General features: G+C 40.5%; 2 protein-coding genes across 2 annotated transcripts; one reads left to right on the top strand and one right to left on the bottom strand.

The window, feature by feature from the left end:
* Nucleotides 1-12,115: 12,115 nt before the first annotated feature.
* JMY (junction mediating and regulatory protein, p53 cofactor) lies at nucleotides 12,116-106,143 on the bottom strand. Its single transcript, XM_032404125.1, is given in 12 exon segments — nucleotides 12,116-14,549; nucleotides 18,542-18,852; nucleotides 20,286-20,514; nucleotides 20,516-20,887; nucleotides 22,870-22,965; nucleotides 31,196-31,282; nucleotides 34,051-34,238; nucleotides 34,820-34,985; nucleotides 48,232-48,401; nucleotides 56,049-56,199; nucleotides 70,855-71,028; nucleotides 104,514-106,143. Coding segments are annotated over 11 exon segments (2,982 nt in total). The 5' UTR covers nucleotides 105,555-106,143; the 3' UTR covers nucleotides 12,116-14,549; nucleotides 18,542-18,544.
* On the top strand, nucleotides 56,206-58,182 carry LOC116632293 (phosphatidylinositol N-acetylglucosaminyltransferase subunit P-like). The gene has a single exon (XM_032404126.1). It carries the CDS (start codon nucleotides 57,301-57,303, stop codon nucleotides 57,685-57,687), a length of 387 nt encoding a protein of 128 aa, XP_032260017.1. The 5' UTR covers nucleotides 56,206-57,300; the 3' UTR covers nucleotides 57,688-58,182.
* Nucleotides 106,144-144,179: the final 38,036 nt, after the last annotated feature.

Raw genomic sequence — 144,179 nt, forward strand, 5'->3', positions numbered from 1 at the left:
GGCTGGCACACTCCTCACAGGACCATCTGAGAATCCTTCTCTTGTACATGAAAGAAAACCCAGCTCAAACTGTAGTAAACAAAGGAGTAAGTTTCTTGTATTGTTTTTATAAATAATTTGCTCCTCTCCACTTCTTTTTTTTTTGCTCCTCTCCACTTCTTTCTACTCCCAGCATCAATCAGATATTGGATTAGCCGAATTAATCCTCTAATTATATTTTCTATTGTTCATCTCCTTAGCCGTTTATTTGACTCAAAGAGTTCCTGGCCTCTATCTTTTAAACCATGTATTGAATTTGTAGTGTCAGCTGTCATGGTTTTTGTTTCTAAGTGTCATTCACTGTTCTCAGAATATTCCTTTTTATTGTGATACATTCTTGTTTTATAGATGTAGTATTTCACCTTCTTTTTTCTGATAGAAGTAATTTTTCCCTCCTAGTCTCTTGTCTGTTTTCCAAGAATTACCTTCTTTAGTTTGTTTTTTGGTCTTTCTTCATTGTGTGGAGACTTCATTGTGATTCTAAGCAGTCTGTTCACATCCTATAGTGAAACCCTGGAGGCTCTGGGGTGAGGGAGGGAGGAAGGCTGGCTGGCAGGTGGCTTTGCGGGTACGTTGATTGGGTGGGAGGCCTGCTTTGTCATTTGGTAACTCTCCATCCCTCCCCACATACAAATATCAACGTGGGATGGTCTTTTCTCTGTGGCCATTTAGTTTCTCCAGAGAGGGATCTTTCAGACTCCTCTGGGAGGTGTAGATGCCCAGCCAAGGCCCATCTCAGAACCAGGCAGGAGAAAGCAGCCAGGGGCCTCCGGGTTTCGAAGGTAGATTGTAACTTAACCCTACAGTGTTCACCATTCCCCCTGCCTTCCTCTTGTACCTGCTCTTAGAGTCCAGATCTTCTCTGGCTTGTTTATTCCAGAGAATAAACCTCTAGTGTCTTGAAATGGGAAAGGAAGGTCCAGGGAGGTGGGGGATCTGTTGTTTCTGTTGGGAGACTTTTCACCTCTCTCCTTTGCACCCTTATACCTCATCCCCACCTTGCAGGGAACACAGTACCTCCAAGTGCCAGGCCCCTCAGCCCTTGGCACACTTGTCAGTACTTACTGCAGACTCTCAGGTCAGCTCCCTCCACTGTTAAATCATTACTTCCTGTGCATCTTGCAGTCACTGACATTTTTTGTCCATAATTTTCTCTTTTGTTTTTTATTCCTTTACTGCCATGTTAGGGATTTAGGAGGATTTGGCAATAAAAGCATGTTTCAATCCACCATATTTAACTGAAAGTTCTTTGTATTCTTTATATTTTTGGATATTTTGATTCTTTAGGATTGCATTTCTGCAGAACGTCAGAAAATAGAAATTCTGCATTTTTTCAGTTGCACCCAATTCTCTCTACAAAAAGTAAACATGAAGGTAAGGTTTTTTTTCATTGTTAATATAAAATGTTGCCTATTGCATATTCATTTTGACATGTGAATGAAATTATGTTCTATTAATGAAGGAAATACATATGATCATCGCTGCTTTTTAGATTGTCCAGGAGCAATCTATTCTAATCTCAGATGTTCTTGCTTCTAAATCACTCAAATCTTTGTGGTTCTTTCTGAGAAATTTTGGCAACATACTTCGGGAGAATAGTAATAGCTAACGTGTACATATGTGCGAGGCACTCTTCTATTTAATCCATGTAACAACCATATGAAGTAGACATTGTCTCCATTTTACAGACGAACAAACTGAAGCACAGAGAAGTAATTTGTCCAAATTCACACAGCTCTACCAGATGTCTCGAGTCCTTGCAGTTAACCACTATGCCGTGCTATGTTGCAACATCTTTTTATTTAATGAACATTTTAAAGCTCTTCCCATCTACTTCCTCAAAGGAAACTCACAATATTAAAACACCAAGAAGGAGAGTTTCACACATACACAGACACACACAGCAAATTAAAAGGAGCAAAGAACGGTGTAGACCAGAAATTTGAGATGAGTTGTTTTTTCTGTTGGAGCACTAAATTTGTTCTGATTTCCTGGCAACTAACGAAAAAAAGTGAAATGTTAGATTATATTGTTCATTGTTTTGTAGAGCAAGCATGCAAATTACTTTGCAGAGAAAAGTTTTTGGCAACTGAATTCTAGAAGCAATTTCTAGAATTCTAATAAAAGAACTATATTAGTGTTTTTAAAAAATCTTTTTTTATGGTGAAATGTAATACTTAGAAAAATACATAAACATAAATGTATAGCTCACTGAATTATTGTAAAGAGAGCCCCACCTAACCACACCCTTGTCAAGAAATAGAAGCCTCACAGCCCGGAACACAAACATTACCATTATCATCATTTTTATGGCAATCATCACTTTTTTTTTTTTTTTTTTTAGTTTTATTACCTAAATATCCTAAACACTATGGTTTAGTTTTGCCTGTTTTTTAACTTAATATGACTGGAATCACATATTCTTTTTGGCCTCTGTTGCTCAACTTTGTCAGTGAGATTCATGCAAACTGGTCTGTAGAGCTGTATTCATTTTTATTGTTCTCCTGCACTTTACTGTCCTGCATTTTAGGAATATACCACAGTTTGTCCATTTATCCATAGATGGACATTTGAGTTATTCTGGTTGTTGGCTATGATGGAGAATGCTGCTCTAAGCATTCGTGTGTAGGTCTCCAGACTGAAGTGTGCATATTTTAGCCAAGTGTCACAGGGTGAGCACAGACCCAACTTTTGTAGATGATGCTTAGCAATCTTCCAAAATAGTTGTACCTATTACAAAATAGCAGTATACCACTACTAGTAGTGTCTGAAAGTTCTTTTCTATATTTTTGTGAACACTGGAAACTGTCAGTCTTTCAAATTGTAACCACTCTTGAGGGTGCACTGGTATCTTACTTTGGTATAGTGTTCTCCTTATTGCTATTGAGGTAGACCACATCAACCATTTGAATCTCTTCGGTGAATTAACTGCCTACTCAGGTCTCATGCCCAGTTTTCTACTGCATTGTCTGTCTTCTTTTCCTTGACTTCTCAAGTTTTTAAACAATGATAGTTTTTATAAACTTAATTTTTAGCTGTTTGATACTAGTATATAGAAATTCTGTTGATAATAAAATACTGAATGTTATCAAGCAATTCTTACGAAAGCGGTCTTAATTCAATGGATATTTTTGGGTTTTCTACATACATAACCATAATACCTGCCAAACAATGTCTTTTCTTTCTTTCCATCCTTCACCTTTTCTTTTTCCTGCCTAACTGCAGTGTTAGTACCTCTGATACAGTAGCAAAAGAAGTTGTGACAGAGGGAATCCTTGTCTTCTTCAGTCTCAAAGGAGGTTCCGTTTTCTTGTAGTGTATGAGACTTCTCTGTTTGCCACTAGAAAAGAGAAATATTGGAGCAATTTTTATGGACTTTTCACTGCATCAGGCTGAAAGTGATGCTTATTACTGCTTCTTCCATTTCATTGGTCAGAACTAGTTATGTAACTCTTCTAACTGCATGGGTGCTAGCAGATGTAGGGGGAATCAGTGAATTATCTGATTAGCATGACTCTGATGGAGCATAAGGTGGGATCTACTCAAGGAAGGGTGGGAAGTCCTCCTGAGGAGATGATACCTCAAGTGGGAACCTGAAAGATGATGTATCGTTTCCTAGGACTGCTGTAACAAAGTACTACAGACAGGGGGCTTAACCAAAAGAAATTTATTGTCTCACAATCTTCGGATGCTAGAAGTCCAAAATCAAGGTGTCAGCAGGGTTGGTTCCTTCTGAGGACCTTGAGGGATCTGTCCAGGCCTCTCTCCTCGGCTTGTAGATGGCCATCTTTACTGTATGTCTCTCCACATTACCTTCCCTCTATGCATGTTCGTATCTAAATTATTCCATTTATAAAGATACTAGTCATAGTGGATTAGGCCCACTCTAATGACCTTACTTTAACTTGATTACTGCTGTAAAGAACGTATCTCCACATTCTGAGGGTTAGGACTTCAATATAAGAACTTAGAGGAGACAGATAAGTTGGTCATAGTAAAAAAGAGAGGGAGAACAATTCTAGAAAGAGGACAGTTCGCATAGGTCCTAAGATAAGAGATTATACATATGGCTAGAGCTCAGTAAGCCATGGGCCTGGTAGGAAGGGTCAAATCACATCCAGCCTTGGAGGCAGACCATAAGCAGACTTGAGATTTCATTCTAAGTGTAATGGAAAGCAACTGGAGGGTTTTGTGCAGGAGAGAGATGTGATCTCACCACTTTGTGGGTGGAGAGTAAGTTGGAAAGAGACAAGAGTGGCAATGGAAGGATCATTTAGGAGGCCAGTGCAGTAGTCTAGTTGAGAGGTGGTTGTCTGATAAGGGTAGTAAGGGACAGAGAAAGCAATGGAAGGATGCCAGATATAAAGTGGACCTAGGCTTCATAGAACTTGGAGAATTGGATGTGGAGGGTGAGGGTGAGAAAGGCAGCAAGGAGAACTTGCAGGTTCCTAATTGCAGAACAGGATGAACTGTGGAAGATGGGCAAACCTGGGAAAGGTTGGGCTTGGGTTTCGATGGGTGGGTCCAGGGCACCATTTTGGACATGTTATGTTAGAGATATGCTTGGGGCATCCAAATGAAGAGACCATCAGGCAGTTGAATACATAAAGATCTAGTGTCCTGAGAAGAGGTATAGGCCAGAAAAAAACCTAATTGGGCATCATCATAACAGATGTCATTTAAAGCCATGGAAAAGAGTGAGACTAACTAGGAAAAGAGTCATGAAGAAAGATTAGAAATAGGTATTTATTTCTACACCTCACCCATCCCTGAAAGCTGAAGTATAAAGTCGTCGTGCTTGTATCTAATGCAGTGAATGCATTGCCGGAGTTGGTGAGGTAATACGTCGAGGTGTTGCCTTCTGATGATTCAACATAATGTAATACCAAAGCTTAGGTAACATCAGAGAAATTTATAGTTGACATTAGAAAACCTTTTAGAGCAAGTGCTGGGTCACAGTAAACTTATGGTTGCACTTTATGATGGTCCTTGGAAGTGCTGACAGAAGAGGCAATAGAGTTAACATTGTTTCAAAAATTGTGGAATTGACTGTATACTTGCCCAGGAAGGCCACCCTACTTCTGAAAAGAGGTAGGTCACAAAGTGGCCTACAGGGAAGACCAAATAATTTTTTTTTAAAGATTTTATTTATTTGAGAGAGAGAACAAGCAGGGGGAGGAAGAGGGAGAAGCAGACTCCCCGCTGAGCAGGGATCCCAACGTGGGTCTCAATCCCAGGACCCTGGGATCTTGACCTGAGCCGAAGGCAGACGCTTAACCGACTGAGCCACCCAGGCGCCCCAAGACCAAATAATTTTAAGTAGATCTGAACTCCTAGAACACTTGTACGTTTACTCAAAAATCCCAAAGGTTTTGGTCTTTCTTTAAGCATGAAAAAGATTATTTTGGCCTACAACATGTCTAGGATATTGATGCCAACTGGACTACTTCCACCATAGAACCACAGTATGGCTTTTTCATAATGTAATTTTGAATAAGATTATGTCACGATATGCCCATGATGGCTACAGGCATTAAGTTTCTGCCTGTCTTCTTACTCTTCTCCCAAGTCCCTTAATGATGTTAATTTATTCTTCTAGCTTAAGTGTATATTCACACACTGTACCACACACACAAAATTAAAAAAAATTCAGAGTAGGGTTTATATTGTTCTAAATCATTCATAAGAAGTTTTAGGAGTAACTATATGATTGATTCCTGCCAGACTTCATTCTTTCCATTAAAAAAGGATTACAAACAACATAAGGTTTCTTGTAGTTTGCCAGTCTTTCATCATCACTGATGACATACACAAAGCGTCTGTTGATGGGAGGTGTTCAGCACCCTTGGGGATAACTAATTGTTCGTGGTAGTGAACTATTCCAACAGAAATTGGCCAGTGGGTTTAATTGCTGTTAAGGCTTTTCTTCAAAATCCATATTCATAGACTTGCAATGACTTGATTAAAGCATTATTAATTAATTTGATTAAAGCAATTTTTAATATTATTTCAATATAAAGGGCCTCCAGATCAGGTCGATATAGCAAGACATTTACTGAGGGTTGAAAGAACTTGAACTGGCCAGTCACTGGGAATGTTGTAGCTCCAGAAGCATCTGAATAGAAAGAAGTTGCTGAGGGGGTACCTGGGTGGCTCAGTCAGTTGAGCGTCCGCCTCGATTTCAGCTCAGGTCGTGATCTAGGGGTCCTGGGACAGAGCCCTGTGCTCAGGGGGGACATCGGCTTACGGATTCTTTCTCCCTCTGCTCCTCCCCCAACTTGTGCGTGCTCTAATAAATCTTAAAAAAAAAAAAAAAGGTTGCTGAGGCTGAGTCCCAGCTTCTGCAGCTTGGAGACTTCACTGGAAGTGAGACAGGTAACTGTGTAGGCATATATTGTGTGGGGATAAAGATGTTCCTGACTCCCCTTGCAAAAACTGCGGTGTGGGGACCAAGTTTCCTCCATCTACACCGCCTGTTAGCCCTGTGACTAACCATAATTACTTACCGTCTGTAACGGACTTTATTTGAATTTACATCTTGATGTCTTTGATACTTTGTTTTTATACTTCTTGAAAATTTTTATTGAATTTCTCTAGCACATCTCAACACAGGAGACTCGGGTCTAGTTATAGCCTAGAATGAGCTCTTTTCAAGACCGTCTAAAATTAAAGCTGAGCACTTGGATCTTACAGGGTTAAGAGTGAAGTTGAAGTTGCTGTGGGCAATGATGGAGGGGTTAAACCAAAGCTGCTGGACAATTTAATACCTAAACCCTTTTATTTCTCGCTCTGCCTCAAATGATGAGTAACATTTATAGAATCATGACGATTAAATCAGATTATGTAATTCCTCTTACATCTTAAAACTTTCTTATTCCCCTAATTCCAGTGTTCTAAGGATGTTGACACACGGGGGTGGGGGGGTCATGATTGCCCATGTGCTTTCCAAATTAACATTCAATGGATGGAATTTAGATGGTGTTGACAGAAAAGCATTTTAGGCAGACACGTGTGCAGGTGGAAAGGCATGAGATGAGCATGTGAAATGGAGATACTACAGCTAAAGGCTTAGAAAGGAGACCAGAGTCTGCTCACAGAAAGCCTTGTCCATCGGTGCATGTTTACCCTCGCCAGTGTGGAGGCAGGAAGTCCAGGACCATACTGGCTGCACTGCAAGCCTGGCCACTGGAATTAATGACAGGGATGAACATGAGATCAGAGATGCTTAATGGCCTGGCTCTATGGAGTCATTCACAGCAACAGCCGAGAGTGGATAGAGGGAGGCACGAAGGAGGAAGGAGGGCAAGAAGTAGGCGGCAGCTGTGATTAGAGGACAGACCCAGTATGAACTCGGGGAAAATGAATGGGTCATCACCCTGTTAGACGTTAAGCAGCTGACTGCCAACTTCAGAGAAATAGGAGAGCGCGCAACTGGTAAGCAAGAGGATCTTGTGAATGGGCAAGATTATTGGTGGAGAGAGCTGGAGAAAATGCTAACAGCAAGGAACAAAGTTTTTGATGAGCAACAAAGTTGTAGGGTCTCTATGGAAAGGGTATGAATGTAGTAACTTGGCAGAGGGACAGAGTGCTTGGGAAGTAAGATCAAACTTCACTGTCAGAATGTGATGGAATGTTGGTATTTTTGCACCAAAGAATTCTAAACCTCTCCCAAACAGCTTCCTGTAGCAAAGAACTCATGAGGTTTTCATCCAGCTTATGGAATTCAGCAAGGTCAGGATGAATGACAGTTGTAAAGGAGTGAGGAATTCTATCAGGCCTAGATTTCCAAGAGATTTTTTTTTTACCTTAGTAAAGATGGCTAGTCCAACAGAGAGGTTACCCAGGGAGGCTATCCTAAGCCAACCACACCCTGACTTCGTAAGGGTGAACTAGGTACTAGGATTCTTCTGAAGTACTGTGTTGAGAGTTGTATTAATATATCTAAGTTTAATTCAGAGATGATATTCTGCCAGTTTGGCTAGATCTCCTCTTATTAAATCCAGTCTCTAAATTCTCGTAAAACCATCTAGTAATCAAAGCCTTCTGGCTAGTTTCAGATTTATTTGCAGAGGGAATACATAGAATTAATTTCTCCCTTGGGAGAAATTTCTCACTTCTTAATACAGAATCCTGAAATTGGCAAAGTACCAAATCCCACTGTGTTCAGCCCATCATTTTATAAATGATGGCTTGGGGGAAGGAAGAAATAAATTATTTAATACCAGGCTGTGAACTTTCTCACACAGGAACTAGATAGCCCCAGTAATAAAAAAATCAGAAACAAAAATTCTGTTATCTAAGGGAGCAAAAGTGATTTGAACTGCCCAGGGAGAGATGGAACTGGAGCCCTTACTTGGGGACTGAGCAGCACCTGGGACCCGCCCTTAAACGTGTGCCTCCTGTATGTTGGGGGCTGTATCAAGTCAGCATCGGATAAGGGGAGCTGCTGGGTTCCGGTGAAGCTAGTCCTCCTATGTTTAAGTGTAGAGCCAATAATCTCAAATTTAAATAGTCACAGATGGCTTGCTAAAATGAAAGGCATTTAAAGACCTTCCAAATTCTGGAAGTCAACATCGCCAAACTATGTGGGGATAGCTACACAGACAACATGAATAAGGCTTTTATTAGCATAAATTCGGCAACTGTTAAAATACTTCATTATAAATAGTCAGGAAGAGGCAGAAGTACAAGGGTAGACAGTCTCCGAAGCCTGTTCATAATGTTATAGCAAATTCACAACTTGCTGTGCTCCTTCTATTTGAAACAAAGTGACAATATCTACCATCACTGCTATTTTAAACAAAATGAAGTTAACTCAATAAATATCTTTTTATTAAAGAAAAAAAGGAATATTGTTAAGCACCAAAACTTTATGTTGTTACATTGCATGTACAAGAAGAGAAAGTGATTGCAATACTTGCTGTACAAGTACTTAACTCTGAAGTCATGGTGTAAAAAACATGAAAATACAAAGCAATACAATAATTACAACGCAGAAAAGTTGCACTAAAGAGCAAAAGGCAACAGTCAAAACAATTATTGGAGATTTCAGAGTATTGCTATAAATGCCTGCTTAGTTTTTTCTTTGTACTTTTAATACTTTAGAATATGAATGGAGCATATTTAAGTATTGTAAATTTGCAAGGAGTTGGCATTTACAATACACTGTGCACACTTCCGTTTAATGTACGGTGTTAAAGCCTCTTTAAAAGCCAAGCACAATGTGCTAGTGTTTTGCTTCTACCATTATAATATTGCACAAAGCTAGTAAATGGTGAATTGGTTTGCCATTGTAATTTTCACTTAACCAGAAAGGCTAAAAAACATGTCAGTTTCAGTAGCCCTAATGGGCTTTTAATCATGCAAAATGATCTGTAGCCTTCGATTTTTCACAAACTATATATTATGGTTTCACACTTGGCAAGACATACAGTACGAGAAACTCAACGAGACAGTGGGGATTCTGTCCAAGTTAAAGAAGTCAGAAGTCACTGTCTGGGTGGTATTTTCTATCCCTCTTGGTTCACAACTGAAGGGAAAATGCCATCTTGTGACCATGAAGACTTCTTAAAACCAATATAATTAGTACTGGGAAAAGCTAGAATAACTTGTTACACTCTTGGATAGTTAACCATAGAACATGCAAGTTAAAAAAAAAACAAAAAACAAAAAAAAAAACCCCAAACTTCCCTTGTTAAAATTCACCTCTATAACCAACACCCATACCTTTGTGTATACATATAAAAATGACTTTCCACGGTCTTTCCCCTCCACCCTTAACTCCCCCAAATTGAGCCACCCTTAGTTATACCTGACTTTTTAAAAAACCAACAAAAAACTTTCCCTTAACTCTCAAAACAAATGACTGCTTTGAGATTCAATGTGAAATAGCATTGATGAAATATTTATTATATGTCAACCTCCGAGGTATTTTCTGTACATGCACCTTAACAGTGGCATAATAAAAATGGGGAAAGGGAAAAACATTTATAAATTTGAATTCAATCAATCAAACCCCTCAAATACCAAGCTGCACATTTATATTTGTGGGTAAAACAGAATATTTTAGAGTGAACGTATCTTCCAAATAACCCAATGGGCAAACATGTCATACACGCGCACACACATACAGAACCCCGATTCCCTCTCACCCTTAAAAAAAAAACTGTTTACATACATGATAGTTTAGGCAGCAATATAAACTCATTTTGTAGGAAAAACTTTTAAATTAGACTATAGGATGAAAAATACCATTGCTTCGACTTACAAAGCAATTAGGCAGAGATCCCTCTTTATGTGCTTTAACTAAAGAGCACTTTGCAGCAAAGTTCAGAAGTAACTACTGAATTGTTCAGTAGCACTAAATAAATGCAATATGCTCCAACAGTAAGGTGCTTCTACTCTCTTACCTCTTCCATCTGGAATATATCTTGCTGGTCAATCCTCTAACACTAAGCATAGCTCTTCTTGTATGCTAAGCTATAAATGTGAAATAAAATCTGTTTAAAATGCACATTTAACTTTATATTATCATTTAAATTCAGTGCAAGAATTAGGTAAAACTTGTTAAGGTTTCTGCTCTCATTATCAAATGGCTGCATGTTAATGCGTCTGCCACGGTTTTTAAATGTTTTACAGCTGTTCAAAACGATTTCTTACAAATAACCTGGTAATAATGTATATGAAATCTGAACTCCCTGATAAGGCCTTTAAGGGACCCCTTACTATAGTACTTTACAGGTTGGTATCTGATACGATGTGCATACTAAATAAATTATAAAGGTTAAAAAAAAAAAAACAAAAAACCCAAAACTTTGTATTTAGTGGAAGAAAAAACTTTCCTTAGGCTAAGACTAAACTGACTTAGGCACTGACTTAAATTTATACACAAACTCAATGAATGCAATTAAAAAATGGAATCTTAAGGAATGTATAAAATTAAATTGTGTTAATTGTACACTGGTCCCATTCCAAACAGAGGATGCTGCCTGTTCATTTTTGTTCCACTGATACGAGGTTTAATTCTTAGTGCCTGCTATGGCCTAAGTATGCCTCAGAATTTAACACATTTTATGGCAAAGTGGCCATGCCATATGTTACCAAAAATTGCTACACAGTTCAGCCTTGTAGAAACAAGGATTTTTGCCCCCTCATTTTACTCAGTAAATCAAAGTGCAGAAAATTCCCTATGGTTTCATGCAATGAGGAAAACCCCACTTTCCCACTGGAAAATACTATACCTGGTCAACATTTACGGCTGCATCTAAATTTGCTTAAAAATACACGTTAAGAGATCTTTCAGTTCCACAACGAACAACTAGGGAATGATTGTTTTTATGCAGCTCACAAACTCAAAACCTATAAAACATATATCAAGTAAGCAAGACAATTGCTCATCTTTTAAAAATCCTCTTTAGCCAGGAATTTCATCACACTGCCTCACCACAGTACCACCCAGATTTGAGATTAGGAATACCTTTTCTATATGTACCACATTGGTTATATACACAGCATTTTGACTGTAAGTGGGAGAACTATTTAAAAATGGCATTCGAGTGAGCAGTAATCTTAACCTTAAAATATCCTCAAGTTATCTCTTTCCCTATTTAAAATCTATTAGTCGAGACCAGATTGGTAAATGAACTTCTAAAGTGATTCAGCACAAACAAGCAGCTGTTTGTGTATTCTTATGACAGAAATGACACATTGAGATATAACTCTCAAATATTTTAAACCATATAAATAGTATGGGCAAGTTTGGAACTTGAAATGTGTGATCATCTGTAACTACCATCCTAATTAAATATATTAGAATTTAATATTAAGAGCAAAGACACTCATTTTTTTTTTAAGGGCGGGGGGGGAATTTAACCATGCTTACAGAATTGTTGGGTTCCAAACTGCATTAAAATTAACATGAGGAGGGCACCTGGGTGGCTCAGTTGGTTAAGCGACTGCCTTCACAGCTCAGGTCATGATCCTGGAGTCCCGGGATCGAGTCCCACATTGGGCTCCCTGCTCAGCTGGGAGCCTGCTTCTTCTGATCCTTACCCGCTCTCATGCTCTTTCTTTCTCACTCTCTCTCTCAAATAAATAAAATAAAATCTTAAAAAAAAAAAAAACAATTAACATAAGGAAAAAAATTAACTTGAGGATTCAACTGGTAATCTCATCTTGGACAAGTGGACTGTACTTATTTGAAATTTTAACACTGTGAGAACTCCAAAGGTGGATGATCTGCAGTAACTTGTAATTCTGTGCAAGTAGGAATCTGAATCTTCAGGATGGAAAATAGGTGTGGTGGAAGAAGTTTATTTAGCAGAGAGTAAGTATAGCTGGTTTTAAACGAGGGTTTGCTTTAACCTACTCATCATCTTCAAGTGAGATAATCTTCATGAAGTGCCACAGTGGGATGTACTCCAGAGTTTTGGATGCACCCCCAAAAGGGTTCACATGAGTCTGGACCCCCTCCAGAGTACTACAGACTTAGAGAACATGCTTCTGGAAGACAAATCACAGTACCCATTTATAAGTGAGCCTGTTTTTTAATGGAATCCCAGCTGTAACACTAAATGGGGAGCAAATTCCTGACATATAAAAGTTCTAGTGCTTTTGCTGTTAATTTAATGTTAAGTTCTCCTGTATTTTTCTAAATATCAATGAATGAAAAAACAAACTTATTCATAAGCATCCAAAGGCTTAAAACTGATACATGATTTTTTTAAGGTTTGCAAATTTGCTTAAACTTTTTTTTTTTGCCAAATTATATTAATCAAACCAATCATTATTTTGGTTGAAAAGCACGCTTCAATGCTTTACTGAAGGAAACGTATACTTTTCTCCTGAAGGAAAATTCCACACCCACCTCCCCCATTGTGGGATAAAGATTAAGTCTCTATACTAGATATATATTTTAACCTTCCAAGATAAGATATAGGAATAATACAACAAGAAAACTAATGTATTGTGAAAAAACTGTGCAAAAGCTCCTACTCTCATCAATAAACAGAAAATTTTCTCCATAATTATTTTAAAGGAAATACATCTTAAAGTGACAAAGGTGTAAGCATGTTTTATCTCTTCTGAAAAACTAATTCATATACATTGGAGGGCTTTTACTCTGGGACTGCTTTCTGGGTCTAGGCCAGAGAAATGCCTCGGAAGAAATAAAGTTCTTTTTGGTACATCAGTCCTTACTTAACTCCCTTCATATAAAGGCCAACATCTGTCTGATGCAGAATTACACTCTACAGAATACTACAGACTGAGTCTGCCATATCTACCTTCATTCAAGCCCACGACACTCCTGCTGAGAATTCATAATGGCTCCATTCATATAAATGTGCCCTTCAGGATGCCATTATGGCAAACTCAGCACCTGGAACTACATACGTATGTTTTAAAAGGTCTACTAACAGTAATAAAGGCGCTCTCCCCAAATTCCACTCAAAACATGTGAAGATAGTGAAATGCTAGCGAAGGAGGCTTTTCTGCCTGTCTACTTTCTGCATATTTGTAGAGCACACTTCACTGTGGAGCATAAAAAGAAAAACTTAAATGGTGCATGTTAAACAGACTTAAGATCTGCATCCCTATTACTGAATTCTCATTTTTGATTCTCAATAGGAAAGTCATGTTGAATTACACTAATCAAGCAATCGTTCAAACAAAAGGACTAAAAATAATCTGAAATATTATCAAGTTACAAAGTATTGCTTTTCATAAACAAAGCTGCACATGAAATTCAAACTATTATAAATTCACAATTATGAAGAGCTATTTAAAAGCATGGAAATTTTTACTTCAAAACCTTACAAAGTGTGAGAGTATGTGGTCTTTTAAAAATATGCCATGGTAAATGTGTCATGTTGTGGTAAACACATTAGATGTATCTCCATGGTTATAGATCTTTTCAGATGTTGAACATCTTTATGAAAATTCCTTTGGAGATGAGTAATGTGGAAATTTTCAGTGCATTTCCATCTGATTCTTTCCAATTCCTGTCCTATAGCTATCATGATAAACTTCTTTTTCAGAGTGTCCGACTATTTATACAAGCTGATATAGAAGAAGCTCTGTGTTTTCAAGCAAAGGACTATTCAGTGCACTTAAAGATGGATTTCAAAGCAGTCCCAATACAGCTCACAGTAGGTCTCTGTCAACCCGGTGTTCTTCCAACTCAGAGCAACCCCTAGCTTGACTGGCCACTACAAGGATGTACATGGGTGGACAGGAAGGAAGGGAAGGTGCTTAAAAAACCAGGCATCTCTGGAAGGCCTTTTCTTCATTGCATCAGAAGCATTGCACATCTAAAACTCATGTTAACCACCAATATTGGAATGACTGGAAAAGCGATAACTTGCCAATTGTGCTTCCATTTTTTCATACCACAGAGCCAACACACTTTGCATCTAACGGAATCCAGTTGGGAAATCACACATTTAAAGTTTTGTTTTCCAAAAAAATCTTTGATCTTCAACTGTAGGTGTTTTTTCTTTCTGTTGAGTCACCTGTTTACAAACAAAAATATACAGTGTATTAAAAAATATTGACTTATTAAAGACAGTGTGGTCTTTTAAAAATATGCCATGTTAAATGTATCCTGTTGTTGTAAACACATGTATGTTCCCACACAACTTTTGCAGTATCTGGCACTGGTATTTCTTACAAATGGCCATTTGTAAAGATAGTATATAAGAGACATGTTTTAAAAAATGCGTTTGTATTCTTAAAGCAATAAAAATGGAAACAAAATAATTAGAATACAACTTTCAACACTCAGAAGGTTGTATGTTAGATTCACTTTTATTCCTTTTACTCTAACATGTCAGAACTATACAATAAAAAGGACCAAATACAATCTAAAATATCAGCCTCATAAACGGCCAGTCTATTAAGAATTAAATGATATTTTAAAAATTCATGAGGAAGTGAGTTTTTGTTATACTGACATGTAGAGGACAGGATTAGTACCGGTCTTCACAGAGATGTTTTAGCTAAGTTCCAGAATAGTTGTGTTCGAGATCTATGGCTTACACACTGCACCGGAGCACTTATATGAAAAACCTACTTGGCAGATAAAAAGGAACATGCACATAAATCAAGTCCTAACTTATGTTATTATAGTTCTGCATTATCTGATACTGCAGCTACGTGTGGCTTTGGAGCACTTGCAATGTGGCTAATGTGACTGAGAAAGTGAATTTTTAATTTGATTTAAATTAAAATCTGAAGCAGTATAAAATATTTCTCCATTAAATGCAATTTTATTGTTTTGCTAGGACATTTCAACTTTAACCACTGAATACTTAGCATCCAAATTGAGATGTGCTACTAAATATAAAATACAAACTGGATTTTGAAGACTCAGTAAAAAAAAATAAACTACATCGTGGATTTTTTATACTGATGGGATGTTGAAATATACTATTTTGGATGCATCATATAAAATAAAGTATTACTGAAATCAATTTCGTATGTTTCTTTCTAGCTTTTCAATGTGACTATAAAAACTGTTTTAATCACATCTGTGGATCATATTGTATTTCTATCAGTGTCATCATAGTTACTTCTTAACTTAGAGGAACCCACAGAAAAGAAATTAGAAACTAAATATAAAGTCTATATAATTATATGTATTTACTTATGTTTAGAAATTTCCTTCCAGGACACTATTACCTATGGCTGTTTCTGAGAAGAGTCTTATTATTATTTTGAAAGATTTTATTTGTTTGAGACAGAGAGAGAACCCAAGTGGTTGGGGGTGCAGTAGAGGGAGAGGGCGAAGCAGACTCCCCGCGGAGCAGGGAGCCCGATGCGGGGCTTGATCCCAGGACCCAAGATCATGACCTGAGCTGAAGGCAGAGGCTTCACTGGCTGAGCCACCTGGGCACCCCACTGAGAAGAGTTTTAAAGGAAGACAAGGCAGAAGAGGAGATACTCACTTTTTATTTCATGAAGTTTTGAGAAATTACTTTTTTTTTCTGAAGAGCTAATTAATGATTTAAAATCCTCAAGAAACGGATTTGTAATAGAAAATAAAATCATAGACCTGTTAGCCATGTGTAGCGAAGCATCTAAAAGTTCAGTCTTAAAAACAATTCCCCAAGACCACATACAAGGCAGTGAGAATAGCCCCTTTATCAATGCCTGCTCAGATTGGTGGGGTTACAACTAGTCCATGGTTTGCTTCTGGCATAGGGTACAGTCTGTTTTTTATACGTAACTTTGCAGATATCTCAGCTCGTGTGTTTTCTGGGAGTATTTCACTTTTCTCTCAACATTATTAATACATATGCCAGCCATAAGTAATTATCAGCCAAAAAATTATTTTTAGGCAATTTTCAAAATGGTATTCATTGTGGACATATTCTTAACACAGCTCTAAGGGTAAATTAGCAGCCAAAAGCTAAAAATAACCACCCAAGCACTTGAACATATGAACTGCTGCTGCCATGTCTACATGTTGGGCAGGATCTGGTGGGATGGGTGAAAACAAACGGAGATGATGGGCTGGTCTGAGCAAGTGCTGGTGGGCCATGTACTCCAACTGGGCTACTGCAGGCAGCTGTAACCAAAAGACGAAAACATTTATTGAAGGCCCAACTGTGGAGTTAACTAATCAGTGCCTAAGATGGTAGTTTTAGACATAGGCTTAGAAGCTCACTGAGAAGCTCCAAGCAAGAGACAAGCGGATAGGTAACAAGCACCGTGAAGTGGCAGACAGTGTGGAAGATTCCCAGTCAGACACCCTGAATCCCTAGACATAGTCGCATACTGAGTACACACACTAATATATTTATATCTTCTACAAAGCATAGTGTACAAAGGTATAAGCACAAATGGTTTGAAATTAATCTGGGATCCAAAAACACTGGGTCCTACAAAGTGATAATTAGGGCCTCTCTAAGTAGAGGAAAAAGGGATACCAACAGCCCAGTGCCAGGCAGCACAGTGCTGCTACTGAATGCTAGCTGGAGCGCACTAAAAAAGGTAATACATGACCACTTATCGAGGGGAACGCGATTTTTCACCCCCCCTTTTTGTTAAAGCTACTGATTAGTGCAGATGCTGATGGGGAGAGGTAGGGATGAGAGCACTGTAGAAGAACATCTACATTTTCCTGATGGATCCATGCCCAAAAGGAGCATGTAAAATTGCTTTTAGTAGTATTTTATTTGATATATCCCAAACAGTATCTTTCAACATGTTAGTAATATAAAAAAATTAATGACACAGTTTTCCTTTTTTTGGTTTATGTCTTCAAAATCTAGATGTATGCCTGCATATACATCAGATCTGAATATTCCGTCAGAATCCATGGGAGTGAAAGCCAAGAATCTGCATTTTTAATAAGCTCCCCAGGTACTTCTATGATCAGGCATGTTTAAGAATCACTTTGCTAACAAGTAAGTTTATTATTCTTTTACCTACTTCCTTCCCAGGGCTATCAGTCTCCCTTCCGCCCCCCCCCAACTTTTGGTGAATGTTGTAAAGCCCATAGAAACAGTCCATCAAGAGAGCATAAGATACTTAATAGAATATATGGGCATATTTGCATTACAGTTTGCACAAGTTGTAACATTTCAGTTAGGACTACTATCAATTCTATATTGATATGCTATCTTTACTGACTGTATTTAGCATAATTTGTGCCATAGAACTATAATTAGCTTACTAAAATGTGGTCAAGTAAAAAACTCTATTACTTTAGAAGAACCCCAAATGTGTTACCAGTACCCACAGGTGTACTCAGTAAGATATGCATACACTTACTACGTATTTATTATATTAGCTGCAATTTTATTTGTATCATGCAGTAACTATGATAAGCCTTAAAATGATAAACCTTCATTTTATAAGCTTAGAAAGCTAAATAATCAGACGATGCAATAATTTTTCTAAACTGATCTCAGAAAATTCCTTTGTAGGCAGCTAAGACGACACCAAAATTCAATATACGTAAGTTTGTACCTGAAATACTTTAGTCAGAAAAGACCTTTTCTGTATTTATTTTTAAAGATGTTATTTGTCAGAGAGAGAGCACAAGCAGGGGGGGAGCGGGAGAGGGAGAAGCAGGCTCCCCGCTGAGCAGGGAGCCCGAGCAGGACTCGATCCCAGGACCCTGGGATCATGACCAGAGCTGAAGGCAGACGCGTAACCCAGCCACCCAGACGTCCCGCCTTTTCTGTTTTTAAAACAAGAAATAAGACTGTCACTTTACTGAGATAAGACTACCCTCTTTATTTGGGCTATAGCTATACTGTAGAAATTTTTAATGAGCAGGATATAAACACAGCATTTACATAACACTATTTTTGAAAAGTGCTTTACTGTTAAGTTTCTAGAAACTACACAAAACCTGAAGTTCATAAATCTATGGTCTATGCTATAACTGAGCTGTATAATAAATAATAAACCTCATCAATAAAATCTAACAGACCTCCTCATCCAATAGAAAAGCTGTATTACTGATGCTACGAAAGAAAATAGGACCATTTACTTGTTAGTTTTCCCAGTCTGTGCAAGGCAAAGCTTCCTCTTCATCCTCTGACTCAGGGGACGCTTCTTTGATTCTTCTAAGAGCTTCATGGATGCTTCGTGTTAGAGGGTCTGTGTCAGGCAGAAGTGTGAAGGATTCTCTCAGAACTTCCTTCTGTACCTTCTTCAATTTTACCCCTTTCCTGATTTGTGCCAAGATATTATTACTATCATCTTCATCAGGAAAAGGAGGTAGAGTTCGCTGTTCAACCTTTTTCAGATGAAAACTACCACGCTTCAAGGAAGCTAGCACCTCATCCATGGGTGAGCTCACTTTACAAATGAAAGAGAACAATGACAGTTAGGATCATGATTAGAGTCCAGCTGGCAACCTCTAGACTTTAGGACTGTGTTAGCCAAGAACACTGAAAACAATATGGACCATGAAGTTTGGACTGAAGGTTTCCCAGAAACACATGGGATCCCAATTAATGCTTGCACAAACAAAGCCACAACACCCAGACTCCAATTCCAAGTTATTATTTCTATCATTTCCCATGTGAGAGAAGCAAGCAGATTGGGAGCTGAAGGTGCTCTTTGGGAATATAATGGGTGAGACTCCCAAAGGATTTCCACAATGTACCAGCTCAATCTAAATTCAGACAGCAATTGAGTTACAAATGTAATTTTAAAGAACTAAGTTTTGATTCACTATGGTGATTTATTTTTTTTTTTAAAGAGGTTTTTTTTTTTATTATTAAGTAAACTCTATCCCCAACGGGGGGCTCAAACTCATGCCCCTGAGGATCAAGAGTTGCATGCTCTAATGACTGAGCCAGCCAGGTGCCCTGACTACAGTGACTGTTCTGGTTTTTTTCCATTTAGTTGTTTTACATATAAAATTCTACTCCAGTTATGGTAAGAAATATTTTACAGTATGGTCTCTCAGATTAAAATTTAATATGCACATTGTTTTATATAATATTCTCCCAATGAAAGCTATGGACCAGGATTATTCTGTTCTTTTCAAAAACAGCTTTATTAAGGCTTACCGGACATGCAATAAATTGTATATGTTACTCCCCATCCTTCCTTTTTTTTTTTTTAAGATTTTATTTATTTACCCGACAGAGAGAGACACAGCGAGAGAGGGAACACAAGCAGGGGGAGTGGGAGAGGGAGAAGTGGGCTTCCCACTGAGCAGGGAGCCCGATGCGGGCCTCGATCCCAGGACCCCGGGACCATGACCTGAGCCGAAGGCAGACACCCAACGACTGAGCCACCCAGGTGTCCCCTTCCTTGCTTTTTTGTACAAAGAGTATACCAAGGCCCTCCATAAATATGTGACCAAATGTTACATGGTCCTGCCAACGTCATCCTAGTGTGACAGTCCTGCCCAGCTGGCTTACTTTCTCTGGTGTGAATACCTTCCTTGTATTTCCTAGGTTTAAAATCAGATTTTATTTTAAACACAGAAGGAACCACTTACTATGTATTACCAGAGAGACCAAGTATCACTTCAAAATATATAGTTTTTAAAACATCTGTAAGAGCTCAAGAAGGTACACATTCCTGTGTCTATACCCATTTGCTGATGGGGGTGGGTAGGATTTCCGCCAAGCTGGGACCGTGAAAACCTGTCTGCTGTCGAATAATGTCCAAAAATTAAGTGTTTTAAGCTCTGTAGGGTGCTATGAAACAGAAAGGCCTTTGCTTACGTCTCCCTTCACTCGGCAGAGGAACGGGAAGGCGTCCGTGGAACTTACCTCTCCTCCTCTGCAGAGCTTCAGCAGTCTTCCGGAGCCGCTTCCGGGCACTGACCAGCTGGCTACTGTCAAACAGCTGCGCCGGCGGCGCGCTCACGGGCTCCGCGGTCCTCGGCTCGCTCCCCTCTCTTCCAGGCTGACCTTTCTCCAGGGTCTCCAGGGAGTGGTCCTTGGCGACAGGCAGAGGGGGCGGCGGTGGGGGAGGGGGAGGAGGGGGGGGGGGGGGGGGGGGGTGTTGGAGGAAGAGGTGGGGGGAGTGGCGCTATGGTAACAGAACCCGGTTCGAGGTCAGTATTATTCAAAAGTGGAAGAGAAACCGCGGGCAGCAGTTCAGAGGTAACACCACTGAGAGGTAATGAAGTGGCTTCAAGTTGTGCTAATGAACTATCTTCAAGTTGTGCGAGGCTCTGGGCTTCTGTTTTCTGCAATGACCCGAGCTTCCCTCTTCCTTCCTCCACCATTTCACTTTTCTCTTCTACCTGGAGCGCTCCTGGCAGAGAGTCACACTGGTCCTCACAGGGCACGGGACTGGCTGTGCTTCTTCTTCTTGCGTGAGCCAGGCGCAATCTGGTTGATTTAAGTATGACTTGGCCAGGGTACCTCTAAAAAATCAGAAGGTATTGTAACTGGTCAAATTACATTAAAACAATGTATCAACAAATGGCTATTTTCTCCTTCAGATGCAAGATGTTATCTTGGAGCTTTTGTGATTTTTCAGGGAAAGTTCTTTAATAAAGTCAAACAGAAGACTACAATACCACAGCATAATACCACAGCATAATACCTTTTGACAATTATCACTGAACTCTATTTGCTTATCAAATCCTTTATCAAGGCCCTGGTCCTCTCTTGTCCACTTAAGAAGCCAACTGTTCAGAATTACCATAGGATTTAAAGATTTTTAATGACTGAAATTACTAATTTTAATGACAAAATAGCAAGACAAAATACGAAACATAAATGATATTGGTACATAGAAAGCTATGAAACTATTAGCTTCTTACATGTATTTTCAAATGCTTACAAATAAAAAATTAAAAATTAATGTTCTTTTTAAAAACATTTCTTGGGGGGCACCTGGGTGGCTCAGTTGGTTAGGTGGCTGCCTTTTGGCTCAGGTTATGATCCCGGGGGTCCTGGGATCAAGCCCCACGTTGGGCTCCCCCCTCAGCTGGGGGTCTGCTTCTCCCTCTATCTCCCTCTCAAATAAATAAATAAAATCTTTTTTAAAAATTTTAAAAAAATAAAAACGTTTCTTGGTATTTAAAAAAACTCTCAAAACAATATATACATTTTTATGATGGAAGGAGAGGGAATAAAATTTTTAGTACTAATATACACAACTCTTGTTCTATCTTTTACTACAGTAAAACCTAGCATTAATGGATTTGGTGAACAACATTTACTTAACACAAGGTTTATCCTTGTCAGCACAGACCGTGGAAGTTAAGACTCCTGAGCACTTCCACAACTAGAACCATTCAGCTTAAACACAGTTCCAAGGAAATGTCTGGCTGCTGTGATACTGGCGTCCAGGGTCATGGGTGGTTAGCCTGGCAAGAGAACTGCCAAACCATTTCTCATGTAGCTTGATCCACTCTAATTCTGGCAGGATCACTTCCATAGATTGTTCCCATAGGTTACTGTATGTGCTATTAATAACAAGTTGATGCCTGAAATGGACTGGATAGTCAGTTGTGAATTAATTTTATAAAACTAAAATAAATACATACATACATACATACATACATAAAAATTAAAAAAAAAAAGAATCCCGGTTTGCCAGAGGCCCTGACCGTTCCTCTTACACTACTGAAGTGGTAGGCCAACGGCACGAGGGTATTAATGTGGTACACAAATGGAAGAAAGGTATGGGGTGCCTGGGTGGTGCAGTCAGTTAAGTGACCGACTCTTGGTTTCAGCTCAGGTCATGATCTCATGATCTCAGGGTCGTGAAATCAAGCCCCGTGTCAGGCTCCACGCTCAATGCACAGAGTCTGCTTAAGACTCTCCTCCTCATCCTGCCCCTGCCCCCACTCTCTCTCTCTCTAATGATATATCTTTAAAACACACACACACACACACACACAGAGAGAAGAAAGGTAGCCCGGTAATCAAACATTAATTTAAAAAATTATTTTAATATTTTATTTATTTATTTGAGAAGAGAGAGGAGAGAATCTAGAGTATACTCTGCCAAGTGCAGAGCCGGACATGGGGCTTGATCTCTCAATCCTGAGATCATGACCTGAGAGAAAATTAAGAGTCAGATGCTTAACCAAATTAGCCACCCAGGTACCCCTAAAATAATTCTTTTTTTGGCTTTATTTAAATTCAAGGTTGTTAACAAATAGTATATTATTATTTTTAGGGTAGAACTGTGATTCATCAGTTGCGTAGAACACGCAATGCTCATTACCTTATTGTCCATCAACCCATCAGCCCATCCCCCCAATAATTTTATTTTCTAAATTATAAAGGAAAACCTAAGTTTTTCTCATAATCTTCCAATAGGACTGTATATGTAGCTATATGTAGCTGTTTAAAAAAGCAATGAAAAATAAATTGATCATACTTTTATTACCTGTTTAAAAGTTCGAAGTCTATCCAGTGTTCTTTGTCTCTCCTGGCTAACCCAAGCACTTTTTCTTTCTTCTTCGTCATGTAATTTTTCTCTCTTCTGGTAAAAAATTAATAGTAATTCCATTATGATGTGTCGCATTCATTTTTATTATTAACTGGGGGGGGGGGGGGGGAAGAGTTCTCCCAATAAGTAAAATGGGTAACTCCAAAGAATGATTCATTAAACGAAGTGTTTCATGGCATGAAACTACTAGTTTATAATAGAAATCATAGTTTTAAAATTCACAATGATATGCTGACAAAAACAATACTGTTTCTTTTTTTGCATTTACCCGCAATTAAAGATGTTTACTCTGAAAAGTAAAATCAAATCTTCTCTAGATTAAAAAATGTTCCATCTTTGAGGTTCTGGCTTAAACAGTTTAAATATAAAATACTTGTAGCTGCTCTATTCTGCAAAATCAAACAGTTCACCTTAAAAATAAAATCAGCAGCCACCTGGCCAATAGTTTAGATACTGCACAATCATTCAAACAATATAACCAGCAGTTAGGAAAAAAAAATATTTCTCACAGTATACATGAATCATTTGGTTTAATATCACACCTTGAAACTGAGAGTTATCTGTACAGAAATTTAAAAATTTCCCTATGTTAATGCTAACTGGTAGTAACTGTGGAAAACAGTTTATATGTCTGGAGTATGGAGGCTCCTCAAAAAATTAAAAATAGAATTACCTTATGATCCAGTAATTCCACTACTAGGTATTTACCTAAAGAATATGGAAACACTAATTGGAAAAGATATATGCACTCCTATGTTTACTGCAGCATTATTTACCATAGCCAAATTATGGAAGCAGCCCAAGTGTCCATCTATAGATAAATGAATAAAGAAGCTTTGGCATATGTAAAACAGAATATTGCTCAGCCATAAAAATAATGAAAACTTGCCATCTGCAATAACATGGATGGACCTAGAGAGTATAATGCTAAGTGAAATAAGTCAGAGAAAGACAAATACCATACGATTTCACTCACATGTGGAATTTAAGAAACAAATCAGTAAAGGAAAAAAGAGACAAACCAAGAAATAGATTCTTAACTATAGAGAACAGAACAGATCATTGCCAGAGGGTAGGTGGGTGGGAGGAAAGGGTGAAAGACGTGATGGGGATTAAGAGTACACGTTTCATGATATGCACTGAGTAATGTAAAGAACTGTTAAACGATTATTATTATACACATGAAACAAATAGAACACTGTATGTTAACTATACTGGAATTAAAAAAAATTCCTTATGCTGCTGAATCACCTAAAAGGTATCTAATTAAATCTGATTTCACAGAACAAGAATTAAATGAAAAGGCTATGGCTTTATTTCCTGCTTTGTTTTAAAAACTAGGAGATCCTCCTACAAGATCAATTAATTTCGTGTGAAGAGGACCGTGGTCTCCAGTGTGTCATTAACTTGTCTCTCTTCCATTTGTCCTTTTCAAATTCAATCTTCCATTATTCTCTTACTCTATTACCTCTCTTCTTTCCCACCAGCTTTTCCCTGGACAATTTCTAGTGAGAGTTACTGCTTCATTTGTCTTGGATGATTATATTGAAATCTAAAGGATGATTTGAATCTTCAGGCTGAAAGTGAACATCGAGTTTCAGGAAACCCTGATGCACAATGATCACCCGGTAAAGTTACTAGACTTCCACAACAAACAAAGACTCTTTATGAGTATCCATGCAGAAAACTCAAGTCTCATGGAGGATGGGTGGAGGGAGGGGAAACCTCAGGCCTCTCATTGCAACATTCAAAGCTACAAGAAAGTGTAACAATGACTCCAAATTTTGATGGAGAGAAAATATGACAGTATGACCTAGACAAATTGTCTCTTAGGAAATGCCAGAACATAGAATATATGGTAACCATGAAACTTTCCTGAAATGGTATCTCAATGAAATCTAGCTCTAAGATGAATCAAAATAAACTCAGGAAGAGGAGTTGTGATAATCTATTTTGGTGGTTTTTTCTTCATAGTTTTTTTTCTGTATTGCTTTATTCTTTTATAACGATCATTTATGTCTTTTTATAAACACAGTAAGGTTTTTAAAAATGAGTAAGAATGGTTGAGAAGCATTTTTGCAAGCCACTAATTAAAACTGCTTTTAATAGAAGAATTTTTAAAGTAGCAGTAAAGAAAAGTTTAGAATATGCTTTTTTAAATCTGATAAGTGATCAAAATTTATACACATCAGGATACTCAATTATTCAGGAAAAAAACCACCTTGCTTATAGATAGTAAAACAAAATTAGAAAATATTAAGAGCAAGGAAACGTTTTAAGATCATGTAATAAAAAAGGATGGCACGTTAAAATACCATCTAAGAGAGTAATATGTTAGGTAAAAGCAGCTGAAAATAAAGAAATTCCATTCTTCCATCAAACACCCCAATTCCCTGTCAGCCAGGCCCTACAGTAAGCCCTAGGAAAGCAGAAGGGATGTGTATGTGTGCTGAGGAAGCAGAGGCATGTTAAGTAGACCTGGAGGTTTAGCTGTCCAGCACCAGGTAAGAAACGGACCCTGCTCGAGGTGCAGGTGGTGAGAAGGAGGAAAACTCCCAGAAGGGAGCACAGGCAGTAATCTCTTGGACAACAGCCTTAGCAACATTTTTCTAGATAGGTCTCTTCAGGCAAAGGAAACAAGAGCAAAAATCAAGTACTGGGACTACACCAATATAAAAAACTTTGGCACAGTGAAGGAAACCATCAGAATGAAAAGACAACCTGCTGAATGGAAGATATTTGCAAATGATATGTCCAGAAAGGCATTAAATCTGAAATATATAAAGAACTTCTACAACTCAATACCAAAGAAAATAATAATAATCTACTTTAAAATGGGCAGAGGATTTTCCCAAAGATATGCAAATGGCCAACAGACACATGAAAAAATGCTCAACATCACTAATCATTGGGGAAATGAAAATCAAAACCACAATGACATATCACCTTACACCTGTCAGAATGGCTAGAATGAAAAAGACAAGAAATAACAAGTGTTGGCAAGGACGTGGACAAAAGGAAGCCTCGTGCACTGTTGGCAGGAGGGTAAACTGGGGCAGCCACTGTGGACGACAGTATGGAGGTTCCTCAAAAAAACTAAAAATAGAAATATCCCATGATATAGTAATTCCACTTTTGGGTATTTACCCAAAGAATATGAAAACATTAATTCAAAAAGATATATGCACCCCTATGTTTGTTGCAGCATTATTCACAATAGCCAAAATATGTAAGCAACCAAAGTGTCCATCAAAAGATGAGTGGAGATGGATATGTACAATGGAATATTACTCAGCCATAAAAAGAATGAGATCTTGCCATCTGTAACAACATGGATGGACCTAGGGGGTATTATGCTAAGTGAAGTAAATCAGACAAATGTTTTACGATCTCACTTACATGTGGCATTTAAAAAACAAAATAAACAAACAAAAAAAAAAGCAGAAACAGGCCCATCAGCACAAAGAACAAACTTGTGGTTTCCAGAGGGAAGAGAGATGGGCAGATGGGAAAAAGTGCTTGGAGGGCAATGGAAGGTACCAGCTTCCAGCTATGCAATGAGTAACTCACGGGGATAAAAGGTGCATCTCAGGGAATGCAGTCAGTGGTACTGTCACAGTGCTGTGCGGTGACAGGCAGGAGCTGCACTGGCGGTGAGGACAGCACGATGTAGAGAACTGTCACATCAGTAACTGTACACCCGAAACTGAAACTAACACACCTTTGTGTGTCAACTACACTTCAATTTTAAAATATCTTCTGTTAGAAAAGAAACTATTATGAACAACAAACTAGCTAAGAGACTACATCTTAACTGTTCAACACTACGAGAGATTGTAATTATGTGATACCATAGAGATGTTAGCAATGGCAATCATACTGCAAATGGAATGTATCAAATCAATATGCTCCATCTTAAATTTGCACAATGTTGTATGGAAAATACATCTCAATTAAAAAAAAAACCGTCAAAAAATGATTTTTAAAAAACCACTGTAACCAAAATAATCTTAAAACTTCTGATCAGTTTTCATAAACTACACCTTAAAATTATTGTTTGTATTTTTTTTTTTTTTTTTGACAGAGAGAGACACCGCGAGAGGGAACACAAGCAGGGGAGTGGGAGAGGGAGAAGCAGGCTTCCTGCCAAGCAGGGAGCCCGATGCAGGACTCCCTCCCAGGACTCTGGGATCATGACCTGAGCCGAAGGCAGACGCTTAACGACTGAGTCACCCAAGCACCCGTTTGTACTTTCTTGAAGTGAAACCCATCAGTTATGAATGTGGTTAATAAAACAAGAATGCACTTTTTAATGGGAAAACTGACTTGTGTCCCCACCACCATTTCCTTCTCTTACTCAATTTGTCTCTGAGCTTAAAAAAAAAAAGTAGCTTTACATTTTTTCTGTTTCAGAGGTTTACTATCAAATATTAAAATAAACTTCCTTAGTCTTAAATATTTAATTTGCAAGGATTTCCAGAAGAAATTTTTGAGACAATAATGTTAATATCTAGGAATGTGCATTTTAAACCACCCAAGAGATTTTAATAAAGGTGGTTTAAAACTAGCTTTGAAAAACAATGATTTGGGGAACCTGGGTGGCTTAGTCAGTTAAGCATCTGCCTTCGGCTTAGGTCATGATCCCGGGTCCTGGGAGCGAGTCCTGCATTGGGCTCCCTGCTCGGCGGGGAGCCTGCTTCTCCCTCTCCCTCTGCCTGCCGCTCCCCACTGCTTGTACTCTCTCTCTGCCAAATAAATAAATAAAATCTTAAAAAAAAAAAAAGGAAAAAAGAAAAACAATGATTTATTTTAATGTAAGCCAACTTGCCTTTTCCTACAGTTATGCATGTTAAAGAAAAGGAGATGGTTAGTGGGCTCATTCTCCCCCACTTAGCATTCCACCCAAAGCTGGTATTTGGCAGAATTAAAAGGCAGATGACATTTATCTTTGAGATCTCCTCAAGTATCAGTTTCCTCATTTTTACTCTTCTTTGCCCTAAGAAACTCTTGGAGAAAGGATTTGATAGTCATTCTAAAAAACTAATTGGGGGCTCCCCGATTGTGCTGTCAAATAAATAAAAATCTAAAAAAAAAAAAAAATAGTTGCTACATCTACCAAAGTAGTGGCAAAATCTTCATAAAGTAAGTAACAACGTCTAGGCATGGATCTCAACAGCAATTTGATAGCACAGGTATGGAGGTTGATAGGAGGCATTCTTATTTGCCTGTTTGGCTGGTCCATTATCTACCCTTTACAAGTCAGTTTCTGATCTATGAAAAGCACAATGAAAAATAAAAGTGCAAGAATTAATTTTGCTATTTCTAGTTTCTTGGAGAATGATGAATCTTACAATTTATGGGTAGTTTGGCTACTTTTATGTGTTTAAAATCAAGAGTAAGGGGCAACTTTAACTAATATGTGCCAAAATGAGCTTAAGGGATTAATACAGAAAAACTTAAGCCATTTGGCCTTTAGGGTGACAAACACTATATATGCACAAACAGTGATATGGTCATGTCAGCATTTCTACTATTTAATGAAATTTAAAATTATTGGTTGAGTAATCTAAGACACGGGTGTCTGAAAAGACTACTATCAGGATAATACACTGCAGACATAATGAGGTGTAGCGATGCTGGGTGTAGAAGATTTCTAATGCAATTTTTTAAAAAAGTGAACTAATGATCTCAGTAAATCAGAGAGAGTAAGTTCCTCACCTTGATAAGGAATATCTACCAAAAACCCTATAGCTAAGCATGGTAGTTAATGGTCAGAAACTAGAAGCCTTCTTGTTAAGAGCAGGAGAAGACAAAGCTGTCCCCTCTCGCCATTCCTTCTTACTTATTAGCATCATACTGAAAGCCCTAGCTACTGGAAAAAGTGGAGTAAGTAAAAGGTGTACAGATTGGGATAGAAGAAATACACCTGTCTTCATTTGCAGATGACAAGACTGTTCAGGGAGAAAACCTAAAAGAACCAACAGAAAAAGAAAGCTCCTGGACTAATGAGTGGATTATAGCTCGGCTGCAGGATACAAGGTTGACATAGAAAAGCCAAATGCTTTCTAATGGACCAGCAACGAACATCTCAAAGTTTAACTCTTTACATTACCACCAAAAAAACAGAAAGATTTAGGCACAAATCTAATAAAATATGAATAAGATCTATATGAGGCCAACTATAAAACTTACAGAAGAAATCAAAAAAGATCTTAAAAAATGAAGAGCTAATTCCTTGTTTATAGACAGGAAGACACAATATTAAGGTGTCCATTATTCCGAAACTTAACCTATAAATATGATGTAATCCTAGCCAAAATTTCAGTTGCTTATTTTGTGCTTACTGACTAGCTTTGGAGCAGCAAAAGACCTAGATCAATATGACAACACAGAGTACAAAATTGACCCAAATATATTTAATCAACTGATCTTTAAAAGAAGAGCAAAGGCAATCCAATGGAGAAATGACAGTTTTTTTTTTTTTTTTTAAAGAAATGGTGTTGGAACAACTACACATTCACATTTAAAAAGAAGTTTAGCTACAGACCCTATACCCTTCACATACATTAACTCAAAACAGATCACAGACTTAAATGTAAAATAAATTATAAAGCTCCCCAAATATAACATAGGAGAAAATATAGATGACCCTGGGTTTGGAGAGGACTTTTTAGATACAGCACCAAAAGTACAACTCATGAAAGAAAGAAGTGATAAGCTGGCCTTCATTAACATTAAAATTAAAATTAAAAATACCCCATTCTGCAAGATATGCTGTCAAGAAAATGAAAAGACAAGCCACAATATGCTTTTTAAAAACCCTGTCTGATAAAGGACTTTATCCAGAATAAAGAATTCTTAAAACTCAATAAAAAGAAAACAAACAACCCAATTAAAAAACCAGAAAAAGATCTGTACATAACCTCAGCAAAGAAGATATACAGATGACAAGAAAGCATTATGAAAAGATGCTCATTATCATATACCACTAGGGAACTGCAAACTAAACATTCATCAGATACCACCACATTCCTAATTAGAATGGCTAAAATACAAAACACTGGGGGCGCCTGGGTGGCTCAGCTGGTTAAGCGACTGCCTTCGGCTCAGGTCATGATCCTGGAGTCCCGGGATCGAGTCCCGCATCGGGCTCCCTGCTCAGCAGGGAGTCTGCTTCTCCCTCTGACCCTCCCCCATCTCAAGCTCTCTCTCTCATTCTCTCTCTCAAATAAATAAATAAATAAAATCTTTAAAAAAAACAAAAACAAAACAAAACACTGACAATACCAAATGCTGGCAAGGATATGGAGCAATAGGAACTCTCATTCATTGTTGGTAGCAATGCAAAGTGCTATAGCCACTCTGGTAGACAGTTTCGCAGTTTGCTACAAAATTAAATCAACTCTTACCTTATAATCCAGCAATCGTGCTCCTTGGTATTTACCCAAGAGATGAAAACTTATGTGCACACAAAAACCTGTATGAATGTTTATAGCAACTTTATTTATAAGTGCCAAAACATAGGAGCAACCAACATGTCTCAGTAGGTGAATCGATAAATAAACTGTGGTGTACCCAGACAATGGAATATTATCTGGCACTAGAAAGAAATAAACTATCAAGCCATGAAAATGCATGGCGGAAAAAAAAGGAAAGAAAATGGAGGAATCTTAAATGCATATTACTGAGTTATGTCAATCAGAAAAGGCTACATACTGTATGATTCCAATTAAACATTCTAGAAAAGGCAAGACTGTGGAGACAGTAAAAAGATCAATGGTTGCCAGGGGTGTGAAGAGAGAGGGGGATGAATACATAGAACACAGGACATTCTCAGGGTGGTGAAAATGTTCTGTATGATATTATAATGGTGGATTCATATCCTATCACTATACATTTGTCAAAACCAACAGAACACACAGCACCAAGAATGAACTCTAAACTATGGACCTTGGGTGATACCAATGTATCAACGTTGATTCACTGACTGTAACAAAGGTACAACACTCTGGTTGGAAGGAGAAGCTGTGCATGTGTGGAAGTATATAGGAATTATCTATGTTATCTAGTCAATTTGTCTAAAACTGTTCTAAATAATAATGTATGCATATATATGCATACATATTGAACTACATACATTCCTACATACATATATATGGAATTAATGCTAACATCTAGTTATTCACATTTTCTTATTCCCTATTCATTTTGAGACATGTAAAAATCAAAGTTTTCTTCTAAGTCTCCACAAGTCCAAACTTACTAGTTGTACTGTGTGATGGGTTCTATATTCATCTTCACTCCGAAGGCGCTGTTGGAACTTTTCATTGTGTTTTGCAATACAAATTTCCTATAAATACATAAAATGTGTTTTAATATAAGTGAAACCTGAAAGACTCGGAACACCACACCAGAGTTTATTTAATTGGGTTTTAGTTTTAACCTTAACATGTACCTACATAGGGCACCTGGGTGGCTCAGTTGTTAAGCATTTGCCTTCAGCTCAGGTCATGATCCCAGGACCCTGGGATCAAGCCCTGCATTGGGCTCCCTGCTCAGTGGGAAGCCTGCTTCTCCCTCTCCCACTCCCCCTGCTTGTGTTCCCTCTTTCACTCTCTCTCTCTGTTAAATAAATAAAAATCTTTAAAAAAAACTGAAAACAAAAACATGTACCTACAATAGCAAAACACCAAGTAGGCCACGCTTGGTTTCTCATCTGAAGTACTGAAGCAGCAGAAACCAAATCATTAGGATCTAAAAAAATATTAACTTCTCTAGAACGCCTCTTTTCTAAACTTTTTTTTTTTTTTTTGGACGGGGAGGGATACAGCAAGATAAGAGTGGACGAGGGTATCCTTAGATAATCTCAAAGCTCTCTTTAAGCTCTGAAGTCTGTGGCCAAAAGATTCTAAGTCTTATTGTACTCTTTAAACTAGTCTGAGTAAAAAAGGATATACAACTCTTGGCTGAAAGTCTGTATTCTAAACTCTGATGGGTTAAAGAACATGATTTTGCTTGGAGTGGCTTAAATAGTATTATGAAATCTGTACCTTATGATCAGAGATTGAGTGAAAAGGGACCTTAAAGATAAAAAAGTCAGAGGGCGCCTGGGTGGCTCAGTTGGTTAAGCGACTGCCTTCGGCTCAGGTCATGATCCTGGAATCCCGGGATCGAGTCCCGCATCGGGCTCCCTGCTCGGCAGGGAGTCTGCTTCTCCCTCTGACCCTCCCCCCTCTCATGTGCTTGCTCTCTCTCATTCTCTCTCTCTCAAATAAATAAATAAAAAATCTTTAAAAAAAAAAAAAAAAAAAAAAAAAAAACAAAAAAAAAAAAAAAAAAAAAAATATATATATATATATATATATATATGAATGCTTATTCTAATCACATGAAAATAAAAACAATAATAAACTAGGAAATACGTGCCTCTTTACAAAATAATGCACTATCATCTGGCAACATTTAATGGCACCACGCTACATCTTTTTCCCTCGGTCTTCCTAGAGAAGTCCTCCAGATAAAAAGATGGCCATTAGTTTCCAACACTCTCAAAACTATACCAAAAGATCACTCTTCTAACCAGAGAAAGTGATATAATGAATGACCTTTTAAGCCAGTGAACTACACTGTAAAGCAACTGTGTTGTCTTTTTCACCAACACTGGGTTGACTCTATTGCCTAACAAGTACAGATCCTGAAATTAAACTGTTCAGGGCAGTCTCCACGGGGATAACAAAGGTAGTATTATATATAAGTAACATGATATGGTGGTACAATGACTCAGGCTTCTAAATCACACAGACCTAAGACAGAATCCTACCACTGCACAGTAACTAGCTGCTTTTCTCTGGGTGATTTATTTAACTACGAGGAGCCTTAGTTCCCTTGATTACAAAATGAGAATATAGGTCCCAAGTCCCTTATTTTCAGATTTTAGAAAGGTGGTATGTTGCATACACACTACCCAGTAACTCCAGCAGGATCTGAAAGAGCGCCCTAAAAGTAATACTAACATTTTTGCAGTGAAATATATGAATAGTCAAATTAAATGGGGGACTATGAGATGGACGACTTTCTCTCAGCTCAGGTCTGGGCTTGTCACCAAACCAAGTATGAGAACGCTTTTGACTTTTGGAGCTTTCTCGGCTTTAGGCAAAAGATTATTATCTCATTTGACTAGTGGTATCATTAAAGAAGATAAAAAATGCATAAAGAATAATGTTTCTATTATTCTTCTTAAAAAGTCCAATCACAAAGCACAGATTTCAAGTCCTCATGGCATAGCCAGAGACCATCTTTGTTTTTTCAAGAGGAGAAGCAGGACATGATTTTCTTAGTCAGAACTACCCTTGGGTATGCAATTCTACTGTGGATATTGGATAAACCAAGCACCCTGTGACTGTGGGCATGATGACATGGAGACAAGGATTATAGGACGATGTTACATGGAGAGGTGTGTTTTTATCTTTTGTATCATACAGTTGATCTTCTCGTTGTCTTTCTTTTTAGGACTTAGTGTTTCTAGTTTTCTCTCTTTCCACCCATCTTTTGTCATTACTTCCTCCCCCTGCAGACCTGCCACCCCAGATGGTAGGCTTGGAGGGACAGGGGTAAGGATGGGAGAGGACAAGACCATTGAGGGCCCCTGACTCTGTGTGATGTGATGGGTTGCAGCAGATCTGAGGCTGCTGGTATAAACAGGCAGATTCTCTGGGGGTGGCTTTCCCTACCTCAGATTTAGATTAATATATATATAATTCCTTCAAGACTGAGGTCAGAACCAAGACTTCATTTAGAACAGCACTGGCCTCCTTAAATAATAAGGAGCCAGGAATTGCATTACATGGGATCCTGCAGTCATGCCCTTTAGCAGAGTCACCTTCAGGGTAAACAGGACATCATCACTGGCTGTTCTAATGTGTTTAACAGGGCAGCTCTCGGAAAACTATAAAATGTTAATATAATGGCTCGAGTATTGAGAAGAGGTAACTCTCACTTAGTTTTAAAACAAATATTAGTGACAAACCAGGTTAGAATTAGATATGGGTCAAGGACTAAGTAACGACTAAAAGCAGGATTTAAAATTAAGGCTGTCTATTCAATAAATACCTATTATACCTTTTTATTTCTGAGGTAGGCTTTCTTGGCTGAAACCCGTCCACGTCTTGCTTCTAGCTGGCGTGCTTTCTGCTGAAGTTTCTGTAGCTCTTCTCTCTGTAAGTACACAGATGCTGCCATCTCTTCCTTCTCCAGCATGGCCTCCATGCTTTCATAAGTGTCATAGTATACCACTTCATCTCTCTTTTCTAGAACAAAACAGCAACAAGGGGTAGTGGTTAAGAGCATGGGCTATGGAGCCAGACAGAACATGGTTCTAATCCACTTATTGGTTCTGTAACCTCAGGCAACACCCCACCCCGCCCCTTATTTTTTCATTAAGACTCAGTTTGATCCTATATGTCTTTAATTTTCTTTTTTTTTCTTTCAGTAAGCTCTATACCCAAGCATGGGGCTTGTATTCATGACCTCTTGAGCTTCTTTGTAAAATAGTGATTATTGGGAAATACACCTTCTAGGGTGAGTGTGTATAGGAAGTGCTTAGCAGTGTCTGGCATGCAGTTAAGTGCTCAATAAATGTTAAGTATCATCCCCAAAACTCAAAAATTTTCTGGCTGAAACAACCTAACAAAAGTAAGCATTTTACATAAGTAATACATAGTTGCATTGCTGAGTCTACCTAATGACTTGAGTTTAGGAGCTCCTCTAAAAGGTTTTATGTTAAGACTCTTTTAGTCTCAAAAGTTTCAAGAAACATAGCTGACAAATACATATATTTTCTCTATGTTTTCAATTTTTTCTGGATTTCGTGGTTGAATGTACACCGTACCCGATATAAGTCTTTTGATGCTTTCCAGTTGGGCTGTCAATAATAACTCTTCACACTTCAGGATTTCAAACTGTACCTCATACAGCTGAAGTTGCAGATCATAATAATCAGCTTCTAATTGATCCAATCGGGCTATGGCTTCTGTACCACCCTGCAAACTCTGCATCTGTGTGAAAATAAAATAAAAATATTTCTAGCTGGTGGGGATAAGAAAAAAAAAATCAAGTTAGGATTAGAAATGAATACTAATCATACAGCATAAATCCATGAATCAACTGTTCCAAGAAAAAAACTTAGAGGCAAGAAGTAAAGATGTTTTAAAAGAAAAATAGTAATAATTGAGACATAATACAATTTTGGAAATAACTAGGCAAACATGGTAAATTAACTTATATTACAGATCATCTTTAGAATCCATTATTCTAATTATTATGATATAAATATTAAAAGTATCCTTTCTTCTCAAAAGTAGATGTGCTAAGTTATTCAGTTTTCTTTTCCATATACGAAAGAGATTATATATGGATGAGTAAGATTAAGCCATACTGGGATAGTTACAACCAAGGGATAAAAGTCTGGTTTCCCTACACATCCAGAGATGTGTTGTGCTCCATGGTCACAGCCTGGCTAGGTTCTGGAATCTGGTGAGTGGGGAGCAAGGAGAGTGGGTGTGAGGAGAACATGACAAAACAGATTTTCTAGAAATCCCTGCAGTCTACTGATAATGATAACTATTAGTATCTTTAAGTAATGCACTCAGGATCCTATATCCACCCTAAGGTGGGACTCAAGATTTCCAAGCATGTCTCATGAAGTGGTAGTTGGTCAGGCATGAGGTTTGCTTGGTTGCTCAATCAGGTTTTGGTCCTGAAAAGACAGGGAGAAGAGATTTTGCCAGGCATTAGAAGGAAATTACTATCAGCAAAGTATGCTTCAGGTATTAGTCCCCAACCCCATTATTTCCATGAATTCCTACTTGGCTCTATGGAGAAAGGTGGCAGTAAGAAGGAGCTGACAGAATGGCCAGCAGTCTGTGAAGTACAAGCATGTGAGAGAGTAAAGCATTCTCCCAGAACATTTCTTCTTAGAATATAGTGCTACCACTTTGGCAGTTTAAAGATTCATGCTTAGAAACTCCAGGGGCCCCCTGGTACAGGTACCAGTGTGCCCTGGGGGAACTAGCAACATTGGTGAGGAGGCCCTGGCCTCAACTGGCACCCCAGTAAGTGACTACCAAAAGGGTGGAGGAGGAACAGAGGAAAAAGGGAAATGTTTTGGGAGCTCATGTGAGGGGTCATCTGGGGATCCCAGAATACTAAGGAGATAGTTGGCTGGTACTCTTGGAACAGCTGTGACAGCAAAGACAGTTCTTATTGCTGCAAAATAATCCTTTCTGTCTAGTGAGGTTGGCGAAACATGCTAGCACATAGAGAGAGTATGTTTTAAACAAGAGTCCAGTCTTTCCTTTACATTCTACTCAACACAGTCTTACCTAAAGACTAGAATATATATATATATATATTTTTTAGCACATAATTTCAAGTTCCTTTTAAACTGCAAAGCAACATGGGGCGCCTGGGTGGCTCAGTAGGTTAAACATCTGCCTTCAGCTCAAGTCATGATCTTGGGGTCCTGAGACTGAGCCCTGAACGAGGCTCCCCGCTCAGCAGGGAGTCTGCTTCTCCCTCTCCCTCTGCTCCTCCCCCCAGTCATGCGTGCACATGGCACTCTAATAAATAAATAAAATCTTAAAAAAAAAAAACCTGCAAAGCAATAGTTGGGCTGTGATCTAAATGTCCAATGGTATACATTTAAAAATAATCAGGTTAATTAAATACAATGTTATTTAATAAATGTTATAAAAATATTATATTTAATGAATTAGAAGCCAGAGATTCTGCTGCATTAGGAAGTATTTTATGACTGACCGACAATAAGTATAGAACCACAAAAGGGTTTCATTATAGTGGCTTGTAGAGTATGTTGACAAAATGAAATCCTGCTGTTTTTGAAAATAGGAATCTAAGGTGTGATTTCTTTCCTCAGACTCCCAGTCTCACTTTAAATTATTAACAACCCTTTGCATACTGTCTTGGGTCTCTTACCCAGCTTTGGAGACTATAGCTCCAGAATCCATAATCCTGTTATCCACACCACACTTTCTGTGCGCACGGCATACAAACACGTGAAATATGTAATTTTAGAAGCTTTATTTTCTAGGGAATTATAATCAGTTAAGATAAAACCTTAATATGCATTGGTCTAAAAACCTTCTCGTAAGATCAGTTCCAGTGACAATGTCCGGGTAGAGATCCAGGCTGTTAGTTCCACCTTCACTATCTTTAGTTCTCTCCAGCTGGAAAGAACCATTTATGTGCCATGTTCGTAACACTGTGCTAAAGCTTCCCCAGCACTCTCTAAGTTGGACTCCCTTGTCTAATCCTTAGGCTAAGGAAAAAAGTTGAGAGCCCCCTGCTGACGTCCCTTTACACAGTCAGTCAGTATCAAATATCCAACTGAGAAAGGACGGGGTGTTTCCTTAAAAGAAGTGACCTCACCCCCACCTTTCTGGTTTACTGAGTTCTATTCAAAGCAAGGACTCCAGAGGTGGATCTGCCATGGCGAGGTTCAAAAAGGACAAAACCTCATCAGAGGCAGAAATGCAGACTAAGGATCTGTTGAATCCCAACCTCTGAGAAAACAAACAATAGGGAGCGGTGGGCATCAGGGTAAGTAAAAGGGTTGTAAGGACTCAGGAGAGAGGACTTTTATGGGCTAAGCTAAGGAGAAAGGGATTAAGAGACAAATCAGGGAAATCTGGAAGGACAAAACTGTCCTCTGAGGTTATTTAAACTTTAACAGTGAGGCAAAATCCTCAGTGAAAGACATGCAGAGACATGGGAAGGCTATGCTGTACCAAGTCTCTTCCCTATATTAGCTGTAATTTCCAGACGGATTTCTTCCTGGCACCTACTTCAGCTGACAGCCACAGAACTAAGGGAATGGGAATCCAGAGTGAAAGGACTACTATTTCTGGACAATGGAGCAGTGCAGAGAAAGTAGGTGCCACAGCTGGGGCACCTTTTTTATGCCTGAGGTCACTGCTTCCCTGGGCAAGAAGGAAGCCTAGAAAGTAGGTTAAGCGCTCAAAGGAGACAACAGAATGCCAATAAAAACTCTGCTACCCTGAAATTTTACTTAGCTCAACTTTTACCTTCTGAAAAAACAAACTTAAAAAAAAAAAATCTATTTATTATTTGAGAGAGAGCATGCATGCACGCAAGAGAGGGTGAGAGCACATGAGCCAGGGGAGGGGCAGAGGGGGAGAGCAAGAGAGAGAATCCCAGGCAGACTCCCCACTGAGTGTGAGCCTGATAAGAGGCTTGGTCCCACAAACCCAAGATCACGACCCAAGCCAAAACCAAAAGTTGGACACTCAACTGACTGAGTCACCCAGGCGCCCCCTGAATAAACAAACTTTTGCTATCAGGATATCAAGACCCCAAAACAAACTGCCTTCCCACTGTGACCCAGCGATAATACCAGCAACGCTGGAGCCTGACCCAATTCTCCCAATTCCTACAAGAATGGCCTTTCCACTAGACAGAAGTAGGGAGGAGCATTCTATTAAGTATAAAAAAGGAAATAAAGCAAAATGTTTTTTACAGTAAATCTAGCAGGAAAATTAAGTATGAATCAATATCCATACATCCACATAAGTACATCATACACTACTGACCCCACTGATCATTCCCACCAGGCACATTAACAATAATGGTTTTCTTGTGTACCTATTTTGACTATAGAAAATCATGAAACCAGAGATAAAGCAATTTATACAAACTAATGTCCCTGTCCTGCCTTTCACCCTACTGTGCTAGGTAAAAACCTCATGACATGTGAGGGGCTATGAAAAATAAAGCTTTCAGTGTATCTGTGGGTGGAGTCATTCATTCAAAAAATACTCACTGGGCACCTGGTGCTGTTTGAGTTACACAGAGTATGGCAGTTAGCAATAAATGAAGTGAGGGGTCAAAGAGTCGTCATGAAAACGACGCATAGAACAAGAGAAGTAACATTAAAGGAAAGCTCAGCAAGCTCTCAATCAAGACTAGCCCTTTTATTACATGGAAAATATAGTACATGAGAAATGGTACCAGATAAACCTGAGTATAGAGTTTCCACCAATACCAGCTACACAAATATGGAGAATACATATAAACAGAAGGAATTATCTGAAATTCCACATTTTAGAAATCTTAAAAAACTGAAAATAGCCTTAATTTCTTTGATGTCAAAACCTAATCTTACAATCCATTTGTAGGAAGATATGATCTGAACTGATGTGAAGCCCTATTTATTCCATTTAATATAAGTATGTTTCATTATTGGAAAAGTAACACTTGTCTAGAAATTACATACCCTAAATTATCTAAATTATGAAAAACTTAGAATTCTAAAACAGATCTCGGGGCGCCTGGGTGGTTCAGTTGGTTAAGCATCTGCCTTTGGCTAGGGTCATGATCCCAGGGTCCTGCCAGCATGATCAGATCATGATCCTATGGTCCTGCTGAGTGGGGAGCCTACTTCTCCCTGCCCCCACCCCCACTCATGCTCTCTCAAATAAATAAAATCTTAAAAATAAATAAATAAAATAGATCTGGCCTCAGGGGTTTCAGATAATGGCTTATAGGCTTGGAATATAAAGGGTTATGTTCGAAAATTAAATGAGACAATATATAAAGCACTAAGTATAGGGTCTAAAACATTTAAAGCTTTCCTATTTATTTTTTTGTAACCAATATCAAAGTATATTTAGATGGCTAAAACAGAATTTGATAAGTAATATAAATTAAAACTTTTGGGGCGCCTAGGTGGCTCAGTTGTTAAGCGTCTGCCTTTGGCTCAGGTCATGATCCCAGGGTCCTGGGGTCGAGCCCCGCATCGGGCTCCTTGCTCAGCAGGAGGCCTGCTTCTCCCTCTCCCACCCCCCCTGCTTGTGTTCCCTCTCTCGCTGTGTGTCTCTCTGTCAAATGAATAAATAAAATCTTTAAAAAAAAAACAAAAAACTAAGAATGGAACCTAGCTTTTTGTACTTAGGAGACTTTGAAATTTCTGGCATGCAGATATGGAACAGACTCTATTTATTAATAAATTTAAAATAAAAAAGCAGCCTCTCTGCCTGTACAAGCACCCCAGCTGCCCTGCCTCTGTTCAGACCGTGTCCACCACATCAAAGCTCCTCACTGTTGAAACTTTTTGGCAAGGCCCATTTGAAATGCAACTGTCTTACGCATGGGAATTACATTTTTCCTATCTTTGTATTCCCTTCCTTGATACTTGCATAATAATGTCTAGTATTTATTGCGTTCTTACTTGACATGCAAGGCATTATGCTAAATGCTTTATAGGCATTAACCAATGGAAACGTAACTTTCCAAAAAGATCTATACTAATCATATTTTATAGAGAGGTTAACTAATTTACCCAAGGTTATGTAAGTTAGAGTTTGCAGAATCAGGATCTACATTATTCTGTCTAATATAGTAGCCACAAGCTGCATATGGCTATTTAAATATAGATTAAATTAAAATTCTGTTCCTCTGTCACATAAATCACATTTCAAGAGCTCAATAGATATCTGGCTAATAGGTATACTACAAGAAAGTGCAAATATAAAACATTTCCATTGTTGTAGGAAGTTCTATTGAATAGCACCATCTAGATACTATAAATGTTCAATATATACTTGATGACTTATGTAAAACTGACATGGGGTAATATAACCTTAATCATATTTTAGCTATATGCTTTTAGGAGAAAGACAAAAGGGACACCTGGGTGGCTCAGTCGGTTAAGCGTCTGCCTTCGGCTCAGATCATAATCCCAGGGTCCTGGGATCGAGGGCCACATCGGGCTCCTTGCTCAGCTGGAAGCCTGCTTCTCCTCCTGCCTCTGCCTGCCACCCCCACTGCTTGTGCTCGCTCTCTCTGACAAATAAATAAAAAAATCTTAGAAAAAAAAGGAGAAAGATAAAAGTATGGATTATAAGGAAGTAGCCTTAGGATTGTTACATATTCAGCTCATATATGTATGTCCATAAAGATGACCTCAAGGAATCATTTTTTAAAGCGGGGGGTGGAGTGCCTGGGTGGATCAATCAGTTAAATGTCTGACTCCTGATCTCAGTTCAGGTCTTAATCTCAGGGTCATGAGTTTAAGCCCCAAGTTGGGCTCCATATTAGGTGTGGAGACTACTTAAAAAAAAAAAAAAGGATGGGTAATGGTTAAAATTCTCTGCCAAGACAAGAAAGCACATTGATATATTTTTAGAACCTTCAGAAGGACTGTCATCCAAAAGAGTTTCCTGGTTAATTCCCAGTTAGCCAGAGAACATGGTTAATCAGAAGATAACAGCAAACATTAAATGAGATGTGATTGTATTTTCTGATTTGTTTCATGCTAGCACCTTAACAAAATCCCTAATTCAATTAATAATCCTTACTTTAATAACACTTCTAACATATATGCTACTTCTAACCATGTGTGATTTTATATATTCTTATCTTGTTCAATGTTTTAAAATATATCTGATATAACCTGTAAATAATACAGATTTGAAAGTCAAACTGTACTCACATAGCCAGATTGTGCTATTACTTTTGTGTATGGACTGGAGGGGAGGGAGTATACTATTCAAAGAGTGGAGTGAAGTAGCTGCAACTAATTAAACTTACCCTGGGTTCTTTCAAAGGTATTGAGCCAAAAAGACACTGATATTTTCAGGAGTTTTTGATGGGAAAATTTCAACACCAGTGGCAGTCTGGGATCAGAGGTTCAGGTATAGATGATTTGGGAACCTACAAAATTTGTGTGCAGAGCTGTGTGTACATGCATATTTCTCTTAGTATAGGGCTCCTACTTTTCAAATTCTTTTTTTTTTTTTTTTAAAGATGTTATTTATTTGACAGAGAGAGACACAGCGAGAGAGGGAACACAAGCAGGGGGAGTTGGGAGAGGGAGAAACGGGCTTCCCACTGAGCAGGGAGCCCAATGCAGGGCTCAATCCCAGGACCTCGGGATCACGACCTGAGCCGAAGGCAGATGCTTAATGACTGAGCCACCCAGGCACCCCTACTTTTCAAATTCTTAATGGGGCAGGAGTCTGTGACCTAAAAAGGGTAAAAGAAGGACTACAATCAAGACCCAGGAACATTTAAAAAGAAGACAGATTAAAAGGAATGGTACATACTCTTAAAGAATATTTAAAGAAGAATTTATTTTTTAAGATTTATTTATTTGAGAAAGTGCACGCGCGTGTGTGTGTGTGTGTGTGTGTGTGTGTAGTGGGGAGTGGGGAGTGGCAGAGGGAAAGGGAGAAAGAATCTTAAGCAGACCCTGCACTGAGTGTGGAGCCCCATGCAGGGCTCAATCTCACGACCCTGAAATCACGATCTGAGTTGAAACTAGGAGTCAGACACTTAACCAACTGTGCCACCCAGGTGGCCCATAGAAGTTAAAGAATTTAAAAGGCAAAGAGAATTTTGCTTATGTAGGTAAAATTTGTCAGAGTTACCTTGAAAGTTGTGTTTCAAGTTCAGCACTATACTCACGGCAAATATTACTGAATATTTTTAATTTTTAAAGTATTTTATATTGTCACACCAGAAAAAAGTTTTGTTTTTAAAAAACCCAAGACATAACATACTGACATTTTTTAAAGAACAAAAGTTTCCCCATAATTTAAATCACAGAGTAGTACTGTATTATAAAGCCTTCACTGGGAAATCGTTTGTTTGGGATGGGCTTAATAATGCATTTTTGCTCTGTTTCTCATGAGTAATGTGGTCACCTTAAATTAATGCTAATAAAACTGGTGCAGTACATCACAATACGTACATTATATACACTCAAGCATAAACCTGGTAAGAATGACTGACAGGTTTACCAAACCCTTTGAAGAATTCAAGCACAATCCAGAACATTAAGAAGCAGACTATTAAGGTAATGGGGTGGCCCCAGTAAAATGACCCCACAGATAAAAATCCCAGACTCTTGGGGCCCATTTTAGCCCAGCCCTTCTTCTACCACCCTAGACCAATTCCAGTAAGAACAATGTTCTTACAATAGCTAATAACCAGAAATCTTACCCTCAAGCAGTTCTTTTAGGTACCCTGTAACTCAGTGTCAGCTGGCTAGAACAACAAAGCTAGTACATGTGAGGAAGACAAAGAATGGTTCTCTACTTCACAGGCAAAAAAAAAATGCTAGGATTTAAAAACAAAAACCTAACAAAAATGCTATGATTTTAAGTTTTAAAAGTTCTGGAACTTAAAAATCAGACAGCTAGTCCCATAAGGGAGAAAGCTAATCAGGAGAAGGAGACTGCAGTAGAAATGCTACAGGGGAACACAAGTGGGACTGAAATCCTTGCAAAGAGATGCTGAATATAGTGTGAAAAAGTTCTAGGACAAGACAAGTTACAATTTTACCAACACTAGTAGCAAATAAAACCTAAGGGTAAAAATCACAATTTAAAATTATTAACAAAAGACTTCTTTCTAGATCAAAGCCATAACTATGTTATCTCATACTATTTTTTAAACAAGAGTTAAGCATATGCACTTTTAAAATGTCAGTAAGGACTACCTAAGTCTACCTTCTAAGCCAAAAAAAAATTTCATACAGTAAAAAAGTAGAGGCAATTTGTTTTCCCGTAGAAACTAAAATACAGTACTCTCAGATATAGCCAGTGTCTAAAAACCAATATGGTCAATCCATAGAATGGGAGCAAATATTTTCAAATCATGTATCCCATATAAGAGCTGTATCTAGTATAACTGGCCAATAAGCACACAGAAAGATACTCAATACCATGACGAAAATGCAAATCAGATAACCACTTCACACTCACCAGCATGCTATAATGTAAAAGAGACAAATTTTAAGTATTAATGATGAGATGAAAGATGTGGAGAAATTCTAACTGTTGTACACGGCTGGTGGGAATGTAAATGTAAATGTACAGCTGCTTAGGAAAACAGCCTGGCAGTTTCTCAAAAAGTTAACAGCAGTTTGACTCCTAAGTATATACCAAGATAAATGAAAATCCTGAGCATGAAAGTTTACAGCAGCATTGTTCATAATACTCCCAAAGTGGAAAGAGCCCAAATGTTCATCAACTGATGAATGCACAAAATGTGGTATTAATCACAGAATACAGTATCATTCTACAAAAAAACTAACTTAAACACTCATGCATGCTACAGCATGAACTGTGAAAACATTATGTTAAGTATAAATGTTTAAAAAAAAACCCACATGTTTTATGATTCCATTTATATGAAATATCCAGGATAGCAAATTTATAGAAAGATTAATGGTCAGCTAGGAAAGTTTAGAGAGGAGATAGGGAATCACTGCTAATGGGGTCAGGTTTATTTCCAGGGTGATGAAAATGTTCTAAAGTTGATTGTGGTGACGTGTGTAATTCTGTTAGTATACTAAACAGCACTGAATCTATATACTTTAAATGAGTGAACGGTATGGTATTTTAATTGAAGTATAGTTTAGTGAAATTTTTTAATTGTATAGTGAATTTTTTTAAATTGAAGTATAGTTAACAATGTTATGTTAGTTTCAGGTGTACACAAATTATGTCTTAATGTGGTTTTAAAAAACCACTGTGGGCTACAAAGTACAACATGGGATACGTTCCAAGACCCCCAGTGGATGCCTGAAACCACAGATAGTACTGAAACCTATATATACATACATACCTATGATGAAGTATATTTGACAAATTAGGCACAGTAAGAGGTTAAGAACAATAAAACAATTATAATATATTGTAATAAAAGTTATGTGAATGTGGTCTCTCTCTCAAAGTATCTTCTTGTACTGTGCTCACTCTTCACCCATTCACCTGTGAGGTGAATGACGTAGGCACTGTGATGCAGCATTAGCTAGTACTGAGCTTCTGGCAATATATCAGGAGGAGGATCATTTGCTTCAGGACGATGGCTGACTGTGGAAAGCAAAACTGTGGATAAAGGGGAACTGTACAACAAATCTAATCAGACAAATAATTTTATTCTAATCCTTCTGAGGTATAATTGCTTTTTAAAAATAACTAACACAAATTCAGTTGCCTCACCCAGTTCATCCTCCTCTGCCCAATAAAACGCCACACTTCTTGCCTCCTTTAATCAGCCCTTACAAGATGACTTCAGTACTACTTGAACAAAGGCACAGCCTGAGTATACTCAGGAGCCTGGGTGGTGTGCAGTCTGGATCTGACCATCACCAACCTGCCTTTACTCACTTAACTACCCAAGAACGCTGTGCAAACCTGAGTAGTTTTTAAAGGAGCAATTTCAGATCCAAAACATAATGTAGATTTAACTTTTCCCAATTCCCTATTGCCTTCAACTTAAACCTCTTTTGTTATTGAGTGAAGGGTCTACATTCCTGGTATTTACACTCATTTTTGAGAAATGTCTTGCTTTCCACTATCAACAATGAAACAGTTAGAAAAGCATGTGAGGAAAATGGCTCAAGATTGAAGAATGACTTTCCAGTCAATTCTCTATAAACTGGTCAGTCATTATTTCATAAAAATAAATTTGATTGTGTTACGCCTTGATGAAAACCTTAGAGTGGCTCCATACTGCTTTTAGTGCGAAATTCAAACTCCTTGGTAGGATGTAGAAGGCTAGCCCCAAATTTTGCTTACTTTTTCAACCTCATCTCTCATGACTCTTGGTCCAGAAAACTAGGCTGACTCTTCCTCCCTGCCCCTGGGGCTCCTGGAACATATAGTTCTCTTTACCTAGGACCCTCTGGTCAAAGCTGAGTACTCCTGCAATGGTCCACCTTGTATATAATGATAGCTGCTTATCTCACAGCTTATTTTCACACTGTACATGTCTTGCCCCACCACAAAGAACTCTAAACACTGTGGCTGCATCTTATTTAGGCTTTAAAACGTGTTGGAGGGAGATAGGGAGACAAGGGGTATTAATCATGTCTTTCTTTATCTCAATCACCCATTAAAACTGTTGACAAAAAACAACAACAACAACAAAAAAACCCACTTAATAAATGTTTGTTGAATAAATAACTGAGGAGGGACATGTGAATTGGGGAGGATTCCAAAAGGCAGAAAAAGCCGACAAATGAAAGGGAAGAGTTAAAGTTTTGAGCCTGGAGTATCTTGAAGAACTGAGGCTTTAACAGAAAGGAAGATTTAAGAAGATCTAGTAAGAGGAAATGAAGTAGTTTGGTTTTGGAAATATTTCATGCAGGGCGCCTGGGTGGCTCAGTTGGTTAAGCGACTGCCTTCGGCTCAGGTCATGATCCCAGAGTCCTGGGATCGAGCCCCTCATCGGGCTCCCTGCTGGGCAGGGGGCCTGCTTCTCCCTCTCCCTCTGCCGCTCTCACTGCTTGTGCTCTCCTGCTCTCTCTCTGTCAAATAAATAAAATCTTTAAAAAAAAAAAGAAAAAAGAAAAAAATATTTCGTGCATACTGTATCAGCCCAAAAAAGTGACTTTTTTTTTCAAAAATGCCTTAATAAAATAATGATACAATAAATTGTTAATTATCTCAAATGAAAACAAGGGGAAACAATCCAAAATTTATATAATGATTCAAATATTTTTCATCTCTGAAATATTTTTTAACTCTTGGTACAAAAGGCACAAACTGAGTAATTGTGCCTAAACCATAAAGTCCTACTATATGCAATCTAGAACACCCTTTTAGGTTCATCCCTAACACCAGCTTTAATCTTCATTCACTTTTAAAACTAGAGTTGAGACCCCTGAACAACATGAAGATTTGCTGCTTCTAATACTTAGGAAAACTATCAGCAAAAGACCAATGTAGATATTTGAGTACCCTTTCATGAAAAGCAATCTGTTCTGGCCCAATTTAATAACAAAACATAAAATGTTTAATAGCATTTAAAAAATAATGGCCTGGGAGGTAATGAAAAATAGTATACATCTAATGGTTTCACTATTTTCACCAAGACATGGGCATCAATGGTATATTCCGTGTTGCACTGGGCAGTATGAGTATGAATACTAAAACCACTGAAGAACAGGATGACCATGAAAAAAAGTGGTTAGGTTTTTCTTTTTTTAAGATTTTTTTTTTTTTTTTTGAAGATTTTATTTATTTATTTGACAGAGAGAGACACAGCGAGAGAGGGAACACAAGTAGGGGGAGAGGGAGAAGCAGGCCTCCTGCGGAGCAGAGAGCCCCATGTGGGGCTCAATCCCAGGACCCCGGGATCATGACCTGAGCCCAAGGCAGACGCTTAATGACTGAGCCATCCAAGCACCCCCCTTTTTTTTAAGGTTTTATTTATGACAGAGAGAGAGAGCACGCACACACGAGTGGGGGGAGGGAGGGAGAATCCCATGCAGACTCCATACTGAGCTCAACGTGGTGCTCAATCCCATGACCACGAGACAACCAGCCAAAATCAAGAGCTGGATGCTCAACTGACTGAGCTATCCAGACACCCGAAACATGGTTAATTTTTAAAAGATCATTTTAGATAGGGGCGCCTGGGTGGCTCAGTCGGTTAAGCGTCTGCCTTCGGCTCAGGTCATAATCCCAGGGTCCTGGGATCGAGCCCCGCATTGGGCTCCCTGCTCGGTGGGAAGCCCGCTTCTCCCTCTCCCACTCCCCCTTGCTTGTGTTCCCTCTCTCGCTGTGTCTCTCTCTGTCAAATAAATAAATAAAATCATTAAAAAAAAAAAAAAAAAAGATCATTTTAGATATATTTTACATAAGTTTATCAGCAACCTCTTCAAGGATTTCTAAAACTATTCTTTTTTGGAGGGGTATTCATGACGAGGTTTTAATGATGCACAGTCAAGAAAACTGGACCTCTGCTGAGGATCTCTCCTGTTTTGTGTTCCAGTAGGAATAAAAAGGGAAGCTCCAAAAGGTAATGGTTTGACTATAATATAATCAATTCTAACAAAATTCTAAGGCCTTAAGATTTTTCTGTATTTCTCTGGGCACTGAAACTTTCTTAATAAAGCTATGAACCTTATAGTACAAAAAAGTTTAAAGACAACAAAGAAATTCTAATGTCAACCTCCTTTATAAGAGTGCACTATTGCCTACAGCCACGCTGTGATGCTGCGAGAGTACCTCGAACGTCTCCCTCCCCTCTCTCTCCCCCTCCTCTGTCTCTCCCTCCTCTCTCTCTACCTTGTCTCTTACCGGCAACTCCAAGGACAGGCTCCATCATGACTGTTATCATCTCACGGAAACAATGCAAAATTAACAACAGCCTGCAGTGTCAGAAAAATGCCAGTCTTGTACAAAGATAAAAAACAAATCACACATCATCTTTCTAAATTTTATATATATTTTTGATGGTTTTTGTTACCTCTTCTTTCAGTGCATGTTTCCTCTGTTCCAAACAGATCTCTTTCGCTCTCATCATCTGCAGAGTCTCCTTAGAAACTGCATACTGGAGTTTTTCCATACGTTCTGCAGCTGCTGCCCATGATGCTTTACCGAATTTCTTCTGATCTGCTCTCATTCGATCATACACAGCTATTAATAATAATTTTGTAGAGACATTAAGACACAAGACAACTTGATACTAAAGAATTTCAAAGTTTTAGATCTCGCTGACCACACACATAATGATAAACAAATAAATCCTACTCCCTTAAGTTACCTCTTAGCAGCTTGAAAATATAACTCAATATATCTTAGATTCTATTATCTTCAATAAGAATCCTAAATAATCATCAGAAATAACTTTGTGAAGATAAAAACTGAGTTGTCAGATTTTAAAACTTTTATTTTTTTTTAAAAGATTTTACTTATTTATTTGACAGACAGCACAAGCAGGGGGAGCAGCAGGCAGAGGGAGAGGGAGCAGATTCCCCGCTGAGCAAGGAGCCCAATGTGGGGCTCGATCCCAGGACCCTGAGATCATGATCTGAGCCGAAGGCAGACGCTTAACCAATTGAGCCACCCAGGCATCCCTCAAAGATTTTATACATACTTTATAAAGGGTTACACTTTTTCTTGGGTACATTAATTGAAATGAGAGTCCTAACTATTCAAGATTCTTTGAAATTATTTATTTAAATCCATGTGTTAATCTTATCATTCTGAGTTCCTCCAAAAATATTATAATGATCTGATGAAGGGAAAAAAAAATCCTAGATGTTAGCATGGAGCTTATTCTGAGGTTAGAGTTGGAGCACTACAACCAAGTCCCAGGGAAAACACCCAACTTCCTCTCCCACACACCCCAAAAAGGAAAAGAAAAAAGTAACTTTTTATTTGCCACAACAGAGCCCTACTTCAAGAGATACTTCTTGACAATCAAACAGCTAGTATCTTTTCCAGTTAAAGAAGCTTATCACTGAGATCCTGGGTCCTATACAATTAAACCAACCATCATTATGCCCAAGCACTTTAACAGGTCAGACACACAAATCACAAAAAAGATAGCTATCTATTTAGCAGTGAACTAGTCCAGCTCTTTAAGTCACTACACGTTCACTAGTAGTATCTTTTATATGTAAATGGTAATTCTATACTACTATTATGTCCTAACCATCTTTTGCAATGAAGTATATCTCAGTAAATCTTTGTCTCCGAGTTTTGTGAAATCTTACATTTTTTTTTACAATAATACATGGACATACTTAAAAATTAAATCTGTACAGGCAGGCTGCTAAAGAAAAAGAGCAGTTTCTCGGGCTCAGCTCTCCTCGACCCCTTAATCTCAATGCCCAGATGTAACCAACTTTTGTTTCTGGTGGTTACCTCCATATAAAAATAGTTTTTATAAAACAGTATTTTTTATAAAAATTGACTGTTTCTCAATTTATATAGACTTTAAAAACTATCCGTTGAGTTCCTATTATAACAGATGAGGCACTGTGCTGACTTAGATTCTCCTCTCAATATAGTTAAATAGGTTCTTTGGGTTTCAGTTTTTCTGTGGTCTTCAAGTGCTAACATAAAAGGTAATTTTTCAATGCATAATCTTGCTCTGAATCTCGATTTTAGGCTTTCTAACAAAATCTACTCACTGGTTAAATATCAAATGACTTTGCCATTTTAAAGTTCTACCTATCTTTTAAACTGTATATATAGTATTTCTGCAACCATAAGATCAATATAGTAGTACAATGTAGGAAAACAAAAATCAAGAGGATTTGGAGTGAAATAATAGAGTTAAATTCCCAATTCCACCTGTAACTGACATGTAACTTTTGGCAAGAAACGTCATTGTTCTGGGGCTCCATTCCCTTGCTTGTGAAAAAAGGACATAGAGTATCTAGTTCAAAAGCTTTTGTGGAAATTAAATGAGATAATGAGAGTTATTTCGTGTGTCTCTTCCACTTCCCATGGCACCAACTCTCTTGCTCTCCACCTTACTGTCAGAAGTAGCTTCCTGTCCTAATTCAGTCTCATGTTGTTACCTACCACAAGAGCTAATCCATACTTTGTCTTCTAATACCTTGGCTAGCACATATTCTTACATCTCACTGTTATTCTCTTCAAGTGGAATTATTTTCCCCAACAGCTCAGAAATACAACAGTGACACAGAAAATTGTTTGTGAATGTAAAATACTTGGAATACCCTTGGAATATCTCTAAAACAGATTCTTCTCTCCCTCTGCTGGCAAGAATAAAGATTCTTGCTAAGGGACCTTTCACATTTTCAGAGTAACAACTCTATAATAATAGTGTATGATGATCTGTATATGTAAAAAAAATCTCTGAGTGCAATATAGTTCTGGTGTTCAAAAAATATCATGTTCAATCTATTTTTTAAAAAGTTTAATATGCTAACATATATACCTATCAGAAATGAGCCTATTTAAGATGTTTTTAAAGTTAAGCAATAGGGGCGGCTGGGTGGTTCAGTCAGTTAAATGTCTGCCTTCGGCTCAGGGCATGGTCCAGGGGGTCCTGGGATCGAGCCTCACATTGGGCTCCCTGCTCAGCGGGGAGCCTGCTTCTCCCTCTCTCTCTGCCTGCTGCTCCCCCTGTTTGTGCTCTCTCTCTCTGTCAAATAAATAAATAAAATCTTAAAAAAAAAAAAAAAAGCTAAGCAATAATAGGGGCGCCTGGGTGGCACGGTCAGTTAAGCGTCTGACTCCTGGTTTCAGCCCAGGTAGTGAACTCAGGGTCATGAGATCCAGCCCCACCCCCAGCTCTGTGCTCAGCACAGAGTCTGCTTGAGATTCTCTCTCCTTCTCCTCTGCCCTTCCTGCTCATGTGCTCACTCCCTTCCTCCCTCCCTCTCTATCTCTCTCTAAAATAATCAAATATTTAAAATAAAAGCTAAGCACTAATATATCAAAATTGTTACATCTGGCTCAGTAAATGAAAAAAAAAATAAAAGGGCGTCTTTTACTCTTCCTCTAAAAAAAGAAATCAGAAAGTTACCTTCTGGCTGGAAACATAAAGGAGAGCTATTACCATCAGCAGCATAAAGCCAGAGAGAGTTCATTCTGTTTCCCTGACATGGGAGGAAGGAAACATACTCAGAAAAGGAAAATAAAGGAAAATTGAACGGCCAAGCAAATATCTCTCTGTTTGGGTTCAAAAGCTTCCTACTAGGATAAAGTCACCAGAAGTGAGATATAAAGAAGTCTACGGTGACTCTAATGAAGAATTTGGAACCCTATAATGATGCCTGTCATATACAAAAATATTTTACTTAAAATTGGAGAAGTATAAAATAAGAGCAATCATCAAAATTGTATAGAGCCAGAATTATGAACCATATATAAAAATATATACAAAATCACGGCAATTCTGTAATAAGCCATAAATAGAAAAAAAAAATTGATAGAAACACAAAGTGGTTGCATAGGCAGTAGGATTACAGATGTATGTAGGGTTTCCCCCCTCTAATATTCTAAATTTTCTATAATGGTTATATATTTCTAAATTTATTAATTTGAGAAAGAGAGAACAAGGGGAGGGGCAGAAAGAGAGGGAGAGAATCTTAAACAGACTCCCACTGAACAAAGAGCCCAACATGGGGCTCGATCCCAGGAACCTGAGATCATGACCTGGGCCCAAATGAAGAGTCAGATGCTTAACCGACTGAACCACCCAGGCACCCCATAATGGTTATGTATTTTTAATCATAATGCAAACTTTTTTAAAAACATTAAAGAATGCACCTAGAAAGCACAGAAAGCAGACTCTAAACCAAATAATTTACAGAAAACTATTTCATAAAAATAGTTTACAGTAGGAAAAGACTTTTTTTTTTTAAAGATTTTATTTATTTATTTGAGAGAGAGAGAATGAGAGAGAGAAAGCACATGGGGGGGGAGGGTCAGAGGGAGAAGCAGACTCCCTGCCGAGCAGGGAGCCCGATGATGGACTCGATCCAGGGACTCCAGGATCATGACCTGAGCAGAAGGCAGTCGCTTAACCAACTGAGCCACCCAGGTGCCCAGGAAAAGACATCTTTAAATGTTAAAAGGAACTATTACTAACATTTTAATGTACTGTTTTTTTTTTTTTTTAAAGGTTTTATTTATTTATCTGAGAGAGAGAATGGGAGACAGAGAGCATGAGAGGGGGAGGGTCAGAGGGAGAAGCAGACTCCCCGCTGAGCAGGGAGCCCGATGTGGGACTCGATCCCGGGTCTCCAGAATCATGACCTGAGCCGAAGGCAGTCGCTTAACCAACTGAGCCACCCAGGCGCCCCTGTACTGTTTTTTAATTTATTTTTTAAAATTGTCATAATGCTCTAAGGCAAGTATGTTCAAGTAGGACTGCTAGGTCAGACGGTAAGCACATCTTTAACTTACATGAGAAATTGCATTCAGGGGCGGCTGGGTGGCTCAGTTAGTTAAGTGTCTACCTTTGGCTCGGGTCATGATCGCAGAGTCCTGGGATCAAGCCCCATGTCGAGCTCCCTGCTCAGCTCAGAAATTCGGCTTCTCTCTCTCTCCCTCTGCCCTCTGCATGTGCTCTCTCTCTTGCTCTATCTCCCTCAAATAAAATCTTTAAAAAAAAATTGCATTCATTTTCACGAGATTGTACACTTTTGCATTACCACCAGCAATACAGGAGGGTTCTAGTTACTCTACATCCTTGTCTGCCCTTAATATTGTTAGTATTTTTTTCTTTTAGCCATTCTAATAGGCGTATGTTGCTAACTCACTGTGGTTTTAATGTGCATACTAATGACCAATGGTCTTGAACATCTTTTCCAGTGCTAATTTGCAGAGTAAATGGCCATATATTGTGAGTTTATTTCTTATTCTCTATTCTATCCCATTGGTTCACATGTCTATCCCTTCCATAATACCATGCCACAGTGGCTCTATAATTTGTAAAGTCAGGTAACGTGATTCTGTTTTTCTTTTTTTCTAAACTGTTTTTTAGGTATCTTAGTTCCTTTGCCCTTCCATGTAAAATTAGAATCAGCCTGTTTACATTTATAGGAAAAAGTCCTGCTTTTTGGTAGGCAGTGTGTTAAATCTACAGATCACTTTGGAGAGAACAGACATCATTACTATGTTGGACGTTCCAATACATGAACACAACATGTCTATCCATTTACTTAGGTTTGTGGTTTCTTCATCTTGTTAATCTAATCGTAAGCATTACAAATCCTGTACATGTTTTGTCAGACTTATTATAAATGGAATTTTAAAAAAATTTTCTATTTCCAACTATTCTTTGCTTATATAAAGAGGATTCATTTTTGGGTTGCTGACCATATTTCCTGTTATCCTGAGAAAGTCACTTGGTAGTTGGAAGTTTTTAAAAATAGATTCCATACAATTTTCAACCTAAAAAATATTATCTAAAATGGGAATCAATTTATTTTTTCCTTTCCAACTATAAGCTTTTTCTTTCTTTTTCTTGCCTTATTACAACTAAGATTTATTTTATTATGTTGAATAAGAGGGGTTAAGAGTAAACATCCTAGACTTTTTACCCATTCTAGGGGGGGAAGCATTCAGTCTTCCACCATTAAATGTGATATTGGCTATAGAGTTCTTGCAGATGTCCTTTACCAAATTTAAAGAAGTTCTTTTCTATTCCTAGTTTCCTGAGTGTTTTCATCACACACAGCACGTTGTATTTCGTCAAATGCTTTTTCAGCATCTACTGATATGATTGACCATGCTTTTTTTTTTTTTAAGAAGACTAAAGCTTCTCAAACTCAGCACTTTAGACATTCTCAGCCAGAAAATTCTTCGTCGTAGGGTGGCTTGTCCTATGTAACATAGGATGTTTAACATAATCCATGGCCTCTACTGATACTAGTAACACTCTCAGTGTTGGGACAACCAAAATGTCTCCAGAGACTGTTAAATGTCCTTTTGTGTGGCACAATCACCTTTAGTTAAAAACCACTGCTGTGGGGCACCTGGGTGGCTCAGTCCTTAAGCGTCTGCCTTCGGCTCAGGTCATGATCCCAGGATCCTGCGACTGAGCCCCACATTGGGCTCCCTGCTCGGTAGGAAGCCTGCTTCTTCCTCTCCCACTCCCCCTGCTTGTGTTCCCTCTCTCGCTGTCTCTCTCTCTGTGTCAACTAAATAAAATCTTTTTTTTTTAAGATTTTATTTATTTATTTGAGAGAGAGAATGAGATAGAGAGAGCATGAGAGGGGGGAGGGTCAGATGGAGAGGGAGAAGCAGACTCCCTGCTGAGCAGGGAGCCCGATGTGGGACTTGATCCCAGGACTCCAGGATCACGACCTAAGCCGAAGGCAGTCGCTTAACCAACTGAGCCACCCAGGCGCCCCTAAATAAATCAAATCTTTAAAAAAAAAAAGAACTACATTAGTTTGAGAAGAAGTAATTTTTTAAAAAAGGATTATAGTACTATCTTCTAGAAGAATAACTGACTAAACACCCAAAAAATTATTGAATAATAATGAGGAGGGGTTAATTGATAAGCTAGGTAATAAATTTCATTATGAAGCTTTTATCATTAATCAAAGCATAAGAAAAGACTTATCATTGGAAAAGAGAGTCCAGAAAGAAACCCAAGTATATAAAAGAATTTTACTAGGTTTTAACTATTATGAGGAATACAGAAAATAACTTTAGAAAATATAAGTAGCAATTTAAAGATTTTTTAAAAATCATTCTTAAAAGCTCATAGTTTTTACAAGTAAAATTTGTATACAATAAAAGTTAAAATTTAGGAATAGATATTTGCAACAGATGTCCAAATGTTAATATAACTATAATATAAATATAATAAAAATATCAACAAATATAAGGAGCTTTTATTCATCAACAGAAAAAAATCCACCATACCAAAATAGGTAAAAGGTATTATAACTGGAAAGAAAGGATATGCAAATACCAATTATTACATAAAAAAACAAAAAGTACTCCGTAATAACCAAGGAAATGCAAAATTTAAAAACACGGTACTAATTTTCACCTATCAAACTCCTCTATTTTTATTTTTTTAATGACGATGTCAAATGATGCTAAAGAATCAAAGGGAGCATTCTCCTTTAGCACACTGGCATTCTGAAGGAATAAACTGCTTCAATACAACTTTTAAGGAAATGTGGATTTCCTGAAGGAATAACCTGAATGCTAAACTGTGTTAATGCCAGGTAGATAACGAAAATAATGAATAGCAGTGATTTTAAACTGCGACTGAAGGATTTCCATGACCACCTATGGAAGGAAGTTGGAAGGAACGGACCTTCAGAGACCTTGTCCTATGAATCTCTTCATTTGGCTTGTCTTGATTTTTATCATTTATAAATCGTAATCCCAAGTATGTACTTTCCTGAGTTCTATGAGTCACTGTAGCAAATGATCAAACCTAAAAAGGCTGTGTGAACCCCCAAATTTATCATCAGTTGGTGAGAAGTGCAGAAGGCCTGGGGACCCTCTAAATTTCCAAGTAGTGTCTTCAGTGTGGGCAGTCTCAATGCGAACTGTGCCTTTAAGCTGTGGGGTCTGTAACGGGTTAGTGTCAGAACTGAATTATGCTACACTAACACCCAATTACTTTTTTTTAAAGGTGGAGTATGTGTAAACACATGCCCAGAAAAGACTGAAAGGATCTACTATAATTTGCTAATAGTGATCTTTTTTAACTACTAGGACTATGAGTAGTCTTTATACATTCTTCCACAGAACTCCTGCAAACATGAAATATTTAAACCACTCATTTTTAAAAACATCTAACAAGGATAACTTTACTAGGAAACTTACCTTTTTGTGCTTTCGCTGTTATTTCAAAGTATTTGACAGTAAGATCCTGAATAGACAGCACGGCCATGTGAGCTTTTCGCTGCCAATCAGCATCTTCTTTTTGTAGACTTTCAATTCTTCGGGGACCCAGATAATCATTCTCCATGGAAATCTTCAGAAAAAAAGAAAAATTAAGAAGCCCATTTCTTTCTTTCTTCATTCATTCCTTAAACATTTACTGAATGTTTAGTTATCAGGCAGGCATTGTGCCTTGTGCTAAAACAAAGAATACTTATTTTCTCTTGCTCTAGAGTACAAGTTATTAATTTACAAAACAAACAAATTAACAGTAACATTAAAGACATTTGACACAGAAATCTGTTCCCCATTCCTATCTTCTTTTTCACCCTTCCCCTCCTTCACATATAAACAAAGGACATACAGCAAAATGTTAAGATGTTATTTTTGGGTGCTGAGATAACAAGAAATATATTTCCTCCTTTATGATAATTCTATTTTCAGGTTAAGAATTATTTGTGCCACTAAATACTTATTTATAACTGGACATAAATAATTGAAAACTCAGATTTTTAAGACTGATAATTTATAAAAACCAGCCCGTCTATCTACTAAAGATCTCTGGACAAAAGTAAAAGACAAAAATTAAATATTATTTGCAAGAGTTACAAATAGAACAAAAGAGAGTTGAAAATCAAATGATGGACAGGGATGTACCAGCTGAATGCTAAAGTAAAATTCACAGAAGTGACAGTATTAATATAAAAGTATATAAAAACACTACACAGGTATGTTTAACATGAAAGAAAGGTGAAATCCAGCCAAACTAGCAATGGACCCTTTGTGCACTCTATCCTGCTTTATCATATAGTGAGAAAAGACTGCCTAAAAATTAAATGAGAAGTTAACATCTTATTAGGATGATGAAAAAAAAAAAAAAACACAGAGAAAGGTATTAACCCATCCCTGGCATATTTCTGAAAAACTAATCAACTATCATGAGCCATCAAAAAAGTTGTAAAACAATTTCAGAACTAGAAATACAGGCTCTATTCGCTAAATGGTGCAATAAACAAATTAAAAGAACAGCCTGAACCCAAAATAAAATTTTAATCACCAGGAGCCCTTTCTCACCCCCGCGGAGGCTTTCCAGAAGGGGCTTGAGCGGGGGACTTGGCACTGAAGTGGCCGAGCTGTCGGGAGGGGCCTGAGTGGGCACTTCGAGGACCCAAGATTGTCTAAAGCCACAGGGAAAATGGTGGAAAACTCACCGTCGCCATTGCCAGAAAGAACGATTTATGGCTTTATTCTTTTCTCAAGCTCCCAATTTGGCTTCATCCTGTATCTTGTGTGGGCATTTATTCCTGAATCTTGGCTAAACTCCTTAGGATTAACCTATTGGCCTCAAAAATACTGGTCAGTTGCATTGCCCGTCTACTTCTTCATCACTATAGTAATTGGTTACGTATTCTTATTTGGAATAAACATGATGAGTACCTCTCCACTCAACTCCATTCATACAATCACAGATAACTATGCTAAAAATCAACAGCAGAAGAAATACCAAGAAGAGGCCATCCCAGCATTAAGAGATATTCCTATTAGTGAAGTAAACCAAATGTTCTTCCTGGCAACTAAATAACTTTATGCCAAAAATTAAATTGTATGTAGACTAACACTGAGCATTTCCTATAATTTTTTATATAATACTTTTGACTATAATTATTTTGACTCTCTCTCGTACCCAATATTGAAATGTAAACAATTAAGTTGATTCTTTTAGATTACGTTATATTAGTATTATAAAAGTTCCTGAGTATTAGTTATTAAGAGAATAAATAAAATACTGCATTACCATATTTTAAAAAAATTTAATCACCAGGAAATGTAACCTAAAGGAAGATAATATTTGGTTTTAATCTTGAAAAAATATACTGCTCCTTAAGCAAATGAAGAGGCTTCCAGATAGAGGGGGAAATATACGCAAGAGCATTTAGTACAGAACCGAGCACACAATGAGCAATTTATAATAAGCAGTGTTATGAATGGACCATAGCAAGGCATAAGGAGGGATCAAGAATGACTAGAGGGGAACCTGGGTGGCTCAGCAGGTTAAGCATCTGACTTCAGCTCAGGTCATGATCTGAGGGTCCTGGGATAGAGTCTCACATGGGGCTCCGTGCTTAACAGGGAATCTGCTTCTCCCTCTCCCCCTCCCCCTGCTTGTGTGTGTGTGCACTCCCTAATAAAAAAGAATGACTAGAAAAAATCTGGGGGTGCCTGGCTGGCTCAGTTGATGGAGCATGAGACTCTTCATCTCCGGGTTGGAAGTTCAAGCCCCGCATCGGGTGTAGAGATTAGTTAAAAAAATATACAAAATCTTAAAAAAAAAAAAAAAATCTGTATATAGAACTGCCATCTCCTCAAAAAGTAAACAATGAAGGAGTTGCTGGTTTCAAAGGGGCGAGGATCAAGGATTTCATTTTATATACGTTAAGTTTGATTTTGCAAAGGTCATGGCTAGAGATATAAATTTAGGTAGCCTTGACATACAGATGACATTTACAGTCATCAGAGTGAAAGAGGTTATCTAAGGAAGTCATGAGAAAAAGGCTCATGATTGAGCCCTAAGGAATTCTGACTGTGAAGCTGGGTCAACAGCCTACAGAAACAAAGCTAGAGGAAGTGGGGACACCAGGCAAGTGTGGAATCACATAAGGAGCAAGATTCAAAGGAAATAAAATCTGTCCAACACTGCTTGTTGGATGTAGGATGACACCTAGTACCCACAGATCTAACAGTATTAAGATCACTGAACTTAGCAACAACTTAGTTCTAGAGTATAAGCAAATTTCCTTTGCCTATTAACTCCCATGACATCTTCAGATCTCAATTACTAGATCATGGAGGTCTTCCCAACTTCCCATTATAACCTCTTCAGTGCAACACATGTAACTTTCCTTCAAAGCACTTACCATAATCATACTTTATAAGATTTCGTGACCTTTAACTATTAACTGCTTCCCCCTTTGAAAGTTCTATGAGGGCAGAGAATGCATAGGCTTTTTTTGAGTGTGTGGTTTGTTGTTTTCTTTTGGTTTTTATTTTTCTGCTTCTCACTAGCGTACTGCCTGGCATGAAATAGGCAATCTAAAATATTTCCTAAAAGAGTAAGTAAATTAAAAATTCACTCTGCACCTGTTTTTAATGAGGAGCGAGATGTAGACACGTGTATAAATAAATACTCTTTTGAGAGATCTGAGTGAATAGAGGAAAAAAGGGTGGTGCTAGGAGAGGACAAAGCTTAAGGGTAAGCCTTTTGCTTTTTGTTTTATTTTAATGGGAGATCATGGAACAGGCTGAGAAGTGATAAGCAGTATCTAGCAAAGGGAAAACATAAAGATGCCAGGGGAAAATGGGGCTAATTATAGTAGAAAGGTCCTTAAGAACAACATGGGAAGGAACAGGATTCAGAGTACTGGTGTAGGGAATTTGCTCTTGGCAAATGTAGGCAAAGTTCTTTTGTGGGCATAAAGAAAGTCAAGTTTTGGAGGGGCGCCTGGGTGGCTCAGTTGGTTAAGCGACTGCCTTCGGCTCAGGTCATGATCCTGGAGTCCCGGGATCGAGTCCCACATCAGGCTCCCTGCTTGGTAGGGAGTCTGCTTCTCCCTCTGACCCTCTCATGCTCTATCTCATTCTCTCTCTCAAATAAATAAATAAAATCTTTAAAAAAAAAAAAAAAAAAAAAAAGAAAGTCAAGTTTTGGATTTGTAGAAGGATGAGGGGAATTTCTCTTTGATGATCTCCATTTTCCCCTGTGAAAAAAAGAGTCCAGATAAGAAAAGGTTGGTACAGGAGAATGGAGAAGACACAAAATAGCTGTTTTTAGATAGTAGGATGACAAACCATTTAGAAAAACTCATGAAGCAAATATTTTTTTAAAAAGTAACCAGGGTTATTGTGGTCATGGTAAAACAGGCACAAACTCATATACTGCTGTTAGAACCATAAATTGATGAAAACCTTTCTGGCAATTATTTTATGATACCATATTCTTTTCTTAAATACCTATTTTCTTACCTTTTTAAGAAAATACCTTCAAAAAAAATAACCAAAGATGTTCACTATAATGTTGTTCGAAATAAAAGAAAAACTGTCTCACAAATATCTAACAATAGAGAATATTACAGATGATACACCTATAAAATACAATTCTATGCAAAAATGTTTATGAGGTTTCCAGTAAGAAAGGAAAATGATTATGTTATAATATTAAGACAGATCAAATCACAGACATAATTTCAACTACATAATGTCCAGAAAAAAGGAGAAAATATGTAGAATGTATTACTGAGGTCATCTTTTGTTAGATTATGGGTGATTATTTTTCTTTTCTGTTTAAAATCTGTACTTTCCAAATCTTCTTTATTGTGTATGTATTGCTTTTATAATCATGAACCAAAAAAATGCTTTATCTCTTCTTTGGTTCACAAACCGTACCAACCAGACAAGATGAAGACACATTATCCCAGAGGTTTCCTGTTTCTAGTCAAGCAAACAATGAGCTCCTGTTTCCATATAGGAGGACCAGCAAGAGGCAAAATTATGAGACTTACTTTTTTTTCCAGTGTGTGTGGGAGGGAGGGGAAGTGGAGATATGATCAGAACCTAAATGTCTTCCTTAATAGTTGGAAAACAGAATTACGTGAGCTCCATTTCTGGGACTACAAAAATAGTGCCAAGTAAGGACAATTAAGTCAGTAGGAGAAGCTTAGATTCTTGGTATCAGATTCCCTACTTACCAAGACTGGAATTAATTCTCAGAAGACAATTACTGTATCTCCAGTCACATACTGCAGGAGTCAAACTTACATGATGCTACTGGATATGGTTGTTTTTTTTCTCCCTTTTAGACTTTACCATGGCTAATATTTGGAATCATTCAATTATATAATTTGAATAAAGAGCCCATTGTACTGGGTGCTTCAGGGGATGTAACATAAGATACACATTCTCCTCCTAAGAAACTTACAATCTAATTGGAGGGTGGGGTAAGCAAAGATATCTGTGCTGCAGAAATCTGTCTTCAAATTAGGAGACCTGGCTGTGCTATGTAGTAACTATGAGAGCTTTGTTTGACACAATCACTTAACATTCGATTATTCACTCAAAATGATGATGTATTATAGCATTTTCTCAGAATCAGTACAGTACTAGGCAGTAGGCATAGAAAGATACTCAGCCTAGTGGAAGACACAGACAACAAAATAAGAATTAAAATAGAGTATGAAAACATATCAAAGATAGAGTATTCCTAAAATACTATGGGAAACACCAGCTATGGAGGTTGCAGTACCAAGTCTGGGAAGAAAATTTCTAATGGGAATGATGAGTAAGTAAATTCTGAAAGAACAAGTAGAATTTTGGGGCGCCTGGGTGGCTCAATCGGTTTAGTGCCTGCCTTTGGCTCAGGCCATGATCTCAGGCCTTGGGCTCCTTGCTCAGTGGGGAGTCTGCTTCTCCCTCTGCCACTTCCTCCCCCCCTACCCCGCCCATGCTCTCTCTCTCAAATAAATAAAACCTTTAGGAAAAAAAAAGCAAAAAAAAACAAGTAGAACTTTATCCAGGTATTAAAAATGGTGAAGGGTGTCTCTGTGTAAAAAGAATAAATGTATTCTAAGGGGCGGCTGGGTGGCTCAGATCATTAAGCGTCTGCCTTCGGCTCAGGTCATGATCCCAGGGTCCTGGGATCGGGCCCCACGTCGGGCTCCTGGCTCGGCGGGGAGGCTGCTTCTCCCTCTCCCTCTGCTTCTCTCCCTGCTCATGCTCTCTTTCTCTCTATCCCAAATGAATAAATAAAATCTTTAAAAAAAATAAATAAATAAAGGTATTTTAAGACCCTTAAAGTAAATGAAATGTTTGGCAGGAAGAGAATTCATTTAGCTGTTTAGATCAGGATATACTTTATTGAGGTTCAAAACTGCAGAGGGCTCTAAAGGAAGGGTATGATTTTGACAGATACATATAGTATATGGGGAAAGAGAACCACCCAAAAGGCCTGCTGGAGGCAAGAAATGACCTGAGCAAAAGGCTAGCCTAGAGGCAGTTAGGTTCAGTGTGTTAAGAGAGAACCGTTCAGCATGGCAGAGTTTAGGTAAAACAGATAAAGGCAATGGGAGATAAGACTAGAAAAAGAGGTTGTGGTCACTATTAGGAGACCTTAAAATGTCAGACTGAAATCATACTTAGCTTGAGAGGCACCAGGAAACCACTGTGGGATTCTTAGCAATAAGTGGCATACTTAGACTTCAGCTCAGATAGAAGGACTCAGATGTGTTTGCTATCTAACAAAATCATCAAGGTTTGTGCTTTGTTGTGATTACCGCCGATTTTTAAACACTCAAGTTAAAAGGTATAAGATTAATATTCGTAAGTGTGGACCAAAGATTTAGTAAATTTAACACTGCAGCCAAATTTTAAACTCTTACTCAGCATGTTATGATAAAACTTCTTTTTGATGACACGATTAAACTTTATACCCTTTCAAGGACTTGGTATACTGTACCTAAAACCATAAGCTAGATAACTAGGTTTTTTTCCTAACTTTGAAAAAGTCTAAAGACATGTAAATTCTTGTCCATCAGTTCCCAGGTTCATCCTTATGCTTTGTGATGCTAGAGTTGGGGCTCTGTGAACCACGTTTAGGCTTTGCCAATAGAAAGGGCTGGAGGAGGGAGAAGAGATTTGCTTCTTCCTATGTATATCACTTGACTTTCCTGTTTGCTGTTCCTATGAGCATCATCACAGATTCACCTCTTCCTCCCAGCATCCGCAGTTCCTTCCTGAAGCAGTTCACAGAATCCAGTTTTCAATTTGTCAGCCTTAGCAGAACTAGCCTCACTTTCTGCCCACCCTCCCCCCATGGGGAACCAACACCAGCCTGCTCTATTCCCAGACATCTGGGTCTCTCCTTTGAGCTGAGACATACCAGCCCTTGACGAGCTATGTTGCCTTCCCCAGACTTCAGCTCCACACACAGTCCATTCTCCATGTTAAAGCATTAACAATTACCATCTCTTTCCTGTGTGCCACCAATCCAGGAGTGGTGGCTGTTTTTACAATTGTTAGCTCTGATATCTTAGTTGCCGTCTTAACTATCTGGTTAACAACTTTAAGCCAAATTAACAATTCTTTGTATTAAAATCTCCCCTACTGAAATAACCAGTTTACTTTTCCAATCAAACCCCTACAGACAACTATGGAACAGAAATTTAATAAACAGAACAAGCAGTGTTCAAAATTCAAAAATCTTAACTCTGATCATTAAATAGAAATCTTTTTCACTTGGATGGCTAACCACTGTACAGAAGTGAGGAAACTTACATTCTGGCTTTTTAAAGAGAAAAAAACTTTTTTAAATCTGCTGGTATTTGAAGATAATTTGTACTTTGTTGTTGGATTATCTTTACTTCACTGTACAGGTATATTCAAATATACGCAACGTAAACACCTCTCTATGCTTTTTAAATGCCGTTTAAATGACTTCTGAAACAAAGTAGTTAATACTGCAGCCAACTTTTTAAAAGAATGTTAATATAGTTTACTGTACCTAAGACATTAAGCCAGGATACTAAGTTCTTTTCCTAACTTGGCAAGTCTGAAAATGTACAGCATTGGTCAGCTGGATCATGTGCTTAAAAACAATGACATCTCTGTTTTCAATTTCAGGGCTAGAAAGAAAACAGTGCCTGTTTTTAAAATGGAAAAAAGTATGTGTCAGTTTAGGTAGCTATAGTGAGACCAATGTATAAATACAAATTTCTTGGCATCAATTACTTATTATGAAGTACATCACTTCCTTGGATACTGGTTTTATATGAGAAACTTAAGTGTTATTCCTGTCTATTGTTGGGTTAGTGGGTGAAGAAGAGAAAAATACAGCAAAACAAAACCTCCAATTCTCATGTGAAAGAGATGCCAAGATAAATTTGTATATATACTGATGTAGTAGTGCCGCAAATTTTCCAGGCCCAGGAATCACCTGAAGGTGACCAAGATTAACAAAATGACATGATCAGATTTGGAAATATCTACTCATGCATTTTTTGTATTCAAAGTAAATCAGTATTCTTGAGAAAAAGTGTGAAATGATAAATTTTTTTTAAAGACGAGAGAAATCTGGGGTGCCTGGGTGGCTCAGTGGGTTGGGGGTCTGACTCTTGATTTCAGCTCCGGTCATGATTTCAGGGTCATGAAATCAAGCCCCGCGTCAGGCTCCACTAGGGAGTCCGCTTGAGATTCTCTCCTTCTGCCCCTCCCCACTGCTCTTGTGCATGCTCTCTAAAAATAAATCAATCTTAAAAAAAAAAAAAAAAAATGGTGAGAGAAATCTAAAGGCAAGGAAACCAAAGAAAAAATAGCTCAGGTAAGAGATAAGTACCTTTTTAAGATTTTATTTATTTGACACAGAGAGAGACAGCGAGAGAGAACACAAGCAGGGGGATGGGAGAGGGAGAAGCAGGCCTCCCGCTGAGCAGGGAGCCCGATGTAGGGCTCAATCCCAGGATCCTGGGATCATGACCTGAGCGGAAGGCAGACACTTAACGACTGAACCACCCAGGCGCCCCAAGAGGTAGGTACCTTAATGTATACTGATGGCACTACATAGTTCACAGCTGGCATGCCATAGTATACAGTGATCCAACAGTGTAAAAACCACCCTGCACAAAAGTGCCCCATCAAGGGGGCAGAGTGTGGAGACTGAAAAGTAGCCCATCTTTTGCCAAGCCATGTATACTGCTGCACCTGCCCAGAAGAAGGCCCTTTTCTAATTTGTCCACTGGAATAGGGGCTGGGTAGTGTTTATCTTTCTATCTCACACAAGGATACCTACAGATTTGCTTGGTCTTGGGGGAGAGGAAGGGTGGAAGAGCACATTTAAGATACAATGAGGAGATAATTGGCAAAATGAAGTGCCTGGCTACAAAGGGGAGAAAAGAGCTGAAGATGCCTTCCAGATTCTAGCTTATTTCTTTCAGCAAGTATTAAAAAAAGTCGGCCAATGTGTTTGAAGTGCTTTTAGCTAATACACAAAGACCAATCAGTGTACCAACTCAGTACTAACCCTGACTCATTAATATGCTGGGTTTAAAAATCTAGATAGAATCATCTAGTTTGAATCTCACTCTGTGGATGCAAAAACTGAGTCCCAGACAGACTGTAACTTTGAGTTCAGTGTGTTCCATCCCTTAGTGGTTTCAAGTTCTTTTAAACTTGTGGTTCTCACACTGAAGTATGTATAATCACCTAGAAGGCTTTTTAAAACAAAGATTGCTGAGCCCCTCTCCCTAGAGTTTCAGTAGAGATCTGAGGTAAGGACCAGGAATCTGTATTTATAACAAGGTTCCAGGTGATACTAATGCTACTAGTCCGGGGGTTACATTTCTGAGGGTCAATGTATTAGACATAGAGTCTGGTAGCTCCGTCAAGGGGCGTGTGTCTCAAAACGACTTTTAGGCCAAAAATTCTGGGTAGGGAGGAGATGCTTAATGCTCATAGATGAGACAGAGGATTAGTGAAAAACCTTTATTAATTACCACTTATAGGGGTGCCTGGGTGGCTCAGTGGGTTAAGTGTCGTATGCCTGTAGTTAAGGTGGTGATTCTGGGGTCAAGCCCCACATCGGGCTTCCTGCTCAGCAGGGAGTCTGCTTCTCCCTCTCCCTCTGCCCCTCTCTCTGCTCATGCTCTCTCTCTCAAATAAATAAATTAAAAAAAAAAAAGAACCAGATACTTGTGTGAGGCATAGAACTAGCAGACAGAGCCAAATATTACTTTCTGCCTTGAGATAAAGCTGCTAGATCTGAACAATTAGTAAAGTGGTGGGGTTTTATGATCAAAGGCCTTCTATGAGTAATAAAGGATGCTTTTAAGCATACAAAATAAATAGCAGGAAGGGAAAAATGAAGGGGGGGAAATTGGAGAGGAAGACAAACCATGAGAGACTATGGACTCTGAGAAACAAACTGAGGGTTCTAGAGGGGAGGGCAGTGGGGGGATGGGTTAGCCTGATGATAGGTATTAAGGAGGGCACGTATTGAATGGAGTACTGGGTGTTATATGCAAACAATGAATCATGGAACACTACATCAAAGACTAATGAGGTAACGTATGGTGACTAACATAATAAAATAAAACTTAAAAAAAAGAATACAAAATTAAAAAAATGTTTTTAAATACCATTTATATAAATATAATTAAGACTATACTGGGGCTCCTGGGTGGTTCATTCGTTAAGTGTCGGCCTTCGGCTCAGGTCATGATCCCAGGGTCCTGGGATGGAGCCCCGCAACAGGCTCCCTGCTCTTCAGGAAGCCTGTTCTCCCTCTCCCACTCCCCCTGCTTGTGTTCCCTCTCTCGCTGTGTCTCTGTCAAAAAAATAAATCTTAAAAAAAAAAAAGACTAAAGTATACTTAATATAAAATATATAGTAACTATATTATAAAATGTGAATATATATTTTGTAAAATATCAAGATATATTAAGTATAAGCATATGAATATTTTATAATTATATAATATATAATACAAATATACATTCAGGGTACCAAGTTAACTTCTTTTCGATCATGCTTTAATATCTAGGTTAAAAGCACTGGAAATTAAGTTCTTTCTAAAGAATCTAGAGTACAGGTCAAACTCCACAGGATGCTATAGTGTTCTAGCCCTGGACCACCTTTCCTCTCATTTACTACAAATCCTTAGACCCGAGACATACCAAACAATTTACACCCTGTAGTATAACTAAAACAGCAAGCTTTGCAGTCCAACAGACATGTGTTTCAATCCCAGCCATGCTATTTACCAGCATTGACCAATGGTGCCAGGCAGGAGTGAAGATTTGGTAATTTATTCAATAATTCATTTTGACTAAAAGCACAAGCACATACATGCCTATTCACTGTACCATTCCTGTTTTTATCTGTATCTGGAGTATTTTGTATTCCAATCTCCAGTGCAGACATATGTACCCACTTCCTATTGAATTGTTGATTCTTTCAATGGTGAAGTGCTCAATAATCCCTCTTTTTCCATGTATCTTTAGGCAGTATTGATCACTCCAATTTGTGTGCCTCTACATCAACTTTTACATGATACTTTTTTCCTTTTTTTAAAAAAATCACCCTTATTAAATTATAATTTACATACAACAGAATGTTCCCGATGTAAGTGTAAACTTTGATGAATTCTGACAAGTTTATATATTCATGTAAAAACCACTATAATCAAAATTTAGAGCCTATCAATCACCCAAAGGATTCTGTTACACCTGTTCCCTCTTAGTCAATCTCCATTGCCTAACCACAGGCAACAAGTGCTAAGCTTTCTGTCAATATAGATCAGAACCATCATCTCCAGAATTTCACATAAATGGATTCACACAGTTTACACTGTGTCTATTGCCTTTTGTTCAGCATATTTTTTTGTAAACTGTTTTATTAAGGCTTAATTTATATATAAATTAATCCATTTAAAGTGCTCAATTTGATGAGTTTTAACAGCTGTATACATCCAAGCAACAACCACTACAATTGAGACACAAAACATTTTTATCACCTCCAGAAGATTCCTCATGCCATCCATCCCTTCACACATGAATATACACTTTTGTATTTGACTTCTTTGACTTAGCAAGATTTCAAATTTATCCATGTTTTTGTGCCTATCGAGAGTAAATTCCTTTGCACTGCTGAGTATTTATTCTGTAATACGGAACTACCACATTTTGCTTATCCATTCACCCACTGATGGTTATTGGGGCTGTTCCAGTTAGGGGCTACTGGGAAGAAAGGTGGCATGAGTATTAGTGTATCAGTCTTCGGAGTAGATGTCTTCATTTCTCTTTTATAAATAACTAGGATTTGAATAGCTGAGTAGTAAGGTATGTATATATATAAAACTCCTTAAGAAACAGCCAAACTGTTTACCAAAGTGGTTACACCACTGTAAAATATGCTAGGAATATCTGAGAATTCCAGTTACTCCATATCCTTACCAGCCCTTGGGAGCACCACAATTTTTTTTTTAAGATTTTATTTATTCATTTGACGGAGAGAGAGCACAGGTGGGGGGTGGGGAGAAACAGGCTCCCCACTGAGCAGGGAGCCTAATATGGGGCTCGATCCCAGGACCCTGGGATCATGACCTGAGACAAAGGCAGCCACTTAATCAACTGAACTACCCAGGTGCCCTAGTGCCAGAAATTTAAATTATATTCACTCTAATGGGTGTGTATCTCACTGTAGTTTTAATTTGAATTTCCATGATGACAATTTTAAGCTTCTCTGTGTGTGCTCATTAGCCATTTCTTTAAGTGTCTTTTAAATATTTAGCGGATTTTTAGGGACTTCTGGGTAGCTCAGCAGGTTAAGCGTCTGCCTTCGGCTCAGGTCATGATCTCAGGGTCCTGGGATGGAGCCCCACATCACGCTCCTTGCTCAGCACAGAGCCTGCTTCTCTCTCAGCCTGCTGCTCCCCCTGCTTGTGCACTCTCTCACTCTCTGACAAATAAATAAATAAAATCCTTTAAGTAAATAAACAAATATTTAGCTGATTTTTAAATTTTTTTGGTTGTCTTACTGAGCTGTACAGTTCCTTTTTCAGATGTATTAGAAGTATTTTTTTTCCCAGTCTGTGCGCTTGCCTTCTATTTCTTAATGATCTTTCAAAAATTAAGTGTTTAATTTTGGTCAAGTCCAACTTATCAAAAACATTTTTTAAAGTTTATGGCTCAAGTTTTCTGCATCCTGTCTAAAAAGCCTTTACCTTTTCTTTCCCAAAATTGTGAAAACTTCCTATGTTTTCTTATATAAGTTTTCCGTTTTGTTTTGTTTTGTTTTTTAAGAGAGAACTGGGGGAGTGGTGGTGGGGAGAGGTAAAGATCTTAAGCAGGCTCCACACCCAGCACCGAGCCAACACAGGGCTCGATCTCACGACCCGAATCAAAATCAAGAGGTCGACGCTTAACCTACTGAGCCACCCAGGCGCCCCTCTAAGGTCTAAGGTGGATTTCAAGTTAATTTTTGTACATGGTTTGTTTTTGTTTTTTTCCCCCTTAATTTTTCTTTTTTAAAATTTTTAAAAATTCTTTGTTTTTTATTTTTTTTTTATTTTTTATTTTTTTAATTTTTTTTTTTTAAATATTTTATTTATTTATTTGAGAGAGAGAGTGAGAGAGAGAAAGAGCACAAGAGGGGGAAGCGGGAGAGGGAGAAGCAGACTCCCTGCTGAGCAGGTAGCCCGATGCGGGACTCGATCCCGGGACTCAGGATCATGACCTGAGCCGAAGGCAGTCGCTTAACCAACTGAGCCACCCAGGCGCCCTAAAAATTCTTTGTTTTTTAATAAACCCTTGTGTCAAAGGCTGAATTTCAATAGATCGCAGCAAGGGAGCTGCTCTGCTACATACAAACCCCGACCCAGAAGCAGGTCATCTACGAATGGTTTGGCACCAGGTTCCCCACGAACGTGCGCTGCGTCACGGGCGACGGGGCGGCCCCCTTTCCTGGGACAGGGGCTCTCCACACCAGATCCCGGTCACGACCTGCGGAGGCCCGCTGGCAGGGAGGCGGGGGACCCACTATCCGAGGCCAACCAAGTCTCTGTGGTGCTGCCTTATTGGTCTGCCTGGGCAGGATTCTGACTTAGAGGCATTCAGTCATAATCCCACAGATGGTAGCTTCACCCCACTGGCTCCTCAGCCAAGCACATATGAGATCAGTTTTTTTAATGTGGGTATGCGGTTGTTCTGGTACCATTTCTTGGAAAGATTATTCTTTCTCCCACTGAACTGCTCTGTCACCTTCGTGAAAAACTTACTATATAACCACGCATGTACTTCTGGATTCTATTCTATTCTGTTGATTTACAATTCTATCCTAGGCCAATAGTACAATGTCTGGATTTCTCTAGTTTTTTAGTAAGGAGGACTTATTACCTGACTTCAAATTTTACCTTTTTCAAAACTGTTAAAGCCCTCCTTTGCCTTTCCATAAAAATTTATAAATTCGCTTATCAGTTTCTGGGGGAAAAAAACCTACTAGAATTTTAATTTGAATCTACAGATCAACTGAAAACTGACATCTAAACATTACTGAGTCTTCCAAACTATTATCATGATCTCCCCATTTCTTAAGGTACACTTAATGTCTCTCAGCAAAGTTTTATAATTTTCAGTATACAGAACTTTCATATATTTTGTAAAATTTATTTCTAAACAGTTCATGTTCAGAGATACTTATAATGGTGTTTTAAAGTTTCTATAATTTTCATTTCTAAAAGACAGAAAATGCAACTGAGTTTTTAACATTAACCTTGTACCTAAATTTACATATTATTTTCAACAGGTTTTTTTTGTTTAAGATCCCTTAGGATAGGGGCACCTGGGTGGCTCAGGTGGTTAAGGGTCTGCCTTTGGGTCAGGTCATGATCCTGGGGTCCTGGGATCAAGCCCCGTATCAGGCTCCCTGCTCCCTGTAGATTTCTCAATGCATCTACAACTTACCTTTCTAGGCTCTTCTCATCCCTGCCTACTCAACAGAATGCCCTTTGAGATACTCTAAAATGAGGTGCTCAGGCTCTATGTAATCTTTCTTAATCAACCAAAATAGAATCTTTGGGGAGAAAGGACCAGGTATTTGCATTTTTAAAAAGCTCCTCTATGGGCATAAAGCTCCTCTATGGCCAGCCAGGCTGAGAACTTTGAAACAGGCAGGGAACTATGAAGGTTTAAAAAAAAAAAAAAAAAAATACCTTGATCTGTTGTCTCCGTAGCATGGCAAGTTCTCTCATGTCTCGGAATGGCTGTAGTAAATACTGATATAGTTCAGTTGTGGCTTCTGCAAGGCTGCTATAGGCTTCATCCTCCATCTGATACAAGTCCAGAAGCTCGACCATGCTTTCTGTATTCTTGTGCTTATCCAAAAGCTATGGAACAAGAAAATTTTATTACAAAGAATCTGATTATAATAGCCTATAAATACTTCCTTTTAACTCCCTCCCTTATCCTCTTCGGATGTTAGAATACTGAAACACAGAAGGAATGAAAATCACTGAATGCTTTTCATCATTCATCTCCATGCTGAGATGTCCTACTACTCAAGACCTGCTTGAATCATCCCTTTCAAACTGCTCTCATCATATTATTCCTGTTCTGTGTATTTTCTGGGACTCCATACTATCTATCTGCCTAGACTTAAGTCCTTAAATATATTTTCCCAAGTATCTTGTAGCTTTCTCTGTATTTATAAAAAAATTTTTTTCTTTGCTAATATACAAAGTAGTTAACAACTCTTACAATATTATTTTACTAATTTTCCCAAATCTTCTTGGCACTCCCCTCCTCCTCCCAGTTTGGAACATTCCCACATTAACTTTCAACTCCCACTTACCACATCCCTCAAAATCTAGGTTAATAAAAACCTCAACTGTACTAAAGAGTTTAAGACTGACTATAATAGATTTTTATAACTATTACTTGCACTCCTTGGTACTCGTGTATGTGTTTGTGTATGTTTTCATTCATTCCTCGGCAAATACAGACATCTAATACCTTAGGCACTGGCCTAAAAGCGGGGCATACAAAAACATGGCTGTTCTCTTCAGGAAGCTTACAGTGTGGTAAATAAACAGAAACTAAATAACTAAAACTAAATAAGTTTTTAAAAAATTACAAACTGGGGCACCTGGGTGGCTCAGTTGGTTAAGTGACTGCCTTCGGCTCAGGTCATGATCCTGGAGTCCTGGGATCAAGTCCCGCATCGGGCTTCCTGCTCAGCAGGGAGTCTGCTTCTCCCTCTGACCCTCCCCCTCTCACCTCTTCTCTCTCAAATAAATAAATAAAATCTTTAGAAAATAAAAATAAAACAAATAAAAATTACAAACTGTGACAGTCTCATTTCAAAGGCACAAAATTCTGCTTTTCATTCCATACCTAAAGTTTTCACTACTATCTTCCTCCCCAACTTTTTGCTTTAGTTACGTTGCGCTATACATATTATACTCAATTTAGAGTCCAAATTCACTTCCTGCCCAGATTCTTACCACTAAATGTAGCAACACCTACGCATTAGTCTTTTGCCTACTATTATCATTAACAATCATGATGGATCAGATAATCTAAAATGTTTTTATGACAAAGAACTACTATATAAATACTTATTATTCTGTTAATATTGTAATTCCAACTTCCACTGCTAACATGGAGAATTTCCACTATCCAGTATCAGCTGAATAGTTCCTCTTAGACCAATTCTCCCATTGATGGTGACTATAAACCCTGGGCAAAATATTACAACACTACTACCTGAAGGCACTGTAAAGTGACCAGAAATAAATAAAAACTGGAAAGAACATCAATACTTAGAAGATAGGAAAACCGTAAGTGAGTTTTTATTCACGGCATTTGGCCTGAGGGGAGGCCCCAGTGGCTGCCAGAGGAGAGAAGTTTGGCTGAAACAGAAAACTACAGTTTTGGTGCTTGAAGAATCAGAGGACAGAGTTCAAGACAACCACAGCACCTAGAAAAGGGGGTAAATGCTGAAACGGAGAAAGCCAAAGGAGGAAATCCCAAATTGGTATATAAACTCTACTCAAGGGGCATCTGGGTGGCTCAGTTGGTCTTAAGCGGCTGCCTTCGGCTCAGGTCATGATGTCAGGGTCCTGGGATGGAGCCCCCAGTTGGGCTCCGTGCTCGGCAGGGAGTCTGCCTCACCCTCTGCTCTGCCCCCCCCCCCACTTGTGCGCTCTAACAAATAAAAATTAAAAATAAATAAATAAACTCTACTCAAATTTCAGGCTGATTACCAGAACTATGTACGTACAAGATAGGCTGTGGGCAAAGCAGCTAAACATAAAAATGTAATATTTTAGCTGCGCTTCTGTGAACGATGAGTAGTCTGCAGTTGAACCAATTAAATTAAGTATCTGCTAAAACAAATCTATTTTAAAAAAAAAATCAACATTCTCTGGAAGAATATAACACACAACAGAGGCTCTGCAAGGTACCATTTATAATGTCCAGAATACAATCCAAATTTTGCAGACCTATAAAGAAATAGGAAAACAAAACAATGCTCAAAAAGCAATTAAATGGAGAACTGTAAGATGAGATACTTTCGATTTCACACAGATTTTATTTTAATTCTAATTTTTTTAACGATTTTATTTATTTATTTGATAGAGAGAGAGAACGAGCACACAAGCAGGGGGAGCAGCAGAGGGAGCAAGAGAAGCAGGCTCTTCGCTGAGCAAGAAGCCCGCTGTGGGGCTCGATCCCAGGGCCCTGGGATCATGACCTGAGCTGAAGGCAGACACTCAACTGACTGAGCCACCCAAGAGCCCCTCAATTTAGCAAAGATTTTAAAGCCATTATTATAAAATGCTAATGGATGCAATTTGCTCATGAAGAATAAAAATCTCAAAGGAGAAATAATTTTTTAAAAATATTTTATTTATTTGAGAGAGAGCAAGTGAGCACGGGGGGTGGGGGGTGCTTGGGGGCTTGATCCCATGGCCCCGAGATCTTGACCTGAGCCAAAGTCAGATGCTTAACCGACTGAACCACCCAGGCACCCCTAAAGGACATTCTAGAACTAAAAAATATAGTGTCTAAAATAGTCCTAGGGCACACACACACTAAGAGGTTAAAAGATTAAAAAAGTAATCTTAAGTCTATGATGAGCACTTCCTACTCCCCTACTTCCTTGCTGTTGCACCAGTAGAGCTCCTGTATAAAAGAATGAAACTGAAAAAAACTTCATTTTTTTAAGATTTTAAGAAGTGGGGCACCTGGGTGGCTCAGTCATTAAGCGTCTGCCTTCAGCTCAGGTCATGATCCCAGGGTCCTGGGATCGAGCCCCGCATTGGGCTCCCTGCTCTGCAGGAGGCCTGCTTCTCCCTCTCCCACTCCCCCTGCTTGTGTTCCTGCTCTCGCTGTCTCTCTGTCAAATAAATAAAATCTTAAATTAAAAAAAAAAAAAAAGATTTTAAGAACTAGGAAAACCCAAAACACCACGGGAGACAAAACCAAAGACACCAGAGGAAATCCTAGCCTCTGCCACCTATAGCAATTGCCTAGATTAACACAGATGAGTCTCCTCTAGGTGAATAACAAAACCTCAGTCTAAAGGCATATTTCTCTCAGCTCCTTTTGCCTAGTATCATCACGTTCAGCTTTCAAAAAAAATTACAGGGCATATTAAAAGTACAGTTTGAAGAGACAGCAAGCATCAGAACCATACTCAAGTAAAGCAGGGATATGGGAATTATCAGACCAGGAATTTAAACTATGATTAATATGGTAAGTGATCTTGGAGTGCCTGGGTGCCTCAACAGGTTGAGTGACCAACTCTTGGTTTTGGCTCATACCATGATCTCATTGGGTCGTGGTATCGAGCTCCATGCTCAGAGGGGGAGTCAGCTTGAAGGCTCTCTCCCTCTGCCCCTCCCCCCACTCCTGCTCACACCTCTCTCACACACACACACTCTCTCTTAAATACACAAATAAATCTTTTTAAAATTATGCTAAGGAATCTAATGGAAAAAGCAGACAACATGCAAGAACGAATGTATATAACATAAGCAGAGAGTTGGAAATACTAGGAATCAAAAGGAAATGCTATAAATCAAAACCACTAAAATGCAAAAATGCCTTCAATAGGCTTATTATTAGGCTGGACAAAACAACAACAAAACAAACCAGCAAATGAGCTTGAAGAAATGTCAGTAGAAACTTCCAAAACTGAAAGGCAAAAACAAAAAAAATATTTGAAAAAAAATATCCAAGAAGCATGGGACAATTACCTATAAAAGAGTAAGGAAAAATTTGTATCAGACTTCTCTTCAGAAACCATGCAAACAAGAGAAGTAGAGTGAAATAGTAAGAGTTCAGGGGTCCCTGGTTGGCTCAGTCAGAAGTTGTGATCTTGGAGTTGTGAGTACAAGTCCCACATTGGGTGTAAAGATTACTAAAAACAAAACAAAACAAAACAAAACAAAACTTAAAAAAAAGTTAAAAATCCATACACCTAGAATTTTGTATTCAGTGAAATTACCTTCAAAATTGAATGAGAAATAAAAGAGATCCTCAGGCAAACACAAATTGAGGGAACTGTCTTGCAAGAAATATTAAAAGATTATTTGTCAGAAAGAAGGAAAATTATATAGGTCAGAAACTTGGATCTAGATAAAGAAAGGAAGAATGTTAGACAAGAATAAAAGTAAAAAAAAAAAAAAGAATAAAAGTAAAATAACATCTTTTCCTATTATTCTTAACGGATCTAACAGCTACTAGTTTACTCAAAATAGGAGTCACAATACATCCAGTGATTACACCTTACAGATTAGTAAAGTAAATGACAGCAAGGTTACAAGGGACAGGAGGGAAGAACTGGGAATACCTTGTTATAAGGTACTTGTACTACATGTAAAGTAGAACAGCATGATTTGAAAGAAAGGTTGGTTAGTATTGCAAACCTATTATCGCAAACTTGAATGCAACCACTAAAAAAAAGTTTTAAAAGCATCACAGACATGCTAACTGAGGATGTTATACTGAGAAAAAAACAGAATAATATAAGATGCTCAATTAATACCAGAAGGCCAAGAGTGGAAAGCAAAAAGGACAGAAACAACAGGGCAATCAAAAGAAAATAGTAACAGATACGGTAGGTATTACTCCAACTGTACCAATTATCACTTTAAACATCAATGGCTGAAATACACCTATTAAAAGAGACTATCAGGGTGAACATAAAAACAAGATCCAACTGTATGTTGTCTAAAAGAAACTCACTTTAAATACAGACACAGATGGGTTAAAGTGGGTTAAAGTGGTAAAGACATACCATGCTAACACTAGATCAAAAGAAAGCTGCAGTAGCTGTATTACTTTCAAAAGCAGACTTCAGAACAAGGAAAATTATCAGAGAAAATTATAAAATAGTTAATTCTCCAAGACATAATAATCCTTAATGTGTATATGCCCAAAAACATAACACCAAAATACCCAAGTTAAAAATGGATACAACTACAAGGAGAAAAGGAGTCCACTATGACAGCTGGAGACATCAAGATCCCTTATCAGTAATGGACAGATCCAACAGGCAGAAAATCAATAAAGATATAGCTGAACTCAACAGCACCATCAATGGGACATAATTGACATCTATCAACTATTTCATCCAACTGCAGCGAAATACATTATTCTTTTTGAGCTCACATGGAACATTTACCAAGACAGATCACATTCTGGGCCTAAAACACATCATAATAAATTTAAAAGAACAGAAATCAGGGGCGCCTGGGTGGCTCGGTGGCTCAGTCGTTAAACGTCTGTCTTCGGCTCAGGTCATGATCCCAGGGTCCTGGGATTGAGCCCCGCATCGGGCTCCCTGCTTCGCAGGAAGTCTGCTTCTCCCTCTCCCACTCCCCCTGCTTGTGTTCCTGCTCTAACTATCTCTCTCTGTCAAATAAAAAAAAAAAAGTCTTTAAAAAAAAAAAAAGAACAGAAATCATACAAAGTATGCTCTTAGACTACAATGGAATTAAACTACAAATCAGTAACAGAAATATTTCTGGAAATCCCCAAAATCCTTGGAAGATAAAACAACACAATTTTAAATAGTGCATGGGTCAAAGAAAAAGTCAAGAGAAATTTTAAAATATTTTCAACTCAAGAAAAATGAAAAAAAAAATTTTTGGGTTGCAGTAAAAGTGTTTAGAGGAAAATCTGCAGCACTGAATGCATATTACAAAAGTCTGAAAGCAATAATCTAAATCTTTACCTTAGAAAAGAGCAAATTAATTTCAAAGACTGCTGGAAAAAAAGAAAATTTAGAGTATAAATCAATGAAATTGAAAAAGAGAATCAATAGAGAAAAATCAATGGAACAAAAAACTCTGGTTCTTTGAAAACATCAATAAAATTGATAAACCTCTATCAAGGTTAACAAAGAAAAAGAGAAGACACAAATAACTAATATCAGAAATGAAAAAGAGACATCATTACTGATCCCATGGACATTAAGAGGAATATAAGAACATCTCTATGCCCACAAATTCAAAAAACTTGGTGAAATGGATGAATTCCTTAAAAGACACACTCTAATGAAACACAAGAATAGATCATCTGAACAGGCCTTTATTCAAGAAATTGAATTCATAATTAACAACCTCACAACACAGGGAACACCAAGCCCAGATGGGCTCACTGGTGAACTCTACCAACAATCTAAGGAAGAAATTTTGCCAATTCTCTACAATCTCTCAAGAATACAAACATAGAGGGAATACTTCCTTATTCTAAGAGGTCAGCATGTGCCTAATACCAAAAACAATGACATTACAAGAAAACTACAGATCAACATCTCTCATGAATGTAGACGTAAAAATCCTCAACAAAATATTAGGAAGTACATACAACACTATATAAAAAGAATCACGTATTATGACCAAATATGATTTATTCCAGGTATGCAAGACTGGTTCAGTATTAAAAAAAAAAAAAATCAATGTAATCTATCACATTACAGTCTAAAGAAGAAAAATCATGATATTAATAGATGCAGGAAAAGCATCCGACAAAACCCAACGCCATTCATGAAAAAAAAAAACTATCAGCATACTAGGAATACAGGGAAATTTCCTCAACTTGATAAAGAACAAAAAACCTAGAGCTAACATCATATTTAATTGTGATAAATTAAATGCTTTCCCATAAGATAAGGGACAAGGCAAGGAGGTCCCCTCTCATCATTCCTATTTAACATCATACTGGAAGTCCTAGCTAATGCAATTAAGAAATAAAAGGTGGGGCGCCTGGGTGGCTCAGTCAGTTAAGCATCTGCCTTTGGCTCAGGTCATGGTCCCAGGGTCCTGGGATCAAGCCCCGTGTCAGGCTCTCTGCTCAGTGGGAAGCCTGCTTCTCCCTCTCACACTCCCCCCTGCTTGTGTTCCCCTCTCACTGTATCTCTCTCTGTCAAATAAATAAAATCTTTTTAAAAATAAAATAAAATAGAATAAAATAAATAAAAGGTATACAGACTGGGAAGAAACAGAACTGTCTTTACACAGATGACATCACTCTGTACAAAATCCAGAGGAGGAGAATGGAGGGGAGGGGAGGGAAGAAACCCCTCCAAATATAACTTATGTTAGCACACAAAAATTGAAATACTTTGGTATAAATCAATGCACAAGATCTAAATGAAGAAATTACACAACTCTGATGAAAGACATCAAAGATCTAAACAAATGGAGATATATTCCATATATATGGACTGGAAAACTTAACTACTGTCAAGATGTCAGTTCTCTTCATCTTGATACGTCTTTTTTTTTAAAGATTTTATTTATTTATTTGAGAGAGAGAGAATGAGAGAGAGCACATGAGAGGGGGGAGGGTCAGAGGGAGAAGCAGACTCCCTGCCGAGCAGGGAGCCCGATGTGGGACTCGATCCAGGGACTCCAGGATCATGACCTGAGCCGAAGGCAGTCGCTTAACCAACTGAGCCACCCAGGCACGCCCCGATCTTGATACATCTTGATACTCAACACAATGCCAATCAAAGTATCAGCAAGTTATTTTGTGGATATCAATAAACCACTTCTAAAGTTTATATGGGGGGACGCCTGGGTGGCTCAGTCGGTTAAGCGTCTGCCTTTGGCTCAGGTCATGATCCCAGGGTCCTGGAATCGAGTCCCTCATTGGGCTCCCTGCTCAGTGGGGAGTCTGCTTCTCCCTCTGCCACTCTCCCTGCTTGTGCTCTCTCTCTCTCTGACAAATCAATGAATAAAATCTTTAAAAAAAATAAATAAATAAAGTTTATATGGGAACGCAAAAGTCTCAGATTAGCCAACACAATACTGAAAAACGAAGTCAGAGGACTGATGCTATCCAACTTCATTAGTCACTAGAAAACTACAGTAGTCAAGACAGCGGGGTACTGATAAAAGAACAGATCAACAGAATAGAGTCCAAAACAAACCCACACAAATACAATCCAGTAATCTTTTGACATAGGAGTAAAGGCAATTCAATGAATACTCTTTTCAACAAATGGGCACCCATATGCAGGAAGGAAGGAAGGAAGGAAGGGATCTATCTAGACAGACGTTACTATATACCTTTCACAAAAATTAACTCAAAATTGATCATGGACCCACATGTAAAATGCAAAACTATAAAACTCCTAGAAAATAACCTAGGAGAAAATCTTGGTGACCATGGGTTTGATAGATGTTTTAGACACAACACCCAAAGCACAATCCATGAAAAAAAAAATTATAAGCTGGACTTTGTTATAATTAAGAACTTATACAAAAGAGGGCGCCTGGGTAGCTCAGTTGGTTAAGCGACTGCCTTCGGCTCAGGTCATGATCCTGGAGTCCCTGGATCGAGTCCATCATCGGGCTCCCTGCTCGGCAGGGAGTCTGCTTCTCCCTCTGACCCTCTTCCCTCTCGTGCTGTCTCTCATTCTCTCTCTCAAATAAATAAATAAAATCTTTAGAAAAAAAAAAAGAACTTATACAAAAGACACTCAAAAGAATGAAAAGACAAGCTACAGGGTGGTGGGTGGCTTAGTCGGTTAAGTGTCTGCCTTTGGCTCAGGTCGCAATCCATCCTGGGATCGAGCCCTGATTTGGGCTCCCTGCTCAGTGGGGAGTCTGCCTCTCCCTCTGCCCCTCCCCCTCGCTCATGCTCTCTCTCTCTCTCTCTCTCTCAAATAAAATCTTATAAGATAAAAAAAATAAAATAAAAAAAAAAAAAAGAAGAGGAGACAAGCTATAGAGAAAACACTTGGAAAATACATTTCCGATAAAAGACTGTTAATGCAAAACATACAAAAACCTCCCAAATCTCAACATTAAGAAAACGACCCAATTTAAAAATGGGCAAAAGATCTGAAGATACCCATCAAATAAGATATACAGATGCCAAGTAAGCATATGAGATGTTCAACATCATACTGTCATCTGAGAACTGCAAATTAGAACAATGAGATGCCACTACACACTTGACAATACCAAATGCTGGCAAGGATATGGAACGACCAGAATTCCCATTCATTGTCAGTGGTAATGTATTCTTATGATCTGTTGTTAGGCACATGCACATCATGGATTATTACGTCTTCTTAGAGAATTAACCCTTTTATTATGTTATATTATTTTATTATATTAACCCTTTTATTATTCTCTTTGTCCTTGGTAATTTCCCTTGGTCCAAAGTCTGCTTTATCTCAAATTAATATAGCTATTCCAACTTTCTTTTGATTAGTGTTAGCATGGTATCTCTTTCTTACAAAACTAAATATACTGTCACCATATAATCCAGCAATCATGTTCCTTGATATTTACCCAAATGAGGTGAAAACCTAAATCCAAACAAACCTACACATAAAGGTTATAGGAGCTTTATTCATAAATGCCAAGACTTGGAAGCAACAGAGATGTCCTTCAATAAGTAAATGAATAAACAAACTGTGGTACATCCACACAACGGAATATTCATTCAGCATTTAAAAAAAAATGAGCTGTCAATCCACAAAAACAAAACAAAAAACAAAAAAACCCCAAAAAACACAGGGAGGAACCTTAGATACATATTCAAAGGTGAAAAGAAGCCAATCTGAAAAGGCTACATATTTTATAATACCAATTCTGGAAAAAGCAAAATATGAAGACAGGTTAAAAAAAAAAAATCATTAGTTGGCAGCGGTTGGAGAGAGGTGGTACACTCCAATGAATGAGTAAGGGAACATGTGATTTTTAGAGCAGTGAAACTGTTCTGTATGATACTGTAATGATGGATACAGACATTCCCCATTTGTGTGTCAGAGAATTGCACAACCCAAAGAATGACCCCTAATGTAAACTATGCTTTTTAATATTAGGGGAGACTGTGGGAAAGAGGGGAATAAATGGGAACTCTATGTATTTTCTGCTCAATTTTTCTGTAATCCTAAAATTCATATAAAACAAAGTCTACTGGGGTGCCTGGGTGGCTCAGTCAGTTAAGCATCTGATTCTTGATCTCAGCTCAGGTCTTGATCTCAGGGTCCTGAGTTCAAGTCCAGCCCTGGGCTCTCCACTGGGCGTGGAGTCTACTGAATGAATGAACGCATAAATAAAACAAAGTCAATTAATTTTTATATGATAATACAAACCTACTTAAAGACAACATTGTATTTCAGTGTACGGGTGCTTATTTTTATTTTTATTTATTTTTTTAAAGATCTGATTTATTTGTCAGAGAGAGAGCATGAACAGGGGTAGCGGCAGATGGAGGGAGAAGCAGGCCCCCCACTGAGCAAGCAGGCAGAGGGAGAAGCAGGCTTCCCGCGGAGCAGGAGCCCGATGAGGGGTTCGATCCCAGGACCCTGGGATCATAACCTGAGCCGAAGGCAGATGCTTAACCGACTGAGTCACCCAGGAGTCCCATGTATGCTTATTTTTAAAGTAAAACAAAAAAAGATTAAAAATAAATTCGTAATAACCAATTAACACGAGTTTTGTCTCTGCTAAGCCCAGTGATCAGATCAATGTCTTTCTGCTGTGTTAACAAGTGGTTTTTGTTTTGTTTTGGTTTTTATTTTATTTATTTATTTGACAGAGAGCACACAAGCAGGGGAAGCAGCAGGCAGAAAGACAATTCTGGAGATACTAAGAGACCCTGCTGGCGCTGAGTTATATGCCACAGTTGTGAGAAAAGCTTGGAAGGGGCATCAGAGTGCATGCAGAGAGATCAGTTCACAGGCTCCTGGGTGAGTCCATGAAAGTTGGAAGTTTTTACACTGGGGGAGAGAAGAACAAAGATTCAAGAAATGCTCTGGAGATAAAATCAGTGGTACTTGGTGAAAAACCAGATTTTAGCACAGAGAGAATTAAGGATGACTACTAGGGGTCTGGCACTAATTGAGAGAAAGAACAAAGGAATAGAGACTGCTTTTTAGTGTCAAAGATTAACAGATTCAGAGACACTGTCTAAATTGCTTTTTAGATACCCAACAGGAGAGTCATGTGGGGATACAAAATGTCCAAGAAAGACCTTATCCTTAAGAGGTCTACAATCTAACTAGGGAAGCAAGCTAACAGACATAAAAATAAAATACTGATTATAAAAGTAAAATGTTAGAGAAAAGATGGATCGGAGTAGGCTAATGCAGTTGGAAAAGATGTTCTAAAACCAGGATTTGAACTGGGTCTTGAAGGATGAGAAGTGCTGGGTAGGTGAAGGAGGGCAAGCCAGACTTGAGAAATCACATGAATAAAAGCATCTTGGATAAAGAATCTGGGTGGGATGAGGGGTAGCAAAGTATCATATTCCCTGAAGTCTGGAGGGTTCACACTAGGAACAGGGCTGAGTCTGTAAATGCAGCACATTCTAATAAGCAGTAAAACCACCTATGGAGTAGGAAAAAAGAACGATGTATGTGGTCAACCCGCCCTCTTTAATTTAGTTGGCTGTGTTCAACTCAGCTAAATATCCAGATCAAACAGATGGTCATTTAGTACCTGGTTACTCAAAATACGGTCTGTGACTAGCAACACCAGAATCATGTGGGAACCTGTTATTAATACAGAACCTGAGGGCCCACTCCAGACCCACAGAATCAGAATCTGAATTTTAGTTAAGACTGCCATGTGATAAGCATGCATGCCAAGGTTTGAGAAACTCTACTTTAGTAACACCTTAATATACCCATATTAACAGTGATGTGAGGCAAAAGTCTCTCTAAAGTTATATAAATTATGGCAGGTGACTTTTCTTCAATCAAAAACAATTTTTCCCTCTCACTCTCTCACTACATTTACTATTAGATTAATTAGTACTATAGGCATACTTCGTTTTATTGTGCTTCACTTTACTGTACACTTCAGATACTGTTTTTGTTTTTAACAAATTGAAGGTTTGTGGAAATCCTGTGTCAAGCAAGTCTATCAGTGCCATTTTTAAAACAGAATTTGCTCACACCATGTCTGTGTCATGTTTTGGTAATTTTCACAGTATTTCAAGCTTTTTCATTATTATCTTTGTTAGGTGATCTGTGATCAGCACTCTGATGTTGCTATTCTAATAGTTTTGGGGCACCATGGACCATGCCCATATAAGATGGTGAACTCAACAGATAAATGTTGTATGTTGTATGTTCTGAGTGCTCAACCAACTGGCCAATCCCCCATCTCTCTGCCTCTCCTGTGGCCTTCCTACTCCCTGAAACACATCAATATGAAGATTAGCCTAATTAATAACCCTACAATGGCCTCAAAGTGTCTAAATTAAAGTGAACTTTAAATCAAATACTAGAAATGATTAAGCTTGGTGAAGGCATATCAAAAGCTGAGGGAGGCCTCCTGCACCAGTTAGCCAAGTTGTAAATGTAAAGGAAGACTTCATAAAGGTAATTAAAAGTGCTACTCCAATGAACACACAAATGATAAAGTGACAGAGCCTTATTGTTGATACACAGAAAATTTTTAGTGGTCTGAATAGTTCAAACCAGCCGCAATATCCCCTTAGCCAAGGCCTAAATCCAGAGCAAGGCCCTAACTCTTTTCAATTCTATGAAGGCTGAAAGAGGTGAAGAAGCTACAGAACACAAGCCTAAAGCCAGGAGAGGTTGGTTCAAGAGGTTTAAGGAGAGAAGATGTCTCCATAACATAAAAGTGCAAGGTGAAGCAGAAAGTGCTGATGTAGAAACTACAATAAGTTGCCCAGAAGATCCAGCTCAAGCAATTCATGAAGGTGGCTACACTAAACAACAGATTTCCTATGCAGACGAAACAGCCTTACATTGTTATAGCTGAAGAAGATGCCATCTAGGATTTTCAAAGCTAGAGAAGAGAACTTAGTGCCTAGCTTCACAGCTTCAAAGGATAGAGACTAACACCCTTGGTAGGGGCTAATACAGTTGTCTCTAAACTGAAGCCAATGCTCATTTACCATTCCCAAAATCATAGGGCCCTTAAGAATTACACTAAATCTACTCTGCTTATGCTCTACAAATACCAAAGCAAAGCCTGGATGACAGCACATCTATTTACAATATGGTTTAACTGAATATTTTAACCTCACTGCTTAAAATATCTACTGGTCAGAAAAAAACAATTCATATCAAAGTATTACTGTACACTGACAATGCACCTAGTCACCCAAGAGCTCTCACAGAGATGAACAGTGAGATGAATGTGGTTTTCATGCCTGCTAACACTATAACCATTCCACAGCCCATGGATCAAGGAGTAATTTTACTCTCAAGTCTTATTCTTTAGGAAATATATTTCATAAGGCTATATCTGCCATAGGTAGTGATTCCTCTGATGGATCTGGGCAAAGTCAACTGAAAACCTCTGGAAAGAATTCACCATTAAGAACACTCAGGATTCATGGGAAAATATCAAAATATCAACATGCATAGGAATTTCGAAGAAGTTGATTCCAACCCTCATGAATGATTTTGAGGGGTTCAAGACTTTAGTGGAGGAAGTAACTGCAGATGTGGTAGAAACAGCAAGAGAACTAGAATTAGAAGTGGAGCCTGAAGATGTGACTGAACTGCGGCAATCTCATGATAAAACTTGAACAGATGAGGAGTTGCTTCTTATGGATGAGCAAATAAAGTGGTTTCTTGAGACAGAACTTAATCCTGGTGAAGATGCTGTGATGACTGCTGAAATGACAACAGAAGATTCAGAATATCACATAAACTTAGTTGATAAAGTAGGGGCAGGCTTTGAGAGGACAGACTCCTAATTAAGCTAGAAGTTCTACTGTGGGTAAAATGCTGTCAATCAGTATCACATGCTATAGAGATACTGTTCATGAAAGGAAGAGTCAATCAATGCAGCAAACTTCACTGTTGTCTCATTTTTAAAAATTGCCACAGCCACCTCAACCTTAGGCAACCGTCACCCTGATCAATACGCAGCCATCAGCACTGAGGTATAAGACCCTTCATCTTCAAGATTACAACTCCCGGAAAGCTCAGATTACCATTTTTCAGCAGTAAGGTTTTTTTTAAAGATTTAGTTATTAAAAAAAAAAGAGATTTAGTTATTTATTTGAGGGGGGGCAGAGGGAGAGGGAATCTTAAGTAGTCTCCGCACTGAGTGCGGAGCCTGACATGGGGCTTGATCTCACAATCCTGAGATCATGACCTGAGCCAAAAGCAAGAGTCAGACACTTAACTGACTGTGCCACCCCACACCCTTAAACTATTTTTAAATTAAGGAATGTACATTGTTTTTTTGTTTTTTAGATATAACACTACTGGACACTCAATAGACTACAGTATAGTGGAAACAACATTTATATGCACTGGAAAACCAAAATATTCATTTAACTTGTTTTATTGTGACATTTGCTTTATTGTCATGGTCTGAAACCGAACCCACAATATCTCTAAAGTATGCCCATGTTTAAACTAAAACTGAGCCAAACCTCCCATTTCTCATGGTTAAGTTCTCTATTAAAGCACTTTCAGTGGATGGAGGTGGGGTGGAGGGGCATTTTTAGCTATTCAAAGGAAAAAAAAATACAGTTATTACTGAAGTCAATCACAGAATGATCTTTAGTAAGACAGGTACAGAGTGACAAAATCAGCCTGGTCTTATCTCCAGCACTTGCCAGGATGCTATCTCCAGTATGCAAGCCATTCCATGAAAGTGGATGTTTAAAGGCAATGGCCACTGAGGCGCCTGGGTGGCTCAGTCAAGTTGAGCATCTGACTCTTGGTTTTGGCTCCGGTCATGAGCTCATGGGTCATGAGATTGAGCCATGTCCAGCTCCCACACTCAGCAGGGAGTGTGCTTGAAGATTTCTTCCTCTGCCCCTCCCCCGACTCACACAGTTGTGCTCACATGTGCTCGTGCTCTCAAATAAATAATCTTTAAAAAAAGAAATAAAAAAGAAATAAAGGCAATGGCCACTGATTTGAAATCATCAAATTAACTCTTTTCATTCTGATGAGATGCTTACTTTTAAAAAAATTATAAATTGGCCTTTTTATTATGGGGCAATAAAATGATCATCAAGATATTCTGGTTCTGGGGCACCTGGGTGGCTCAGTCGTTAAGCGTCTGCCTTTGGCTCAGGTCATGATCCCAGGATTCTGGGATCGAGCCCCACATCGGGCTCCCTGCTCACGGGAAGCCTGCTTCTCCCTCTCCCCCTCCCCCTGCTTGTGTTCCCTCTCTTGCTGTGTCTCTATCAAATAAATAAATAAAATAAATAAAATTGCAATAGAAAAAGAATTCAATAAGCTTAGTTATAATTTATATGCAGAAACCAACAGCCCTGTTATAGTAAAAACAACTAGCAAGGATTCCATTTACAACAGCAACACAAAGAAAAATACTTAGTATTAAACTTACATCTATTAAGAGCCATGTAACTAAAATGTTTAAAAGTACCAAAAGAGGGCGCCTGGGTGGCTCAGTCGGTTAAACCTCTGCCTTCAAGCTCAGGTCATAATCCCAGGAGCCTGGGACTGAGTCCTGTCTCAGGCTCCCTGCTCAAAAGGAACCTGCTTCTCCCTCTCCCTCTGCCATTCCCCCTGCTTGTGCTCTCCGGCTCTATCTCTCTGTCAAATAAATAAATAAAATCTTAAAAAAAAAAAAAAAAGGTACCAAAAGATGATGTAAATAAATGGAAGACTAATAATAAAAATATCAATTCTTAATAAATTAATCTATAAATTTCACATGGTAATAGTTTCTTGACATCTTTATGGCATAAGAAAAGGCCAATTTTAAAGTCACATGGAGGGTGCCTGGGTGGCTCAGTTGTTAAGCGTCTGCCTTCAGCTCAGGTCATGATCCCAGGGTCCTGGGATCGAGTCCCACATCGGGCTCCCAGCTCGGCGGGAAGCCTGCTTCTCCCTCTCCCACTCCCGCTGCTTGTGTTCCTGCTCTCGCTATCTCTCTCTCTCTGTCAAATAAATAAAATCTTAAAAAAAATAAATAAAGTTCACATGGAAAAGTAAGAGGGCAAAATAGAAAAAAAAAAAACTTTTATAAAGAGTAATTGTGGAGAGGGGCAATGGCCTTACCAGGTATTATAAATATTTGATAAAAGTATCAACTACAACGTATTATTGAAGAGCTTACATACATGGAAGTTTACTGCAAAGTATGAATCAATCAAGAAATCATGTGATAACTGTCATTTCATCAGGAAATAAAACAAGTTGGAGTCCTACCTTATTCCCTATACCAAAATAAATTCCAGCTCCATCCAGAAATTTTTTTAAAGAAATTTAAAATGCAAATAACAAAATCATAAAAGTAGGAGAAGATGTGAGGGTTTTTGTTTTTGCTTTAAATAATCTCATCATGGGACACTTTTTAAAGCATGAATCAAAATCCAAAACTATCAAAACAGACTAATAAACTTTGCTGCAAAGTTTTAAACTGGCTACAAAGGCATACAAAATAATATCAAGAAGCTAATTATAAAGTGAAAAGTACTTTCAACACAATTTCCACAAACAATACAGTAGAAATATAGATGAAGTGTAAGGGGTTCAAAGAAATGATTTCTGAACAAATGAAGATTCACTAATAAAAGATTAGCAAAATAAATTACAAACAAACTTTTCACAGGTAAGGTTTTGAAAAATACAAAAAAGGTTTTGAAAATACAGTCTTGTGGGGGCGCCTAGGTGGCTCAATCGGTTAAGCCTCTGCCTTCGGCTCAGGTCATGATCCCAGGGTCCTGGAATGGAACCCCACATGGGCTAACTGCTCAGCGGGGAGCCTGCTTCTCCCTTTCCCCCTGCCACTCCCCCTACTTTGTGCTCTCTCTGTAAAATAAATAAATAAAATCTTAAAAAAAAAAAAAGGGGAAATCGTCTAGGGTTGAAAAGGATGTAGAAACAAAAGGCAACCTCCTTGGGTTTGAGAGCCAGTAAACGGGTATACCTCTACAGAAAACAACTGTATTAAAATGCACATTCTCTTTGACCCAGAAATTCCCTTATAAAAATTTATCCTATAGATATACTTGCACATGTGGGAAAAGATATGCAATTTTAACAGGAACAGCATAAGATGGGGGGGGGTGGGGAAGCTATGTACCAAAACAAATCCTTTCAGTGTAGTATTATTTAGCCATTAAAAGAAATGCAGCCTGTTATGAGAAAAAAAACTACTAGACGCGTCTTTGGAGACAAGGGAAACAAAAGCAGAACTGAACTATTGGGACTTCATCAAGATAAAAAGCTTCTGCACAGCAAATGAAACAATCAACAAAACTAAACAACAACCTACAGAAAGGGAAAAGATATTGGCAAATGACATGTCTGATAAAGGGTTAGTATCCAAAATCTATAAAGAACTTATCAAACTCAACACTCAAAAAAATAATCCAGTTAAGAAATGGGCAGAAGACATGAACATTTTTCCAAAGACATACAGATGGCTAACAGACATGAAAAGATGCTCAACAACACTCAGCATCAGGGAAATGCAAACCCAAACCACAATGAGCTACCACCTCACTCATATCTGTCAGAATGGCTAACATAACAACGCAGGAAACAACAGAAGTTAGCGAGGATGTCGACATAGGGGAACCCTCTCTTACACTGTTAGTGGGAATGCAAACTGGTGCAGCCACTCTGGAAAACAGTATGGAGGTTCCTCAAAAATTTAAAAATAGAGCTACCCTACAACCCAGCAAGTGCACTACTAGGTATTTACCCAAATGATACAAAAATACTAATTTGAAGGAGTACATGCACTCTGATGTTCAGAGCAGCATTATCAACAATAGCCAAATTAAGGAAAGAGCCCAAATGCCCACTGACTGATGAGTGGATAAAGAAGATGTGGTGTGTGTGTATATATATACATATATATGTACATATATATATATACACACACACACACAATGGAATATCACTCAGCCATAAAAAAGAATGAAATCTTGCCATTTGCATCAATGTGGATGGAGCTAGAGTGCATTATGCTAAGCAAAGTAAGTTAGTCAGAGAAAGACAAATACCATATAACTTTACTCAAATGAGGAATTTAGGAAACAAAACAGATGAACATAGGGGAAGGGGGAAAAAAGAGAGAGAGATAAGCAAGTCATAAGAAACTCAACTATAGAGAACAAACAGGGTCGACGGAGGGAGGTGGTGGGGGGATGGGCTAAATGGGTGATGGGCATTAAGGAGGGCACTTGTTCTGATGAGCACTGGGTGTTGTATGTTAAGTGATGAATCACTAAATTCTACACCTGAAACCAATTTTACCATGTGTAAATATAAATAGAATTGAAATAAAAAAAGAAAAAATCTAAGATATAGAAAAGAGTGTATAATATGCTACCATTTGAGTTGTTAAAAAAGTGGAAAATATCTATGTCCTATGTTTCTTTGTATATGTGACTGAATCTGAAAGACACACAAGAAACTCATGAGTGGTTGCCTCTGAGAATAAGAACCACAGACAGGGAAACGGCGGTGAGTGGGGAGTAGATTTACATTCCACTTACACTTTTTTTCAATCATGATCTATCAAGTAAATACATATACTTTTTAAAATATTTTATTTATTTATTTGAGACAGAGAGAGTGCGGGGGTGGGGGGGAGAGCACGAGCAGGGGAAAGGGGTAGAGGGAGAAGCTGACTACCCTGCTGAGCAGGGAGCCTAATGCGGGACTTGATCCCAGGATGCTGCGATCATGACCTGAGCTGAAGGCAGATGCTTAAGCAACTGAGGCCACCCAGGCGCCCCCATATACTTTTTTTTTTTTAAGATTTTATTTATTTATTTGACAGAGAGACACACAGCAAGAAAGGGAACACAAGCAGGAGGAGTGGGAGAGGGAGAAGCAGGCTTCCCGCTGAGCAGGGAGCCCGATGCAGGGCTTAAGCTTCGGATCGTGACCTGAGCCAAAGGCAGACACTTAACAACTGAGTCACCCAGGCGCCCCTAAAGGAAGGTTTTATATTCTATTCCTTCTCCACTTCCCAACCTCTAAAGTATTCTGGCTTACACATAAAAAAAGGAAAAATAAATTATCCCCTTTGGCACAATATCCAAAATATATGTGTACATATAACTTTTCCAAAAGATGAGGTGTAAGAAATATGCAAATGATACATGTTTCTCTTCTTGTGCCTACCTATTATCCAGAAGTAGCTAAATCCTGTGCTGAACCATCTATTTCAAGCTACATCTATTTTAAGTAGAATTATGAAAGTAACAGCAGCTGATCAATTTCTAATCACAGAAAAATCAGTTCTAACTGGTGGCAAAGGTGCTCACCTCCATCATGGCTTACTACCTCAAGGCTGCAGGCATATTAGTAATAACGAGATTAAAGAAGGATAGGATAAGATAACTAGGGAAAAAAGAGTGAATGTGTAATAGCAACAATGAATTAAAATGAATCTTTACAATGAATGATAAACTACCTTTATTTATTTATTTATTAAAGATTTTATTTATTTATTTGACAGAGAGAGACAGCGAGAGAGGGAACACAAGCAGGGGGAGCGGCAGAGGGAGAAGCAGGCTTCCCGCTGAGCAGGGAGCCTGATGCGGGGCTCAATCCCAAGACCCTCAAATGATGACCTGAGCCGAAAGCAGACGCCCAACGACTGAGCCACCCAGGCGCCCCAATAAACTACCTTTATAGTTTTAAAGGCAGTAATTCTCTCCTCGCCAGAAAATGTATATTCACAGCCCTTTATCTTTTATTCCACTTGAAAATGGGAGATTTTCGGGGCGCCTTGGTGGCTCAGTCGGTTAAGCATCTGACTCTTGATTTTGGCTCAAGTCATGATCTCAGGGTCATGAGGTTGAGCCCTGAGTCAGGCTCCATCCCGGCCATGGAGCCTGCTTAAGATTCTCTCCCTCTCTCCTCTCTCTCTCTCCCTCTGCCCCTTCCCTCTGGCTTGCACATGCATGCGCATGCTCTTCCTGTCTCTTTAAAAAAAAAAAAAAAAAGAAAAAAAAGAAAATGGAAAATTTTCCTTGAGATAATGATTTTCTACCAAGTTTTAGGAAAGTAAAACTATTAAAAGAATGAGAAAACAAAACTGTAGAACATCTCTCAATAATAAAGTTCCTGGAGTCATTTACCAGTGATCAAATGCCACCATTCAACAGTAAGACAATCCTCAGACACTAGGCTTCTTTGAGCTCTTCTTACAGAGACACTAAAGTAAATGTAATGCACCAAACAGATACTATTTTCTGCCAACACAAAAACATCAGGTCATGATATGCTTATTAGTTAAATCACAATACCACTCTACGCAGATATATGCAGCTGACAAGACAGAAAATCAGTTATTCTATTCACGTTAATATATTCATATATTATTTCCCACATACTTTATCCTGAAACAGAACGGTACTTTACAAAGGTATTATGCAGCAACTAAATACTCTTGCAGAGAAGCCCAAGGCATCTCACCTAACACTGCTAATTTATTAATTTGTCCTCTTTGCTATAAAGTTTCATGTTTTTCCAACATTAGATTACCTTAAAACCAATTATAACTTCAACTGGCCATCTATTTTAATCTAAGCATCTGAAAATAATATTAAAGTAAATGCATTTTAAACCTTCACAAAAGACGCAATTTACTATAAACATTAGACTTTTTATTTTTAGTCTAAACCACTTCCTATAATCTATGATAAAAGAATTTTACTGAGGGGCGTCTGGGTGGCTCAGTCGTTAAGTGTCTGCCTTCGGCTCAGGTCATGATCCCAAGGTCCTGGGATCGAGCCCCGCATCGGGCTCCCTGCTCAGCGGGAAGCCTGCTTCTCCCTCTCCCACTCCCCCTGCTTGTGTTCCTCTCTCGCTGTGTCTCTGTCAACTAAATAAATTAAATCTTTATTAAAAAAAAAAGAATTTAACTGATAAAAGAATATAATCACTAACCTATTATAACAGGTTTCTATTTTGCTAACCAAAACTGACAAAACCCAGGGAATAAGCTGAGCTGCAGACATTTGTAGGTTATCAACTGCAAAATGTGCAAGGTGCTATAAATAATACACACACAAAAAAAAGAGTACAAAGAAATTGGAAAGAACTGGATTATTTAGGATTAAGGATGTTTGCCATGTATAGGGAAGGCCTGAATTTAAAATATGGAAAATGCAGGTTTGCTAAATGAAAAGATTCACTGATGGACACAAACTGAGTCAGAATGTAGATGGATCTGAATGAGAATTACAACACGCCTGACAGAAGAATGAAAGGGCTGAAGTGCCGCTAACACAATATGGAGATGCTCATAGCAGAATGCAGAGGAAAAAAGAACAGGCAGGGAAAGGGGCCTAGAAATAGCAAGTTGAATTGAATTATTTCTGCTTCAAGACCTGACACATTGGGGTGCCTGGGTGGCTCAGCGGTTGAGCAGTTGAGCGTCTGCCTTGGGCTCAGGTCATGATCCCAGGGTCCTGGGATCGAGCCCCACATCGGGCTTCCTGCTCAGCGGGAGGTCTGCTTCTCCCTCTCCCTCTCCCCCTGCTTGTGTTCCCTCTCTCACTGTGTCTCTCTCTGTGAAACAAAAAAATAAAATCTTAAAAAAAAAAAAAGACCTGACACATCTCTTGCAATTTTAGAAAGTTATTTTGCTTTATTGATTCACTTAAAAGAAATGAAGCACAACTGCATAAAGCATCAATTAAACATATTAGCCTAATAAGAACACTTCTCTTTCCCTTCTTTCTAAACTTCCCTAATGGATACTTTTTTTTTGCCTCCCTTGATCTAATCGTGATAAGAAATAGGCTCTTAACCTCTGAGGTCTCACTTATCTGAAACAAAACTCTGCTTTTTGCAAAATTTTTCTAGGGCAAGGACTGAGAGACTTTCTACTGGGTTCTTAAAGGAGTCAGTGACAACAGTTAAAAAAAATTTTTTTAGGGGTGCCTGGGTGGCTCAGTCGTTGAGTGTCTGCCTTCGGCTCAGGTCATGGTCCCGGAGTCCTGGGATCGAGCCCCGCGTCGGGCTCCCTGCTCTGCGGGGAGTCTGCTTCTCCCTCTCCCACTCCCCCTGCTTGTGTTCCCTCTCTTGCTGTGTCTCTCTCTGTCAAATAAATAAAAAATTAAAAAAATTTAAAAAAAAATTTTTTAAAGACTCCCTATAATCACTGCAACAGAGAAAACTACAAAACAACAACCCTGCACGCACCACTTTTTCCCCAATCATCTTCAACTTGGTTTCTTTTTTTTTTTTTTTTAAAGATTTTATTTATTTATTTGAGAGAGAGAGAATGAGAGAGAGAGCACATGAGAGGGGGGAGGGTCAGAGGGAGAAACAGACTCCCTGCCGAGCAGGGAGCCCGATGTGGGACTCGATCCAGGGACTCCAGGATCATGACCTGAGCCGAAGGCAGTCGCTCAACCAACTGAGCCACCCAGGCGCCCTTCAACTTGGTTTCTATGCCAGTCATCATTCCAGTGGAGGAGATAGGAAGACACCTTCTGTGCTTCATTCTGGAGTTCCCATCCTGTACCTTCCCAGTCAGAATTAGTTCAAGTTAGTTCAAGCTCAATCCTCTCTAACTTCAGGATTATAGGACTGCCACTATCCTTGAAGATCACGGAATAATTTTTAAAGCCGTAGATATAAAATTTAGAAGCTAAACTCTCCTGTGTATAGTTCTTCCCTACTCTAATCTGTCAAACCCAAGACAGAATGCCTTATATTTTTTATGTATTTAGAAAGATGTTTAAGAAGCAACGTAATAAAATCTACAAATATCTTCACTATTAAGTTATTGTTAAGACATTCAAGTAATTAACTGCTTGTGAAAAGGAGTGACTCAGGACTAGCACTAGGGTGCTCAGGTGGGGGAGGCCTAACCCAGCAATGAAACAGAATCTGTGGCCCTTGGAACTTCCCTTAGGTCTATCAAATCTGTTTCTTCAACTGAAAGTAAAGACTAAAGCCAAACATATTTTCCACATTCACAAAGCACACTGCTCAATTCTATTCTTATTCTGTAAAACTGTTGTATCATTTCTATATTATTTTGTATGTTAATCACTGATTATCTGTTAATATTGTTTAATGCTGAAACCCAGTTTTACAAAGTATAAGGGCTAATGACAGTAATAACTCATTCTGAAATTTTAAACATTGATTTCTAGATTCTTTACTCCATAGAGAAGTGGTACATCTTATTTCATTTTACTCCTGGGGAAACACATACCTCTAATCAAAATGTTAGCTACATGCATACATGTCATGTAAAGAAGCCAACTTTTTGAAGATCAAAGAACACCTATCTACTGAGCACCAACTGTATCCAGAGGCACTGGGGAATTTGAGGCATTAGAGAACAGTAGCAAGAAAATCCATCTTTGGGGGCGCCTGAGTGGCTCAGTTGGTTAATCTACTGTCTTCGGCTCAGGTCATGATCCTGGAGCCCTGGGATCGAGTCCTGCATCCGGCTCCCTGCTCAGCAGGGAGTCTGCTTCTCCCTCTGACCCTCCCCCCCACCATGTGCTCACGCACTCTCTCTCTCTCTCATTCTCTCTCTTTCAAATAAGTAAATAAATAATCTTAAAAAAAAAAAGAAAGAAAGAAAATCCATCTTTGTCTCCTAGGAGCTATAATGCATTTTAAAAGGCAGGAATTGTTCACAAAGAGAAAAACACAGGGCAGCAGTTGTGGATGATATCAGCCATATGTATCATAAGGCTTCTCTGATCTCTGGATTTCTAAGAGAAATTCCTCTGACAGAGGTCAGAAATGACTTTCTGTGAGGAGGCATTTAATCTGGCCCTGGAAAGAAGGGTAGTTAGACAAAAAAAGGAAGACATTAGAGGGTGGTCTCCTGTATAGTGGAACATGGGTTATTGTGAGTTCAGCAAATAATGGGTAAATGAGCTTGGCTACAATAATGAAAGGTTCATGTAGAGAAGAAAGAGTTAAGACTGCAGGCTAACCAAAATATGGATGCCTTTGAATGCCAGGAATCTGGCCTCTGTCTACAGGACAACGGTAAGCAATGGAAGAGTACAGTTTGTTCTGTGTGTGTGTTTAGTTCTTTAGTTCTAAAATCAATATTTAATATTTCTGAATTGGTATGCATTTACAAATCAATGTGTACATATAACAGTGTTTCTTTTTCTACACTGAAGAACACCTGTCTTAAAATCAAACGTGTCATAATCAATGGCTTCTTAAAACCAACAAACACCAGATTTGGAAGAAATGAATAACAGTTCTGGGAATTGAGGGAGTGAGGCATTTTCAGGGAAATAGCAAAGACTCGGATTAAAGGCACTGCTCCACAGAGATGCACACACCAAGTCAGGGATGGCAGGTGGGAGGATGCACTCTGGATAAACGGAATGAACAGAAGTTCAGCAGAGCATCCAGATGCAACTGAAAGTTGGAAATCCTGGACTTAGAACTCTAGGATGAGAGATGACCACAGGGCAGAAGGAGAGTAAAACTCTTAACATCTTAAGACTCCAGGGGCACACACCCAAACATGCACAGAAACACCAGTTTTAAAAACAACGTATTCACACACTACATGAAAAACTGACAAAAATCGATGATTTTTGAAGACTCAAAAACTTTACCTCCAAAAACCCTGATCTGTGACACAACAGTGACGTGCTGTAATCCTCCCTTTACCAATTTATTCCATTGTGCTTTCCAAGATGGCTACTTGATTCTAAAAGTATTGCAGTATATCCACCCTGCTGTACTAGAAAAGAGGTTTAGGAGTATCTCCAGAAAAAAAGCCATTTGCAGGGGTGCCTGGATGCCTCAGTCAGTTAAGCATCTGCCTTTGGCTCAGATCATGATCCCAGGATCCTAGGATCAAGCCTCACGTCAGGCTCCCTGCTCAGCAGTCAGGCTCCCTGCTCAGTGGGGATTCTGCTTCTCCCTCTCCCTCTGCCCCTCCTGTTCCTTCTTTCTCTCTCTCTCTCTCAAATTCTGTCTCACATTAGAGCTTCATGTATCATATATGTACAAATTTAAATGAGTGTCCTTTAGGATTACCATGTTCTCTAATTACATACAACATTGTTAATTACAGTACATGTAAATACCGTATACGTACATAATCAAGGTTTTCCAAAAACAATCAGCAGCCAGACACTGTTAATAAAGTATTTTGTCCAGTGATGAGACACTGACCAAGTATTTCAGTTTGCCAATATCAGTTAGCTTCTCTCCCTGTCTACAGGAAAGAAGATGGCCCAATGGTTAAGAAAGCAGGATAGGTTCAGTTAGGCTTGGATTTGAGTCTGGTTCACTTATATGCCAGATATGTTATCTTATGCAAATTTATCTGATCTCTCTGAACCTGTTTCCTCTACTGTAAAATCCCTACCTCTTAGTTTGATATGAAGATTAACATTAAGAGTTCACATTTACCAGGTGTTTGCTGGGTACACAGCACTGCTCTAGGTACTGACATAAAACCTATTTTTAAAGGCAGCAGTATTCTCTCACTTTACAGAAGTTGCAGCTAAGGAAATATGACAATTAGGTAGGCCCATATTCACAAAGCTATCAGGTAGAGGAGCCAAGACTCAAAACTCAAAAACTACCTCTTAACTCCTATCTACATGCTAATCGAGATAATTTAAAGACCTCAGCACAGTGGTAGAGCCACAGGAAGCATTCAATAAAGGTTACTCTGATGACTGAAAATTTAAAACCTTGACTATTTCACTACACACAGGTCCCTCTTAGTCATGGCCCCACTGGTGTCAATAAAGAGAAGATAGACTCACCTAGATAGGAAGGTGAAGAGGAAGAAAGGCTTAAAAAAATAATTTTAGTAACTAAACATTTGCTTTGTAAATGTAACTTCAAGTTATCAAATGGAAAAGCAGTTTTAATACTAGAAACCATAGGGAAATGTACCAAAGCCTGGGGGGATGAGAGGGGGGGAAACACCTTCAGAACAAGTAATGAACAAAGTGAGGACAAGAAAACAAATATAAGAACAGGAAGAAACACTTCTGCCCTCTTCTAATGCCCTCTGCAGCCAAAAATGATTTAGGGCTTTTTCAAAGCCTTAAAAAACTCGAGCAAAATTAGAAGTGCCGCAACTTCAACAGTCTGAGCAGCTTACAGTAGGGAGACCTAAACCTGGATACAAGCACATGAAACAAGTGGCTCTGGTTCCAACACTTGCCATACTGTGCCTGTAAACTACCCTGGGGATCCTTAACGTCTAACCTTGGTCTTACCTTGGACCAACGACCTTAAGTGACAGCCTTGAGGTCAAGCTACTAGTATCAGAATTGGACAAAAATAGATTTTACTGAGCCACATTCAATAAATTTTCTTCCCCTAAGCACTTACCATAGACAGTGTAGAGCTTCTTGGGGAAAAAAAAAAAAAATACCGTGCCTCAAAAAACAAACAAAAACCCTGCCTCAACTAATTCCTAACAGCAGGCCAATTTGATAACCAACTGTATTTAAAACTTCTTCTGGAGCAGGGGCGCCTGGGTGGCTCAGTCGTTAAGCGTCTGCCTTCGGCTCAGGTCATGATCCCAGGGTCCTGGGATCGAGCCCCACATCTGAGCTTTCTGCTCAGCGGGAAGCCTGCTTCTCCCTCTCCCACTCCCCCTGCTTGTGTTCCCTCTCTCGCTGTCTCTCTGTCAAATAAATAAATAAAATCTTAAAACGTCTTCTGGAGCAAATGAGCGTTTTTGCTTATCACTGTAGTCTCCCTATGTTTATGTTACCTGAATGCACTAATAATTTGTTGAATAAACTAAGCCTGTAGCCATCACCCTCAAACCCTAAAGTTAAAAATAAAAACCCCACATCACTAAGTGAACTTCATACATTTATCCTTAAAACCATTCTCCGACCATCAGGCCTATTTTTATTTCACAGCCTATACTACAAAACCTTCACTACAGTATGAAAAGAGTCTATCATATGCAATTATAAACATATAAAATTTAAAATTCAAGGACAAGCACAGGGGCACCTGGGTGGCTCAGTCGGTTGGCTCGGGTCCTCGTCAGGAGTCATGGGATGGAGTCCCGTAGCCAGCCTGGTTGCTCAGCAGAGTCGGCTTGGGATTCTCCTCCTCTCCCCCTGCCCTTCCCCCACACTCTCCCTCTCTTTAAATCTTTAAAAAAATAAAATCCAAGGACAAACATAAAAGGGCAATTTTCCACATTTAAGAAAACTCATTAAATTTTCCAGCTTCTTGCCGAATGAATCCTTCTCTGCCTTTGTGGAGCTTTAATAACTTACTCTGTGTTAAGGCTACTTAGTATTAACAGTCCACTACAAGAGGCTTGAAAGGCCAAATAAACTTCATCACCCCTATCAGAAAACAGCACCAAGAACTATTAGTCTTCATTACATTCTCTTAGCATTGCAACTTAAATTTTTCCCCATCAACAACTGAGGGAACTGGGCAGATTAAAGGGGAGCACATCTGGCCTATTCAAGAGTGAAAAGAGCCACGGGAAACTTTCCATTACAAAAAAGTAAGCACATAGGCATTTAACCATCATTGGAAGGGAAGGCTACCTTTTTTTTTTTTTTTTTTTTTAAGATTTTATTTATTTGAGAGAGAGAGCATGAGAGGGAGGAGGGTCAGAGGGAGAAGCAGACTCCCTACTGAGCAGGGAGCCCGATGCGGGACTCGATCCCGGGACTCCAGGATCATGACCTGAGCCGAAGGCAGTCGCTTAACCAACTGAGCCACTCAGGCGCCCGGGAAGGCTACCTTTTGCTTTCAATTCCCACTTCCAGCAATATTCCACAGTCAATGAAAGGTCAAATAAAGCAGCAATGGAGAACAGTGAGAGACTGATTACAGTTACAGGTGAAGATCTGGGGAGTGAAGATTGCTAATTCAAACACAGCAACTGTTACGTTTAACAAACCAAACTGCCCACTCACCTTCTCCGTTCTACCTCCCCCCAACTCACATTGGTCAAATGTTTGTCCAAGTCGGCCTTGTTTTAGCAAGGAGGAAACATGCCTGATTTCAAGTCTGTGAAACATCTGGTGGATGGGGCATCATGTGATGTTAAACAGCGAGCAGAGAAAGCAGCACGTAAAGCAGTTATGACGAAGACTGCTGCTATCCTGCCACCAGCCTCCATGTTTCTGCACTATAGATGCACTAACCGAAAAGGATCTATTCATCTTTTTTCTATACTTCTCTCTCTTTTCAGTGACGTGAAAAATGGCCCAGTTTATTTGGGCACAGGAATGAAGAAAATGATTAATATATGTCATTGTTTTCATGGCCTCTGCCTTTCAAGTCTTTCATCATAACTTCCAAGAATCCTACAAAATTCACTTAGCTTCATTATTCCTTAACTCTGTGTGCACTATTTTTATGGGAATACACAGCCATAACAGCTCTCTCAGATGCAACTACATTACGTCTTTCCTGAGTCTGCTTCTACTATTTATACCTCATCACGGGTCAAGGCACACTATCCCAATGAAAGGCCAGCATCCTCGGGCTCCGAAAAGACTATTATTTCTCTAACATATACGGTTGGGATTGGTTGGGATATCAGTGTGGCTCCAGGGTTTTATAAATAATCTTAGTTTTTCAGAAAAATTACAAAAGTCATAATTGGTTGGAGAGATGATAAGCATTCTTTCTAGAGCTCTCTGCCCCTTATGTTAAATAACCTCAGAAGTCAGGAGTTATTTACAGCTGAGTCATTTTAAGATACAAAGGAGGGGCGCCTGGGTGGCTCAGTTGGTTGGGCGACTGCCTTCGGCTCAGGTTATGATCCTGGAGTCCCAGGATCGAGCCCCACATCGGGCTCCCCGCTGAGCAGGGAGTCTGTTTCTCCCTCTAACCCTCCCCCCTCTCATGTATTCTCTCTCATTGTCTCTCTCTCAAATAAATAAATAAAATCTTAAAAAAAAAAGATACAAAGGATATTAAATCTTAAGATATCCTTTAAGTATCTTCTCCATTTGCCTGTTTTAAAAAGGTTAACTAAGCAGGTCACAGAAGTGTTGAGTTCTATTTGGAAGCCAGGTCTTTCTGACTCCAAGCACTAGGCAGGCTCTGTCTATAGCATGCCTTACATGGCTACTTACAAAAACACATGCTGCTCTTTTGTTTGTTTTACTAGCAGTAAGTTAAAATCAAGTGGGAAGAAGTTAGCTGAGCAATTGTATACACATAATCTCTTCTCCAAAGAGAACCCTATTTTAGATCCTAATCAAGCCTACCATCATAGTTAAGGTTCACTATCTAAAGGACCACAACTATCTCAACAATAGTTGTCCTTATACAGAAACCACTATTTACAAAATCCAGGTCATCAAACGTAAGTAAGCCAAGGTATGGGTCACCCATGCACATACACTATAATATGATCCTCAGCTCTGACCAACAACTAAGACTATCTGAACAACTGAAACCATCCCAAGGGGCCTCGCTGGCACTTGATTCATTCACAGATTGGGTGCCTTCTATATAAATAGCGCTCCTTACAGCAAACCCTTGTAAAAGTCAAAAACAAGCCTACCATGTAATAAATTTCAAATTTCATTTAAGATTAAGGCCCTAAGTAGCACACAACCTTACAATTCCTATGTTATCTGAAAATGTTTCATTAGTGGGGCACCTGGGTGGCTCAGTCAGTTAAGCATCTGACTCTTGGTTTCAGCTCAGGTCATTATCTCATGGGTTGTGGGATCCAGCCCCGTGTCAGGCTCCTGGCTCAGCAGGAAGTCTGCTTGCAAGATTCTCTCCTGCCCCTCCCTCCTCCCTCTCTCAAAATGAATAAATAAATCTTTAAAACTAAATAAAAATTTCTCATTAGTATTATATAAATTATAGCTTCTCACAAACTATCATTTCCAGTCAATTGACCAAATTTGTGAATCATTAACAAAAACGTTTAGCAGACAACTTAGTGTTTTATTCTTCAATATTTCACAAAGATATAGAAGTACTTCTTATAACCCCATATTAAATCATAAGTATATTCTAAAACTTTAACTCCAATAGAAGTTATGCCCAAAGCTTAAGAAGCAAATGATTTACAATTATGGTTTTAAAGCTCTTTCTGAAGAACACCTTAAAGAATTTGATAAAAGCCTCTCTCCAAAAATGCAAATCATATAAAACTTAGCATGCTACTTTATGGCACCCCATTAAAGTCCATCTATAGCTCCCCTCAATTTAGAGGGAATTCACGAACCCCAGATAAAGACCTCTTATTTAGAAAGTTATTTACAGTTTTAAAAGATTTTACTCTCAGTTTCTAAACAGCATGGTCCCTTATGTGGAATTTACATCTATCAATATATAAAATTTTATTTACCCAGAGCTTTAACTCAAAAAGACCCTTCTTCCAAATCCTTTGAATTCTTGTAATACTAAAAAGCAACAACAACAACAACAACAAAAACAAGAACACCTCTTATGTCCTTGGTCCACAAATATTAAGAGTGCTCACAAGATGTGTGACCCTGAACTAGGGATGGCAAAGAGAATTCCAAGATACTGTCAAGGCCAGTGACCTTGAGAAGTTTACAGTCTACTTGCACAGTCTGTTCTACTAAAAACAAAACAAAACAAAACACCTCCTTTCCACAATTTACTGACCATTTTGAACAAAAACAGGTGTGGCCTTTAAGCTGAAGGCTTTAAATAGATAGGAAATGGAATACTGGGAGGAAAAAAAAGCAGAAAACAGATCCAGATAAATTAAAGAAGGAAAAAAAAAACCCCAAAAGTCTAAATTTTCTAAATAACCTATACCTAAGAATGTGTTTGATTTACCAGATATACCTGGCTTGAACACCTTTATAACCACTCCCACACAATTGGGAACAAAAAAATCATTAAATTAGATGTAATTACTAAATTTAACAAAATCAGTAATACAAAAATGACACAATTTCTATATTTTCCCTAAAGAAAGTTACTGCAAACTATTTTAAGCAGCTAAGAAAAAACAAAAAAAAACCATGGCTGCCATCCTCTTACACTCCCGTTATCAAGCCTACAGCAGAAGTCACTAATTAATCACACCCCTATCTCCCTACTGAGCTTCATTTCTTTCAATATAAACTTCCAGTAAATATCAGGGTGAGCATTATAACTGAGTCTATTTGTTGTCATGGTAATTATTTTTCAAATACTGTTCAAATCAACTAAATGAAGCACCAAAAATTTATATATTTAATGTGCAATGAATTTATAATAAACTTCATTTGAGTTGCCTTCCAGAACACAAAATACTCTTATAAAACTTTAAATTTCTCTGTTAAAGAGAACGCAACATCATGGTCAATATAACCTTAATTAGGAAAAGATATTCTTTTAAAACTGTAACCCTCCACCCCCATGAAAGAGTTCCAGAAAACTGTAATTAACTGTATTTTTTGGCAACTCTCATTTTTGACCCTATTTGAATGAAACCAGACAAAATTACTTTCTCGAGTACCAATAAAATTAAAACTAAACAAGTCTACGTCATTTAGAGATACAAGAAATACAAAGTTTATGGGCGCCTAGGTGGCTCAGTCGGTTAAGCACCTGACTTTGGCTCGGGGTCCTGGGATTGAGGCCGGTCAGGCTCCCTGCTCAGCACAGAGTCTGCTTCTGCCTCTGCCCGCAGCCTGCCAGCTCGTGTGCACTCTCTTGCTAATAAATAAAAACCTTAAAATATATATATACAAAGTTTAACAAGAAAGTATGACAAAGAAATATTAATTTTGTCCACACCGTTTAAAAGAAATACAGGTCAATATTAACAAAACTCTAAAAAGAATATATGTGACCATTTAAAATTTATCACTTCATTCCAAAAAGAATTAAGGTAGAACACAGATTCCAAAAGTAGATGATAAAGAGGGAATTAGGGGCGCCTGGGTGGCTCAGTCGGTTAAGCGTCTGCCTTCCGCTCAGGTCATGATCCCAGAGTTCTGGGAGCCTGTGAGGGGCTCCCTGCTCAGTAGGGAGTCTGCTTCTCCCTCTCCCCCCCGTCCCCCCCCCCCCCCACTCATGCATGAACACAAGCACTCTATCAAATAAATAAAATCTTAAAAAAAAAATAAAAAGCAAAGAGGGAAATAAAAACATCCCTAGGATTCTAGGATAGCATTACCAGGTGGGTGATGCTTAGCACAAAGTAAACTAACAGGAAAGAGTGAAAACCTGGATTCAGGAAGTTGTAGGAGAGCACTGTGGGTTAAGTAAGGAAAAAAAAAATTCCTTATGCCCCAAATCTAGCAATGAAAAATACAGGCGATTCCATGCAGAAACAAGGAGGTACGAGCTTCCTAGCCTTAATAGGATTCGAGTCTTTTATAAACACAGGCAAGGTTAACAGATGACAACACAATGTCAGGAATATAAACACCATAAAAAGGGGCATTTCCCGACGCCACCTCTAACCTCAACTGGTACTAATACTAAAAATAATAGCTTTGAGGAAGTATCTGTTCGTGCCCATTAGGAAAACTAAAGTATCTATATATTTTTAAAGATTTTTTAAGTAATCTCTACACCCAACATGGGGCTCAAATCCACAACCCCAAGATCAAGAGTTGCAGGGTTTATTGACTGAGCCAGCCAGGTGACCCAAAAACTAAACTATATTTTAAAATACTTTTTTTTTTGGTACAGTTCTTTCAGGAGAAGCTGTTGGGTAGGCATGACCTCAAATTATATCTATCCTACAAACCATGGACCTCCTCATATATACCCATGCAGACCTCTTCCATTATTTCCTGTAATTTTAAGTGTAAGGCAGTTTGAAAATGCTTTGTACTACTTTTACAAGTACAAAAGTATAATAAACATTCCTGCCCAAGACCTTTTTTTCTCCCTAAAACAAGAGTTAAACATCAGCCAGCTATAAAGACTCGAGATTATGCATACGCCTTTAAAAAATACATTCATATGGTGCTTTTTGATTTGGACAGTCTACTCATTTGAAGGAAAATGAATTTAAAATTTGCCTAAGTTGCCAAACTACAAACGGAGATTAAAAAAAAAGACCAACTGTATTCCCTGCGACAAATATATTTTAAGTAAATTAACAGGACATCAGAAAAGTAGGGTTAATTATTTGGAAAGTTATTGGTGGAAAGGCAAAAGAGAAACGAATGCTGGGTCGCCTTTTTTCGGAGTGGCTTTAATCTTACTTGCAGCACTGAGTAGTAAACACACCACTTATTATACAGAACCTATTTGATGAATGGGAAGAGGAAATCTAAAGACTTAAAGTTTCTTCAGAGGACCAATTAAGAAAAGCCACGGTTCTCCCACCATTGAAAGGAATTAAGGGGCTGACTGGTAAGGAACCCATCTTCCTCCGCTTTTCCTGTCCAGAAGAAAAAGTCTCCCAAATTGTCACAGCCCGGACTGAGGCTCCAGCCTCCGGCAGTGAGTACCCAAAAGCAATGACTGGAGCCCAGACTAGGTTCTTACCTCCTGGATGCGCTTCCTGGCCCGCTGAAGCACTTCTTCGTAGCCCTTCTGCCGCAGCTCGCTAAGACTTTCGTAATACTCCTCGGGATCGTCGGTCTCAGTGAAAAGTACCTGGGAGAGGATCTTCCAGCCGCAGGTGTCCAGGCCATGGCCCAGGTAGACCTGGAGCTGGTAACACAGAGTGTCGATCTCCTGCTCGGTCATCTCTGGAGCGCCCCCGAACAGCACGGTCCACATGCCAGAGGGCTCCTCGGGGAATACGGGCAGGCACTGTTCCAGCTGCGAGTTCACAGAACACAGCTGCTGGTGCACAGCACGCAGATCCTGGAAGGAGAAGAGCCCGGCCCAGCTACACTCCTCGGCCGGGGACTCCAGCTCGGTAGTGGAAGGCGGCTGCTCTGTGTCTGAGAGCGCCAGGGCCGCCGGGGCCACCTCGTCCTCCCTCAACATTTCTAGCACCTCTATCTCCTCGGAAACCGCCCCACAAGTGCTCACTACTCGCACGGAGGACACCGGGGCCTCCCTGGACGCCGGCGGGGCTGCTGCTGTAGCGGCCCCCGCCACATCTTTACCTTCAGATCTCCTTCGAACCGGGCTGGTCTTGGCCCGCACTGGGCTCCTGAGGGGGCTCTCCGCCCCTTTGCCGGCGGGACACCGCAGCAACGGGTCCCCCCGAAGGCTGCGCGCGCTCCCCGGAGAGCCGCCCTCCCCCCAGGCCGGGCTCCTCCGGGGCCCCGGGCTCCTACCCAGAGTCGCAGAGGCAGTGGCCTCGGGCCGGCTCTTGCCCGCTGGGCTGCCTGGCCCGCGGGTCCCGTCCGACGCGGGTGCTCCGGGCTCAGCGCCCCCTCGTGCCCCCGCCTGCTCCCGGGAGCCGCTCCTCTGCCTCTGGGCCGTCCGGTTGTGGCAGGTTATGGCAAACTTGCCCTCAATCTCGTTCCAGGCCACAATGAAGACGAACTTGTGCTTCTCGCGCTCGTCGAACACATGGGGCCGCACGGCCACCCAGTCCGACTCGAGCGTCTCCTCCAGCGCGAACGACATGGTGGCTCCGGTGCCAGGCCGCGGGGGAGGCGCCGCTGGCCCTGCCCGCTCGAAGACTCACCGGCTGGCTGCACCGCGCCCCCCGCTCACCCTCGCTGAGCGCCTTCGGCCATCTTAGCGCGCCAGCCGGCTCTCCCCGCTTACTCGCCCGGCCCTCCTCACTTGAACCCGCCGCGCTCCTTTGTGGCGCGGCTCGCGGGAAAGACAATACGCGTCCCCGGAGCAGGTAGTTCACATGGTCACGTGCGGCTGAATCTGTTTACAAGCCCAGTGCTGCGGCAGCGCCTCGCGCCCGTCCCGGCCGCCCCCAGCGCGAGGCCGCGGTGCTGCGTCTGCGGCTCTCGGAAGGTGAGGAGCGGGTCCCGCGGGGCCGGGCAGGCCGGTTAGGCAGTAGGGGCCGGCGATGTGTGCGTCTCCGCCGCTCGTCCAGGGCGATCTCCCCGCCCCTCCTCCTTCTCCTCCTCTTCCCGACCGCCCGGAGCCGGCCTGACGGATAGACGCGTCTCCTAAACTGTAACCCTCAGTATCGCCACAATGTTGCCATTTGGCTGCTGACGTAGGCTGCTCCACGAGGGACGTAAACACGGGCACGTGCCGCACGCTGGTGACGCGGCGGCGGCGGCGGCGGCGCGCACACCCCGCCCGCGCGCGCGCCGGCACCGCCCCTCCCCGTCCCGCGTCCCCCGCCCGCGAGCGGCCGCGGGCCGGACTCCTTCCTTCCGCGCAGCCTCCTTTCCCAGCGGCTTGGGCAGGCTCTCCGCAGGCTGCCGGTTCAGAAGACGGTGAGCGTGGTACGTGTGCTTTGCGGGACAAATGGCCTCTGAGCCTCCTGGGGGAAAAAAACTGTAGGAATTGAGATTTTTCCAACTCCAGCCAATCAAAGGGACCCTGAAATGTAAATGTGCCTCCTTTCGCCCGGGGGGAGTCGGTATAGGTAACGCCTATATTCGGGAAAGTGCTCTGTAACATAACACGAACTATGTGCTAAACGTTATTGGGATGTCCCAGACTGTTGAATTCTCTAACACCCTTGAGACACAATTTAAGATATGAAAGGGAGGTGTCCGAAGACAGCCCAATAGGACTCCAAAACAAAATTAAATCAAGTGAAAATTCAGTCATGTCCTAATAGTATGAATGTTTACATTTCGGTTCAGCGGCGCTTTATTGCTTCAGGTTTCATCATTGTGTACTGTTCTGGGAACTTCGTTTTGAGGTCACTGGCTTAAGCCCTTTTGAAGTTGTATTCAATTATCAGAGATCCCAGAATGCACATAGAAAAAAAATCATGTAAATTTGAAGAATTCTGTTATTTATATTGAACTATGATGAAACACATTTTTTAAATTGCCCTATAATCTAGTTTTTATTATTGGCATTCGCTTTCCTATTAGCTCCCAATTCACAGTGCAGGTATTCTGCATCCACAATAAAGTACAATGGGAATTATTCTTTTACTTTTAGGGTTTTGTTTTTTTTTAAGATTTTACTTATTTATTTATTTGAGAGAGAAAGAGGGAGTATGAGAGAGGAGAGGGTCAGAGGGAGAAGCAGACTCCCTGCTGATTTGGGAGCCTGATGCGGGACTCCGGGATCATGACCTGAGCCAAAGGCAGTCGCTTAACCAGCTGAGACACCCAGGCGCCCCTATTCTTTTACCTTTGTCCATATATCTCAAATTATGCAAAACCATTTGGATTAAAGGTGCATTGTCAGCTACACTTACTTGAGTACACTGACATCGGAATAAACAGCCAAAAATTTTGCCCTGTCGCTCAGATGGACATTGTAGACTGTAGATCTGCTTGGACCAGAAAAAAAATAAATTACTTTGGGCAGGATGAGCAAAAAGGTAAAAGGACAGGTTTTTAAATTTTTTTTTTTACAATTCTTTATGTGGAACCACAAATTTTCAAAGCTTGTAACTGAACTTGTGCCAACACTCAAATGCAAATCAGAGATACAACTTTCGAAATCTGTATCACCAGCTAAGCAAACGATATCTTATCATGGAAAACTTACCTGTCTTTTCTGCTAAAAAGCTACCGCTAAAAGTTTTTCTGATAAAAAGTGATGACATGATCACTAGCTGTCTTCTTGTAATACATTATAGATAACTTTGAATACCAAGAATGAGCACTAAAAGAATATATTTATAGGAAATATTTTTACTTACATATATATTAAAACTTGCAAAATCTATCCACAGATACTAAATTATGTCTTATCACAATAGTGCTAGAAAAAATTGTTTCATGGTCACACAGGTTTTAAGTATTTTTCCCCAAAGACTCTGACCGCTGTTTTGTCAAGGGTTGTTCAATGTTTCTCATTTCCTCTGTCTTAGTAATTGTTATCCTAGAAATGAAAAGAAACAAACCGAAATTCCCATGCAGGTTACTGTAGTACTCTACAATTCTTTATCTAGGTATGTATCTGATTGTCAAGCAAGATCTCTGAGTGTAAAAATTAGTCCTTAGGAATAAGTAACACCATAGAAAACCACATACACCTTACCAGCTTGAAAAGACTTGAAAATAATTTTCTTTGTGAATGTTTTTTTAACTATTGAGGATTGTTAGGTACTCTGGGAAATGCTTTAACTCTATAGGCCTTTAATAAAAACGGTAGCCATTTACATAGGAGTTTTCAAATTACATAGGATTTTCCGGCACATATTTATTTTATCCTCACAACAATCATATAATGTACTTGTGAAAGGAGTAAATCTTTAATTTTACACGTGAGAAAACAGCAGTTCTGATTACTTAGTCACACATCCCAGGACTGGGAACAGGGAATGAATGAATGGAGTTCAGGGGCCTAATGCATGCATCTGTCCCAATTAGATTCTCTCAGAAGCAGACACTAAAAAGAAGTCAAAATGCAAAAGTTTATGAGGGGTTAACACCTGTAAAAGAAAAAGGGCAGAAGCAGGATTGGGCAGACTATCCTAATAGGGAGCTCCAGAGCAAAGATTTTTCCTTAAAGAAGTTCCCCCATTGAGTAGAAATGATTAGGCCTTGCCCAGTCTTTGACTGGGGACCACCCTGAGAAACGCATAGGATGATAACCTGAAGTTGACTCTGAAGACACAAACAGCTGGAGACTCAGCTAACCACATTCCTTGCAGATGTGGAGTGAATCTTTTTTTAAATTTAAGATTTATTTATTTATTTTAGAGAGAGAGCATGAGTGGGAGGGACAGAGGGAGAGGAGAGAGAATCTCAGTGAGACTCCCCACTGAGTGTGGAGCCTGATATGGGGCTCGATCCCGTGACCCCGAGATCACAATCTGAGCCAAAACCAAGAGTCAGACACTTAACCGACTGTACCACCCAAGCACCCCAGAGCAAGCCCTTTCTTAAAGGATGATCTGATTGCCACATCTCCACATCTGCCACAGTTTACCTTGTGTACTCCGTAGATCCACTTCATAACATATTTGGGGAGCAGCTCCTCTAGGGCTCTGGTCTGCCCCTCTTCCTGAGGGGAAATTTAGAAGAGGGAGGTGAAGAGACAAACTGTAGCCTCCACTGCTGTGGTCAGTCTCATGGCCAAAACTGGTACTCATCATCTCTCTCCTCCACGGTCTGTTCTAAAGTCGCTCACTCTGCTGACCTTAGTGGCTCACGTGGTGGTGTTTCCCAAACTCTCATTCCTGAGGAGTCTGAACTCCTGGTGACCTTACCCGTGTATAGCCTCCATTACTACATCATTACATTTGTCACAATTAGGCAAGAGTGTACCAGGAGGCATCCAGTGGGTCACCAGAGTTCAACGCACATTCCTCCCCACTCCCACCATGTAACACAGCCCTGCCTTCTCCCGCTGATCAGTGTTAATCACCCCTGACAAGGTGGTGATTGCTCTTCTTGCCTGCTACTTTCTGGCCACAAAGAGCCCAAAGTGTCCAAGTGGCAGCTGTAGCTTATAGTTCAATGAGATCTTTGCTATCTGATGACAAGAACATACTTCATTTTGAAGATCAGGACCTCTCACCTTACAGAATTCAGTTGGTCCTTCAAAATGGTGGTGAGGCCACTCGTGCTTCCACTCCTTGGTTCCTGGACCCATGTATTCTTCCCCATAGTGCTACATGAAGTTCTGTAATTCAGTGCTTATGCATGTTTTGGAGGATGATACCCCCATCCTCACAGGGTGTTGCCTGCTGCTACAGCTCTACCTTCAGCACGCCATGCCACTCTGTTTAGCCAGCAGCTCTGGATGACACAGTGTATGACATGACCAGTGGATCTGTAAAAGGAGTTCCCTGATTAGATACTATATTGTTTCATGTCTGTAGATCAGGCATTCTGTAAGTGGCTTGATCATGCTGTCAGGAAAGGCAAACCCATACCCAGATTAAGTTTCTATTCCCATGAGAAAAACCGCTGCCTCTTCCAGGATGAAAATGGTCCCAAGTAGTCCATTTGCTGCCAAGTGACCAGTTAGTCTCCTTTTTTTTTTTTTTTTTTTTTAAGATTTTGTTTATTTATTTGACAGAGATAGCGAGAGAGGGAACACAAGCAGGGGGAGTGAGAGAGGGAGAAGCAGGCTCCCGGCCGAGCACGGAGCCCGATGCGGGACTCGATCCCAGGACCCTGGGATCATGACCTGAGCTGAAGGCAGACGCGTAATGACTGAGCCACCCAGGCGCCCCACCAGTTAGTCTCCTTAAGGAATAGTGCCATACTGGTGGCTCAATGTTGGTGTCTGTTGCTGGTAGGTTGATCACTCAAAGCAGGCAATAACTAGATTGGCTTTCATAAGTGGAAGTCATGTTTTTTTGACCAATGCAAAGCCTCCATTTCTTTCACTGTGATCATATCATCTGTTTGCCTTATCATGCCAATGGATGTTATCTAGTCGTTACTTTGTCTGCTTGGTCATTTGGTTCCGACCACGTGGACGCTTTCTGATGGGTATTAAAATACAATGTAGGGGCACCTGGGTGGCTCAGTCGTTAAGCGTCTGCCTTCGGCTCAGGTTATGATCCCAGGGTTCTGGGATCGAGCCCCGCATCGGGCTCCCTGCTGGGCAGGAAGCCTGCTTCTCCCTCTCCCACTCCCCCCGCTTGTGTTCCCTCTCTCGCTGTGTCTCTCTCAAATACATAAATAAAAAAAAAAAATCTAAAATAAAATAAAATAAAATACAATGTAACACGGGGCACCTGGGTGGCTCAGTCGTTAAGCAACTGCCTTTGGCTCAGGTCATGATCCCAGGGTCCTGGGGTCGAGCCCCTGCTCGGCGGGAAGCCTGCTTCTCCCTCTCCCGCTCCCCCTGCTTGTGTTCCCTCTCTCGCTGTCTCTCTCTGTCAAATAAATAAATCTTTAAAAAAAATACAATGTAACAATCTTCACACCTTGTTCCCACTCTCATATGTCTGTCTACATGTCTCTTTTCCAGACTTCCTCATCTCTGATATTTGAATTTTTCTCCTTCCAGGACCCAGACCATTCCTCATTGGTGAGAGCCCATATGTGTTTTGACTTTAGGCCACTTTCCCTTTCATACGAAGTGGATGACCAACCAGATGCATCTTCTGAAGCTCTGCACATTGGGAAGATTTATCTTTCACAAATTGTCTCATCATTATTTTTCACAACCACACTGGATAAGTTATATAATGCAGAGAGCATCCACTTTTGGTTTTCACCTAATACCAAATCAACCCATCCATAAACCAAGCTGTCGGGGGAGGGGGCGGTTCCTCCTTCCTCAGCTGATTGAGTGGGAGGTCCCTTTGGTCACTGGTATGAGCTCAGAAGGGACACTGCTAATAGTGGATGCCATGATAGGACACAGTAGATGCCATGAGGTTTTAGACCCAGTCTTCATGCCCCTTGCAGTGTCATTTCTTCCTGCTCATACTCAGTCTCAGATGTACCACGTCCATCTTATGATGGATTGCTACAGGGCCCATCTTACTTTACGACTTATTCCCAACAGATGGTGGACAGTTCCAAACTTGTGGCTGCTTGGTATCCCAAAGTCAAGTGTTCCAGCTCTGTCAGAGCACCTAACTAGGAGCTGTTTTACAAAAGGTGCATAACCCTCTGCTGCAGATGGTGTAACCTTGCTCCATAACCCTAGGAGCCTGGGTTGTGATTCTTCCCCTGGGACTCGTCGTAAACTTCACACCATCTCCTTTTCTACCATTAACATCTCAAATACCATGGGGTGTGCTGAGATCATTTGTTCTAAACAGGAGGGCTACTTGCTCTACAGCTAGGACTGTTTTCTCCAAAGCTCAAGAAGGCCTAACAGTTGGGTCGCCTGGGTGGCTCAGTCGGTTAACGTCTGCCTTTGGCTCAGGTCATGATCCTGAGCCCCAGGATCAAGCCCCACATCAGGCTCTTCACTTAGCAGGAGTCTGCTTCTCCTTCTGACCCTACCCCCTCTCGTGCTTTCTCTCTTATTCTCTCTCTCTCAAATAAATAAATAAAATCTAGGAAAAAAAAGATCTAGGAAAAAAAAGAAGGCCTAACAGTCATTGTACTTCCTTCACTGTAATAGTGGCTGCATGATACAGCAATTTGCCCTTTACTTTGAAGGGAGTGCCCTGGCGTTCACTTGACTATGGGATGTGCAGAAACTTTACTAAGTTGGCAAGTACCTGAATTTTTGTAGTCTGTCTCCCTCCCTTTGGAGTACATGTGTCTTACCAATTCTCCAGCACACTAGTACCCTCTTACTTATTCATCTGCCAGATCATCATGATGTCATCAATGTAATGAATCAGTAGGATATTCTGTGATATGTCCAGATGGTCCAGATGTCTTCAGGCTACATTATGACAGATGGTGGGAAAGTTAACAGCCCTGGAGCAAAATCTCTCTGATCTTCTTTCCTGACTAGGATAGAAGAGTATACGTTCACCAACCCAATGGCTGCATACTGCGTACCAGAGACTATATTATCTACCCTCACAAAGAAACTACATCTGGCTGGGCAGCTGTGATCAGGGCTATTTCTTGGTTGAGCTAGGAATAGTCTCCAGGATCCATCTGGTTTCTGCAAGGACCAGACCAGCAAATTACTCAGAGATATGCTAGGGACCACCACACCTGCATCTTTAAGAGTGGCACTAATCTCTGCCATCCTTCTCCAGGGCCACACCGTTTTTGATTCAATATCTCGGTGGGAGGGGGACAGTTTCAGAGGGTTCCTGCTTGGCCTTCCACAATATGATAGCTCTCACCAACAGGTCCAAAGTATGGGTTACTCCAATCATCACGTATGCCAATCCCAATTATATGTTGGAGGACTAGAAAATGAGTACAGGTGAGTTCACAGAACTAGTGGACCCAGACTTTGACTAAGACTCTATTCATCACCTGGCCCTTGTATGTATGTCCTCACTGTAATAGAGAGCCTGTGATAAGTTTTGGGTCATATCAGTGCCAACTTGGACCCTGTTTCCAACAGTGCTGGAAATGTCTGAATGTATTCCTTTCCCCAGTGAACAGTCACCCAAGTACATGGCCTAGATCCCTTTGGGGAAGCACTGGGGAAATCATTATGTATTACAGGGCCCTTCTCCCTCAGATCCAGTTATCTCATCAGTCAATGAGTGCCAGGTCTGAAAACTGAAGAGTATTTCAGGTCCAGAAACTGGGCAAGAGACTTCTGGGGTAACTTCCTTCAACCTCCCACTCATCCACTCTTGCTCTATTTTGACTATGTATGTTAAGCAGTGTGTTTTGGCTGTCCCTCGAGACACTGTGTTCTGTTAGCCTCCCATAACTGTGGACACTGTGACCCTCTGGCTTCTGATGGTGAAATGCTACCACCAGGGCCCTCTCATCCTCACTGCTATCAGTGAGCCAAATTCTATAACCGCTTCTCTTGCCACTAACTCTGGCCTACAGAGGAGAGCCACACTATACTTCATAGTGATGCTGGGGCCCCCTGACCAGATCATTTCTAACACCCTTGGTGAATGGTGAATCCTTTAGGCCTTCCTAGGAACATATTCCTTCTCCTGGCCTCATGTACCATTTAAGTTGTCATCACTTATATCCTTGAGCCAAGTCCTAATCCTAAATATATCCTAAATCTTTGAGCACATAATTATTTCTCTTTTCATTCTTTTTTTTAAAAGATTTTATTTATTTGACAGAGAGAGACACAGCGAGAGAGGGAACACAAGCAGGGGGAGTGGGAGAGGGAGAAGCAGGTTTCCCACAGAGCAGGAAGCCCGATGTGGAGCTCAATCCTAGGACCCCGGGGTCATGACCTGAACCGAAGGCAAACACTTAACGACTAAGCCACCCAGGCGCCTCTCTCTTTTCATTCTTAATGACCTATCTAGAGAATCCTTTGAAACCCATACACTTAACCACTGTGTTACTTAGGATCCTCCAAGCAGATTCCAAGATCAGATTAGATGGGCAAAAGATTTTTTTGGAGGGGGGAAGGGGAACAACTGTGAGGGAAAATGGAGAGGAAGCCAGAGCTAGGGGGAGAGCTGGTAGATAGTGATGGAGAGAGGGGGGGAAAAGGAAGTTTCAATAGAAAGCATCTTAGAGTGCAAGGTAGTCTAAGAAAGTTTTCACTAGGCCAATGGGGAGTCCTCAAGCCCACATCATCTGTCAGAGGAGTTTCCTGTCTCCGTGCCTCACTCAGTCATTGGCTGGAAGAAGCCCGTGGGAAGTGTGGTGGATTCATAACATAGCAGCCTGGCCCATTAGTATTATGCTTGGAGATCTGAGAGGCACGTTCTCATGGCTGCCACAAACACCATCTGTGCTTTAAAAAAAACTGGGTACTATTTATTCATTGATTCATGACACATCGAGGGCACAAATACGAATCCGATGTACTGCTCACACTCTAGCAATTGGCATCGGTTTGAGTGGGTTATGAATAATTTTCAGAAATTAGGAATAAATAGATTTCCAGAATCTCCTGAGGCAGATCTTCAGGCTATGGCTTCATTATTTTGTTTGAAACGATTTGAAATTCTAGAGTAGGTTCTAAGCTTAAATAGTAAATGGGGTTTGGATTCTTCCCCACTGCACCCAGGAAGCTACAACTGTACCTGAAAACTTTGTTCCTTTAGAAAAGATCTGAATTAGGGGCACCTGGGTGGCTCAGTCGGTTAAATGTCTGCCTTCGGCTCAGGTCATGATCCCAGGGTCCTGGGATCGAGCCCCACATCGGGCTCCTTGCTCAGTGGGGAGTCTGCTTCTCCCTCTCCCTCTCCTCCTCCCTGTTCCTCTGCCGCTCCCCCTGCTTGTGCTCTCCTGCTCTCTCTCTGTCAAATAAATAAATAAAATCTTAAAAAAAAAAAAAAAGATCTGAATTAGTATGGCATAATGGCTCAATGTCAATATATGGTGAAATTTGGTCTTGAATACATGAGTGCTTATTACATTATTTTTTCTGTACTTTATTTTATTATTATTTTTAAAGATTTTATTTATTTATTTGAGAGAGAGAGTGCGAGCATGAGCAGGGGGAGGGCCAGAGGGAGAGGGAGAAGCAAACTCCCTGCTGAGCAGGGAGCTGATGCAGGACTCCATCCCAGGATCCCCAGGATCATGACCTGAGCTGAAGAAAGATGCTTAACCGACTGAGTCACTCAGGCACCCATTTTTTCTCTATTTAAAAAATAATTCCTAATAAAATTAATAATTTAAAAAATACCATTCAGTCATTAAAATTAATCACAGCTACACATATTAATATGGATATATTTCAAAAGCAATGTTGAAGGAAAAAACAAGAGCTTGCAGTCGGGTATATATGTTATGAGGCCATTTCAATTTTTTAAATAAGCAAAGTGACATTCTATATTATTTATAGATCTATAATTATGTGGTAAAAATCTTTTAAAATGCAAGGGCAGGACACACACCATGATCCAAATAGTTTTTCCTTGGAGGAGAGAAGGAGATGAATAGGATTGGGGAGGGATACAAAGAGGATTTCCAAATATTCACATTGGCTAAATCTGGGTATGGAGTGCCTGGGTGTTTGTTATATTACACTTGGTACTTCTTGGTATATTTGAGATAGTGCATATTTTGAAAGGAATTAAACTTTGCATTCCATTTGGTCTTTTCTTTGGTTATAACAAAAGTAGCCATGTAAGTATATGCCACCACTTGGTTGGCATGAAAAGGAAAGGAAAATAATGTGTTCTATAAGTCTGCACTTGCTAATTTTTCCCAATATATCCTTTGCTGCACCCATTTTTCAAAACACTGGCTTGATGTCACTGATTAAAACTACTCCCCTGATGCTTATGTGCCCAGTTATTTTTGTGGGTGCTAAACTGCATTGCTGCCGTGGGAGAAACATACTGGAGTAGTCAGTCACAGAAAGTTGTAGAATAAGCATGGTGGTAGTTAATTCTGCTACAGGCAAATCCTAGATTCTGCCCCCCCCCCCAACTAAAAATCTAGGTTTTAAACAAATTTATAGAGAAACAATATTAAGTTATAACTATTTACATCCCTTTATATTACCTACTCTCTGAAATTTATTAATTTACCGATCTCTGATTTGCATAGTTGCCATGCCTACATAGGGATTTTGTTGCTGTCTTTTTATTTAACTTCAGTTAATATTTGTGTATCCACCTAGTCAGTGTTCCATAGTTTTCCAGCTTGATAATATACTTCAGTTTATTTAGCCTTAACGCTATTGTTGAATTTTTGAGCTTTTTCCAACTTCCCAGTATTATAAATATTGTTTTTATGACCATCTTTGTAAAAAACTATTTTTTTTTCTTTCTGGTCATTTTCTTGAGGTATAATATTAAAGTGGAATTAGGCCAAAGGGTATGAATAGGGTATGAATACGACCCTAAGTTCATATTCCATTATCATATCAATTTACTGTAGGCCCAACAATACTGGATTTACACATTTTAATACGTTTTAAAACTTCAAGTAGGTATATAATGATTGTTAAAAGTTACGTAATTAAAAATTCTTTCCAATGCTTTTTAATTTTTTTTTTCTTTGGTCTAATCATTGTGGAAAAATAAAATCAAGCAAGTGAAAGTGCCCTCTAAACCTCCACCCCTCATGGACTCCAAGTGCCAATTTGGTTTCTATTCTTCATGTTATTTTAAATGCATGGCAATAGTTTCATTCTTGAGACTTCAGGCAACATTTGTAAATTCTTTAGAAACCCACCCACCCAGTACATCCTATGTGTTTGGTACTTTTCCCCCTTGACTTTGCTGTTCTTTGATGATTTCCTTTCTCTACAAATTTACAGCACTATTCTTTTTACCAGCTCTTTCCTCTCAAACTACAATATAAGCCAATCTCCCAAAACCTTCATTTCCTGCCCTTGGACCTTTCAGCTACAGGCTTATTTTTATGCTTCACAATCTGTGGCTCTAATCCTTAGCAGTATCTCAAAACACTATTCTTGACCCCACCCCAGATTATTTATATTAAGATCTTAGAGGGTGGGACCCAAGAATCTGCATTTTCAAAATGCCCCAGGTGATTCTGAAATAGATGCAGTGTTTTGTTTGTTTGTTTGTTTTGAAGATTTTATTTATTTATTTGACAGAGCGAGAGCACAAGCAGGGGGAACACTAGAGGGAGAGGGAGAAGCAGGCTCCCCGCCAAGCAGGGAGCCTGATGAGGGGCTCGATCCCAGGACCTGGAGATCATGACCTGAGTGGAAGGCAGACGCTTAACCATCTGAGCCACCCAGGTGCCCCAAATAGATGCAGTGTTGAAAACTACTGTGTTCCTCTAATTTCTGGAATGATTGCTCTATACTTGCTGTTTTTACTTTTTCCACTGATTACTTTCTCCTGAATTCTCTATAAACTCATCTCTGAGTCTTCTGCTTTACTGAAACTAGTAACTTCCTTTTGATCAAATTCAACACCAATTCAGTCATGAAAATAGCGTTAGGTCTAGAAATTGGCTCTTCTGCCCCTGCTATACTTTTCCCGTTACTTTAGGAGTTTCATATTTGTTTATTTCGAAGTTTCATATTTGTTAATGTATTTTACCTATTGCTGCACTGAAAATTGCCCTAAAAGTTACTGGCTTAGAACCACAAAAGTTATGTCTTTGTTCTGGTTCTGCAATGTGGGCAAGGCTGGGTAGGGACTGCTGATCTCTGCTCCATGTGGTGTTGGCTGGGAGAGCTTAACTGGAGTTTGAGAATCCAAGAAGCTTGATGCACATGTCTGGTGCCTCAGCTGCCTCTTTTTCTCCAACAGAGAGGTTGTACTTTTTTTATACAGTGGCTCGGGGCCCTCAAGAGAACAAAAGCTGAAGTTGCCAGATTTCTTAAGGCCCAGGCCTGTGAGCAGGTCACATTCTATTGGTCAGAGCAAGCCACTGGCCAGCCAGATTTGAAGACAGAGGAATAGATTCTACTCTGGTTGGAGAGGAGCAGCATGTGTGAAACCATGGGAGGTTTCAAGCAGGGGAAATATGCCAGGCATGTGGTAGGCAAATAATATCAGTTGGAATCATTGAGTGAACAAAGGAATAAATGAAAGAATAAAATAATAAACATAGGGGAAAATATTTTAAAATATACAGACAGCACATAAATAATTAAATCTTTTATATAAAGGGAGTGTATTCAATATTAGAGACTGATTACATTCAATTCTGCATCAATAGAGAGGCTGAGGGAAGTGATGGATATTCTACATCAAGACAGATTGTGGGGCGCCTGGGTGGCTCAGTCGTTAAGCGTCTGCCTTCGGCTCAGATCATGATCCCAGGGTCCTGGGATCAAGCCCCGCATCAGGCTCTCTGCTCTGCGGGAAGCCTGCTTCTCCCTCTCCCACTCCCCCTGCTTGTGTTCCCTCTCTCGCTGTGTCTCTCTCTGTCAAATAAATAAATAAAATCTTAAAAAAAAAAAAAGATTGTGTCAGGGGCGCCTGGGTGGCTCGGTTGGGCGACTGCCTTCGGCTCAGGTCATGATCCTGGAGTCCCAGGATTGAGTCCCGCATCGGGCTCCCTGCTCAGCGGGGGGTCTGCTTCTCCCTCTGACCCTCCCCCCTCTCATGCTCTCTCTCTCTGTCTCATTCTCTCTCATATAAATAAATAAAATCTTTTAAAAAAGATTGTGTCAGGCCAGACCAGAGTACATTAGGCAAGAATGAGAGACACAAAAGGGGCCCAGGCCAACAGCAGACAAGATTATGGGTATAAGCATTAAGCATGGTGCTCAACCTAGCCAGTCTGGATCAGGGGTCGGCCTGGTGCTGGGTTGGTCACGTTCTCTTTTCTATTTCCTTACTGGATCATATGTTCTCCCTACCCTAATTTGCAGAAGCAGCAGCTCTTAGTACTGATGAAAGATAGCTGGAAGGCAGACAGGCAGGGACAAGCCCCACCCCCCACCCCGCCCCCTGCCCTAAGAGGAAACCATCCTTAAAAGGATTTTACACCACCCTGGAAGGAACCCTCCACCCTTTCCCATGTGATAGATAGTTAACAAAAACCCATTTGGATGACAGGCACAGGGAGGGTTAATCAGATTAAAACAGCCCTCCAACAAGCCCATAAAAACCCCTAGACTTAGAAACTCTGGGTCCCTTCCCTCCTCAGGAGCTTTGTGCTTTCACTTTGCCGTCACTCAGCAAACCTTGTTTTGCGGCGCACCACTCTGTCTGGTCTACCTCTTTATTCTTCAAAGTGGTGTGACCAAGAACCATGGGCACCGATGGAGAGAAAATTCCGGTAAGAGTATGAGCTGATATTAATCATTTTTGTTTGCCAGAATTACTGAAAATATAGTGTGGTAGCCAGCATCCAAGATGGTCCCCAATGACCCACACTTCCTGGTATCACACCCTTGTCTAGCCACCTCCCACGTTGCATGAGGATTGTTCTGTGTGACCCGTAGAATATAGTAAAAGTAATGGTATGCCACTTCCAAGATTAGGTTATTAAAGACTGAGGGTTCCATCTGGAACACTCTCATCTCTATCTCTCCATTTCTGGTCACTCACTCTGGGGAAAGTGTGTCATATTGTGAGCAGCCCTGTGGAGAGGCTCACGTGGCAGGGAACTAAAGCCTAGACCAACAACCTTAAGAGTGAAATTGGAAAACCTATTGTCCAACCTAGTTGAACTGTTAGCAGATAACTGTTAACAGCTGAACTACCACCTCTTGAGAGACCCTGAGGCACTTGCATCCACCAAGTCACTCCAGAATTCCTGACCTTTACAAACTGAGTTAATCAATGGTGTGGTTTATTTGTTTGTTTATTTAGAGAGAGCATACACAGATACTTGGCACAAGAACAGGGGCTGGGGGCTGGGGGGTAAACAGAGGGAGAGGGAGAGAGAATCTTAAGCAGGCGCTGCCCTCAGCGCATAGAGCAGAGCTTGATCTGATGACCCTGAGATCATAATCTGAGCCAAAATCAAGAGTCAGATGCTTAACCATCTGAGACACCCAGGTGCCCCAATGGGTATGGTTTGAAATTGCGAGGTTTGGGTGATCTGTTTTATAGCAATTAATACCTAATACATGTGGTCTGTGTCAGGATTATCTGGAGAGCTTATTTAACATGCAATTCCTATGTCACATCTGAATGAAAAATTCTTTTGGACCAGGGGCCAGTGTTGTATATTTTTAATGAGCTTCTGAGGTAATTCTTATGTACTCTTAAATTTGAGAACTACTGCCTTATGCATTTAATCAATTAGTATTCCTTCTTCCAAATGAATTTGCATTTTAACCTAATTTCTAAGACTTTAAGCAATAGGTATTATTCAAGGCTTAAACACTAAGCCTAGAGATTCTTTTGATGTTTTTGAGATCAAGGCACTATTTAATTTTAATTTAATTTTTGGTGGTATGTTTGAAGCAGTTAAAACACTGAATGAACCCTAAGCAAGCCAGCAATGATTATAATCGATTACTGCTGTAGTACAGCCTTGTCCATGGAAGTAGCCACACTAAATACACTAATCTGCTGGTCACCCTTCAGCCTTGGGCTGCTGCTTAAGCAGCACAGTTTGTTGCTCTGATTGTGCTCACTCATAAACTCAAGAGGCTAAATTCTTCCATATTCCAGCAAAAGCATGTCAAGTTTTGTGCTAGACGTGTGTTAGGCCTCACCATTATTTTTGCATTATCTTTTATGCCTTATCATAAGTTCAACTCAACTCAGTGTCCCACCAGTGAATGATTCAAACTGGTTCAGAGCCATCGTCCAAACTCTTGCTAATACTCAGCAATAGAGATGGTTGCTCTATTAGTTAGGGTTCTCACAGTAATAAGGAAAATCTGTGTCCTAAGATGGCCGACCGAGCCAGCGAGAGAGTCCCAGTCCTTGCCCCGGGGCTCTTCGGGTTCTTCTCCCTGCTCTGCTTCACGCACGCGCCAAAAGTGCCAAGTATGCGGAAGTAGAAGTGTATAAATTGCCCCCTTTGTGCTCGGGGCTCAGACCTCTGGAGATCAGTCTCCTCTGCACCCGCTGGGTTAAATAAACCTATCTCTAAGATCTCCAGGTGCCACTTGGTTCTTCCGTCGGCTGATCCAGTCCAGGTTCCGTAACATTTGGTTCCCTGACCGGGAAACCCAACCTCGCTGGCCCGGTTTGGGGGCAACGGCGGGGCTGTGACGGAACAAGGGATCCTAATGGAGAAGGCGTGCCCTGCCTAATTTTCGGCAGTCTCCCGCCCCAGTTGCCTTGGGCTGGCCCCACTCCGCTGTTCCTGCCGGACTCGAGGAGACTTGGCAGGTGAGGACCTGGTCCCGACGTCGGATTCCGGTAAGGCCTGGGGCCCAAGGGCCCAGAAAGGCCCACCCCCATTGGGGTCGGAAGGGGAGCCTGATCACCTCCCAGAGACCTCTTAGAGGTCTCACAGGTAGGGATTCCTAGGGAGGGAATGTAATAACTCCTGGAGTGTGAATGTGTGAGTGACTGTGCAGTCCGACCTGGCATGCTCAAGCGGACTGATTCTATGACGCCACAGGCGGGCACCCTTAAGGTCCCCAGAAGCCTACGGAGTCTGAGTGGGCCCGTCTGTGATTCCGTGGTGAACGGCATACAGTCTATGGTGGCATCGGAATAGTGTTCCTCTGGTCGTAAGCCACAACACTGAGACCACTATAGCTAAGCCTCACCTAAGCTCCTTCGGGACACGGCCAGACGGGCATCTGATTGGTCTCCTCACCTCAGGAGGCACCCCACGTTTGTCTGTCTCTGCGCCACCACACACAGGGACATCACCATGGGGTCAGGGCAGAGTAAACCTAACGGTTCTAGAAACCATGATCAAAAATTTCAAGAAGGGTTTTTCGGGAGACTGTGGAGTCAGGATGAACCCCGGCAAGTTGAGAACCCTATGTGAATTGAAATGGCCCACCTTTGATGTCGGGTGGCCTTCAGAAGGGACATTGGATGTCCCAACGATTCGGCAAGTATGGCGAGTCATGACAGAAGAACGAGGACACCCTGACCAGTTTCCGTACATTGACTACTGGCTAGGAATTGCTCAGACCCTTCCCCCCTGGGTGCGATACACTTGCAATAGGCAAGGACAGGCCAGGGTCTTCATCGCCTCATCCAAGCAACCTAAAGAAAATCAGCAAAAGCCCCAGTCTCCACAAATCCTAGCCAGAGATCCCGAGGACAAGCCGACCCTGCCCCCACCATTCATACCCCCAAGACCGCCTACACCTGGCCCTTTAGCTCCAGACACTCCGATGCCATCGGTTTCACCAGCACCCCCAGGCCCAGAGGATCCACCGGCGCCCCCAGGCCCAAAAGATCCGCTTTCTCCAGGACCGGCAGCCAGGCTGAACCCCAGACCGGGTGCAAGCGCCCTCCAAATGCCGATACAAGAGAAGTGGGAACCCGAGAGGCACGATGAAGATGGGACGGTCCAATCCGGCCATTCCATGATGTATTATCAGCCCTTCTCTACCACTGACCTCCTCAACTGGAAACATAACACCCCATCCTGCTCTGAGAAACCACAGGCTTTGGTAGACCTCATAGATTCCCTCTTCCAGACTCATCGGCCAACCTGGGAAGACTGCCAACAGTTACTCCGCATCCTGTTTAACACAGAGGAAAAAGGAGAATAATGAAAGGTGCACGGCAGTACCTGGAAGAGCGCGCACCAGCAGGAGTCATTGACCCTGCTACCTGGGCTAATACGGCCGCATCCGAAGAGTGCCCAGCATGGGACTTCACCACAATGGAGGGACAGGCCCACATCCACCGGTACCAGGAGGCCCTCCTCCGGGGAATCTGGAAAGGGGCTAAGAAACCCATGAACATGACTAAGGTATCCTCGGTCCCTCAACAACCAGGGGAGTCCCCTATGTGAAGCCTACAGGATATACACTTCTGAGGCACAGGAAAGCCAACAGATGGTAAACACCTCCTTCGTGGCTCAGGCCACCCCAGACATCAGAAAAAAACTTCAGAAACTAGAGGGTTTTGCTGGGATGAACATCACCCAACTAATAGAGATTGCCAATAAGGTCTACATAAACAGGGAGGTCGCAGCCGAATGGGAAGCTGACAAAAAGATGAAAAAGAAAGCCTCCTCGCTGCTGCCCTGAAAGAAAAGGACAACACAAAGATGGGGAGACCCCAGCCACCAAAAGTGGGGAAGCCCAGAATCCCCTTGGCAAGGGATCAATGTGCCTACTGTAAAGAGAAAGGGCATTGGAAAAACGAATGTCCCAACTGGGGAAAGGCTCAAAAGTTCTGCCGCTACAAGGAAGAACCCCGAGAAGAGGACCTCATAGGCCTTGCGGGAATGGACTCAGACTGAGGGGGACTGGGCTCTTTCCTCCTTGGCCCCCATGAGCCCATGGTCAGAATGAAGGTGGGGGGCCAACCAGTGACTTTTATGGTTGAGCACTCTGTTGTCACCTCCCCAGTGGCCCCTTTCAGCAAAAGGACTGCGACCATCCTTGGGACCACCAGGATGCAGGCGATACAACAGCCCTTTTGCCAGGCTCGCCAGTGCGAATTCGGGGGCCACAAGGTCCAACACAAATTCCTCTATCTGCCTACTGCCCCATCCCTCTCCTGGGCCGAGACATACTCTCCAAGCTTAGGGCTCAGATAACCTTTGAGCCCACTGGACGCACTAGCCTACAATTGAATCCAAGGCAAGAGGAGATGGGGTCTCTAATATTAGCAATTACCACGCCAGGGGAAGAAGAATGGAGGCTATTCTGTGCCCAGGCCCAACCGAGCAGTCCGCCGGAATTCAGACTCACCTTCCCTTCAGTATGGACTGAAAACAACCCACCTGGACTAGCCTGCAGTAGGGCCCCTATCATTGTTGAATTGATCCCAGGAGCCCAACCTCAGAGGTAAAGGCAATACCCCCTCCCACAAGAAGCTAAGATTGGCATCCAAGAACATCTGACCAAACTCAAAGAAGCAGGTATTCTAGTTGAGTGCCAGTTGGCCTGGAATACCCCACTCCTGCCAGTCAAGAAGCCAGGAGGGGGATACCGACCAGTTCAAGACCTGCGGGCCATCAACAACGTGACCATCTCTCTGGACCCAGTGGTCCCAAATCCATACACCCTCCTCGACCAAATCCTAGGGTCAGCCAGATGGTTGACTTGCCTAGATTTGAAGGATGCCTTCTTCTGCCTCTGCTTAGCTCCCCAGAGCCAGCCACTGTTTGCCTTTGAATGGTCTGAACCTGATACAGGGCGCCAGATGCAACTGACTTGGATGTGCCTCCTGCAGGGGTTTAAAAACTCACCAACCCTCTTTGGGGAAACACTGACCGCGGACCTCGCCAGCTTCCCAAGAGAGGCTACATAATGCACCCTCCTCCAGTATGTGGATGACCTCCTCCTCGCCAGTGACACACAAGAAGACTGCACAAAAGGCACAAAGGCCCTCCTACAGCTCCTGTCAGACTCAGGATACTGAGCCTCATGGAAGAAGGCACAAATCCGCCAACAACAGGTCTGATACCTTGGTTTCTCCTCACCCAAGGGAAAAGAGAACTAGGGCCGGAGAGGAAAAGGGTCATCATCTCCCTGCCACAGCCCCAGACAAAAAGGGGCCTATGAGAATTCCTGGGGTCTGCAGGATTCTGCCGCATCTGGATCCCTGGGTTCTCGGCAATAGTAAGACCCCCCTATGATCTCTTAGGGGAACCAGATCGAGAAGCCCCTGCCTGGACTGAGGAAGCAGAAGCCACTTTCACAGAGATAAAGATCACCCTGGGGTGGGCTCCAGCCCTGGGCCTACCAGATGTAGAAAAACCCTTCAATCTCTTCGTTCATGAAAAGGAAAAAATAGCGCTTGGGGTACTCACCCAGACTTTTGGACCCTGGCAATGGCCAGTTGCTTACCTGTCAAAGAAGTTGGACCCCATGGCTGCGGGATGGCCATTGTGCCTCAGGGCGCTGGCAGCCACAGTCCTACTCATCAAGGAGGCGGACAAACTTACCCTGGGGCAAGAACTTAACATCAAGGTCCCTCATGCAGTTGTGTCCTCATGAACGCACAGGGACACCACTTCCTTTCCAACTCTCGGCTAGCACAATACCAAGGGCTCCTCTGTGAAAACCTGCGGGTCACCCTCGAAACAGTAAGGACATTAAATCCAGCAACCTTTCTCCCCACGAAAGGGGGGGAACCAGACCATGACTGCTCCGAGGTGACTGATGAAGTCTATGAGAGCCGTCCAAATCTGCGGGATCAAACCATAAAGAATCCAGAGCTCACACTGTTCAGTGATGGCAGCAGTCACCTACAGGAGGGTACCTGGAAAGCGGGTGTAGAAGCTAAGACATTACCAGCTGGATGGTCAGCTCAACAGGCTGAATTATATGCCTCAGTCCAAGCCCTCACCCTCGGTGAAGGCAAGCGAGTCAACAGCTATACTGACTCTCGGTACGCCTTTGCTACTGTACGTATACATGGAGCCATGTACAAGGAAAGGGGCCTCCTAACTGCCGCAGGGAAAACTATCAAGAACAAGGAGGAGATACTGAGACTCCTCAAAGTCGTCTGGCTTCCAAAGGAAGTAGCATCTCTCTCTCTCTCTCTCTCTGTCAAATAAATAAATAAAATCTTAAAAAAAAAATTAAAAATAAAAAGGGCGCCTGGGTGGCTCAGTTGGTTAAGCGTCTGCCTTTGGCTCAGGTCATGATTCCAGGGTCCAGGAACGAGTCCCGCATCGGGCTCCTTGCTCAGCAGGAAGCCTGCTTCTCCCTCTGCCTGCCTGTCTGCCTACTTGTGATCTCTCTCTCTCTCTCAAATAAATAAAATCTTAAAAACAACAACAACAAAAAAAAAAACAAAGGAAGTAGCAATCCTGCACTGTAAGGGACACCAGAAAGGAGATGACCCCAGAAATCATCTGGCAGATGAGGCAGCCAAGACTGCAGCCAGTGAGGACATAGAGCCCCTTCCCTCACCATGGCCCTAACACCCCCAGAAGTAGTCCCTCTGCCCAGTTAATACTAAAAAGGAAAAGGAATGGGCCATGGGTGAGGCGGCCACCCTTACTGAAGAGATGGTGGATAATGCCAGACGGGCGCATCTTCGTTCCAAGAGCAACTGGAGGGCATCTAGTCAAAGAATACCACCACTCACTTCTGCAAAAACTGCATTAGAGGCTCGTCTCAAGAAGCCCTACTACATCAGTCAGCTGCCAGCACTATGCCAAGCAACGAGTGAACAATGCATAACGTGCTAAAAATAATGCTCGGTCTGCACTACGGTCCCCGCCAGGTGTCCAGAGGATGGGAACAAACCCCTTCAAAGACCTAGAGGTAGACTTCACAGATGTGCAGCCGAGCAGGGGGTTCAGATATCTCCTAGTAATAGTATGCACATACTCTGGGTGGGTCCTAGCCTTCCCGACCAGGATGGAGCAAAGCTGGGAAGTAGCTAAAGTCCTCTTGCGGGAGATCATGCCCCAGTTCAGCCTGCCATTAACAATCCATAGTGACAATGGACATGCATTTGTGGCAGACATTGTACAGGTCTTGACCAGATCTCTCAACAGCACCTGGAGACTCCACACCACTTACCAGCCCCAAAGTTCAGGGAAAGTAGAGCAAATGAATCACACCCTCAAGGGAACCTTAGCAAAGTTTTGTCAGGAGACTAACTTCCCATGGCCGGATCTGCTACCCCTAGCTCTTCTGCGTGCTCACTGTGCCCGGGACATCAGGTTTCTCCCCATTCGAATTAATATATGGACAGCCTCCCCCGTGCTTGGGAAGCCTTCCAGGAAACTTGCATCAGGTTGGAGATAAAGGGATAAAGGAGCAGCTTTTACACTCCTTCCAGACAGGGACTCCGTTTAGGTCAAAGATTGGAAGAAAGACCCCCTCAAACCACAGTGGACAGGGCCCCACTGTTGTTCTAACCGCCCCTACTGCCCTCAAGGTCTCAGGTGTCACCCCATGGGTCCTCCACTCAAAAGAGTGAAGAAAGCTCATCATTCGGATGAGGAGCCGTGCCAGTGGAGAGTCCACCCAGACTTCACGAACCCACTCCGGCTTCACCTTCGACGAGACCCCACCAACTGATGGACACCTGCTCACTGTGGTCCCTGGCTGTCATTGGCATGATTTCCCTCATCTTGGGATTTGGACTCTACACTGTTGCCCCTCCTGACTGGACTTCCCCCCAGAGGCTTAACTATTGTCATTGCTTATTGGGTGACCCTAGGGTGTATTGCGGCTCTTACTTGTCCACAGGTTTCATCTGCTGACGGGTTAGCCACGATGGCTCCCTCTACCTAAGGTCATAGATCCCACTTTTACTGGCCCTCTGCTGTCTACTCCTGAGCGCATGTCACCATGGTTTTCCTGGCCCCAGTCCGTCCCGGTCTTCTGCTACCTGGTGTGCTGTTCCTCCTCACTGCCTCTAGCTTGCCTGGCCCGGCAAGGGGGGCAAACTCTCATTATCACCGTTACTGGCAAATGGACTTTCCAGCTTATCCCCCTCAATCCCGCACCAGTGCCCGCACTGACTTCTTCCACCTGGGATGGGCACACACCAAAGGTTAACCTCCATTTTGATAGATGCCAGCTTCTTGATACTTCCTGGCAACCTCATAGACGGTGTTCCTACCATGGCCCTCACTCAGGTTACCGGCTGGTAGATACCCACATCTGTGGAGGCCCTATACGTCAATAGCCAAACACCTGCCCTCAGTTCTGCTCGCAAGCCTGGGGATGAGAGTCATGGGTGGCGACTTGGCCGGGAATGGAACGATGGTCCACCAGGTGGTGGCACCTCAAACAGCACAGTGACATCCAGATTTCCTTGTCACACAATGCCACCCCATCCTCTTGCTCTAACAATCACTGTATACTGCTCACCCTCTCAGTCTTAGAACCCAATGCCACATCATGGGCTACAGGAATCATTCTCCTGTTAGGCCAATATCACCCTATGGGAACCGACCCCATGGCCAAATTTATGATTAAGTCCATGTTCACTCCAAGCCTTACAGTCAACCCCCAGAGTCAGACAGAAAATAACTCTCGCCCTGGCACATCCCTGGGTCCCCCAGCCACATGCAGCAAGCATCTATAGCGCCAACTGTTGGGTATGATTAACACCTCCCACCAAGCACTTAACCACTCAAATCCACCCCTAGCATCTGACTGCTGGATCTGTATGAAGCCTGGTCCCGTCCAATACCTAGGTGTCATGCTCAACCAATCTACCATGTCACCTCCCATCTTGGCCCGGGGACTGCAGATTATCCCTTTCTGGCTCCTGTACCCCTGTATGGCAACTCTTCCTCTCCCATCACGGGCCACAGTCAGGTTTGTGCACCTAACAACACTTTTCTGGCTTGTGATCAAGGTGTATACATCTGCATTACCCCGCACAATCAATCATGCACGCTTGTCAGTCTCTTACCCGATCTTTCAGTCCTCCCCGGGAGTGATGCCCCACTCATACGGAGACCTCCTAGCCGCCCTCAGTGCTCCCCCACGGCCATCCCTCTCATCGTGAGCCTGCTGGCCGCATCACGTGTTGCCCTCGGCCACTGGCATCGGGATCTCAGGTTCAGTACCAGGGGTTAACTCAACAACTCATGGCGTATTTTTCTGTCCTCACTCAGTCGGCCCTGGCCCCACAGTGCCAACTTGATTCACTGGCCTCAGTGGTCTTCCAAAACAGGCGTGGGCTTGACTTGCTCACAGCTGTGCAAGGGGGGCTCTGACTTTTCTTACAGGAGGAATATTGTTTCTATGCTAATGAGTCGGGGATGGTCCAGGAAACTTTGACCCAATTACAGGAACGAGTACATCACCGGTGGGAATCACTCCAGCGGACAACTTGGTGGGATACCCTCTCACAAATGTTCCCTTGATTCGCCCCCCTCACCGTCCCCTCTTATTGCTTCTGATAGTAGTGTTTGGTCCTTGTATTCTTAATGCCTTCACTAGATTTATCACTACTCAAATTGCTAAAATCAGACTGCAGTTGCTCCTTACTCACTATCGCCCCTTAGAAGATGAATATGATGCCCTCTAAACAGGTGTTCAAAGGGGCATCAAAGGGGGGAATGATAAGGAAAATCTGTGTCCTAAGATGGCCGATCGAGCCAGTGAGAGAGTCCCAGTCCTTGCCCCAGGGCTCTTCGGGTTCTCCCTGCTCTGCTTCCCACGCTCACCAATCCGGGTCCTTCTCCCTGCCCCGCTTCACGCATGCCCCAAAGTGCCAAGTATGTGGAAGTAGAAGTGTATAAATTGCCCCCTTTGTGCTTGGGGCTCAGACCTTTGGAGATCTCTCTCCTCTGAGCCCGCCGGCGTTAAATAAACCACCTATCCTCCAAAATCTCTGGGTGCCACTTGGTTCTTACGTCGGCAATCCAGTCCAGGTTCCATAACAACATGAAAAAGACTGAACATTCAAACTGTGATAATTCAAGGAAAGGTTAATGAGTGGAGTAGGAGCAAAGGTGTGAGCTGGGTATAGGGAACCCACAAGGCATAGCACCTAGAGGCTAGTAGCAGAGGCATCCCAAGGGCAAGGGGAAGGATTGATTGCTGGAACTGGAGAGACAGAGAGGACTGTGTGGAGAGAACTACCTTACAGGAGCTGAGATCTTTGGTGGAGGGAGGAATCCAGCCCCTTGCCACCTCCATATGGAGGAAACGAGAATAATGCTCTGACTACATTTCCCTTCCTCTTATCTTTGCCAGTGCTCTCCACTGGCCAGTATTCACTTTGGTGAACACTGCTCTATATACATTTTTCTTCATTAGTATTGTTTTGAAAATGTGGAATATCAAACTGAGCATGCTATCTCTCATGTAACTAACCAGTTTAAAAAAATCCTGTTGTAAGATATAATTTCACATTTATTAAAACAAAGTCCTTCAACACACTAACTGAGATAAATCTTTACTTTTTTTTTTTTGGTACCAGGAACCTTGGTCTGTAGCCAGCCTCTATTCTGATATTGGGGGGCGGGGGGACCACACATGATATAATAGGCACTGACATTTTTTGAGCACCCAAATTTCTTAGGAACATTTCCTGAATAAAAATAACATTCTTTTTTAAAGAGCACATTTTATAGTTGATAGAAATAATAGGGATGTGGGGATTAATTTTAAAAATGCTGAATCAAGTGTTTGTATCATAATGCCAGGAAATTCTCTCTCCCTTTGTTTTAACTCTGAATAAAGTTGCAAGATTTTATCACTTAGCTTCCCACTGATTTAAGCTCAGTTTGTTTAGGTTTCATATAGGCCTGTCTTTGTGGTTAGATTTAACATAAATACTGAACCAAAAACCCTGAATGATAGACTATAGCTCTCAGCTTCCTGAAAACTGTGTTCCTTTATTTACATGTTATTTTTTTCTTTCTCCTTCCTTGCCTTGTATTTCCTAAAATGGTCAGAAAACTCTAGTTTGAGCTATTAAGTTAATAGCACAAAATGGAACCTTAGGAGTTCAAAACTGTTTAGTTTTAAACTTTTTTGAAGGAATAATGGGTTTTCATTTCCCAGTTTGTCATGTTACAGAAGTTAGCTTAAACCTGTAATACACCTAGTAATCACAAGCCCATTTCATAATACCAAGGACCCAATTCTTAGCAGAAAGGGTATGTTTTAATACTTTACATGCTTTTATCTTCTTGATTCCTCCTTTCCCACTTAGAAACTACATTGAAGTTGCTTGCTATGAGATTATGGAAAATATATGTATTGTTGTCTACCCCTGGTTCCTAGCACAAGGCTCTTGAAAACTCCTATAATTTCCTAATTGGTATAGAGTGCTATGAGCCTGTCTTTTTCTAATATTTGTCTTTCACCCTGTCCATGACCAAAGGCTCTGAAAACTCTTATAAATTCCTAAGTGATAAGAGGACTAGGAGCATCTTTTGTTCTATTGAGGTGACTCTGGGTGAGCTCCTAGATGGGGGCTGGTCACCAGAAAGACCAAGTCCTGATCAGAAGCTTGGAATTTTAAGCCCCACCCCTCATCCTCAACCCCGGGAAGAGGGGCTGGAAATGGAGCTGATAATTGAACATGTCTACATGATGAAGCCTCCATAAAACCTAATAGTACAGGGTTCAGAGAGCTTCCAAGCAGGCGAATATATCCACCAGAAGGGTGATGCACCTAAACTCCATGGGGACAGAAGCTCTTGCACTTAGGACTTTCTGAGACCTCACCCTATGTTTCTCTCCATCTGGCTGTTCATCTGTAGCCTTTATCATATCCTTTACTAAACTGGTAAGCAGGGGCCCCTGGGTGGCCCAGTCGGTTAAGCATCTGCCTTCGGCTCGGGTCATGATCGCAGGGTCCTAGAATCAAGCCCCTCATTGGGTTCTCTGCTCAGCGGGGAGCCTGCTTCTCCCTCTCCCTCTGCCTGCCGCTCTGCCTACTTGTGCTCTGTCAAATAAAATCTTTAAAATAAAATAAAAAATAAACAGGTAAACATAAGTGTTTCTCTGAGTTCTGTGAGCCACTCTAGCAATGGAACCTGAGAAAGGGGTCATGGGAACCCCTATTTGTAGCCAAATTGGATGGAAGTTGAGGGTAACCTGGGGACCTACTACTTTTGATTGGCACTTGAAATGGAGTCAGAGTAGTCTATGGGACTGAGCCCTTAACTTGTGGGATTTGGCATTATCTCCAGTAGGTAGTGTTAGAATTGAGTTAAATTATAGGATGCCCAGCTGCTGTCACAGAGAATTGTTTGGCATGGGGAAAACCCCAACACACACATTTGGTCATGTCAGAAATGTCATAAGTGAAGCATTCTGAGTAGTAAAATAGAAGAGAAAGATAGGAGGGGAAACTGAGGTTTTTCCAAAAACTCTTGCCAGCAATCTTATTGGGAGCATAGAAAATGGTGTCAAATTAAAGGTGAAAAATGAGGGGCACCTGGGTGGCTCAGTTGGTTAAGCGTCTGTCTTCAGCTCAGGTCATGATCCCAGAGTCCTGGGATAGTATGCCTGTGTTGGGCTCCCTGCTCAGCAGGAAGCCTGCTTCTCCCTCTCCCTCTCCCCCTCTCCCCCGCTCGTGCTCTCTCACTCTCTCTCTGTCTCAAATAAATAAAATCTTAAAAAAAAGAAGGTGAAAAAATGAGAGAAAATTCATAGGGGTACCCTCTCATCTTCCATCAAAAAGGGACACCCACAGAGATCCATGGAAAAGATAATTCCAGGTACTCTAGGGCCCTGGGATAGGGTGGGGTGACTGATGGCATGGCTTAAATAACTTCGAGAACATACTGGTATGGTTTTTGGAGTGGTGTGTTGTTGGGGTCCAGAGCCAATGGCCAAGAAAGAATTCTTGAGACATCTTTGGTGCAAAAAGATGGTTTTATTAAAGCACAGGACAGGACCTGTGTGTAGAAAGAGCTGCTGCCCTGGGATTGTGAGGAATGACTGATTATATACTTGGGAGTCGGGGAAGATAAGGAAAAAGGGAGATGTCCAAAAGGATTTTCCTATGCTAAAGAAGACTCTCAGGATGCTAGAGGCCTTGCTATTGTCAAACTATGGTGGTTTTTCTCTCTAGCAAAGCATTAACAGTAAGACAGCTGGGAGTTTCCTAGAGGAACGTTATACTCTGCTGCCTCAAGTCCTTCTCCAGGGGCTGCAGGTTATGAGGATGTTTAATTTTATCTACATTTCCTTCTGCCTTTGTTTCCCACAGCAATACCACTGGACTGAGTCAGGATTTCTAGAACTGAGTCAGGAGAAGCTGAAGGGTTCATGAGATTGCTTACCCAAGATTGAGCAGAATAGAACTACATAGGACTGACTGAACTGAGGAAGGATGATGATGGGTTTTGTTTGTAATATCGTAGATGCTGTTCTGTTTTTTGGATATAAGGAACGCTTTTTCTTTCACTATCTATAACTCATAACAAATTAATAAACAATGCTTTTGTAAACAAATAAAAAATTTGTTTTTACCCCCTTGCCTGAACCCTCCAAAATTTGGAAATTCTGATTGAGTGTTCTTATTTTCATGGCAACATAATTATTTGCATAGGTTAAATAAGAATCTTTCCCCTTTGTTAACAGTACATAATTGGAAATATTGGTTATATATCCAAGGCTTTGACTGGAATGTCATATTTGAGAATGATAGTCACAGAATCAGATATGACCCAATACTTAAAGGAGCTAAGATTAGTTTTATGAACTAATGCCTACAAAGAAAGGTCTCTTGGGAAAACCCAGCCTGGTACCAGACTTAAAGAGTTTCTAGCCTTACATGAGAGTAAGAAGGTCACATCCTAGCAGGTCCAGGAAACTGATGATATTTTGGGGACCTTGAAAAGAGAATGATTCATCCAAATCTAAAGGTATTATAGGTAAAATCTGGGGGTGAGTTCTTGGCTTGGCTTCCCAGTCTTGTGTGATATTTAAAAGTTAAATCTGAGATTCCTTATGAAAACTTCCAGCAAAACAAACCTTAAAAGGTCTATCATAGTAAATTACCATTCTTGTTATACCTATGTACATAATCAAGCCAAATCTGATGAGATTGGCCCTATTTTATGATAAAAAATAATCCTTCTTTGAGATTATCTTTGATCAAAGTGGGGGGGGTGAGGTAGAAACTGTTGAGAGGAATTTTTTTTTTTAAGATTTTATTTATTTATTTGTCAGAGCACAAGCGGGGGGAACGGCAGGCAGAGTAGGCAGAGGGAGAAGCAGGCTCCCTGCCGAGCAAGGAGCCCGACGTGGGGCTCGATCCCAGGACCCTGGGATCATGATCTGAGCCGAAGGCAGATGCTTAACCGACTGAGCCACCCAGGCGTCCCGAGAGAAATTTTGTTTCATTAGAAAACTATATCATTCCTGTGGGTTATCAGATTCTAATCCTATGTATAGTCTTTGAGCTATATTGAACCTTTTTATTAACTGGAGGTAACTGATGGCTATGAAAAAATATATCTAAAACATGTTACTTACCTGTAAATTGAACTAGATCCTGTCATCTTTCACTCATTGTCAAGTTTTACCAGAGTTTCAGTTCTTCCATTTTTCTTCACTGTCTGGCCACAGTCCTCCAAACTAATGTTTCCAATTTTTCTCCCTCCTTTCTTGACTTAGTGTTGAGAATTAAAACCTGACTACTCAGGGGGCTCCTGGCTGGCTCAGTCAGTAGAACATGTGACTCTGGATCTTGGGGCTATGAGTTCAAGCCCCACATTGGGCCTAGATAGGCTCACTTAAAAAAATAAATAAATTTAAAATAAACCAAAAAAGGGGGGGAGCGCCTGGGTGACTCAGTTGGTTAAGCATCCCAACTCTTGGTTTGGGCTCAGGTCATGGTCTCAGGGTTCTTGGACTGAGCCCCACCTCAGGCTTTGTGCTAGGCTGAGAGTCCACTTGAGATCAGCTCCCTCTACCCATCCCCTCCACTCGCACACGGGAGTGGGGGGCACTCTCTCTCTCTCTCTCAAACAAACAAATAAATCTTCAAAAAATAATGATAATGAACTAAAAAGAAAGACCTGATTAGTCAGATCCTTATTAGAACTCTTACAGCTGGCCTTTTTCTTTAAGATCTGAAGAAGCATTGGGCGCCTGGGTGGCTCAGTTGGTTAAGCGACTGCCTTCGGCTCAGGTCATGATCCTGGAGTCCCTGGATCGAGTCCCGCATCGGGCTCCCTGCTCGGCAGGGAGTCTGCTTCTCCCTCTGACCCTCCTCCCTCTCATGCTCTCTGTCTCTCATTCTCTCTCTCTCAAATAAATAAATAAAATCTTTAAAAAAAAAAAAAAAAGATCTGAAGAAGCATTGAGAATTAAAGCCCTACTGTTTCGTATGTACTTGGAAGGACTCATCACAGTAGCAGTCTGTGCATGGGCTAGTTTTCTCTTTGGACAAGCCACTTCCGGGCTACTGGGAAGTCTGGCAAAATGCTCCAGTCATGCATCCCCTGATATGAAAAGTAACCATGACTGGGGACAGCACTGCCAAAATCATCTACTTCTTAGCTTTAAGGAACTCAGTGAACACTGCCAAATAACTGAAAGATTTTCATCTACCAAACTTATACTGTAATACTACTTTTTAAAAGATTTTATTTATTTATTTATTTGACAGAGGAAGAGCAAAAGTAAACAGAACAGCAGGGAGAAGCAGACTCCTCACTGAGCAGGGAGCCCGACGCAGGGCCAATCCCAGGACCCTGGGATCATGACCTGGGCTGAAGGCAGATGCTTAACTGACTGAGCCGCTCAGGCGCCCTTGTAATACAATTTTTATATTAATATTTCTTCTTCATTTTAGGCATCCTTCTTTTAAGATGCCTGACCCTAAAACAACTGACCTTTACCACCACCTCTTAATAGATGTTTCGACTGATTTTGCAGGAACAACACCAACAAGAGATGATTTCTTAGACACTGCTTCACCCAGTCAGGAGATTTATGATCCCTTGGAGTGGTTCAGTTGCAAATGATGTTTGTCCTGAACAAGACGGGGGACTGACAATGTTTAGTGTTACCTAAACCCAGTGTTAAAAAGAAAACCACAGGCACAAGATGGAGTCTCATGCTAGTCCAAGTCATCACACAGGCTTAATACCTAACCTAACTGCAGTTTCAACCTCCCCCAGAAATGTAGTCTTAACCGGTCAGTCAGGAATTTTCTGGTCAGCACCAGTGAGGTAATCTGTCACATGTGTCCTCCCCATCCCCCAAAGGAAGATGAGGCAATATGCATGGTAAAACCCCCTGCTCTTCCACCCTCCCCCTCCAAGGGAAAGTGACCTTGCCTGAAACAATTCCTTTTCTTTTGCTAATAAGTTCCTTGCCCCACCCTCCCTATAAACACCTTTCACGTTTGTACAACTCCTGGGAGATCCCCTCTACTTGCTGGGTGGGACGCTGCCCAATTCATAAATGGATTAATAAAGCAAATTAGATCTTCAAATTTACTCAAGTTGAATTTTTGTTCTTTAACACTAGTGATTCTGGAAAACAGATTAAAGTTAATCCCTATACTCTGTGTTGTACAAATCTGCTTACTGCAAAGAACCAACCTTCCACGCATAATTTAGGTAAAACTCGCTGATGCCCCCTAATAAGGCCAGACACAGACCCGTTGAATTTCCTTACTCTGTCTCATAAAGGACTAGCTGAACTGCTTGTCCCATGGAATTAGAAAGTGCTTGTTAATCGAATTTAGGTTGTTTCCCTTTTTTCCCCAGGCTCCTAAACTTTCACCCACCCTCAGTTTGAGCCAGCAAAACCCTGCTTTAAGGACCCAGCTGAAGGGGCACCTGGGTGGCTCAGTCGGTTAAGCGTCTGCCTTTGGCTCAGGTCATGATCTCAGGGTTCTGCTCAATGGGGAGTCTGCTTCTCTCTCTGCCCCTCCCCCCTACTCATGCTCTTTCTTTCTCTCTCTCTCTCTCTCTTTCTCTCTCAGATAAATAAATAAAATCTTGGGGGAAAAAAGGACCCAGCTGAAAATAGGCTGACCTCAGGGTAAGACATTCTGTGATTTACTATCCAATCACACCAGCCCACTCTTTCATCCCATTCTTGTTTATACGTCCCTATGAAAGAAAAATCCTGGGCTACCTGGGTGGCTCAGTCGTTAAGCGTCTGCCTTCGGCTCGGTTCATGATCCCGGGGTCCTGGGATCGAGTCCCGATCGGGCTCCCTGCTCAGCGGGAAGCCTGCTTCTCCCTCTCCCACTCCCCCTACTTGTGTTCCCTCTCTTGCTGCGTCTCTTTCTGTCAAATAAGTAAAATCTTAAAAAAAAAATATAAGAAAAATCCTTTCTGTCTAACCTTTGAGACACTTTCATACTGTCAGAGAGTTCTCCCTATTGCAATGGTCCCTCCCATCCTTCCCACCTGGCGTTAATCTTTTTGAATAGTCTTTCCTCACCTAAATCTGGAGGTTTTTTTTTTTTTGGCACCATAAAACTATTTTATTCACTTGAAAGCAATGACTTGGTGGAAACAGATATCACTATAGTGAAAACTTCCAAGTATGCAAGAGTGAAAAGTTTCAAAGATCTGCTTATGGTAGTGATGAAGGACAGTTGAAAGAAAGACAGGCAGGGACAAGAGCCCCTGGCCTAAGAGGAAACCACCCTTAAAAGGATTTTACACCACCTTGGAAGGAGCCCTCCACCCTTTCCCATGTGATAGATAGATAACAAAAACCCAATTGGATGACAGGCACAGGGAGGGTTAATCAGATTAAAACAGCCCTCCAGGGGTGCCTGGATGGCTCAGTCCATTATATGTCTGCCTTCCCCTCAGGTCATGGTTCCTGGGATTGAGCCCCACATCGGGCTCCCTGCTCGGTGGGAAGCCTGCTTCTCCCTCTCCCACTCCCGCCTGCTTGTGTTCCTGCTCTCGCTATCTCTCTCTGTGTCAAATAAAATCTTAAACACACACACACACACACACACACAAAAACAGCCTCCAACAAGCCCATAAAAACCCCTAGACTTAGAAACTCTGGTGGCAACCCTCTTGGGTGCCCCCCACTTCGGGAACTTTGTACTCTCAGTAAACCTTGCTTTGCCGCCCACCACTCTGGTCTACCTCTTCATTCTTGAAGCAGCATGACCAAGAACCATGGGTACTGAAGGAGAAGGAAATCCTGCAACAGTAGTAATATTAAGAGTTACACCAAAAATAAGCAGTATAACAGAAGTCTATTAGAATAGGATTTACTGACAGAATTGGTAGTTCTAGTAATAGTATAAATACTGATATTTTATTTTAAAATATTTGAGAGGGAGTCGGGGGAGGGTGGGAGGAAATGGTAGAAGGAGAGGGGGGAAGAGAATCTCCAGCAGACTCCCCGCAAAGCCGGGAGCCCGTCAGAACAGGGAGCCCCTTGCAGGGCTCAATCTTACTATGCTGAGGTCATGACCTGAGCTGAAATCGAGAGGCAGACGCTTAACTGATTGATCCACCCAGGCACCCCTAAATACTGAGATTTTAAGTTAAAGGATTTAACTTTTTCTAAAAAATCTCCTGGAAATATTTTAATTAAAAAATTAAGTTGAAAACAATTTTGTATGGTATTAAATGGGGAGGGTGTCATTATACATTTGTCAAAACCCATAGAATGTACAACACCAAGAGTGACTTCTAGGGTAGCCTATGGACTTTGGTTGATAATGTTGGCTCAAGGATTGTGTATAACAAATGTACCATACTGGTACAGGATACTGAACATTGTGAATGCTTGCATATCCAGTGGAGGGTATATGTGGGAACTCTGTACTTTCAGTTTAATTTTGTTGTAAAGCTAAAACTGGTCTAAAAAATAGTCTTTTTTTAAAAGATTTTATTTATTTATTTGAGAGAGAGAGAGAGAGCACATGAGAGGGGGGAGGGTCAGAGGAAGAAGCAGACTCCCTGCTGAGCAGGGAGCCCGATGCGGGACTCGATCCAGGGACTCCGGGATCATGACCTGAGCCGAAGGCAGTCGCTTAACCAACTGAGCCACCCAGGCGCCCTAAAGTCTGTTTTTTAAAAAATAAACTAGAGCTGGGAAAAAAATCCAAAAAAATTAATTTCAATTGATTTTCAAATTAATATAACAAGCTAATTTTATACTACCATATAAAAAGGATATAATGAAATAGAAAATTTATGGATTGAGTTTTTAAAAATTGTTACTTAGGCAAAATAAATATACAAAGAAAGTATTTTTTAAGGTTTGAAACTATAGTTAATACCCCACTTAACTGAGACCCTATTCAAACAGAATTACTTTGCTATAATTTTAAGCACAATATTGTTTTAGTACAATCAGTCGTTACATCGAAAACTATAGATGATCTCTACATTAAGCAGGTAAATTTTCTGAAAGATGGCAATTCTTTGTTTAAGAATTCAAATTCTTGAATCATGTGATTTTTAAACATTTATGTTAGAAAATTGGTGAGGAAAAACTGACATCATATGTAACTAAAAATACAAATATATACCTGTGTATATATACATATATTTTTCTCTCATTGAATTTACCAATGGGTAAAGTACTCTTTACAATTTTTCATGATAAATAATTTCAAAAATTTTTAAAAATTGCCAAAAAATTGTACAAAAGAAGAGTACAATGATTACTAGATTGATTGATTGATTTTATATATAGAGAGAGAGCACAAGCAAGAGGGGCAGAGGGGAGAGGGAGAGAGAATCTCAAGCCAACTCCAAGCTGAGCACGGAACCTTATGTGGGGCTTGATCCCCCGACCCTGAGATCACAACCTGAGCCAAAACCAAGAGTCAGATGCTTAACTGACTGTGCCACCCAGGCACCACTGATTACTATATTAAATAACTGTTACCATTTCACCATATCTTCATTATCATTCTATGTGTGCTGTGTGTGTGTACGAAGGGGTATCTATTTATCTTAGTCATTTGAAATTAAGTTGTAAACATTGTGAAACTTCATCTAAATACTTAAGTCTGTCGTACCCAAGAGCAAGGGTATTCATATACCAGTGTCTTAATTACATATACTTAATCATACACCAGTGATGCAGGCTGGCTGTGTCCGAGGACCCAGAGGGCCTTCCACAGGACCAGCCAAGAGGGTCCTTGGCTCACAGGATGGAAATCATCCTCAAACCAGCAAGAAATGAGAGCAGAGTTTATTGAAAATATAGAGAGAGCAGATACAGATGTTGGGAGTTAGTTGGACAGTTACGTAATCACAGTCAGGGACCCCAAGAAGAAAACATGAAGTCGGAACAACTAAGATGAAACAGCACTAACATCCTATTTTGCAGCTTAGACAAGACCACCAGCAAGTGAACATTATCCAAATAAGTAAATGCATGATCAAAGCCCTGATTGGCACCCCTTAGCACACCCTGGTTGCTTAAGATGGTTCTATGTCACTATCACGAGCTGAGGCAGTTAAGACATAAGTCCCAGATGTCAGCCCAAAAGACCATCAGCCTGTGAACATTAACCTGATAGGTAGATGGGTGTGTGATCAAAGCCCCGGTTGGCACGCCTTAGCAGCCAATCCACAGAGGGCCCACACCCTGGTTGCTTAAGATAGTTCCACAAAAGAGCCCATAAAAACCCCTACATTTAAATGCCAGAACGGCAACTCTCTAGGGAGCTCTGTGCTATCGCTCAGTGAACTTGGCTTTGCTGCCCACCGCTCTTCGTCTGGTCTACGTCTTCATTCTTTAAGGTGGCATGACCAAGAACCTCAGGCACTAAAGGAAAAGAAATCCTGAAACACAGTATCTAGGAAACTTGGAAAGGAAAAGGAGCATGAGTCTTGGCTTTGCTTGGGGGTCTGGAGTTTTTATTGAGGAAGGTGGTCTGGGATAGGAGTCCTCTCAGGCATCTAGGAACTGGTTGAGGAAGGACAAGTACTCAGGTGTCCTCCATAAGTCACTTATGCCCTGGAGCCAGGGGTCTTGATGTCAAGGTGTTTGGAGTCAGTGGTCTTAGAAAACATTCATGATAACCTCGCCTGGGCGCTCCATAGATGTTACCTATTGTGCTGGAAGTCTCCAAAGAAATTATTAACTCCTTGACCTTTTTAAGGACATACATTAAGGCATGTGCTAAGACAAGGGTGCAGGTCCTAACAAGAATAGAAGCAGGAAAAGGAGCCAAGAAAAACAGCTTTTTTTCATGGGGTCCCTTCAGTTTCTGTGCCTCAGTATTGTGCTAACTTAACAGTGAGGCGGCAGAGTGGTCCGCCCTGGGTGCAGGCAGTAACGGTATATTGTCTGAAAGGATAAAAAATCATGATAAAAACCTACCATGCACTGGCAGTTCTAAACAATGTCAATGATAAAACACTCTCCCTAAAAATTTTTGTTTAGTTGTAAATAATTGCTGGATACAAATGAATAATATATATTTAAGCTTCAAATTAGCACTTTTTACTACCTGTTTTTCTTTTTCTTTTTTAATTTATTTTTTAAAAGATTTTTATTTAGGGGCACCTAAGTGGCTCAGTGGGTTAAGCATCTGCCTTCGGCTCAGGTCATGATGCCAGGGTCCTGGGATCAAGTCCTGCATTGGCTTTCTGCTCAGCAGGGAGACTGCTTCTCCCTCTCCCTCTGCCTACTTGTGCTCTCTCTCTCTCTCTTTCAAATAAATAAATAAATAATCTTTAAAAATTAAATAAAAGATTTTTATTTATTTCAGAGAGACAGAGAACACCAGTGAGGGGAGGGGCAGAGGGAGAAGGTGAGGAACAAGCAGACTCCCTGCTGAGCAAGGAGCCCGATGCAGGACTCGATCCCAGGACCCTGAGATCATGACCTGAGCAGAAGGCAGACACTTAACTGACCGAGCCACCCAGGTGCCCCTTTTTGCTACCACTTTTTTTTTTTTTAAGATTTTATTTATTTGAAAGAGAGAGCACAAGCAGTGGGGAGAGGGAGAAAGCAGGCTCCTCACTGAGCTGGGAGCCCGACTTAGGGCTTGATCCCAGGACCCTGGGACCATGACCTGAGCTGAAAAGCAGATGATTAACTGACTGAGCCACCCAGGCACCCCTTTACTACCTTTTTTAAAATAAACATTGTAGTTAGAGAATTCCCAGTTACACAACTGGCCCCTGGCATTCCTAATGGTTTGGAATCATTGAGCTAGTTTGGGAGGGTTGATGAGGGAAAAATGGCTTGTGTCTGAAACCCCTGGGAGGTACTAATATTCTTGCATCTAAACAGATTTGAAATGAACATTGGCATAGTCAGTGTAAAGATGAAGAAAGAGAATATGACTTCAATTCTGCTATTCTGTGTGACCACTTGGAGTCATTATTTGGGTTTAAAATTTAAAACCGCAAAACAGAGTTCAAACTGCAAGGTGAAATATTTTTGTTTGGTAATTTTACAACATTTTCTAATATCTAAACAGCTTTAGTTTTGTGGACAGAAATCAGATATGGGCCAGTCCTGGTTTCATAAAGACTAGCTCTCAAATGGTTTGTGGCAAACATTGAAACACGTGACTTGGAGCAGACTGGAACTCTTGAGCAGAAGGCTAATAAGTTTTAGTTCATACATAAAACATCTCAGTTAAGTTGAATAATATCTTTATTTTAGTTGGAATTCTTATTTAATTGCAATTAAACTCTCATGTTATTATTCAAATAACATTATACACAATATTCAGGTATAACTTTTTCCCTTACAAATTAATGTAATTCATAGAATTAATCCATTACATTTTTTTCTTTTTTAATGTAATCTTTGTTTCATTTTTTTTTTTTTATCTTACTGGCATGTTTTATATACCCAAAGTTTAATAAAATAAAAATTCACTATTTTTCTGGCCATTATTATCAGTTTGATGTCATGATTATTACTGAAAATAATTTTGTTGTGTAGAGATTTAGGGATTTAAAAATGATCAGCTTCAGGGATGCCTAGGTGGCTCATTCTGTTAAGCGTCTGCCTTCGGCTCAGGTTGTAATCCCAGGGTTGTGGGATTGAGTCCCGTATCCGGCTCCTTGCTCAGCGAGGAGTCTGCTTCTCCCTCTGCCTGCCGCTCCCCCTGCTTGTATTCTCTCTCTCTTGTTCTCTCTCTGACAAATAAATAAAATCTTAAAAAAAAAAAGATCAGCTTCAGATGTCGAATGAAATAGGTAGGCCACTGATCATGTCTAAAAAATTAGCAATAATTCCCTATTGTTATCAATATCCAACCAAGCAGCACTTTTTAGGCTCTAGATTTTGCAGAATTTGATCAGATTCAGGGAAAGGGTGAAGGAGATTGCATATTTCTACTATTTTAGTCCCCCTAGAAAATAAGGTAGAGCAAGAGAGAAGCAAAATTACCAAAGTACTCATAATATGATCATAATAACAGTAACAATGGCCACAATAATAATGTATTTAGAAAGCTCTTGCTGGTTGGTCTAGCAGAAAATAAATCACAACAGTTTTGCAGAATTTTATAGCCTTGTTCCATCTAGAAATAAAGGACTGCCCAGAATAGAATGGGCAGACTCTGGGGATTTGATAAATTGGGAGTGAGGTAGGGGCTTTTGGCTGCTGCCCCAGTACTAGCCCAGGGTAACCACATATTCTACAGGCAGCAAGAGGATAATTCTAGGAGGCAAGAATGTTCTTTCTGCTTCCGCCTCAAAAATCCCTCAAGTTAGTGAAGAATAAAAAATGATTCAGTTCCTTCCTTATTTTCCTGAATTGTAGGCAGTAACTCTGGGAAATCCATCTTGGCTTTGTTTAACATTTCTTCCACTTTGTCTTTTTTCCCCCCACTTGGGGAGTGCAATAGGGAGAGAATTCTGGGTCGGTTTGAATCTTTACTTACTGGACAAATTGTAGAGGCCACTTTTATTTTATTTTTTTTAAATGACTTTATTTGAGAGAGAGAGCACAAGCAGGGGGAGGGGCAGAGGGAGAGGGACAAGCAGTTTCCCTGCTGAGCAGGGAGCCTGACATAGGACTCCATCCCGGGACCCCGAGATCACGACCAGAGCCAAAGTCAGATGCTTAACCGACTGAGCCACCCAGGTGCCCCAAGGCTGCTCCTAGGCAAGAGGTTTGAGCAATGGAAAATTGAGCAAGGCAAAAGGGCCAGTGACCACCAAATGGAATGCAAACAGGCTCGCTAAGGGACCCACTTGAAATACCCATAGGCCCTAACTAATCGATGGGCTACTTACGACCAGGCACAGTTTCTAAGAATACCGAAAAAGGAAAAATTCCTTACATTCCCATACCCCTTCACTGCACCCTGTAACTATAGCCCCTCACCACTGCCTTGAGGCAGACACCTCTCCTTAGCTGTCCTGTGGCTCCTGGTTTGCAGGGTATTCGATAAACTTCTATCTCTTTTGTTGGGTCTTGGGTGAATTCTTTCACTTCCTGTGCCACGGGCCCCCATCCAATTGGAACACTCCACATAAATCACTTCCCCCTCCTTCATTTGAAAAGAGCATAATAATGGTGATAATAGTTAACATTTATTTTTTTTTTAATTTTATTTATGTATTTGACAGAGAGAGACACAGTGAGCGAGGGAACACAAGCAGGGGGAGTGGGAGAGGGAGAAGCAGGCTTCCTGCTGAGCAGGGAGACCAATGCGGGGCTCGATCCCAGGACCCTGGGACCATGACCTGAGCCGAAGGCAGACTCTTAACAACTGCGCCACCCAGGCGCCCCAATAGTTAACATTTGTTGAACACTTGCTGTACATCAGGAGCTGCAGAACCA

This window comes from Phoca vitulina, unplaced genomic scaffold (genome assembly GCF_004348235.1).
Source record: "Phoca vitulina isolate PV1807 unplaced genomic scaffold, GSC_HSeal_1.0 scaffold6, whole genome shotgun sequence".
NCBI classification, from domain to species: Eukaryota; Metazoa; Chordata; class Mammalia; order Carnivora; family Phocidae; genus Phoca; species Phoca vitulina.

Excerpts from the sequence above, each read along its gene's own strand:
- LOC116632293 (XM_032404126.1), top strand. The coding sequence starts at position 57,301 with ATGGTGGAAAACTCACCGTCGCCATTGCCAGAAAGAACGATTTATGGC.